The 144,179-nt window shown below is 39.3% G+C and overlaps 3 protein-coding genes and 2 long non-coding RNA genes across 5 annotated transcripts; 2 read left to right on the plus strand and 3 right to left on the minus strand.

The window, feature by feature from the left end:
• Positions 1–12,250: 12,250 nt before the first annotated feature.
• Positions 12,251–119,704, minus strand: LOC131249273 (disease resistance protein SUMM2-like). Its single transcript, XM_058249924.1, has 4 exons — positions 119,410–119,704; positions 119,206–119,250; positions 108,519–109,830; positions 12,251–12,363 (listed from the first exon to the last, which is right to left on the minus strand). The coding sequence occupies exons 2-3, from the start codon at positions 119,207–119,209 to the stop codon at positions 108,995–108,997; spliced, it is 840 nt and encodes a 279-aa protein (XP_058105907.1). The 5' UTR covers positions 119,210–119,250; positions 119,410–119,704; the 3' UTR covers positions 12,251–12,363; positions 108,519–108,994.
• On the minus strand, positions 12,781–13,557 carry LOC131249788 (probable disease resistance protein At1g15890). Its single transcript, XM_058250550.1, has one exon. The coding sequence runs from the start codon at positions 13,555–13,557 to the stop codon at positions 12,781–12,783; it is 777 nt and encodes a 258-aa protein (XP_058106533.1).
• Positions 27,685–29,093, plus strand: LOC131249280 (uncharacterized). The gene is made up of 2 exons (XR_009172785.1): positions 27,685–27,827; positions 29,036–29,093. It is a non-coding gene; the product is annotated as an uncharacterized LOC131249280 (long non-coding RNA).
• Positions 38,531–41,856, plus strand: LOC131249277 (uncharacterized). Its single transcript, XR_009172782.1, has 3 exons — positions 38,531–38,863; positions 39,570–39,654; positions 41,779–41,856. It is a non-coding gene; the product is annotated as an uncharacterized LOC131249277 (long non-coding RNA).
• On the minus strand, positions 43,821–70,974 carry LOC131249271 (probable disease resistance protein At5g63020). Its single transcript, XM_058249922.1, has 3 exons — positions 70,727–70,974; positions 50,453–53,035; positions 43,821–43,909 (listed from the first exon to the last, which is right to left on the minus strand). Exons 2-3 carry the CDS (start codon positions 53,025–53,027, stop codon positions 43,833–43,835), a joined length of 2,652 nt encoding a protein of 883 aa, XP_058105905.1. The 5' UTR covers positions 53,028–53,035; positions 70,727–70,974; the 3' UTR covers positions 43,821–43,832.
• Positions 119,705–144,179: the final 24,475 nt, after the last annotated feature.

Raw genomic sequence — 144,179 nt, forward strand, 5'->3', positions numbered from 1 at the left:
CCAAGATTAGTGTTGTGGACAATCGATGCTTGAGTTAACAAAGCTCTTGTCAATCTCATCAGTCCACTAAAATAACCATTTTTCATGTAATCAGTAATAGGTGCAACTATAGTGCCAAAATTTCATACGAATCTACGATAGAATGTCGCTGACCTGTGAAAACTCCTAACTTCATGAATGTTCGTCAGAATTGGTCATTCCTTGATGGCTCGCACCTTTTCAACATATGCACAGATGCCCATGGACGTCACGACAAATCCTAAGAACAAAAAGTTGTTCATTAAAAAACTACATTTCTTCAAGTTGAGGTACAACTTGTTAACTACCAAGACTTGTGGTACCTGCATGAGATATTCCACATGCTCCGTCTTACCTTGGCTATATATCAGGATATCATCAAAACATACTATCATAAACCGACTAATGAATGGCTTCAACACTCGATTCATCAAGCGCATAAAAGTGCTCAGTGTGTTCGATAGACCAAAGGGCATGACCAACCCTTCCTTGGTTTTGAACATCGTTTTTTACTCATCAGCAGGCTGGATGCGATTCTAATTGTACCTGCTCCTTATATCTAGTTTAGAGAACACGTTAGCACTTTCAAGCATATCAAGCATGCGTCCAACCGCAGTATCAGGAACCGATATTTAATGGTAATCTTATTTAATTGTCTGACTGTCGACATACATGCGTCAGTCCCATCTTTCTTCGGCATTAATAAAGCTGATACAACGCATGAGCTCATGCTCCCTTTTAAAAGACCCTTATGGATCAATTCCTCCACCTGACTTTGAAGTATCTTACACTCTTTTGGACTCATCCGATATGAGAGTGGTTGGGCAAGCCAGCATGTAATGTTAGATATTGTCCCACATTAGGGATATTCATCAGGTAACTCTTCGAGCCATATTTATTTAAATTCATTCAGCGATGTCCTTAAACTTGGAGGAATGTCTAAGGGCTCCAATTCCTCGATCTTTACTACCATAGCGTACACCTCATCGGTTTCCTTGGATTTCTCCACGAAATTCCAAATGGTTAAGAGGGAACTCCCTTCCAATTTAGAAGGATCAAGGTAGTTCTCTGGTACCATGGGGGCAAGGATCGTCTTGCGACCTTCCTTGACGAAGACATATACATTGTCTCGTCCTCAATGGATTGTATCACAATCTGATTGCTATGGTCAAATGAGTAACATATGACATGCATTCATGTCGACCACATCACAAGGTACTTGATCTTTATAATTCATACTAATTGAAAACGAGACAATGCATTGTTCAGTTACCTTCGTCTTGTTCACCTTTTTTATCCATCCAATTGAGTATGGGGAATGATGTTTTGTCGTATGTAGCCATAACTTGTTCACCATCACCTTTAAGACGATATTCTCGTTACTGCTATTGTATATGATTACATCATATACCTTGTCATTGATGGTACACGGTGTGCGGAATATATTGTGTTGTTACGAGTGGACCTCCTTCCTTAGTGTGTACAATAACCAGCTCATGACCTAGGATTCACCATGATCATCGACAACCATTCTTTGTCACCAGCTCCTTCTTCAGTGGATTGTTCATTCTTATCAAATCCAGGGCCTTCTTTCGCTGCCTCACCTTCAACACCCTCTTCGTTAATGGTTAAGTGGGCCGCAGGGCGTTGAGGACAGGTGTTCGATAAGTGGTCTGGTTAGCCACAATAGAAACACTGGTTGGGCCTTGGCTATCCATAAGGATTTGGAATCCTTCTCGGACTCGCTACTGTGGGCGCTGCACGTTGAGGCCTAGATGGACTACTCTCACAATTTGTGGTTGTAGGAGTTGAGGATACCTTCCCACTAGTTCCTTTCATTTGGTCAGGGCCAATCCTGCGTGGGACTCGAGTTGAAGGATAAGGCCGAGAAGGGACTCTTGTAAGGTGCATTTTTGCCCTACCTGCCAATTGAACCGCTTCATCTACGGTCCCGACCGGATGCATTTGAACTTTGTCCTAAATTATCGACCGTAAACCGCCTATGAATGGAGTTAACTTTTATGATTCGGTCTCTGACAAATCATTCAACGTTTCCAACTGCTGGAATTCTTCGGTGTAACTTGTGACGATTCGATTTCCTTGTTGGTAAATTTGGTATTGCTAGAACAACACCTGCTTATAATCATTGGGGAGGAATTGTATCGAAGAAGGCGTCTTATCCACAGCCATGATCAGATGGGTGCCTTGTTCTATCGGGCACATGAGAGTTGTAATTGTTCCTACCATGCAGAAGCACCGAATTTCAATTTTTACGCAACCAACTTCACTTTTTTTTTCTTTTGGCTCGTCCATGTAATCAAAACTACTCTACTTTGACTAACAAATCGAGGAAGTCTTCTATTAGCATAAGCCATTAAAATTGGAAAGTTTAGCCTTACCTCAATAGTCTCTTTCAACACGTATAATCAATCGTCTCCATGGACCGAACATCGCGTAACGACGCCACCGACGTCCTCGTCGCTAGAGCTCGACTCATCTGGGATAGCCCTGTGATTTACCTTCAAAAGTGCTTTACAGAAAACGGAGTTGTGCTGTACAATTATCAGAGGCGGCTGAATGTCACTTTGGGCTCGTGGTGGAATTAACGCATCTACAATATGATCGAGGGTTACCTGCATCCATTGCATAGTTAACTGACTCTTTTAATGTAATGCTTCCATTCTTTCCGATAGATAACGAATCCCTGAATTACTGTTCACAGGATTTTAGTCCATTCGATCGTTAGTTGCTATCGGCCTGAGGGGAGTCATTGCTCTGATAGCACTTGGCGCAAGGAGGGACATGATGAAGTAGATCACTATCTTCCTCAAGGGATAACTATTCTGAATTCAAAGAGCTCTTTGAACTCCTCACGAAGCTTCCTTGAATCCACAAGGGATAAAAGCAAGAATAATTTCTAATAAATTCCAAATAACTTGACTGATGATTAAAAAAAAAAGGTACTCTAACCTATGATAGAGCTTTAGAACTCTTAACTCAAATACCCTAAAAACGTGAGTCACCATAAATAGTAAACTTACTATTTATAGATGACCTCTGTTCCTATTCATGGTTTTCAGACAAAAATAGTAAGTGTCCAATTTGGCCCAACCATGTTAGAAAATTCCATTTTATGTTGGGCACGAGTTCTATAACTCAAAGGATCAAAAGTTACACTCAAATTAAAACTTACTACTTATAGTAAAGGTGAAATTAAACGGGACTTTTGACTGTCATTTTGATAGAATCTTGCAAATACAGTGTGGGCAACCTAGCTTAGTGGGATTGGTTGGCTTAAATAGATTCTCGTACTCCAAAATCACGTATAATATGTTGAAAAACTCATCCTGATTTGTGAGATGCAACTGATTTAAGGTCCCAACAGTCTGGATCGTTTCTGCCTTCAATTGGGCCTTCTTTAGTCCATCTTTACCATGAAAGTGTCTTCGGCCCACTCTACCTTATATTTGGATGGATTTTAGATGAGTTTTCATTATCCTCAGGGTGTGGCACACCTGTTGGTTAGATCCATCTGATTTTTGGGATACCTAATCATCATGGTGTCCTACACCAATTTGTTTTCCATCAAAACATTAGTGATGGATTAGGTAGATCTATATCAAATCATTTCTGCTTTCAAAAAAAAAAAAAAAAAGGGGAGAGAGAGGCATAAAAAGAAGAGGAAAGGAAGATATACCCAGCTGAAGTCTCTCTTTCAATGCTTCCAAAGCAACTCTTTTTCTGTGGAAAGGAATGTACAGAGGTATTATACGAAACTCAAAACTCGGTGTGGGTTTGTTGCACCAAATTTCATGATAAAAAATGATATTTGGTGCAGCCAAACGACCATTAAAATGAAAGAAAATAGAAAGAGAGAAGATAAAATAAAAAAAAAGGTTAGAGCGTACAAAAATGAACCGTGATTATGCAAATTAGCTGGAACGATGGTGATGATGATGGCTTTTATTTGTGAAACGATGGTTCCCTGAAATTTCTTGCTGGGTAAAGGCAATGTGAGTCAACTTTGGTTTATGGGGGAGACTTATTGTTGACTTCTAGTTAGTCGCGACGGACCAAAGGACGGTTTGGTTAGTGACGCTGCCACCAGCCAGTGGCTAGTGGTCGGTGCTATGTGGACCCCACCATGATGTATGTGTTTTATCCACGCCGTCCATCTATTTTGAAAGATAATTTTAGGGCTCTAACCCAAAAATGAGATAGATAAAAATCTCAGGTGGACCACACCATGGGAAAACAGTAGTGATTGAATTTCCAGCATTGAAAACCTCCTAAGGCCTACTGTAATGGTTATTTGAAATCTAACCTGTTGATTAGGTCATGCAGGATGAAGGGAAAAAATATGTCAGCTTGATCCAAAACTTCTGTGGCCCCCACGAAATTTTCAATGGTGAGGGTTCAATCAACACTGTGCGGTCCACTTGAGATTTGGATCAACCTCATTTTTAGGCTCATACATAAAATGACATGAAAGAACTGGTGGATGACATGGATGAGTAGCCGATCCGTTTCCCCAGACGAGATGAGAATCGTAACAAAAATCAGATGTTTTGCGATTTATGTGTGCCCTGTTAAATTCAAGGGTATGCATTCTTCCTAGCTTATTTTTTGTGATGTGGTCATTCAAAGATTTGGATGTGCTTCTATTTTTGGTTCATGCTCTAAAGTGACAATGCAAAACGGATGGACGGCGTAGATATACAAAAAATATATAAGATGGCCCCCGGGGTCACTACCTGACCGAACTTGGTGCTTCCCCGACCTGGCCTAATTCACTTCCGTGGGAAACCCAGAGTATTTTTCAAATCAAAAGCACTGTCCAAAGGACTGGCATCGTCGAAGGGAGCATCAAACGTCTCAAAAGCCGTGCATTTCACTTTTGGCCAACGATTTGATACTCTGGTAGAGTTTGATAGTCCATACACGTGCACCTAGAGATGGCATACTTTGGCGCGCATGGGATCCACTATAGGTAGGTCGTTACCCCAGGATTAAATTGATCGGGTGTTATGACGCTGATTGGATGCTTCGACCTTGTTAAATTCTGGCCGTTGATGGCGTTTGGTTACCAATCAGCTTCTTTTGTTTATTGGTATGAGGTAAATTTCGTTGGATGGTTCATCTACGGTTCATCCCAAAGCTTGGACAGCTGGTGCCCAGTAATTTTAGGTTCACGTGCATGAACCATCACTCTCTGCCAGAGCATCAAAGCTTTCTCAATGTAAATGGAAGCCAATGCTTTTTCTCAGTCCATGCACTATGCACTGGACCTTTTTGACGTGGAAAGGTTTGGATTCCAACCAGCTGGACCATGAGTTATTGTCCACCCAGCTGATAATTTCCAACCGTTCATATAGTAAAAAATCCAACACATCTAATTGGTTGGCCTCATCACAAGGATCACCTTGAGGAAAATAAGCCACATCTGCTCATCAAATGGACCATACTTGTATTTATTATTTATAAAATGAGTATAAATGATCCTGTATCTTATGACCAACCTGATAAGTAGATAAGGCTAATTTTCTCGTAGATGATTCTCATGGTGGGGCCAACCTATTGGAAGGGTTGGATTTCCCACTCACATAATAGATTAGGAGCTATTTGCTGTGTGGACCATACCTTATAGTCCAATGCATTGAACTTGATACGCATCTTTTTTATATCATCGTGGCCACTTGGGCCGGCCTTCCATGAATCCCATGATCCACTAAGGTCAGTGGATCCCTGACTATTAGTACCCACCTTAATGTATGTGTCTTATACCCATGCCGTTTATCTGTTTCGTTAGCCATTTTAATGCATGGACCCAAACATGCAACGGATCTATCGATAAGATCAATGGTGATTGAACACCCACCATTAACTTCCTAAGGGTCACCAGAATTTTTATTTATCATCCATTCTATCGATAAGATTAAAAACACTTGGGTGAAGGGGAAAACACAAATATCATCTTGATCGAAAACTTCCATGGCCCACAAGATTGTTTTAATGGTTAATTAGCATTGTTTTCAGTGGTGTGGATTTCCTCAGAGATGGATCTGGTAGATTTTTTGAATCCTACCTAAAATGAGCGGACAAAACGGATGAACATCCTTGATATGAGACAGATACATCTCGGTGAGCCCCACAGTCAGGAATTCTGCCAGTTAATAATTGCTATTTATACTGGGCTGTGGACGCTTATATTCTACTGACACAGTCAGCACCGAATTTGGCTACTGAAGTGACGTCACTAACTTTTGTAAACACCGTCCGTTCATAAATCACAGTGTACCCCATGGAATAAAGCCCTATGATGTGGTTCACTTGAGCTTTCCATATGCTTCATTTTTGGAATAAAGCCCTAAAATTGTTTGGTAAAATGGATGGACGGAGTTGATAAAATACAAAAATCACAATAGACCCCATGGAGTTTACTCAGTACATTAAGAGTTGCTCGAATCCGTTCCTACAAAGCCTTCAAAGAAGGGCTTGCCATGGATGGTCGGTGGGCCCACCATGATATTTGTGAGAAACCCACTCCGCCCATCTGTTTTTCTAGATCATGTTAGGACATGGGCCAAAAAATGAGATATATCCAAAACTCAAGTGGGTCGCATGATCGGAAATAATGCAAATTAAACCTCCACCATTGAAACATTCGTGGGGCCACAGAAGTTTTAGATTAGGTTTTTTTTTTTTTTTTTCCTTTTTCTTGGCAATGGCCCATTTGATGTTGGTTGTATAACAACAACAATTGTTCGATCCAAGCTATCCGGATGAGGGAAGTGAAAAGCAGCATTGTCTCAAAGCTATCCAGAAATTTTGGCACATATATCATTTTAGCATTCAATCCGAAAATGAGTTAGTCAAGAGGCCAAAGTGGGCCACAACACAAGGAGGGGTGACAATGACTCCTACTGGTGAAACCATTCTTGAGACGACTTTGATGGTTAATTGCCATCCAACCTATTCATAAGGTCATCAGTTTAATCCAAAACATCCATGGCCTCAAATTATTATTATTATTATTATTTTAACAGTAGGTGTTTAATCCCCACGATGTGATTCACTTGAGCATTTGAACTACCTCATTTTTATACTTGTATCCTAAAATGACATACCAAAATGGATGGACAGTGTAGAAAAAAACCATACATCCATTCCTAGGTAGAGAGGACAGGTAGAACCGAATCCGCATACTTGCCTCCCACCCGACTGCAGGGAGTTACTGCTGTTGGAAGCAAGGTGGGGCACACGGTGGTGGATAAGGTGTTACCTTACCCATACCATGTGGGGACCACCTTAATGATTTCTTTATATATCCATGCCATACAATGGTTTCCTATATCATTTTAGGATGTGATCCCAAAACTTAAACGGATGCAAATCTCAGGTGGACCACACAACTGAAAACAGTGGTAAATGACTATTAAAAGCTTTTTGTGGGCCACCTAAGTTTTAGACCAAGCTGATTTTATAATTTCCCTTCATCCAGGTCTAGTTGACTTTAACAGCGGGTTGGATGGATATATTGGAAGCATTATGGTAGGCATTACTATGGCCTCTCGGAAAATTTTAATGGTGGGAGTTAAATCACCACTTTTCGTGTGGTGTGGTCCATCTAAGATTTGCATCTACTTAATTTTTTATATCGCTTTTGTAGAAGTTGGAGGGCAGATTTTTCGAGGGGATAAGAGAACGATTATCTTCTTTTCACTGTTTGTCTTCTTTAAGAGATTATATTAAAGGGGTAAAAGAGTGTTATATTCAAGTAGAGTCGCCATTAAGTAATTATTAAGATTTTACAGTCAGTTAGATCCCATATAAATGCTAAAGATTGAGAACCTGAAGATCCTTAACTCTAAGATAACTTGTGAGTTTACGTTGTAGAGCTTCCAAGTAAGGGATTGTAATTACAGAGAATGAAGTTATTAGGAACCCACTCTACTCATATGAATGTACGATCTTTACTTTACAAGATCTGACTAATTTTTGAATAATAAGGGAAGTTCTCGCGTGCATAAAATGTATAGCGATGCAATAATGGTGATAATTGACCGATCCGAATTTCTAATGGACAGGATCCGACTATGTCGGCAAGTTGTAGAGGATATGTTTAAAACGATAAGTATGGGGTGTAAAGTATGTAGGTATGGGATGCTTGATGCTATATTGATGCTTATGATAAAACGACAGCCTACCGACTAAGGTTTCTAGTGGATCTGATGTGATTATATCGGTAGGTCTCAAAGCACATGCCCATCAATTATATATGAGAAAATGGAGTGTGATGTTTATGCTAAAATGACGGTAATATGCTAAGGTTTCTGGTGGGCCAAATCCGATTATATCGGCAAGCCTCAGAGTATACGCCTGCCAATCAGATGCATGAAAACGATGAAAATGCACTATGATATTGATATATACGAGGAGCAAGGGTTGAGAAGAAAATGAATGTTGTACTATGCTAATGCGCTAATTCAATGAAACTGATTGAAACTTGAATGATTGGATAAACGGTAGTATTTCAAGGTTAGATTAAGTAGCTCGGATTTGAATTTAGGTGGCCCAGAAGACTTGGACTCTGGCTAGGCTAGGCTAGACCAGGTATGAGGTCTCTCTCTCTCTCTCTCTCTCTCTCTCTCTCTCTCTCTCTCTCTCTCTCTCCTTAGTGGAGGAATGGACCTTGATGGGTGTGGCCTCTAAAATGAGAAGGGATGGTTTCCGATGTTTCTAGGATACTTGAAACGATAAGGGAATGTAGTCAGTTATAGCATCTAACCCAGTTTTTTTATAATTCTTAATGATGTTAGAGGTAAAAAGTAGTTGAAGGACTGGAATTAGTGATGTTAGGGTTTCTAAAGGGTGTAGCAAGGGTGAGATTCGAGGTTTCCTAAAGGGTTTCTAAGGGTTCCTAATTGTTCCTACCATGTAAAAGCACCGAATTTTAATTTTAACGCAACCAACTTCACTTTCTTTTCTTTTGGCACGTCCATGTAATCAAAATACTACTCTACTTTGACTAACAAATCGAGAAAGTCTTCTATACGCATAAGTCATTAAAATTAGGAAGTTTAGCCTTACCTTGATAGTCTTTTTCAACACGATATAATCAATCGTCTCCATGGACCGACCATCGGGTAACAACGCCACCGACGTCCTCGTCGCCAGAGCTCGACTCATCTGGGATTGACCTGTGATTTGCCTCTAAAAGTGTTTTACAAAAAATGGAGTTATGTCATACAATGATAAGAGGCGACTGAATGTCACCTTGAGCTCGTTGTGGAATTAGCGCATCTACAATATGGTCGAGGGTTGCCTACATCCATTACATAGTCAACTGACTCTCTTGGTGCAATGCTTTCATTCTTTCTTATAGATAACGAATCCCTAAATTACCATTCATAGGATTTTGTTCCATTCGGTTGTTAGTTGCTATCGGCCCGAGGGGAGTCATCGCTCTGATAGCACTTGGCGCTAGGAGGGATATGATGAAGTAGATCACTGTCTTCCTCAAGGGATAACTACTTTGAATTCACAGAGCTCTCTGAACGCCTCACGGAGCTTTCTTGAATCCACGAGTGATAAAAGAATGAATAATTTCTAATAAATTCGAAATAACTTGATTGATGATTCAGAAAAAAAAAAAAGAAAAAGAAAAAAAAAAGGTACTCTAACCTAGGACAAAGCTTTAGAACTCCAACTCAAATACCTTAAAAATGTGACTCACTATAAATAGTAAACTTACTATTTATAGATGACCTTTGTTCCTATTCATGGTTTTCAGACAAAAATAGTAAGTGTCCAATTTGGCCCAACCATGTTAGAAAATTCCATTTTTTTTTTTTTTTTTGTTGGGCATGATTTCTATAACTCAAAGGATCAAAAGTTACACTCAAATTAAAACTTTCTATTTATAGTAAAGGTGAAATTAAATGGGACTTTTGACTATCGTTTGATAGAATCTTGCAAATCCAGCGTGGGCAACTTAGCATAGCATGGTTGGTTGGCTTTAGTACATTCTCGTACTCCAAAATCATATATAATACGTTGAAAAACTCATCCTAATTTGTGAGATACGACCGATTTAAGGTCCTTTCTGCCCTCAATTGGGCCATTTCTAGTCCATCTTTACCATGAAAGTGTCTGCGACCCACTCTACATCAGATTTGGATGGATTTTAGACGAGTTTTCATTATCCTCAGGGTGTGGCACACCTGATGGTTGGATCCGTCTGATTTTTGGGATACCTACACCTATTTGTTTTCCATCAAAACATTAGAGATGCATTAGGTAGATCTAAATCAAATCATTTCTGCTTAAAAAATTTATAAAAAAAAATAATAATAATAATTTTTTTTTAAAAAAAACAAGAGGATTAAAAAGAAGAGGAAAGGAAGATATACCCAGCTGAAGTCTCTCTTTCAATGCTTCCAAAGCAACTCTGTTTCTGTAGAAAGGAATGCACAGAGGTATTATACGAAACTCAAAACTCGATGGGGGGTTTGTTGCACCAAATTTCACAATAAAATATGATATTTGGTGCAGCCAAACGACCATTAAAATGAAAGAAAATATAAAGAGAGAGAAGATAAAATAGAAAAAAGGTTAGAGCGGACAAAACTGAACCGTGATTATGCAAATTAGCTGGAACGATGGTTCCCTGAAACGATGGTTCCTAGAAATTTTTTGCCGGGTACAAGGCAATGTGAGTCAGCTTTGGATTCTCGGGGAAACTTATTGTTGACTTCTTAGTTAGTCGCGACGGACCAAAGGATGGTTTGGCTAGTGACGCTGCCACCAGCCAGGTGACTTGAGAACCCTTTTTACAACATGCTGCTTTGGCCCACATAAGGAAAAGACTGTCCACAAATTTCTTATCACATCATTCAGCCACGAAAGATTCTTCCCCACAATAATTATTACCTCACACTGGTGCGGGCACACATGCGATGTACACGTGTCACCATGCATGCCGATCCGTACCATCCAAACAATGCACCTAAATGTAGATGCAGCATAGGTGAAATACAGACTGATAGGAAACGGATTGGTTACTCCCCCTGACACCAGCCAAGTGGCTGATGGTCGGTACTCTGTGGGCCCATCATGATGTATGTATTTCATCCATTCCGTTAATTCATTTTAAAAAAATCATTTTAGGACTTGATCCCAAAAATGAGAGGGATATAAATCTCAGGTGGACCACAACACAGGAAAACAATAGTGATTGGATATCCACCATTAAAATCCTCCTAAGGCCCACTATACTGTTTGTTTGACATCCAATCTGTTTATTACGTCATACAGACCCAGATGAAGGGAAAAAACAAAGATCATCTTGATCGAAAACTTTTATAGCCCCCAAGAAATTTTCAATAATCTATGTTCATTCAACACTATTTCCTGTAACGTAGTCCACTTGAGATTGGGATATACCTCAGTTTTGGTCTAATACCAGAGGGAAAAAAAAAATGATCTATAAAAATATATGGACAGCATGGATGAAAAACATACATCTTGGTGGGGCCCACATAGCACCGACCACCAGCCATAGGCTGGTGGGAGGGGGAGTAGCCAATACATTCCCGACTGATAGGACTATCAGGACCATTGGGGCGAGTAACTATTGAATGTGCGGTTGGAAAATGAGCTAGAGAAATGGATGGATAGAGTGGACATAACACATGCATCATATTAGGCTGCAGAGAGCTTAGGGCAGAATCATATGCCGTGTAGCCTGATGAGAAGCTAAGGTTGCGTTTGATAAACTGAATTTTTTTTAAAAGTAAATGTCTGAAATTAATTTAAGTAGTGGATCCATCGTCTACTGATTTTTAAGTACTGGCATGTGCTGGAATGCCTATTTGGTAAACCATCCAAAAAAAGAAAAAAATTATATATATATATATATATGAAAAATGCTCACACACAACTAGTTGGGCCATTCAAATTGGTCCAACTAGTTGCGCATGAAATGTCAAAATTTACTCTTTTCATCCAAATGTATTGCTATACATGTGAGGATATGTTACATTAAGTCTTATATTATAAGTATGATGGAAATTATGTGTTATAGATCCAAAGCGTTCATCATATAGGGTCCACTAATAAATTTTTATGTACTAAAAATTAGTAAATGGTTATCACCAATAGAGTCACACATGTAAGCTATATATATATATATATAACACAATTGTAAATGATCAACATCTCCAAATGGAAGTTTAGCGGAATCATTCATTTCTTGCTGCTGTCATGTCAAACTAACTTGCAAGTTCTTCAAAAAAAAAAAAAAAAAAACTGTTCTAGCTCTTGTTCTACTTTTCTTTTGATTCCCTTTACTGTTGATTACCTCCTTCACACAGACCCCTAAAACTTAGAAGGTCATTTAGAAACAGTGCTTGCATTGAGGTTAAAAGAAGTAAAGGTGCTGTTGACAGCTCGCATCCACCCATAACCAAGACAAGAATATAATCAGGAAGAACAAAGAAGCTCTCTTTCCCAATTAGATTACAATTAACAACATCCATCCTAACGTCATTTATCATCCATGCCTTCCATCTCCCTCATTGAGCATTTTAACTCTTCTAATGCATTTCTCCATTCTCTAATATCATCCTTTTCTCTCGTTTCACTTGCTACCGTGATGATTCTATGTGGCAAACCACCACATTCTTCACTAACAAGCTTCGCAATGGATTCTACTTCCAGAGAAAGCACTAGATCAACCCCAAGTCTTTCCTTGAATAATTCCTATGCTTCTTCTTTCAAAAGAGCCTTCATGTCAATCATTTCCTGCTGCATGGATCGGCACACATTTTTAAATCGAGTAGTCAATACTATTTTGTATGCATTGCCTTCGGGAATCCCTACCTTCTCCAAAGGAAACGATTTCCACACATCATCAAAGATGATAACGAACTTTTCCCTACGCATCATTGACCTTATCATTTCATCTTCTTTATTGGAAAGCTCCAATCCTATTGCTTGTGCAATACCATTCTGTAGTCTCTCAATATTAGAATCATTAGACACTGTCACCCAAATGGCAGTGTCAAATACTCTAGAACTCTCTATTTTATTGTAGATGTGGGTCATGATGGTTGTTTTGCCGACTCCCTCCAAACCATAGACACCAATAGTTCTGACCTCTTGATTTATCAAGGACTCCCAAATCTGTTCCAAAATATTTCTTTCTACTGTTGTTCTACCCATGAGTTTTGTAGCCGGCATGCTTCCATTTTCAAGTAATAGATCAGCAAGTAACCCTTCTGAAAATTGACCTTTCTCCTTAAGCTTCACCACCTCTTCAATTTTCTTTACGACACGCTTTTCCAGTGCTAAATGAGAAGGGATTAAATATCTCTTTGCTTGTTTAGAATCATCTTCTATTTTAGTAACTTCGCTTGTAATCTTTTCCACATTTTCCAACCATAAACACACCTCTGCTTTTCGCTTCTTACTACATACTACCTCCGCCATTTTCAATTCATTCTTTATGTCGGACTCTCGACTACTCAACTCCTGCATTTTGTTTTTCAGTACATTAAGATTCTCTTTGAGGTTTCTAGAGTAGTTGTATTGAGCCTATGCATTCGGGGCAATAGTCTTGGCAGTCTCCCAGATGAATTCCATAGCTGCATCTGCAATGGCAACATATAAATCTAAAGTTAAAAATTAGCCAAGAAATTAAAAAAGTTAGGGCATGTTTGGTTGCACCATATTCAAAAACTCAACTAAAGCAGATGTTCATTTAGGCCAGGTCAATTTGCAGATTAGATCTAGCTCCACTGGGAATTTACTAATTATAAATTTTTATATTTATAATTATAAAGAATATTTAAAATGATTAAATCTTTGTCCATACCTACTCCAATTTAAAATGCTTTTAATTTACTCCCATCCAAACACAACTAAGTAAGCTATTCACTATCCATTCATTTGCCTCTAGTTCTATTTTCCATTTACCTTCATTTACAAGCTCCCAATTGAACCCTAAAGCCTACTGCTTCTCTAATTTTCCTACTCATTATATAGGAAGTTTTTTTTTTTCTTTTTTTGCGAAAAGATAGGAATGCACTTAAAAATACTTTCAATGGGTAATTAGGTAATCACATCTTTACCACTCATAATGCAAAGAGAACTATTGTTTACATGTTTAATTAGGTAATCTCCTCTATTGTTCATAACACAGAGAAAGACCTTTTTGTTGAACAAGTTTCAAATCAGTGCAGACTACACATCCATTAGAGATCTGGGCCTTTCATCAGAGAAGATGCACCTATGCTGGGTTTAAAAAAATCAAAGTAGCACGATGACGCAGGCAGTGTTTAAGTTATCGGTGAAAAGTTGATAATATCGACGATAATATCGGTGTCGCCAGCGTTGCGACACCGAAAACCCCTTTTTTCATTTCTTTGCCAATTGTCGGCGAATTATCGGCGATTTTTTAGAGTTTTTACGATAATCAGAATTGTCGGGCGACAATTCGTTGTAGCTACCTAACTCCATTTTGCCGATAAAAAGGCATAATTAGAAATTTTGGGAAGAGCATCGTAAATGCAAAAAATAAAAATAAAAATGTAAGAAGGTGATTTCGATACCTGTAGAAGAGGTACGCCTGATCGGAAGAAGAATTCGGTGGGCCAATCAATTGATCAGCAACAGTTGTGTTTTGGTCTTCCGCAGGTACAAAAAAATCTCCCCTTTTCCTTTTTTTTTTTCTTCGAATAGATGAAAATTTTCAAAATCAACGAGAATTCCAGCGAATAATCTACAATATCTCTTGGAAAATTTGGTTCGATTTGGAGATTCGGGTTCGAAATGGAAACCCTTGGATTGGGATTTGGGTTTGTTCACTCCCTAAGTATAGGGTTGTGATGTAGTAATAAACTCGGTAAGACCGAGGTCGAATCCACAGGGACTGAAACTTGTACGTTTTCTGAAACTAGGTAGAAATAGAACTAGCCTAAGATGTAATCAAAATCAAATGTAAATTTAAGGAATAATTGTGGAATAATTATCTAAAACTTTAAGGAATTCAGAGGAAGGAAACTAGGGATTCAGAGGATCCACTTGTAGAGATCAGGGAGAAATTATGCCTGCTTCAGAAATCATGGAATTGAACTAGACTTCCTTTGATATAGTTTTCAAGAGGTGAATGGTATATGAGTTAGGATGGATTCCATCATCTAACCATGCCCAGGAGACAAAGCAAACAACAGGATTAAACTAATTACCAACCAATCAACAATGTATGAGGATCAGGAAGGGTACTGTCATCCTACCATGCCCATGGAGCAATGATGAACAACAGGGCTTCCTGACTTCATAAACATAAAAGGGGAAAGAAATATTCAGAGCCATTGCAAACCCATTGTAATTTCAGTCACAACAGACCATTAAAGACTAAGAAAAATATTCTTTATAATAATCACTAAATCAAATTCAGTTTATGAAATTTAAAGGCACAAAGTAGAATCTCCCATCTTCCTACAAGCTTCACCTCCTAGCCCGAGCTAAGAGGTCTAGCCTAGCATGATCCTGCTAGAACCAAATAAAAAATATGAAAGGAAAGAAATAAAAAGAAAAAGAAAAAGGAAAAAAAAACTCCAGAAACCGGCTTCAAAATTCGCCTCCACGGCTGCACTTCCTGTCCCAGATGATGGCTCCCTTTCTCTCTTCTCTGTCCTTTTATAACCCGATGTAGGTCGGCTGGGCTGTTTGCGCAGCAAGCAAGTCGGTTGTTTCGTAGTTGGAGACGTTTTACGCAACAGAGAAAACCAATAATTTTTCAGTTTTGTTTGCACATGCAACCATGATCGAAGTTGGACAGGAAATCCACTCCGTCCACTGAGCTCACCTAGAAAAACCGGTCGTATATGGATGGTTTTGGATCGGATCTTTAGTGGTACGGAATATCTCTCTCACTGCCGTCTATCTTGCGTTTGAACGGATGAAAATATATCTCTGCTGCCTCTTGAAAATTCGTCACCCAGGTTAGGATGATGGGGAGCGTGGGCTTCTTATGGACGGTCCAGATCAGACCGTTGCTGTCCTATGGAGGCCTATAGAGATCAACCGCGAACTCTGTTTTCGAACAGAGCTTCCGCGTCCGCGCTGTGATGGATGGCGGCCCACTGATTGATGTCAGGACGAAAATCCATTCCGTACATTGGAATCTACTCAAAAAAACATTTTGGAAGGGATATTTTTGGAGTGAAATTGGAGTGGCCCATACGATATTTTATTCCGCCGTCCATCCTACGTTTAACGGCTAGGATCTTACAATAGCTTGCATGGTGGTAAAACGACACCTAGGCGAGGGTCTACCCCAACCTCTCGTCACAATGGACGGTCCAGATCTGTCTTTTGAACAATGCCTGGGCCCCACAAACGCCAGCCGCGAGCTCTGTTTTCGCGCTGGCGAAAATTTGAATTGGAGAGGATGACGTCCCTGTGTTGCCATGCAGTGTTAGTGCAAAAAGTGTACTATATACACTGTATGATGATTATGAGAAATCCACACCATCCATCTTGTTCTTCTCATGATTTAAGGCGTTGAGACCGAAGATGAGGAGTATCCAGAGATCAGGTGGGTCCCAGATCAGTAAATTGTGGGCTGATCTGTCCGTTGGGCTCCTTCCACAGCGATCCAATGGATGAAAATTTACGTGTACGGTTAATTTATGACCCTCAGGCCATGTATAAAGTTTTGAGCTGATCGGATGGCGAGAACCCCGTGATCTTACATTTTGGACGTCTTTTGGGCCACTTAAGCTTCAGTTTCTCGATTTTCGCGGACCCCTAGTGTATAATTCCGTTGCTCTTGGTCTTCTAGAGTCCGTTCCTTGCCTTGGTGCTTCTGGAGCGTCAAATCCATGCATTTACCACCTTTTTTCAGTCCAGGCTCTTAAACACACCCTGCATTACAAACATGATTAAATCAGCCATTAAACGGTATTATGTTTGTAGATCCAAGTAATAACTGGGGTCTAATATGCAATATTTGACCCTCAACAGGGTTCGAAATGAAAACAGGAAACCCTATTCCCCTTTCAGCATCAGACTCCGTTTTTTTCTGGCGCGGATTAGCTACTGACAGGTTGAGAAGCTAGACTCGCTACTGAAGTGACATCACCAAGTTCCATGAGCCCCACCATGATGTATGTTTTGTATCCACACCTTCCATCCAATTGTAGAGATCATTTTAGGACAATATCCAAAGAATGAGTTAAATCCAAAGCTCTAGTAGACCCCAACACAAAAAACAGTAGGAACAGTGACGCCCACCATTAAAAACTTCTAAAGGCCACAAAAGTTTTAGATCAACTGATATTTGTGTTTTCCCTTATTTCTTGTTTTTTGGAACTTCTGAACAGGTTGAATTTCAAATAAACATTATGGTGGGCCTTAGGATAGTTTCAACGGTGGGAGTCACTTTCCCTACTGTTTTTTTGTGGTGGGGTCCACTACAACTTTTTATCTGCCTCATTCTTTGGTTCATGCCCTAAAATGATATCTCAAAATGGATGGACGGTGTGGATACAACACATACATCATAGTGAGGCCCACAGAAGCTGGTGACGTCACTTCAGTAGCCCGCTTGCTACTCAACCTGTTAGTATCTAATATGCGTCCCTATTTTTCGGGGATGCGGATGATGCTTATGTTGCTGCGAGTTGTGAGTCGTAACTACATACGGTATTGTGGGCCCCACTATGATGTAACATATTTTATCTGCTCTATCCATCTATTTTGGACACTCATTTTATGGAATAGGCTAAAAAATGAGTTAGATCTACATTTTAGGTGGACCACACCACAAGAAACAATGCGATTGAACGCTTGCCATTAAAATTTTTTTAAGGCCCATTCTACTTTTTATTTGCCACCCAACCACTTCATTAGGTTCACATAGACCTAAATTAAGGGAAAACACAAATATCAGGCTGATGATCAAAACTTTTGGGCCCCATGAAGTTTTTAATGGTGGTCATTCAATGACCACTATTGTCTATGGTGTGGTCCACCTCATAATTGGATTTGACTGATTTTGTGGCCCATGCCCTAAAATAATCTGCCATAATGAATGGACAGTGTAGATATACATCTTATATTATTGATGTAGCCCCATGGCTAGGGTCCCACCCAATAATGGATGGTGAAGAAATCCCATCGGTACTGGGTTACTCGTACAGTTTTAATGTACTATGTAAACTATGTTGGGCCCACCGTGAATGTATGTGCTTTATCCACGTTGTTCATCCATTTTTCAGGCTCATTTTAGGGGTTGAGCCAAAAATTGAAGCATATCCAAAGCTCAATTGGACCATATCACAGGAAATCGTGAGAATGATGATTTTCAACGTTGAAACCTTTTTAGGGCCCACAGTGATGTTTATTTGTTATCCAACCTATTCATAAGATCATAAAGATATAGATGAATGGAAAATACAAATATCAACTTCATTTAAAACTTTTATGGCCATCAAGAATGTTTCATCGGTAGACATTCGATTCACATTGTTTCCTATGGTGTGGTCCACTTGAGCTTTCGATATGCTTCATTTTTGGAATAAGACCCTAAAATTGTTTGGTAAAATGGATGGACGGAGTGGATAAAATACATAAATCATGGTGGACCCCATGGAGTTTACTTAGTACGTTAAGAGTTGCTCAATTTGCAATCCACTCCTACAAAGCCTTCAAAGAAGGGCTTGCCACGGATGGTAGGTGGGCCCACCATGATATTTGTGAGAAACCCACTCCACCCATCTATTTTTCTAGATCATGTTAGGACATGGGCCAAAAAATGAGACATATCCAGAACTCAAGTGGATCGCATGACCAGAAATAATGCAAATTAAACCTCCACCATTGAAACATTCGTGGGGCCACAAAAGTTTTGGATTAGTTTTTTTTTTTTTTTTTTTTCCTTTTTCTTGGCAGTGGCCGATTTGATGTTGGTTGTATAACAACAACAATTGTATGATCCAAGCTATCCGGATGAGGGAAGTGAAAAGCAGCATTGTCTCAAAGCTATTCAGAAACTTTTTTAATTCATTTACCTTTACCTGTTTTAATTATTATATTTTAGCTATACTTATATTATATAAACTCATTTTGGTTACTATTTGAGTGATTTCTTATGATAACACATGCCTTTTGGCCCCCATTAAATGAAAACTTATTATTTGATGCATTCTTTTTGTAATTTTTTTTTTTAATTCCCGAAGATGTAAATGTGTATTTAGGTATGTCCTGAAGTTTCACTGAAAAAGTCCACCATTTTCTCTATGTTTCCTCCTTTTTTCCTACATTTCCAATTATCAACGATATTATTGATGATAACAATATTATATCTTTATCTCCTGCCAGCGAAACTTGTAGCGATACTGACAACTCGAACACTGGACACAGGGAAGGACGTAAAGTCGATCACCATCTTCCTCAAGAGGATAGTTGTTCCGAATTCACAAAACTTCTCTGGACTCCTCACAGAGACTTCTGATGTTTTATTTAAACTAACCTGATTTAAATGATTTTAAACTCGCAAGTATACAAATCAGATGTAGATATGGTACGTATTACGAGATTGTTTCCACGAGGACTGATTGTCACAATTCAAATCTAAAGACTCTTCTTAACTAATCCAACAAATATTTGGGATAGTAATTAAATAAACTAAACAAAAATCAATGGAAAAATAACCGAGAATAATGAGAAAAATTCAATCAAGGAGAAGACTAGGACTTTCGAATTTACCTCTAATTATCATAAACCTTGTTTTACCCGTTGATTCTCCCTAATTCAGATTGATATCAAAAATAAATAAAGCGCACTCTATGTCCTTGGTCGGGCACACAGAATGTATAATTCCTTAAAGCATATGGATTACATCTTTCCATCCATGGTCAGGCATGGAGAGATGTAGATTCCCGTTTCTTCCTCTATAGGAACCTGTTCATGGTCAGACACAAGCGCTTAGAATAATATTCCAAACAATATCCATAACTAGATTTTGGTTAAACTCATAGCATGGAGAAGTACGGAAATTCCAGTCAAGTACACCAGAGAAAGAAACAAATCAATTAAATCAACATGAAATCAACACATAACAAGGGTTATTCAAATTAGGAGCTTCATCTCAGCCCTAGCTAGAAGATTAGCAATCTATGAATTCAAATAAAAAGAAAGAAAAATAAAATTGATACAAGGAAAACATCCCTCTCTCTCTTCTTCTCTTTTCTTCTCTTTCTCTTCTCTGGATCTGTTCCCTGGCTCTCCTCTCTTCTTGTCTACGTTTTGCATCTTTTCTTATAGCTGTTGGAGTGGCTGGAATGGAGAAAATCGGGTTTGAAAAGCTGTCGTATGCGCAACGAAAGCCCTTTTCGCAGCAAACTTCTGTACCTGTATAAGTCCCTCATTCTTTGCATTTTTTCCGTAAAATCAACGTCTCCTGCGACGTTTTTGGCTGGTCTATATGATGGACGGATCAGATCTTCCATCTGATCAAAGATGGTGGGCCACAACCGCCCGGAAGTCGGCATTTTGCGGACGTGCGTAAGCCTTCGTACGTCCAGCGCTGTGATGCTCGGTGAGCCCCACATAAGCATTTTCGGGGAAATCCATCCAGTCCATTGGATGCACGACGAAATTTCGGTCAGATATGGATGGTTTTGAACATCCATTGACGCGACCCATAGAAGAAATTACAATAAAATCAATTTTGAACGTCACAGGACAATCCACTTATGGCCTCTGTATCTCACATGTGTGCACGTATGGGCACAAACTGTAAACATGGTTTTGTAGCTCTTGAACCCTTCTACACGATGAACGGCTTGGATCAGACGTACGTGCTACCGGTGGGGCCCATAGCGTCCGTTACACTGCACCAGAAACGGCAACTGCCGTTTTTGAAAAAGGAAGTCGGGTCAGCAGCGCTGACCGAATTAGGTTAGTTCGGTGCACGGGCAGTGCACATGTGCACTATGTACACATGTTATACATATGGGGTCCACTGTGATTCTTTAGAGAAATCCAATCCATCCATCCTGTTTCTCACCTTATTCAAACCATCTGGGTCAATTTTGAAGTATATCCAGATTGTAGGTGGGCCTAAAATTGAAGATTAATGGGCTGATCTGTCTGTTGGCCCACTTCTCGAGATATCCAATGGTTGAAATTTAATATGTACAGTTTATTTATGGCCTCCAGGCCATATATGGAGTTTCGAGCCAATTGGATGGCGGGAACTATATGATATTGCATTCTGCACCAATTTCGGGCCTCTTTAATGTGAATGACTTGATTTCCTTGGATCCCTGGCATGTAAATTCTTCAGTCTTAGTTCTCTTGAGTGCGTCCCTTGCTCTGGTGACTTCGGAGTGTCAAATTCATGCTTGTAGTACTCTTTTTCCATCAACGCTCTTGATTTCATCCTGCAACAAAAATATAATTAAAATACTCCGTTGAGCATTATCATATACGTAAAATCAGGTAATAATTGGGGTCTGATATGTAATATTCGACCCTCATCAACTTCTCGAATCCATGAGAAGGAAAGCAAGCAAAATAGAAAATAAATTCTATAAATTTTGAAATTAATTGATCAATCAAATAAACGAATTCACAACCCTTTAAATAGGGATACCAAGCAATGAGAGAGAAATCAGAAACAAACTATAACTAAACCTCCCTAAAATTCGCAACATACTATAAATAGTAAATTTACTTTTTATAGTAAGTGTCCTATGCGGCTTAACCACGTTATTCCTCTAATTATTCTAAGCACTTTTCATGTTGGACACAACTCCTAAATCCCAATGGATGAAGAGTTATAATCAAACTAAAACTTACTATTTATATAAAAATGGAACTAAACATGGAATTCTGTCGTCGATTGTTCACTCTCCAAGTATAGGGTTGTGATATAGTAATAAACTCGGTGAGACCGAGGTCAAATCCCAAGGGACTGATACCTGTACATTATCTGAAACTAAGTAGAACGAGAACTAGATTAAGATGAAATCTAAATCGAATGATTTTTGAGGAATAGTAGTGAAATATTAATCTAAAACTTAAGGAATTCAGAGGAAGGAAACTAGGGATTCAGAGGATCCACTTGTAGAGATCAGGAAGATCTTATGCCTGCATCAAGAATCATGGAAATTAAACTGAACTTACTTGTTCTAGTTTTCACGAGATGAAAGGTATATGAATTAGAATGGATTCCATCACCAAACCATGCCCAGGAGACAAAGCAAACAACAGAATTAAACTAATTACCAACTAATCAACAATGCATGAAGGTTAGGAAAGGTACCGTCATCCGACCATGCCCATGAGACGATGGTGAACAATAGGGCTTCCTGACGTCATAAACATCAAAATGAGGAAGAAATACTCAAAGCCATCACAGATCTATTGTAATTTCAGTCACAACAAACCATAAAAAAAACTGAAAGTATTCCTTTTAATTGAACTAAAATCAACATCAGTCAGTCTAAACAAGAGGCACAAGCAAAGTCTCTCCCATCAGACTACAAGCTTCACCTCTTAGCCCTAGCTAAGAGGTTTAGCCACACATAAACATGATTAGGCTAAATCTCAAAAAGAAAAGAAAAGAAGAAGAGAAAAGTAGAACACGTCTCTGCCCTGTCTCTCTTCTTGCTTCACGTCCCAGCCAAGCTCCTTGAATGCCTATTGGAATTGAATACCCTCTCTCTCATTTCTTCTTTTCTTTTATAGACAACCAGCGAGATGTCGGTGCTGCTGAAGTCGGTTTCGTAGCCTTTACGCATCACCGTGCGCATGCGGAAAAACAACGCAAATCAACTTGTGTTTGGCTTGAATTTCTGGACAGTGGACGTCCCATCTTTGGTTCTGACTGCATGGTCATGGTCTTGGCCACCTGTTGCAACGTGTGGACGGTCTGGATCATGGATCCGACCGTGATCTCGTTCACAAAACGATCGTCAAAACCAGACAGCGTCCGGTCGCGCATAGTGCGTAAGAAGTGCGGAATTTTGGATTTTCGGCGTCAGTGGGGCCCATGATTGATGTTATAGGAGAGATCCGATCCGTCCATTGAATTTATCTCAGAATTTAAGTCGGGAAGGTGTATTTTTGGCCTTCTTTTGATGTGGTCCACAGGATCCTTTATTTCGCCGTCCATCCTGCGTTTAACGGCTAGGATCTTACGATACCTTGCATGGGGTCAAACTGACACCTAGGAGAGGATAAGAGGATCGGTGAGATTCCCATGGACGGTTCGGATCGGACCTTTAGTGTACGGTGGTGGCCCATGAAACTCGTCCGCAGGCTCTCTATTTGCGAAACAGAGCCTGCGTAGTTGCGCTGAGGTGATCGGTGGGCCTGTGATTAGTGTATTCTGAAAAATCCACTCCATTCATTGGAATTATCTCGAAAAACTGTTGGGGAAGGGCAAGACCGGTTTGATTTCGTTGTGGCCCATAAGACTTGGCGTTACACCGTTCATCTTGCGTTGAACGGCTGGGATCGTGAAAATGCTTGCATAGTGGCAAAAAGACACCTAGACGCTGGTCTTGGCCATCTCCTAAGACAAGTGGACGGGTCCGATCATCGAACTGGATGATGAGTGAGGCCCACAGCGATCACCAGGTGAAAACAGCGTCGGACGCTGTTTGAGTCCTGGTAAGAGTGGGGTTAACCCGGCTTTGACTGGGCTGACCGTCCGGTGCGGCGCGGCTAGTGTGTGTGCTATGCACATGCATCGCATGTGTGGGTCCCAGGTGATGTATTCGAGAAATCTGCTCCGTCCATCCCCTTCCTCATTTAATTTAAGACGTTGAGTCCAAAACTGAAGCGTATCCAGAGATCAGGTGGGCCCCATATTGATGATTAATGTGCTGATCTGACTGTTGGACCAATTCCACATGGATCCAATGGATGAAATTCTACGTGTACGGTTAATTTATGGCATTCAGGCCATGTATGAAGTTTCGAGCCGAATGGATGGTTGGAACCATGTGATCTTGCATTCTAGACCAATTTCGGAACATTTGAACTTCAGTTTCTCGATTTTCTCAGGTCTCTGACGTGTAAATCCGTTGATCTTGGTCCCCTTGGGTCCATCCCTTGCCTTGGTGATTTTGGAGTGTCAATTCATGCATTTAGCACCCTTTTTCAGTTCAAGCTTGTAAATACACCTTGCAACACAAACACGATTAAAATAGGGCATTAAACAGTATCATGTTCATAAATCCAGGCAATAACTGGGGTCTGATATGCAATATTTAACCCTCAACATCGATATGATGGAATCTCGCAAATTCGGTGTGGGTAACCCGGCAAAGCCGGGTTAGTTGGCTAAAGTAGCTCGTCCTACCCCAAAATCATATGTGGTACGTCGAGTAAATCATTCCGGTTTGCGAGATATGCCTATTTAAAGGTTCTGACGGTCTTGATGACTTTTGCATTTGATCGGGCATTCTTTAGTCCATCTTGGACATGAAAGTGCTTGTGAACCGCTCTACATTAGTCCCCTCCACTTCAAAAAAACTCATCCTCGAGTTCTCGTACTACTTTGATTCATGATACTCCATCTGGTATGCCGTAACAATACCCGGATAAAAAGTTATGTTCAATTTACAGTCCACCTTCTTTTGGTCCAACCATGCTAGGAATGTATCTGTAACACTTTCTACATCAGACCCCTCATCTTAGAAAAAACTTGTCCTTGAGTTATTCAAGGGACTTGGTACATGATTCTGAGATAACTTTTGATGCCGATGTTTATTAGACATTTTCTTGTACTTTTCATTAGGCTCTTGAGTTGACACAACACGTGTACTCATGCTCCCCTTAACTTAGCTAGTATAGATCAGTTTCTTCACTTCTACCTTCAAGATTTCACATTCCTTTTAATAATGTGGGCAATTAGGCAGACTGATCCCTGTGACATGATCAATGTGATTTTGTATATTTCATATAGGAGGCAATTTATTAGGGAGTTCATCGAGTACAATTTCTTTAAACTCTTGCAACACTGAGTTTAAATTCCCTGAGATGTTCATATGCTCCATATATTCTTTCTTTTCAACTAATGGATATATATCTTCTATTTCCTTAGATTGTTTAACGAAAGTCTGTTCAGTTGTCAGAGACTGTTCCTCAACTTTAGAAGTCTTGGGTTGCTTCTCTATTCCCATAGGGAGAAAGCTAATCTTTCTACCATCTTTAGTAAATTTAAATACGTTATCCTGACCTCTATGCGTAGCAATAGCATCAATATTGTTTTGCCATGGTCAACCAAGTAATATATGACAAACTTCCATGTCGATTACGTCACAAAGTATTTGATCCTTATAATTTTTACCAATTAAAAATGAGACAATGCATTGTTCAGTTACTTTTATTTTGTTGACCTCCTTAATCCATTCAATCTTATACGGAGATGGATGCTTTTATGTTTTCAGTTGCAGCTTTTCCACCATTATTTTCAACACGAGATTCTCCTGATATCGATGATCACATTACAGACTTTTTGGTTTACAGTGCACCTCGTTCGAAAGATGTTGTCTCACTGTAATTCTATTTCTACCTTTGGCATGTATAATGGCTTCCTCACAATCAAGGTGGTGGCATGCGATTTACCATCATCTGATGGTGCTTTGCAGAAATCGGGGTTATGTCGTACAGCGACCATGGGCAGTTGAGCATCACTTTAAGCTCGGGGCGGAATTAGTGCATCCGCAATACGGTTGAGGGTTGCTTGCAACCCTTGCATGGTCAACTGCCTCTCCCGGCGGAAAACTTTCATTATTTTTGAAAGATAACGAACCCCTACATCACCGTCCATGGGATTTTTGTTCATACCTTTGTTATTTGCCATTGGCCCGAGGGGAATGCTTGCTTTGATACTAATTGACGCAGGAAGGACGTGAGGTCGAGCACCATCTTCCTAAAGAGGATAGTTGTTCCGAATCTACGGAACTTCTCTGGACTCCTCACAGAGATTTCTCGAATCCATGAGAAGGAAATCAAGCAAAATAGAAAATAAATTCTATAAAATTTGAATTTAATTAATCAATCAAATAAATGAGTTCACAACCCTTTAAATAGGGATACCAAGCAATGGGAGAGAAATCAGAAGCAAACTATAACTAAAACTCCCTAATATTCGTAACTATAAATAGTAATTTTACTTTTTATAGTAAGTGTCCTATGTGCCTTAACCACGTTATTCTCCTAATTATTCTAAGAACTTTTCATGTTGTATACAACTCCTAAATCCCAACGGATGAAGAGTTATAATCAAACTAAAACTTATCATTTATAGTAAAAACGGAACTAAACATGGAATTTCGCCGTCGATATGATGGAATCTCGCAAATTCGGCATCGCCTTACCCCAAAATCATATATGGTATGTCGAGTAAATCATTTCGGTTTGCGAGATATGCCTGTCTTAAGGTTCTGACGGTCTTGATGACTTCTGCCTCTGATCGGGCCTTCTCTGGTCCATCTCGGACATGAAAGTGTCCACGACCCGCTTTACATCACACGACAAATCTACGAAGTCATGGTAAGCACACCCATAAAGTGAGTCACACACATACACGACTAATCTGAACTTTCTGGCAGCCTACTTTTATCATGTAAGTTTTAATCTACTTTTCGGATTTTTGGATGAGTGGGCCTATGTGGTGCATGGCATTACGTGGTATGGAATTGCATTTGGTTCATGTAAATTTCATATGACGCTTGGAAACATTGGGAAGGAAGGATTAATCCTGGTACTTTATCATCAGAGCCAATAGTAAATACTATAGAATGTCTGTATTTTGAAATCCACTATACATCTGTGGGCCAATTGATGCCTATGTTTTATATATCCATGATGTCCAACCATATGCCCATTATACGTAACATTCAAGTTGCATATATGTACAGGTTACTAGCCTCAGTTGTAAAATGTGGCCCATTGATTACAATTCCATGATATACTAAACACAAGCTTCACTTAATACAATTTGATCCCAAACATAGGTTTGGACGGGGAAAATATGATGGTATTTCCAAACATGTAATCATTGTACAATAATGGTGTTAATTCCATCTAATGCAATTCCATATCATTTAATCCTGCAGTCTAAGCAGGATGGCATAATGTGAATTACCAATCAATTATCACCTAAGAATGCATTGATTAGAGTGTATGTGAATAATTCAAATGTAAATTGCACATAAAGAGTAAAAATGTAGCAACTTCTTTGGGGTTATTCCGTCATCCATGCAAAAATATCTCACATTTTGGCCATTATAAATGGATGCGCTTCTGGATTTAGAATGTCTGCCCATTACATGAAGAATTAAGTACTGCTTCAGATGTTAACATATCTTCAGCCATATGTTACATGCCAACCTCTATTAAGTACATAAGCCACTCACATATTTATCTTGCAGTAGACAAGCATGTAGGACTTATATATATAACAGCCCTCGTATGAAGATGTTGTAGCATAATTCTTAGGGGGCAGAGGAAGCCTCTGATGGGAGAGATGGAGAGGTTTGGTGTAGATGAAGAGAGTTGTAGTAGATGGAGATGTTTGAGTATATGGATGAAGAGGTGTGGAGTATGGACGACTGTCGTGAGTTACAAGGACATCAACGAGGGAGAAGAAAGTGTATGGAGAAGATGGAGGAAGGAGAACTAGAGGGGGATAAGTGCGCGCAGTAGGAGATTATCTGTCTTTATATTGTATGTAGGAGTACTTCCTTGAGCTGGTTGAATGACCCCTGAAGCGCTGAGTATTTGGGGATTTCGCCAAATTCGTTTGATATGGTATTAGCAAAATTTGACAGTGGTTTACATTAAAAAAATTTATTTTTCGCAAACGGCTCTATTTCATAATAATGACGCTTTTACATGCATTTATTGGAGTAATTGTTAATCTTAAAAGGCCCTTAAGGATACAAATCTTGATTGAATGATTAGACAGACAAATAATAAAATATAAACCCAAAAAAACCAGTAGAAATCATTACTAGGTCATGAAGCACTGAGACCTACATAGAAATTTTATCAAGCTGGTCAACTTGGTCAACTTTGGAATTGAATCAGCTAGTTTTATTAGTTTTAGGAGTAGAATTTATTGAGAAATGAACCAAATGATCTTAGAGCACTATAAGTAATATAAGAATTTATTGAGAAATGCACCAAATGATCTTAGAGCACTATAGGTAATATAAGTTATAGTGCTCCGAATTGGACAGTCCGATACGTCAACTAAATATGACTGATCAATGATGAAATATTCAGCCTTATTTTTATTTTTTTTTAGCCATTTCCAACATTTGGATGTAAGATGGTTTGGATTGCATAACAGATGTGGTTATTAAAATCACGGGCAACATGATCACATAGGTGGATCCAATGATCTTGGCTGCAGCCTAATGGACAGTCCAGATCAATCGATTGAAATTTTTAACTGTCCCACTGCAGTGGAACATCCGCCGGGGCTGTTGTGGGGCCACATGGTACATGCATGACATCTGACCCATCCAAAATCTGTGCCCTAAAATGATGTTCACACACATACAAACATACATACAGGTGAGTTCAATCATTAGGTGGCCCCACCATAGAGATCTTGTACAGCCGTCCAAAAGCACTGATCAGGGATCAAGTGATGGGGTCCACATGGTATGTGTACAGCATCCAAGCCATCCCAAAGCTGCGGCCCACCATGATGACAGGACACCCTAAAATCATGTCAATCCAAGCACCAGGTGTGGCGAGAACCCTTTAGGATTTGGATGGTTTTTATGTGACTTTTCATTGTTCTCAGTGGTGTGGTCCATCTGATGGTTGGATCTGTCGGAATTTTATGATGCTACCCATCATAGTATCCAACACTTGTTAGCTTTCCATCGAAACATCAAAGATGGATTACTATTCAAAATCAAATCATATCTGCTTAAAAAAATAAAAAAATAAAAAAATAAAGAAGAGGAAGAAAGGAAGAGTACCCATTTGAAGTCTCTCTTTCAAGGCTTTCAGAAGCAACTCAATTTCTGTTGAACAGAGATGCACGGACGTATTAGACAAAACTCAATACTCAAAAGTGCGTTTGTTGCACCAAATATCATGATATTTCATGATTAACCAGTCTGATTCAGTGCAAAATTCATCAAATTTTATGATATTTGGTGCAGCCAAACGAGCATTAAAAAGAAAAAAAAGATACAGAAAGAAGAAATCGAATAAAAGAAAAGGGGTTAGAACTTACAAAAAAGAACTCTGATAGTGAAAATTAGCTGGAACGATGGTGATGATGATGGCTTTTATTTGTGGAACGATCGTGTCCTGAAATTTCCAGCTGGGAACAGAGCAAGTGACTCTGCTTTCAATCTTGGGGTGGGGAGCCGATTAGGTGAGACCACGGCTTAACCAAGACAGTGCGGCCCTTACCTTGGGTCTCACCTTAATGTATATATTATATATCCACGCCGTCCATACTTTTTTAATGATCATTTTAGTGTATTATCGAAAAAATTAAGCAGATCCAAATCTCAGGAGGACCATACCATAGGAAACAGAGTTTTTTTTTTAATCATTAATGGGCCAGAAAGGTTTTGGATCAAGTTGATATTTGTTTTATCCCTTAGTCCAGGTTTACGTGACTTTATCAACTTATTGGATGGAAAATAAACACTAATTAAACTTTCAGGAGAGCTCTAAGAATTTTTAATGGTAGATTGTTTAATTATCACCGTTTCGTGGAGTATGGTCCACCTGATAATAGGATCAGCTTCATTTTTTAGATCATGATCTAAACTAATGTGATAAAAGGGATGGATGGAGTGGATATAGAATAGATAGATAAAGGTGGGACTTATAGTAAGGGCTGCACCGTCTTGGGTGAGGCCGGGATCTCACCTAAACTGCGCCGTCTATTGTAGCGGCCAGATGTGGGGCCCAGTGATGCGTTCATGGAATCTAATGCGTCCATCAGATTCCTCACTTGAAAGGACCTCAGTCTCAAAAGATCAGATCTGCACTAAAACCAGCCTTTTTTGCGATTTATATAGGCCCCTAAATTCAAGTGACGGCGTTCACTCCTAGATATTTTCCTGTGATGTGATCGATCTAAGAATTGTATGTACTTCATTTTTTGGGAATTAGCCTGAAATGATATGAAAAAAGGATGGACGGAGTGGATACACAATATATATATATATATATATATATATATATATATATATATATATATATATATATATCAATTTTGCCCAATTTTCACGACTAATGGAACCTGATAATAACCCAACCTGACCGAATCCGCTCCCCGTGAAAAGACCTGGACGCGGATTGGCGAGTGACACTGCCATTAGCCAATGGCTATGGTCTGTGTTCTGTGGGTCCCACCATGATGTACTTATTTCATCCACACCGTCCATTCATTTTTTTCAGATCACTTTATTATCTGAGCCTAAAAATTAGTAGATCCAAATCTCAAGCTGACAACATCACAGGAAACAGTGTTGATTAAATGCCCACCATTATAAAATTCTTCGAGGCTACAAAAGTTTTGGATCAAACTGATATTTGTCTTTTCGCATCATCCAGGTCTGCATGACCCAATCAACAGGTTGGATTTCAAATAAAAAATATACTGGGTCCTAAAAGGTATCTAATGGTGGACATTCAATCATTATTGTTTTTGGTTCACTTGAAATTTAGATCTCCCTCACTTTTGGTACCAAGCTCTAAATGATCTAGAAAAATCAATGAACGGCTTGAAAAAAACACATGCATCATGGTGGGGCCCACAGAGCACTGACAACTACCCACTCGGGCAGTGGCACCGTCACTAGCAAACCGCGTCCAAGATCCGACACCGTCACCGTCACATGCATCATGGTGGGGCCCGTTTGGCCGGGTGGATTGGAAGGGATTGAATGGTATTAGGGTGGATGGCATGGATTTCAAGGTAATGATGGTGTTGTCAGTGGATTGTCTTAAGATCTATGGGATTGCTATACAGAGTCTGTTTGGCACGCCTGGCCAATCCTTGGATTAAACCTTCCCATCCTTTCCAATCCCTCAAACCAAACACGTCCTAGGCAAATTTGAATGGATTAGGGTGGATTGGATGGGATTTAAAGGTAATGATGGTGTTGTCAATGGATTGTCTTAAAATCCATGGGATTACTATATCCTGGAATTAGGTCACCCAGTCTGTTTGGCACCCCGGTCAATCCGGGATTTAACTTCCAATACCATCCAATCCCTTCCAATCCGCCGGGCCAAACGGGCCCTAAACGTCTCCCAGTCCAGTTCGGAACTTCACATGCATTTCCCTCTGGGGATTTCCTTGATACTCTGGCTGATTTGATAGTATATACACGTGCACCTAGAAACGGTAACTTTGGCATGCATGAAACCCACCATAGGTCGTTACCCCAAAATCAAATCGATTAGATGATCTAGACGATGATTAGATGCTTTGACCACGTTAAATTTTAGTCGTTCATTAGATGCCTACCAATCAGCTTCTTCTGTTTATTAGTCTGAGGTAAATTTTGTTGGATGGCCCATCTACAGTAGGTCCCAAAGCTTGGCCGGTCCGGGCGTAATAATTATAAGTTCATGTGCATGAACCATCACACTCTGCTAGAGTATCAGAACTTTCTCAGAGGAAATTGAATACAATGCTTGACGGTGGCATTCACAGTGGTCAATTTCTCTTTTCTTACATGACGTCTCTCTTTTGTTTTTTCTAGTATTTTTTTTTTTTTTTTAACACATGAAATTGGTTGGCCTCATCATGAGTATCACCGTGGGAAAAAAATCAGCCCCATCTGCTCATCAAGTGGGCCACCTTATAGCTAGCAATCATGTATCATATGGCCCACCTAATGGGTAGATGTGGCTGATTTTTTCACCGATGATTCTTATGGTGGGGCCAGCATATTGGGAAGGGATGGATTTAGCATTCACTTAATAAATTGGAAGCTATCTACTAGGTAGACCGCTGAGTGGTCATTCGAATGAAAAAATAAGAATCTTGATCAAATAAGCTTGTAGATGAAATCATCTCTCAAATGAAAGCTTTGAAAGTAAAGGAGTGAAATGACTTGTGGGCTTCTTGAAAGTCACACGAGTAAACAAAGGTGGCACTAGACATACATCCGCCATATATATGGCATACGGATGATACTCACAATTGAATGATCCAAATGGTCCAAAGGTTGACCATCTAAATGGGTGGTTAATAAACATTGATAAATTGCTTGTTTGTGATCCTTACATTTGTGGCCTATCTAAAGCTCAAAATTTCCTCATTTTTGCTAGATGAGCTTATTACAATGCATACATTACTGTGATTTTGTTTATTAAATGGGCGCATCACAATGCATTGGGCTTCCCTTCCCCACACTAATTTAGGACATTAAAGATCATATGTTCCTTTGAAAAATTTCAATGCATTCCAATTCCTCTATGTTACTCTAGCACATGTGTGGGCTTATGATATAGAGCGGGTTGCGGACAGTTTCATGGCCAAGATGGATCAGAAAAGGCTCGGTCGATGACAGAAGTGATCTGGACCATTGGACCTTAGATCGGGCGTATCTCACAATCCGGAATGAGTTATCTGACGTAAAATATCTGATTTTGGGGTATAACGAGCTACTTTAGCCAACCAACCCTGCTACGCCGGGTTGCGCAAGCTGGATTTGCAAAATATCCCTGAATCGACAGTCGTTTCCTTGTTTTAATTTCGTTTTTACTATAAATAGTAAGTTTTAGTTTGATTATAACTCTTCATCTGTCGGGCTTTAGGAGTTGTGTCCAACGTGAAAAGAGCTTAGAATAATTAAGAGAACGGTTTGGTGAAGCCAAATAGTACATTACTATTTTTTGGCCGAAAACCTTGCGCACTAGTAGACATCACGACCATTTATAAATAGTAAGTTTACTATTTATAGTAAGTCGCAAATTCTAGGAGTTTTAGTTATAGTTTGATTCTGATTTCTTTCCCCTTGCTTGGTACCCCTATTTAAAGGGTTGTGAACTCGTTTTTAGGCATTCATTAATCAATTTCGAATTTATTTCTATTTCTTGCTTTCTTCCCTCGTGGATTCGAGAAGTCTCTGTGAGGAGTCCAGAGAAATTCCGTGGATTTAGAATAGTTATCCTCTTGAGGAAGACAGTGCTCAACCTCATGTCCTCCCCTGCGTAAGTTTAGTATCAAAGCCAGATTTCTCCTCGGATCGATGACTTCTAACGACGGGTCGGGCAACAATCCCATGGGCAATGCTCCAGGGAATTTACCTTTAACGGCGGTAGCTTTCGAAGCAGTGTAGCGAGAGAATCGGCAAGCCATGCAAGGGCTGCAGGCTTCCATTACCGTATAGCAGATCTTTTGGTGAAAAACCTGGGGCAACTCCGTGTTCGTGGTGGTAATCCTCCACCGCCAATTACTGAAACTCGTAATCGCCCTGATCGCAGGATAGTACCAGTAATGCATTCAAGGGTCATTCCTTAAGAAGGGAGATCCAGTTAGGAGAAGATCGACAACATAATCTTCCAACACCCTAGACAAGGCGATCGAGTAGATCGGACAGATTGAGAATTCAAGATGCAAGTTGATATTCCTAACTTCAATGGCCAACTACACATTGAGAATTTTCTCGATTGGCTTTCTGAAGTTGAGCAATTTTTCGACTATATGGACATCCCTGAAGCAAAGAAGGTTAAGCTCGTGGCCTACAAGTTGAAAGGCGGAGCTTCAGCTTGGTGGGAACAACTGCAACTCGCACGAACCAGGCAGATGAAAGCACCAATCCGCACATGACAGCGGATGAAGTAGCTACTACGTGCCCGATTCTTCTCTAGCGATTATGATAAGATATTATTCCAATAATACTAAAATTGTCAGCAGGTAATCGGTCGGTGAGAGAATACGCAGAAGAATTTTACCGCCTGGCAACGCGTAACGATTTGGTCGAGATTGAATCGCAGTAAGTCGCCCGATTTAACGGTGGATTGCGTATGGCTATTCAGGATCGGGTCCAGATGTGGTCCGCTTAGACGATGAATGATGCGATCAAGTTAGCTACTTGGGTAGAAGCATAACTTGAATGTCCTAACACCTGGACCTATCCTACTGTAAGGATCCCTGTGGCAGGTCCGCCCCAGGGAGCTTCACAGCCCAAGAGGAAGTAGCTCATAGGAGCACACACTCAACCTCGTACGTTTGAGAACCGAGATCAGGGAAGCGGGCAAGCCAGACCCCAAAGGGGCGTATCGACTGTTGTTGGTCCAAGTAGAATCCCGAACCCCTATGCTCGGCCAAGGCCTGACAACTGCTATTGTTGTGGCCAACCGAGCCATCTATCAAATACTTGTCCCCAGCGAAAAGTGGCAAACCTCGCCATCAATGATAGCAGTGCTAATAACGCTTATGAAGATCCAAATATTGAAGAACATGAGCATACCACCAAGGACGAGGCAGATGATTCAGGTTGGGTTCAGCAAGATCACGACGAGTCGCTCGTCATGAGGCGACTATTATATGCGCCAAGAAAAGAGGTGCATCTACAGCGGCATAACATCTTCCACAATAGGTGTATGGTGAATCGAAAGGCTTGTGACGTGATCATTGACATTGAAAGCAGCGAGAACATCGTCTCCAAGGTCATGGTGAAAAAATTGCAATTGAAAACGGAGCGTCATCCCTCTCCATATACAATCGATTGGATCAAGAAGGTCAGCGAAACAAAGGTAACTGAACGGTGCACCATATCCTTTTCAATTGGCAAACATTATAAGGATGAAGAGTATGCGATATGGTTGACATGGAAGTATGTCACATACTACTCAGTCGACCCTGACAATCTAATCATGATACCACTCAAAAAGGGCGAGATAACATATATATTTTCGTCAAGGATGGCCGGAAGACTATATTGGCCCCTATAGATCCAAAGGGACCACCTGAAACTTCTAAAGTAGAGGGCCGTTTTCTCTTAACCATACGGGATTTCGTAGAAGAATCTAAAGAAACAAGACATGCTTATGCATTAATTGTAAAAGACAAAGAACTCCAGCCTATCATCATCCTTGAAAGACTAAGGCCCTTGCTACATGAATTCAAAGAAATCTGGCCCGATGACCTCCTCGATTGGTTACCCCCATGCGGGATATCCAACACCATATCGACTTTGTCCTTAGGTCCAGTTTACCTAATCATCTTTATTATCGAATGAGTCCGAATGAGTGCGAGATTCTGCAGGGACAAGTAAAGAAGCTGATCCGTAAGGGTCTTATTCGAGAAAGCATGAGCCCATGTGCCGTACAAGTTTTATTAACTCCAAAGAAAGATGGGAGTTGGCGCATGTGTGTCAACAGCCGGACCATCAACAAAATCACCATAAAATACAGGTTTCCTATACCACAGTTAGATGATATGTTGGACATGTTAGAGGACTTAAAAATATTCTCTAAATTGGACCTAAGGAACAGATACCATCAAATTCGAATACGATCGGGTAATGAGTGGCAAACGATCTTTAAGACCAAGGAATGATTGTACGAATGGATAATCATGCCCTTCGATCTTTCGAATGCGCCTAGCATATTTATGAGATTGATGAACCAAGTTCTGAAACCTTTCATTGGGCGGTTCGTTGTGGTTTATTTCAATGATATTTTGATATACAGTTAAGACGAAACCACCCATATGAAATACCTCAAGAAGGTCCTTCAAGTGCTCACTAAAAATAAACTGTATCTCAATTTAAAAAAGTGCAGCTTCATGACTGATAGCCTATTATTTCTGAGTTTTGTCGTAACATCCACATGTATTCGGGTGGATGAGGAAAAGGTGAAGGCAATCAGAGAATAACTGGTTCCCACAAATATTTACGAAGTGCGAAGTTTTCATATACTGGTGACATTTTATCGTCAGTTTGTGAAAAATTTCAGTACCATTGTGTCATCAATCACAGATTGCATGAATAAAGGGCAGTTTCAGTGGACTGACGAAGTCGACAGGAGCTTTGCCGAAATCAAGCGTAAATTATCCACGACCCCAGTTCTTGTACTTCCTAACTTCGACAAACTGTTTGAAGTCGAATGTGATGCCTCATATGTCGAAATTGGGAGAGTTTTGTCTCAAGAAGGTAGGCCGGTAGCCTCTACAGTGAGAAACTTAGCGATACACGCAAGAAGCGGTCTACATATGAGATCGAGTTATACGCGGTGGTCCAAGCACTGCGACATTGGCGACATTATTTGATTCAAAGGGAATTTATACTTTTCACGGATCATCAAGCTCTCAAATTCATTAATAGTGAAGCTAACATTAACCGTGTGCATGCTAGATGGATCTCATTTTTGCAGGAATTCACGTTATTATTAAAACACAAGTCAGGGCAACAGAACAAAGTAGCTGATGCGCTGAGTTGCCGTGCAACGTTGTTAGTCACTATGAGCAATGAGGTTGTCGAGTTCGAGCGCCTCAAAGACATATATGCTGATGACGACGACTTCAAAAACACATGGGTTAGATGGCAAAAAGGTCACCCTGACGACTTACATATTCAAGACGGGTTCCTTTTCAAGAGAAATTGACTGTGCATCCCGAACAGTTCGCTAAAGAAATAAATAATCCAAGAGCTACATGGAGGTGGCCTCAGTGGACACCTTGGGCGAGACAAGATACGAGCTCTTGTGAAGGAAGGATATTACTGGCCGTAATTGGTACGTGATGTGAGAAAGACAGTCCAACGTTGTTATATTTGTCAGACCTCCAAGGGGTAATCTCATAATACGGGCCTCTACACCCCGTTACCCGTGCCTGATGACCCTTGGGAGGATTTATTTATGGACTTCGTGCTTGGTCTCTCATGAACACAACACGGCATGGATTCAGTGTTCGTGGTAGTAGATCATTTCTCTAAGATGGCGTACTTTATTCCATACAAAAAGACTCTCAATGTAACACACGTGGCGAATCTATTCTTCAGAGAAATTGACGGCTACATGTGGTTCCCAAGACTATTACTTCTAACCGCGACACGAAGTTCATAAGCCACTTTTGGCGGACTTTGTGGACTCGATTCGATAAACGACTTCAGTTCAGCAGCGCCTACCACCCACAGACTGATGGTCAACTGAGGTTGTGAATCGCACATTGGGAAACTTCCTTCAATGTATTTCAGGAGAATAACCGAAGCAGTGGGATTTGGCTTTGTCTCAAGCGGAGTTTGCATTTAACAACATGGTGAACCGCTCGATAGGGAAATCCTCGTTCCAGGTTATTTACAGACGAGTACCTCGCCACACGCTAGACTTGGTCCCTCTACCCAAGTTCCTAGGCATGAGTATTGTAGCAGAACATATGACAGACAAGATCATGAGCATTCATGCGGAGGTACAAACCAAGCTATATGCCTCGAACGAAAAGTATAAGGATCAAGCGGACAAGCATCGGCAACAAAAAGTATTTGAGGTGGGCGACCAAGTAACGGTCCATTTGCGCAAAGAAAGATTTTCGACCGGAATGTACAACAAGTTTAAGAATAAAAATATTGGACCGGTACCAATCATCCGAAAGATCAATGATAATGCTTATGTTGTTGATCTTCTAGATGACATGGCGATCTCATGGACTTTCAACATCGCGGACCTGACCGAGTATCATGAACCAGAGCAGGATGAGAACTCCAGGATGAGTTCTTTTGAAGTGGAGGGGACTGATGTAGAGCGGGTTGCGGACAGTTTGATGGACAAGATGGATCAGAAAAGGCTCGGTCGATGACAAAAGTGATCCAGATCGTCGGACCTTAGATCGGGCGTATCTCACAATCCAGAATGAGTTATCTGACGTAAAATATATGATTTTGGGGTAAAACGAGCTACTTCAGCTAACGAACCCCATTATGCCGGGTTGCGCAAGCTAGATTTGCGAAATACCCTTGAATCGACGATCGTTTCCCTGATTTAATTTCATTTTTACTATAAATAGTAAGTTGTAGTTTGATTATAACTCTTCATCCGTCGGGCTTTAGGAGTTGCGTCCAACGTGAAAAGAACTTAGAATAAGTAGGAGAACGGTTTGGCGAAGCTAAATAGGGCACTTACTATTTTTGGCCGAAAACCTTGTGCACTAGTAGACATCACGACCATCTATAAATAGTAAGTTTACTATTTATAGTAAGTCATGAATTCTAGGAGTTTTAGTTGTAGTTTGATTTTGATTTCTTTCCCATTGCTTGGTACCCCTATTTAAAGGGTTGTGAACTCGTTTTTAGGTATTCATTAATCAATTTCGAATTTATTAGAATTTATTTCTATTTCTTGCTTTCTTCCCTCGTGGATTCGAGAAGTCTCTGTGAGGAGTCCAGAGAAATTCCGTGGATTCGGAATAGTCATCCTCTTGAGGAAGATGGTGCTCGACCTCATGTCCTCCCCTGTGTTAGCTTTGCAAAGCTCTCCCAATCCGTGGTCCATCATATCAACCTCTCATTGCTTTCGGATTCTGTTTAGTTTCTAGTTTGTGATTCTACCAGATTTCTTGACGCTTTGTATGTAATTCATGTTCAATAAAGGAATGAGAAATGGCTAGTATCTTCCTATTGCATTTTGATCATGAATGCATGTTTACCTATCAGTTTTTGATGGCTTGTGATTTGTTTGTTTACTTCCTAAAGCATTGATATTAATTTTGCACGCCATCCCTTTTGTCAACAGATATTGTTCTTCTCGTGACAACATGACCATCGATCAAGTTTTGCCGGTTTCACGAGGCGGTGAATGGAATTGGGAAAATCTGGTATGCTTTATAGTTTCTTGTAGCAGTTTTCTTTTCGCATTCCGTTTTCTCATTGATATACTGAGTACTGGTTGTTTATCATCATTGACATCTGAATCTAATAACCGAATATCACAAGGAATCTTAGTTTCAGTGTCAAGTATGTGGAATCTAATGCATGTAATATGTTAAGCAGATCTAGACTTTAGATTGAAGTTCTCCTTAAATGACAACAATACACTGATAACTGATAAGTGGTTTGATCAGCCCCATGTGGCCAATTGGTAAGAATTAGACCTTGAAAAGAGATGGAGAATGGAAGGTTTACTCTTGTGTTTATTCCAAAAAGGTTCATACAACCAATATTGTCATCATCGTCTAAGCCTTACCCAAAATAATTGGGGTTGGCTACGTGAATCCTTCTATGCCATTCCACTCTATCAATGGCCATAACTTCACCATATTATAGGATCAGCAAAATAAACATGAAACACAGCTATCCCCGCTCTCCCATGTTAAAATAGTTACATAACTATCTATGTCTGTGCACGTGCGCTGTGTGCTGCTCTCCCATATTAAAATAGTTACATAACTATCTATGCTCATGTACTAGTGGAATAAGTAGCTTATCTTACACAACTTACTATCCAAACGCCCTTAAATTATTTTCTTCCGGATTGCTTGTTTAAGGCATCCCTTCGTTCTTAACATTTACATTTTGTTTCAGGTTACGGCTTGTGCAAAATGCAATTCAAGAAAAAGGGTAGAAGACTCTGGAGGAAGCAAAAATGAAGCTGTTTAAGGTCCCAAGGGTCAGCCACCTATCCATCTACACCATTGCTTTTCATATATGAGAATTATTGAATGCCGCCGTGGTGCTCTCCACATCTGATGCACGCGGTGTTGTCCAAATCGTACAATTCATATCATATTCACGATTTGAAATTTATATCATATCGTATGGGCATACCATTCAAATCGTACACCCAAATTGCAAATATTAAATAATTGTACAGGATACGGATTGGCTACTCCCCCTGCCACAGCGAATGACTGGTGGTCGGTGCTCTGTGGGCCCCACAATGATGTATTTGTTTCATCCATGCCGTCCATCTATTTTAATAGATAATTTTATGCCATGAGACCAAAAATTAGTTATATCACAATCTCAGGTGGACCACATTACAGGAAACAGTGTTCAATGAAAGTCGACCATTAAAAGCTTTTTGGGGGCCATAAAAGTTTTGGATCAAGCTGATCTTTGTTTTTCCCCTTAATCTGGGTCTGTATGACCTAATCAACAGGTTGGATGTCAAATAAACAGTACACCGGTCCTTAGGAGGATTTAAATAGTGGATATCCAATCACTATTGTTTTCCTGTGGTGTGGTCCACCTGAGAATTATATCCATCTAAGTTTTGGGAAAAAGCCCTAAAATGATCTTTAAAAATGGATGAACGGAATGTATGAAACAGATACATCATGGTGAGGCCCACAGAGCACCGACCACCAGCCACGGGGCTGGTGGCAGGGGGAGTAGCCAATTGTACGATATCGTACAAATATATCCGTTTCCAATTGTACAATTATCGTACAAATTGTGTAGAATCGTACGATAATTGTAGAATTTTGTAAATGGCCCCAAAAACAATTATCGTACAATTTTTTTCTTCTTTCTTTTTATCCCTCTGCTTTTAAAGCATGAAAAAGGCTCCTTCCTATGCTTATTCATTTTTAGCTTCTTTCGATTTACCCATTTTTTATCTTTTTCTTTTTTTACCCTTTTTACCATTCTACACATGAAATGTATACAGTATGCATGTTCTCAAATGATAACATCATGAATCATGATATGCGATTATTTTTTATGGCATATTGATGGGAAATGGATTGCTGATGAGTTTTTTTTTTTTTCCCTGATTTATTTGTATTTTTTCATATGTTTTCATTTCTTTTTAAGAAATCAGAAAAAATCTTACGATTGACGGTAGGATTTGCGATTCAATACATGATTCGACCCATATTACAATATGTGATACGATAACGACATTGGCTGTACGTGATTTGTATCCATGTGGGATATCCGGGCAGTTCATCAGGTGGGTCCACTGTGTAGACGACCTGGACCTTAAATCAGGTCAGTCGAATCACCAGGTGGGCTGCATGCATACATTGAATGTGGACACATGCAACTAATCTTAAACAGTCCATTGTTTTCTACATGCATAGTGCACTGCCTGATGAGTTGATTGCCCTAGGTTTTTTTTTTTTTGGGCCAGGTCATCAACATAGTGGGGCACGCCTGATGAATCCGTCACACATACCAGGTTGGGATGTGTGGTCACATGTAAAGGTGCGTGCATGTGTGCTTATGGGAGAGATCCTTGTGTAAGATAATCTTCACGTACTGGAAATGAGCTGCTTGCCCCAATAGTTCTAAAACTGGGTGATTCGACTCAAAACTTGGCTTAGCCAACCTGACAGGATTTCTAGTCGAGTCGCTTAGAAACTTGCTGATGATGGAGATTAGCTTCTGACTCGCTAAGACTCACTAAATCATCTTGTCAACTTGGTTGACTCGACGGGACTTGGCACGATCTGAACCAAGTCACTCGTTGAGTTAAATGTCTTTTAAACAAACACCCAAAAAAAAAAAAAAAAAATCAAAGCGGGAGAAAGGTTTCAAACACCTGACCTCACAGCTTAGCTAGACACGCAATTACCACCTTGCCATGCATTGCTTAATCAGATTAATCCTCTATTTTATAATCATACTATCATAAACATCTGTTGTTATTCCAAACACTTCTTAGTCTAATCATTAAACATCAAGATGATTGAAGTAGAGTCTTCAGGTCAATCGGACCCTGCTAGACATCGAATTGAGTCTAGTTTTTAGGTTTTTGAACTATATATGATTACCCTTGATACCACAGGCCCCAAAAGACTTCGACATACTGGCAATACCCCTGACAACAACAGCACTACGGATGCTTAAGATGAGAAGAGGGATGTTGTCAGAAGTCTTAAATCCGACTTTTCTGGGTTACTCGACCGGTTGTGGGTTAGCCTCGACCGGTCGAGGGAGCTGCTCAACTAGTCGAGCACTGCTCGACTCAAAGTCTAACAAGCTCACCTTTTGCTGTCCGGGCCGCTCGACCGGTCATGGGGATAGCTCAACCGGTCGTAGGGGTCCCTTGACTGGTCGAGCAATTTGCATGACCAGTCGAGGTTATGCAGATTCATTTCCGGATTTAATGCGGACTACGGAAATTTGAGTCAATTTTCGCAAGGGTGCGAAATGGAAGTTGCCTAAACTATAAATAGGTGTCCCTAGGCTTTTTTAAGGTATGAGAAATAATTATAAAGCTTTCTAAAGGGGTTCTAGGGTCATTAAATGGTGTAGCAAGGGTGAGATTCGAGGTTGTTCGAATCGGGTAAGTCCTCTCTCTTTGTAATTTCTTTTCATAGTGGATTTCTGTCGCTTTATGCCATGGTTTTTTCCCGCAAGGGTTTTCCGCATTAAAACTTTGTATTCTTCTGTGATTGCTTGTTACTATTGAATTGCTATCCTAGATCTAGATCTGTGTGAATCCGCAGCTCAAATCCCCAACAAAGGATGCCTGATGAGTGGTGCCAGTACCTATCAACTCCACCTTCAGACCGCTGATGCAAACTGTCCGGACCACCCAACAAACATGTATACAGAAGGCCTGCCTGTGTATATCTAGTGTTAGGCTCATTGCGGGTCATGTCACATGGAAAGTCCGTCATGCACCCGTTCATCAATATATGTAAGTCTTGGTGCTCTCCCTCCTGCACACGAGTCCATTTCATCATTTATATATAAAAAAAAGAAAAAAAAAAGAAAAAGAAAAAAAGGAAAATCCTCATCTAATTGAACTTCTTCAAATTCATGTATATCAAGTGTACCTTGTATGATGCTACTTTGATCTCTCACCTTTACTAAATTAAATGCTATTAAGCTTTCTTAACATTTTTTACAACTTAATACTAGTATTTATCTATTCACTCGGTCAATCCCTATAAAACGGTTGATTGTGATAGTTTCAACTGTCTTTGTGATTTAAACAAACTGATAGTGTTTAATCTCATCTGGGTCTATGCGTCCATTAACTCAGGCTTTTTGCATCTTGTTTATATGGTCACCGTAACAGTTGAACACATGAGTTGTAGAACTTGGTAACTCTTACTCGTAACTCAGCTGACTCAACTGTACTCTTTGGGATTTCGAGCTAACATACTTCCTGCCTGAGAGACTCAGTACTGACTCGTCAGGTTGGCTCATCGACTTGGTGAACCCACAGCAAGGACGCACCGTCTTGGGTGAGTCCAGGGTCTCACCTGCGGTCACAGCCGAGTTGCACTCACTGAGTCTTACCTTTTCTGGACATAAATTGATACAAAAAGCAAGTTGGGCTAATTTAATGAGATCTTTCCGATAGAGAAGACCATTTGAGCAACGGATGGTCTAGAATTGATGCGATGGTCACATGGAAAAGCATGTACCTGATGGGTTCAATCCGTCCTGGTGTAACCACTTGAAGATTTTGATATTCTGATAAAAATATTTTATAATAATCATGGAGGTGGACCCGGCCCCACACCATGTGATCCATTGACGTTTATCCATTAATCTTTATTTCATTTTGCACAAATGTGTTCATGTTAATCTGATGGATTATTTATAAGACACCGTATCTCCTTATATATATAAAATTGGACAATTTGATATAAAGTAGTTTGCCCCCACACCAAAATGCTCTCTACCTCTTAGAAGGGTATACTCCAATAATGCATCCAAATGCATAAAATAGGAAAAAGGACATTACCAATGACACAGAGAGGAGAAGAACACAAGCCATTCTTACTAACAATACATTTCTCAACTATACTTATTTGAAATTTAAAATACCAAAATTATATATATATATATATAAAACAAATCCAAAGTCCACTAATGAGGGGATTACTGCTGCCGTGACGTCGAAGCAACCTCTTCTGATTCTTCTTCTGCTCTTCTTTTCATTCTACGTCCTCCTACTTCTTTAAAAAAAGGTAAGAGTGTTTTGGTGTTGGGATCATCCCACTCCAATGCTGAAGTCTCTCTTTCAAAGCTTTCAAAGTAACTCAGTTTATGTAGAAAGAAAATGCACAGCTAGAGGTAACAGACGAAACTCAAAACTCAGTGTGTGTTTGTTGCATCAAATATCGTGATATTTTAAGACTGCAAAATCACAAGAAATTTTAAGATGTTTGGTGCTGCCAAACGAGTATTAAAAGAAGAAAGAAAATTTAGAGAGAAAAGAAAGGGAATGAAAGAAAAAGGGGTTGAAGCGTACAAAAAATGAACTCTGATCATGCAAACACAAATTGGCTGTAACGATGGTGTGCAGAAATTTCTTGCTGGTCACAAAGCACGCGCATCTGCTTTGGACCGTCGGGGCGTTGACTTCATTGGTTAATTGCAAATTGCAACTGACCAAAGTGCAGTCGGAGGTACCAGCCAGATGTGTGTGTTCACAGAATCCAATCCCTCTATCAGATGCTTCACTTAAAAAAAATCCAACCCCAAAAATCAGTTCGAAACAAAACTTAGGTTAACCGTAGCACATGACACATTTTCGGATGGAATACTTACCGTTAAATTAAAGCAGAGGAGTGGGCTATATCCTGTTGTGTATATATAGAATCCAGTCCGTTCATGCAGTTTTTTGATCTATTGTTCCCCTGTTAAATTCAGAGTGGGCTTTCTCTCTCCTAGCTTGTGGGCGTTTTCTCTCCTAGCTTGTTCCCTTTGAGGTTGTCTAGTTAAAACTTGGATCTGCTTCATCTTTAGGATGATTCCCTAAAACGAGCTGAAAAAACGGATGGACGGCTGCGATATACAATACATACATCAAGGTAGGCCAAACTGTAACGTCCTGGCCGACTTTGGTTGGACCCCGTCTTGACGGCCGGATCCGTCCCTGTGAGAAACAGGACACCTTTTCGAGTAATTAAAACATATATTCAAGCGATTAGCCATCGTTGAATGAAGAATCAAGCGTTTCAAAATTCGGTTACTACGCACTTCTCTGTGGAATTATTTAATGATCTGGAAGACTTTGATAGTCTATACACGTGCACCTAAAAATGATATAATTTGGCATGCATGGGACCCACTATAGGTAGGTCATTACCCCAGTATCAAACTCATTGGATGATCCAGATGCTGATTAAATGTTTCAACCATGTTAAATACTGGCCGTTCAATAGATGCATACCAATCAGCATCCTTTTTCTATTGCTCCGAGGTAAACATTGTTGGATGCCCCATCTACCGTGCATCTCAAAGCTTAGACGGTCCGTACATAACAAGTATGGATTCATGTGCATTAACTATCACATTCTGCATGCCAGAGTATCGGAGCTTTCTATATCCTTGCGTTAGTACTTTTTCTTTGCACGAGAAGTCTCAAGTCCAACGGTTGGATTGTAATGTTTGGTCCACACAGCTGATAATTTCCAACCTTTCGTGCAGTGCAACATCCAACACATCTAATTGGTTGGTCTCATCACAAGGATCACCTTAGGTAAAAATCCTCATCATGAACCATGCTACGGGAAACAGTGGTGATTGAATTCCCACCATTAAAAACTACCTGGGGGCTACCTGAATGTTTATTTTCCATCCAACCTGTTGGTAGGGTCACAAAGATCTGGATGAAGGGACCACATAAATATCAGCTTGATTGAAAACTTTTGTTACCTCCCAGAAGTTTCTAAAAGCAATCACCACTATTTCATGTGGTGTGGTCGACCTTAAATTAGGAACTGCTGAATTTTTGGTCTTGTACAATAAGATGATCTAGAAAAGCGGACGGATGGTATGGATGTAAGGCACACGTATCAAGTTGAGCTCCACAGTCAGGGATCCACTGAAGCCACCCCCATTTTCATTAGGTCTTTCTGATTGTGTGATCTGTTCCTGATGATTCTAAGCCAACCTTTTCTCGGACTGATTCAGATTTGCTATATTTTCAATAGATTTTTGCATTAGCATCACCAGTTCAAAAATATTCTAACCTTGTGGGGCCCATTACTCTTTCTAGTGGTGTGTTCCCCCATAGATTTGGATCTACCTAAGTTTTGGGATAACACCCTTAAATGAGCTGAAAACACGGATGAGCAGTGTGGATATGAAATAAATTCATCAGCTTGGCCCCACATGGTTAGGGTAACTCCTACTAAGCTGTTACCCGCTTAACAGCTGATCCGCTACCGCCCATACAAATCTGACAGACTGTCTATATATATTGAAATGGTCTCATGCCGCAGGAGACGGTCGGATCGCCTGCAAAGGGATGGGTGGCTCGGTGGGTCCCACCTCTGTTTCTAGTTTATTATTCAGCAGGCCACACCAAGGAAAAAGGTCAGGGATCCCTTCTACTTTAATTTTAACGTAATAAACAATTCAATTTTAACGTATGATACTTTTCTAGGCCCACCATGATTTATGTGTTACATTCAGACTCTCCATCAACTTCTTTTTCTTTTTCTTTTTTTCTTTTTTTTGTTTTTTAATCATTCTAAAGCATGATCTCAAAAAATATGCACACCCAAAGTTCAAGACCACACCAAGAAAAGTATTGGGAATGGGACTACCATTAAAATCTTCCTAAGGTCCACCATTAGGTTTTTTGCCATCTAACCTCTTTATAAGGTCACATAGACATGGATGAAGGGAAAACACAAAAATCAACTTGATCAGAGCCTTCTGTTGCCCCATGAAAGTTTCAATGGTATGCACCCAATTTCCATTGTTCCTTGTAGTGTGGCCCACTTAAGCCTTATATTTGTGTCATTTTTGTCTTCTTCTTCCTTTTTTTTTTTTTTTTTTTTTTAAAATAATAATAATATGCAAAAAATGGATGAACAATGTGGATAAAACATATATATCATGGTAGACCCCACAAAGCCCATGAATATGGACGCGGATTACGTCCTACCCCCGCTCGGACGGTAATTTGTCCCAACAGGGCTTTGTGGGGCCTACCATAATGTAAGTGTTTTATCCAAGCTGTTAATCACTTTTATCAGATCACTTTAAGATATTAACCAAACACTAAGAAATGTACAGGGCTTAAGTAGACCACAAAGTGGGGATTTAATGTTCATCATTAAAAACTTCTTAGGAGCTGGAGAAGTTTCGGATCAAGCTAATATTTGTTTTTTCACTTCATCCACGTCTACATGACCTTATTAATAGGTTTGATGATAAAAAAAAAAAAAAAAAAACCATCAAGGTGGCACTTAGAAAGGTTTCAACAGTGGGTGTCATTATCACTGCAGCTTCCTCCGGTGTGGTCCACTGGAGCAGTGGACCTGCTTCAATTTTACATACATATCTTAAAATGATCTGATAAAAGCAATTAACGGCTTGGATAAAACTTACATCACGGTGGGCCCCACGGAGCCCTGCCCAGACGGATTATCGTCCGGGCGGAGGTAGGATGCAATCCGCGTCCCTTGAGTATCCAAATCTGGGTAGATCCTGGCAGGGTGGCACCCAGTCCCCGTATTTGGAGACGCATTCTCTGGCCAGCATGTTAGGGGAAGTTCTTGCGCTGCAAACCTAGGTGGGCCCACCGTAATGTTTATGATAAATCTAATCCGTTCATCCATTTTTTGAGCTCATTTTAAGACTTGAGACAAAAATGAGCTGAATAAAAGACTCTAAGTGGCTGCATTAAAGGAAATGGTGGGTAGAGAAATTCATATAGTTGAAACCTCCCTAAGGTCGACAGTGATATTTACATGACATTAATACCATTCATAACTTCATTCATATTAAGATGAACTGAAACCATAAATATTAGTCTCATTCGAAACTTGTGTGGCCTAAAAAATATTTCAACTATGCACGTTCAATCCTCACGTTTTCAGCCCATTTGAGTGTTGGATCCGGCTCATTTTTGGCCCCATATGCTAAAATGATCTATAAAATGGATGGACAGTGTGGATTTCTTACAAACATCATGCTGGCCCCACCTAGGTTTCCAGTGTTGAAACTTCCTGCGAAGTCTTTGGTAAGGAATCCGCGTCCGGATCCAGGGGAGCAGTTTGGTGCTACCCAGGATACACCGAGGTGGGTGGGATCCTTGACTATAGGGTCCACCATGATGTTTGTGCAAAATCCACCCCGTTCATACGTTTTGTGAGCTCATTTTAGACCATGATATGAAAAATTAATGAAGTGGATCCAAAACTCAAGTGAGCCACATGGGAGGAAATAGTAAAGATTCAATGACCATCGTTGAAACTTTAGTATGGCCACAAAAGTTTTGTATCGGCACAAGTATTTTATTTTTTTTACTTCATCTCAATAAATGATTTGGATGCCATGTAAACATCAAGGTGGAACCAAGGAAAGTTTCATCGGTAGACATTTCTTTCTCCAATTTTCCATCTCATGTGGCCCACTTGATTTTTGGATCCACCTCATATTTGGTCATGTGTCTTAAAATGAGCTCGCAAAATGGATGGATGGGTGGATTTCAACTAACATCAGGTGGGCCCCACCTAGCATATCAACAAGTTGGATGGCAAATAAACATTCCCATGGAATGCATAAGGGCGTGTTTGGCCGGGTGGATTGGAAGGGATTGAATGGTATTAGGGTGGATGGCATCACTTTCAAGGTGATGATTGCTGTGCTTCAGTGGATTGGTGCAAGATCCATGGGATTGCTATATCCCGGGATCATATCACCGAGTCTGTTTGGCACGCTGTCCAATCACGAGATTAATCCCTTCCAATCCGTCGAACCAAACTCGTCCCAGGCATAATTGAATGGGATTAGGATGGATTGGATGGATTTTAAGGTAATGATGGTGATGTCAGTGGATTGCTGGCAATCCCATGGGATTGCTATATCCCGGGATCAGAATCCCGAGTCTATTTGGCACGCCCATCCAATCCCGGGATTTACCTTCCAATCTGGCCGGCCAAACAGGCCCTAAAGTTTTAATGATAGGGATTCAATCACGATTGTTTCATATGAGTAATTATGTCAAATTAACATATTTCAAATATTTTAGAAGTTAGTTAATAAATTAGTTATTATAAATTCATTATTAGTTTTCTGACTTGATATACAGATTTCAAATTCATACTTAGGATTTCAGATATAAACAAAGAAATAATTGTGACTGTAGACGCTACCTATCAACCGGGGTGATATAGTGACGTCCTAGAATGATACGTTACCATTTTAGACTTTCGGACATAGGGAAGACCGTTCAAAAATCGGAAACGGAGGGATATTTTGGTTGTTATATTTTCTATCCGTACGGTGATGAGTCTAGTTTGGTGAAATAAGTCTGCCATGGAGAAAAAAAAAGTTGAGTGAAAGGTGGCGTAGTGATAGGTAGCCCTAATACCGTAAGTGTTACCCTTTCTGGACAAATTTTAGATTGATATAAAAAAGCCAGTTGGGTCAATTTAATGAGATCTTTCTGATAGAGAGGCCCATCTAAGCAACGAATGGTCTAGAATTGATGTGATGATCACATGGAAAAGCATGTACCTGCAGTGGGTTCAATCTGTCTTGATGCAACCACTAGAAGAATTTGATATTCTGATAAAAATATTTTATAATAATCAGGGAGGTGGACCCCACACCATGTGATTCATCGACGTTTATCCATTAATCTCTATTCCATTTTGCACAAGTGTGTTCATGTTAATCTGATGAATTATTTATAAGGCACCATGTCCATCTCCTTTAATAAATAAATAAATAAATAATGGTGGGCCCACTGTGATGCATTTCTGGTGATTCAGGTGACCATCAGTTGTGACGACGATGTGAACGTACAACCACTCGGACCATCAATTTCATCATCCATTCTTTAGCCCCCAGGGCCCAAAAGTCAAGCTGACTTCTGATTCAGGTGGACCACACAAAAAAGGAACAATTGGAAGAGGACCGTTTACCTTTGATTTTTTACAAGGGCCGTGGAATCCACTCCAACCATCAGCTTCCTCAGTAAAAGTTACGTCCGGGCTCACCGTGATTAGACCTATCTATGATTTTTCTGGGCATATTAAGGGGAAGCAGTTTGGAGGGTGAGCATTCCATGTACACAATTTCCACTAGTGTGTGATCCACATGAATGACTGATATCGCTGATTTTAGGGCCTTGGGACTAACAGGGGCTGATGCATCTGATGGTCGGAGTTGATTTCACCTCCTCCATATTTGAGCTATGATCCGTTCAAGAGGCATGACACAAAAATGGTATGGATTTGATATAAAGTTTTTCTCACACAAAAACGCATGACCCCTTAGATGGGTAAACTCCAATAATACATCCATATGCTAATCACTAATAATACATAAACACACAGAGAGAAGAAGAAGAACACAACCCATTCTTACTAACAATACATTTCTCAACCATACTTGTTTGAAATTGAAAATACCAAATTTACAAAAAAAAATAAAAATAAAAATCCTAAGTCCATCCGAATGAGGAGATTACCGCTGCCGCGACGTCGAAGCAACCTCTTTTGATTCTTCTTATGCCCTTCTTTTCATTCCACGTCCTCCTACTTTTAAAAAAGGTAGGAGGAGTGTTTTGGTGTTGGGATCATCCCACTCCAATGCATCCCACCATTCTTTGCTTCCTTGTATCTCTCCTTCCACATCAGATGTTGAGTTGCCCAAGGAAAGAGGGATCTTCTTCAGCCGAGGACAACCTTTTATAACAATCGTATTCAGGGAAGGGCAAATGATTACCTGCTTACAAATGCTTTTCAATTTCCCTAAATCAACCAAGTGAAAAGACCTCAAGTTAGGGAGTAGGATGGTATTGTTATTGATGCTGTTGTAACCTTCTTCAACCATAGCTTCTTCTCCTCCTTTTATCACCTCCTCCATCTTACTGCATCCTATAATACCGATGTATTCGAGGCATTGGAGGTGCTGAAACAATTCAAGTGACATGACATTCTCCAATACTTGGCAATATTGGACAGTCAGGTATCTAAGGCATGCAAATGAGCCAGGTAGCAAGACTCCCTCACACAGACCCCTCAAATTCGGAATCCCTCCTAGAGACAGTTTCCGTATTGAGGGTAAAGACGTTATGGTGCTGTCGTCTCTTATTGGCAACAACCACTCCATGCTTCTACTGTATATGATTATACATGTCTGTAAGCGTTGCAAGTGAGAGAGGCAGGGTAAGCTTGACAGATCGCATTCATACATATACAACTTGACAATACCATCAGGAAGCACTAATGAATTACAACTAACAATATTTCTCCTGTCAGTAGACGCAACATAAAGCTCCTTAAGGTTAACCAAACATTCCATACCATCTGGCAGTTCTTTGATGTCAGTATCAGAGAGGTTCAAAATTCTTAGACGCTTGAGCTTTGCTAAGGACGGCACTTCCCTTAACCTTCTACAATTATTTAGTAAGAGTGCATGCAGGTTCTCCAAGTTTGAAACTGATGCTGGCAAATACTGAATCTGAGTGTCAGAGAGGTCGAGAACTCTGAGGCTGTTCATGCGATTGAAGAACTCAGGAGAAATGTTGCGTGAGAGAGGGTTCTTTCTCAACAACAATGTGGAGAGTTTTGGGCAGTTTGGTTTGCCTGAAAGCATTTCAATTTTATTACTCATAAATGATATTCTGTCAGCATCTTCAGGGAATTCTTCTATACCAATTGATCCCCTTATTTGGATCCCAGCGTTGACCACAAACCGAGGGCTCTTCCTTGTAATGCCGATGGCCAAATCTCTTATTAAATCATGCATCACCACTTCATCATCTTTACACCTTACCAACATACATACATCTATCAGTCCATTCAATATTGTGTGGCCTTTGTCGACTTTCTTTTCCCAGTCTCCCGTATCATCTATCAATCCTTCTGCCATCCAATACCTTATCAAGTCTTCATCACCAATTCGATAGTCCTCTGGAAACAAAGCACAATACAAAAAACAAGAACGAACACTCTCAGATTTCAGTCTATCGTAACTAAATTTCAAAATTGGAAAAACTTCATCATTCATGCCTTCGATCTCTGTCATTGAACATTTTAACTCGTCTAATGCATTTCTCCATTCTCTAACGTCATCCTTTTTTCTCATTGAGCTTGCTACTGTGATGATTCCAAGCGGCAAACCATCACATTCTTCAGTCACAAGCTTCGCAATTTGTTCTACTTCTGGAGAAAGCACCATATCAGCCCCAAGCTTGCCCTTAAACAATTCCCATGCTTCTTCTCTCGAAAGTACCTCTACTTGAATTATTTTTTGGCAATTCATGCTTCGGCACACATTTTTTGATCGAGTAGTCAACACTATCTTGCATGCATTGCCTTCGGGAATCCCTACCTTTTCAAGGGAAATTTTTTTCCACATATCATCTAAGATGATAACGAACTTCTCCCTACGCTTTAGAGCCTGAAACAATTTCACTGACCTTCTTATTTCATCATCTTCATGGGAAAATTCCAATCCTATAGCTATTGCAATACCCTTTTGCAGTCTCTCAATATTAGCATCCTGAGATACGGTCACCCAAATGGTAATGCCAAATATTCTAGAGCTCTGTAATATTCTATTGTGGATGTGGGTCATAATGGTCGTCTTGCCCACACCCCCCATGCCATAGACACCAATAATTCTGACCTCATCATCCATCAAGGACTCCCAAAGCTTTTCCAAATTTCTTTCGGCTGTCGTTTTACCCACTAGTTTCGTAGTGGGCATATTTCCCATTTCTGGTAATAGATGAGCAAATAACCCTTCTGAAAATCGACCTTTCTCCCTAAGCTTCGCCACCTCTTCAATCTTCTTTACGACAAGCTTTCCTAATGTTACAGGTGAGCATAAGAAATGTCTCCCTACTTGTGTATAATCCTCTTCTATTGTGGTCATTTGACTTGTAATCTTTTCCACATTTTCTAGCCACAAAGTCACCTCTCCCTTTGGCTTCTTTCCATGCATTACCTCCGCCGTGTTCAGTTCATTCTTTACATCAGATTCTCGAGTTCTCAACTCTCGCATTTGGGTTTTCAGAACTTCAAGATTCTCTTTGAGGTTACGACCGTAGTCGTATTGAGCCCATGTATACTTGGCAGCCTCCCAGATGAATTCCATAGCCACTCCTGCAATAACAACTTAGAAATGTAAAATTAAAAATTATTGAACCCAAAAAATAAATAATTTAGGGCATGTTTGGCTGCACTACTTCATGAAATTTGTACTGATCATAGTTTAAAAACCCAGAAACTCGACTAGACTCAATGATAATAAGGCCGGGTCAAGTTGGAGACTCGATCCAACTCAATTGGAAATTTAATAATTATAAAAAAAAAATTATTTATAATTATGGAGAATATTTAGAATATTTAATTAAGTCGATATCCATACTGTGTTGACTGGGAATTTAATAATAATTATTTTTATATATTTATAATTATAGAGAATATTTAGAGTGGTTAAGTCGACATCCATACTTAGGCCATGTTTGTTAAATATGAAGTCTAAAGACCGAATTTGAAATCTGAAGCCTGAATCTGAAATCTGAAGCCCAAATCTGAAATATGAAGTGAAAAAACTTGTTTCATGATTATGGTTGAAGTATGAAAATTAAGTAGAATTTGAAACAACCTATTTGTTAACAAACATCTTAAATGTCTGAAATATGTTAATTTGACACATTTGTCTCTATCTCCTATTTGAAAATGTTTTATATTATAAAGGAATTATTTTTTATTAAATGAAAATAAAATTATTATATTTAATTCAAATAAACTAAAATACTTAATAGAAAACTAAAATATTATTATTTAAGGTCCTCAATTCCTCTTAGCGGGAAGATTGTCACTATGTGATGTGGAGGATTGAGCACCAATGACAGCAAAACTTTCAAATAAGGCCCACCTTGATGTTTATATGCTATCCAAACCGTTTATAAGGTCATTCCCATTTGGATGAAGTGAAAACACCTAAAACATAGCTTGATACAAAACTTTTATGGCCATAAAAATACTTCAATGGTGCGCATTGAATGCCCATTGTTTCCTCTTGTATAGCACACTTAAGTATTTTATAAACTTCAATTTTAGTTACACCTCCTTAAATGACCTCGCAAAATGGATGGACAGGGTGGATTTCTCAGAAACATCGCGATGGACCCCACCCAACATCATCGCACAGAAAGTTCCTGTGAAAGGCTTTATCAGGAATTCCACATCCAGGTACTAGGACGGAAGTGGTTGGTGTACCACACACCAGCTATATAGCTGCTATAGGTACGTGTTGTGCGAAGACGAGCACTAACGCTCCTCGAGCTCGAGTTGTACGAACGGTTCAAAGGATATCAAAGTTACATGGGACCCACAATGATGTATTTATTATATTTACACCTTTCATCTATTTTTAGAGATAATTTTAGAGAATTATCCAAAAAATGAATCATATCCAAAGATCAGATGGACCACACCACAAATAGTAGCGGCGATAATGATTTTCCCCGTTAAAAAATTCGTAGGGCCCACCATAACATTTATTTTCCATCTAATATGTTCATAAGGTCACAAATATCTGTATGAAGAGGGAAAAATATCATATTGATCTAAAACTTTTGTGACCCAAAAAGATTTCAATGGTAGACATTCAATCCCCCACTGCTTTTTGCAGTGTGGTCCACTTGATAATTCAATATGTCTTATTTTTCATCTCAAGCCTTAATATGAGCTCGCCAAATGGATCGACGGTTTGGATATATCACATACCTCATGATGGGACCCACAAAACTTGCTGATGTTAATACAACAACTATATAGCTGGTGTGAGGTACACCAGCCAATCCGCATCCATACGCGGATTTGCTACTAATAGGTTGAACAGCGAGATTCGCTATCGAAGTGACGTCACCAAGTTCTGTGGGCCCAATATGATGTATGTGGGCCCACTATGATGTATATATGTGTTTTATCTACACCGTCCATCTATTAATTTGTAGATTTAATTTTAGGGCATGAGTTAAAGAATGAGGCAGTTCCAAATATGTAGTTGACCCACTGCAAAAAACAGTGGGGAGATTGATGCCTATCTTCGAAACCTTCATAAGGCTCATCATGATTTTTATTTGAAATCCAACCTGTTCACAAGTTAACACAGACATGAAAAAAGGGAAAAAACAAATATCAGCTTCCTATTTAAATTTTTAACGGTGGGTGTCACTCTCCTCATTGTTTTTTGTGGTGAGGTCCACTGGAGCTTTGGATTTGACTCATTCTTTGGATCTTTACCTAAAATTATATTTCCAAATGGATGGACAACATGGATACAAAACATACATCATGATGGGGCCCACATAACATGGTGATGTCACTTCAGCGGGAGTCTCCCTACTCAACCTGTCAGTATCCAATCTGCGTCTGTCGAAACAAATTGGCTACTCCCCTGCCACCAGCCAATGGCTGGTCGATGCTATGTGGGCCCCACCATGATGTATGTGTTTCATGCATGCTGTCTATCTATGTTTTTAGATCATTTTATGGTATGAGACCAAAAATGAGGTATATCCGAATCTCAAGTGGACCACATTACTGGAAAACAATGTTGAATGAACATTGGCCATTAAAAACTTTTTAGGGGCCACAAAAGTTAAGGATCAAGCTGATCTTTGTTTTTTTTTTTTTCCCATTCATTTGGGTCTATATGACCTAATCAAAAGATTAGATGTCAAATAAACAGTACATTGGGACTTAGAAGAATTTTAATGGTGGATATCCAATCACTATTGTTTTCTTATGGTGTGGTCCACCTGAGATTTATATTCCTCTCATTTTTGGTATCAAGCCCTAAAATGATCTTTAAAAATGGATGAATGGAATGGATGAAACACATACATCATGGTGGGCTCAGAGAAGTGCCCCATGTTAAAAGTTGGGACTTGTATAACGCAAGGGAGAAAATCACCCTGGCAAAGGATAATTTTGGATTAAAAAATTAATAATCACTGAGCGCATTTTTCATTCTCCGTTAGGCTACATTCCTATCACCAAAATTTTTTAACATAAAGGACTCCAATCACGGAAAAATTTCAACATAAAATCGTGGAGCGCTTTCCTTCTTAAGCATTAACGAACAACACTAGACATGGAATATTTTCCAAATTCCGCATTAAATACAAAAATTCAGCGTTAACAAACAGGCCCTTAGTAAAGCCAATTACTTCTCCATTTTCATGCTCTTTTCATAATTAGGGAATCTTATTATTATTATTATTATTAGTATTATTTTATGAAAAGATATAAATACATGTAAAAAAAAAAAAAACTTTCAATGTATTACTTAAGGGTAGTTGGCAAGGAGAACTACAGTTTACAAGGGTTCAGAGTTTGCCCTTACTCGAGAGAACAGTGGAAGGTTGATTTTGCCACCTGCCCAGGAGAAAACAAATTAATGTTCCATGTGATCTTTTTGTGGAACAAGTTTCATATCAGCGTGGATACAGCACATGCATCAGAGATCCGGGCCATTCATTAGAGAGGATGGACTTATACTAGGTACAAAAAATCATAGCACACTTATTAAGTGGGCCACACATGCAAGACTAATCTAAAATTTTTTTAAAAAAAAAAAAACACTAAAAAAGATAATCAAAGTAGCACACCCATTAAGTGAGCCAGACAAGCATGACTAATCTGAACTATTCTTGCAGCCTAACTTTTATTATGCAAGTTTTGATTTACTTTATTAGTGGACCAACATTACCATGGTCCATAGTATACCCTTTCTGATGAATGGTGCAGATATGTCATGGGCCACCAATAAACACCACTAGATTTCTACAATTCGGCATCCTTTCTTTAAATGTCTGTTTGGTTACACCGACGTTAGTAGCTGCTTTTAGCTTATAGAAGCAAATAAGCTACTAATTAGATACAAGTTGGTTTGGTAAGCACCCTTATAAAAGTAAGGTTTTGCTTTTTTTTTTTCCTTCTTGTTTTAACTTTCTCGCTCTCCCTCTCTTTCTCACCTCCACATGATGGGAGATCCATATCTAAGGTTTCTCTGCATGATGGATGGCCTATTTCAAAGGTGGGGTTCACACGATGGACAGATAACATCAAAGTGAGGATCCACATGATGTGCAGTGGACATTAAAGGTGGACCCCACATGATGTATAATTGACAATGATATTCGCCCCACATTATGGATGACCCACATTAAGGTGGACCATTACACACAATGGATGGTCCGAAGCCAATAAATTCGCCGATTACGTAAATCTCGAGTCTAACTTCATAATTTGTTTATCTATGATCCAAATCTAGCTGACCTATTACTAACAAATCAATGCAACCACAACTAAATAAAAACCTGCTTAAAGTCGAGACAACTAGGGGTCGAATTTTAATTAACAAACTAAACTGACTAAGTATCCTTTAAGACTAAGAACTGATGGTTTAGAGTTATTATAATTAAATCATTATTTCTGCTAGTTGCGAATAAGTCACATTATGAACTTAGCTAATCCAAACCATAATAATTGTATACAAGAAATCTTACTACCCAATTCATTCCAGAAATACTTTGATTCTCCAAACAAGCTCTAGATCGTTTGTTAGTGGGCCACTAAACTTAAGACTATAAAAAGACGCTCTTCTTAGTGGGCTTAACGTCCATCGCGAGATATCGAGCCGAGGTCGCATCTCGAATCGTTCAACTTAGAGTCACAAGGTGAGTGCTTAGGTTGTGCGAATACCTTAGCTAAAAATATGAAACTTAAGTGAAACTAGCCACTTTGTTCTTTTATGAAGTTGTAGCTTTCGGACCATCGATTCATGGCCAAAGTTGAGATACCGACTAAAGACATTTTTTCACACATATCCATATAGTTGTGGCCCTGATTGACTATCGGTGACCGTCAACAGACTTCTGATCATACTCATCGATCGGATCATCCAAATGGCGGGCCGATTATATCCATATGTAGATTATCATTAGGGTCAACTATCCTAGAGTGATATCGACATGTACACCCCATAGTGGGCCTTAGAGGTTAGAAACACTCTCCCATAGGGCTAGTATAATTAAAACCTAGCCCTTAGGGCTATTTTCATAACTTATGGAACTATATAAGGCCTTCATTCACCCCATCTCTCCATATGATTTTTTTTCAAGAATGAGAGAAAGAAAGAGAGACAAAGAAGATGGAGATCTTGGAGTGTTTTTGATGCATTCCCTTCAATCAAGCTCTAGCTTCGACGTTCTCCTCCATTAAATCCATCATACTCATGATCGAGAGGTAAAAAACAAATCTTACTTCCCAACCTAGGCTTTTCTAGGTTGAATTGCATGAATCTCACTTAGTTGCCTTGAAATTGGTGTAGAAATTATTTTTCCCCAAATCCCTAACCTGAGGAGCTCAAAATCGGAGCTTCCTTCTTAAAGGTGTGGATCATTATCCTTAGGTTTCCTTTTATCGACCCCTGAGGGACCAGTTAATGATCACTTGTGATAAACGCTTACATCGATTCATTGCATATTTTCATTTTGAGTTTAATTGCAACTTGTATCATTAATTGCCTATTGAGATTCAAATGTTTGATAAAATGGCTGATTGATTGGATGTACCTCTTCATTGATGTTTACATGCTTGATGGAATGCTTTGGTAGAAGTGCGATTCTAATGCTGCTCACATGCTCGATACGATGTCTAAATGGATGTGTAGTTCTATCAATACTAATGGCCAAGTGGTTATGTTGTTGATTCTGTGCTAGGACAATATGATAAACTGCTAAACCATAATGATACTTTGGTTAAATATAATGTTGGGAAAGTCAGCTAACCACTTAGACTAAGGGGTGGCCCGTTTTAAACCGCCCACTCTTGACTTGTTCGGTTGACCTAGGTTGAACATAGATGACCAACAGTAGCTGGACTGCATGACATGCTTGCACCTAATGCTGGTCGAGTCGGAGTGCCCTAAATCGATCGAACCAGCCTAAAAGTTGATTGACTGCTTATATTTACAATGTGTGACAATACCGAACAAAATTTAAGATACCCTGTTCCCATTGAATGAGTCTACTTACAACCATTAGTGATATTATCTACAAGACTCATGGGTAGGGTATGGTAGTATGGGACACCGTGTCCAAGCTGTTGACCTACACTGGCGTGACGAGACTCCCCTTAGTGACTAATGAGTAACCACGAAGGCGATGAGCCTACTACATCAAACTATAATGATGCCATAACCACTCCACGTTTTTGTTTAGGTGACGACTCTTATATAATTTGTGAGCGCCCTCCACCGTCAAAGGGTTGCCTAACCCTGTGCGTGCAGGCTGTATCATCTGGGTCCTTAGTGATCGGTCGGGCCAGTGTTATCCTCACATTGATTGGAGAGTTATCGTCTGGGTGGTAAACCTGAATATGGATCAAGGGACACATATAAGGAGCCGCTTCGGCAATCCCAAGCCTAGTGATTAGTTGAGACCACGATAAAATGAGGGTAACTTAACTTTCCTAATATGCCGGATGAATTGAACCTAATAACTACTCAACTAACATGCGTATTTACTGTATTGCATTAGATAGGACTTATAATTTGGCATTGGGCCGCCTGGGATGAAGTGTTAGCATATACGAAATAGACGTTGAAGTCGCTTGGGAGAGAGTGTTGTTTGGAAAGAGCATGCACCATGTCATATCTTCATATGCACATTTAACAAGAGGGAGTGTTGTTTAGAAATTGTTTGATTTCTTATTTTATTATTACCTATGTTGATTGGGTTAATAACATGTGTAACTTAGAACTAATGGAACCACTGATTTAGTTACTCACTCCTACATGGGACGGTGTTTTAAAACACCAATCAGACGATATTATCGATGTAGGTATTATTAAGATCTCAAACAGGTAGGCTTAGAGTGGCTTGCACCACTGACGTTATTTTTTAGAGGATTGGACCAAACCGAAAACTTTTCACTTTAATCATTTTGGGTCTGTATATTGTGGCTTATATAATTCTCATTTGAGTGGATACCGTAGTTAAATTGTACTTTGATGATTAGCCTTATATTTATTTATTTTTGTTATCTTTATCTTGCTTTGGATCCAGTAATTCAAATTGTAATACTCTGATCGCTAGTGTGTGAAATGAATGTGAATCAAAACAAGGTCACACGTACATTTTTATTTGATTCACACCCAGTAACTCGGGACCAGGGTCTCTGTACTCGGGCGCCGATATTCGAGGCGTGACAACTGCTTACAGCTCAAGCTCATATATCGACCATTTCTTTTGGGTTTCGCTTAGCTTCTCACTGTAGAAGGCCACTGACCTTCCTTCGTTTGATAAGACTCATCCAACTCTGACATATGAGGGGTCACACTCAACCTTAAATAGCTTGTCTATATTAGGAAGAACCAAGATTAGTGTTGTGGACAATTGATGCGTGAATTAGCAAAGCTCTTGTCAGCGTCATCGGTTCACTAAAATAACCATTTTTCATGTAATCTGTAATAGGTACAACTATAATACCAAAATTTCATACGAATTACGATAGAATGTCGCTGACCCGTGGAAACTCCTAACTTCATGAATGTTTGTCAGAATTGGCCATTCCTTGATGGCTTGCACCTTTTCATCATCTACACAAATGCCTGTGGACGTCACAATAAATCCTAAGAATAAAAAGTTATTCATTAAAAAACTACACTTCTTCAAGTTGAGGTATAACTTGTTAACTACCAAGACTTGTGGTACCTGCATGAGATATTCCATGTGCTCCATCTTATCTTGGCTATATATCAGAATATCATCAAAATATACTATCTGTAAGACCCGTATCCTAGTACGTACCATTCCGTAGGCTTTCGCGGTCCTCCTGGTCGAATTTTGATGACCCACTACGCGTAAAGAGTAGTGGCGTGCGATCCTGAGTTGTATCCCGTATTTTAGAGTCGGTTCGACCTGAGACTTGTACCCTACCGACCGCGCCGTCGCCGCGGTTCTGATGTTGCATCTCGCGCGCCGAGGTGATACCCAGGCCAGAAGATGTGGGCCCGCGTTCAGTTTGAGAAAAACACCGCGCTGTTGCAAAATCCAAGGGAACATCACATCAAATCCCATCAATCTCATCAATCAATCACACATCACCTCACATGTCAAAGTACAACCCCATCCCCAAGCAACCCCCCCTAAAGTCAAACTCTCTCTTACACAAAGTACACCCACCACATCACTCACCCATCTCTCTCTTTCAACCTCTCTCTCTCATCTCTCTCTCTCCCTCATTCTCTTCAAGCAATCGTCCATGGCTTCCATGGGAGAAATTAGTGTGGCTCACCTTCCTACCTTCCATCTCCACCATCCAAGTCCGATCTCAACCGTTGAAGTCTACCCATTTGAGCTCTAGCCTGCATTGGCGGAAGAATGAAGAAGAGATCTAACGGTGGGTCTCTCTCTCTCTCTCTCTCTCTCTCTCTCTCTCTCTCTCTCTCTCTTTCGTTATTTTGGAGTGATGATGTGGCCGTGTGGCCCACTCGGATGTACCCCGCCTTAACGTATGTGATGTCCAAATCGTCCATCAAATGAATCCCACGGCGGTCCAAGCCATGCTAGCCCTGCTTAACGATGATGGGAAAATACAAATATCAATTGATCAAGTGGGCCACGTCGACGTGGGACCCACCTTGATAAATACGTCCACGTCCAGTGTCCCTGGACGCTGGACGTTGTGAGCATGGACAGACAATGGGTGTACTAACAAAAACGAATGCCTGGTTTATGCTTTGGATGGGCTGCTCATGTAGGCCCCATCTTGATTGATGGATTTAATCCACACTATCCACCCCTTTTTCCATCTTATTTTAGCCGTTGAGCCGAAATGTGAAGCCGATCTAAACCTCTGGCGGGCCATAATGCAGGGAACAGTAGTTTTAAGTGATTTAAATGGTTAAAGCTCGCTGTGATGTTCCTATACGCCAAAAATATTACATATTGGACTCGTTAGTTCTATTACGAGTCAGGGAGACCAGTAGTCGGTGTGGATTTTTCTAATACGGGCCCCACATTTAAGAATCCCCGGAAAAAATAAAAAAATAAAATAAATAAATAAGCAAACTCATGAATACATGGACGTCCCTGCTGCTGTCAGCGTCCTCTGGACGCTGCAGTAAGCAGCGTCCTTGCTGCTGGTTCAAAGGTGGAAGGTGGGCCCCACCACAGGCCCCACCACGAAGTATGTTTCACATCTACACCGTGCATTTGATGGGTCCTGTTTCTGGAACTAGGTTTCCCTAAAAATCAGCTGTATAAACAACTCAAGTGGCCCACATAGTAGGAAATAGTATTGATTGAACATCTGCCATTGAAACCCTTTTGGGTTATCACTGAAGTTTTGGATCGGTATGCAATTTGTTTTTCCTCCCCATCCGGGTCTGTGTGTCCTTATTAACGGATTGGATGGCGAATAAACATTGTGGTGGACCCATAAGTGGGACCCACCTGATGTAAGAATGGATTGGCATTTGTGCCTCAGCAGCTGCTGTAGGTAACGTCACCAAGCTCTATGAGTCCCATCCACCGTCAGCCCGTTTTCTGGATGTGGGACCCACCTCACACGAGCTACACGTGTGGGGTGGGGGGGGAGGGCACCTTGATGACACGTGTTTTATCTCACGCCATTCATCTGTACATCCGAACCGTTCATCTGATTTGGCCAGCAGCCGCAGCTGCTATGCAGCGTCAGTAGGCTCAGTGGGCTGCCGTGATGTATGTGTTTCATCACATGCCGTCCATCTGCTATACACGTGGGACCTACTCCACACGTGTGACGGTGGGACCCACCTTGGCATATGTTCTGTACATCCACACCGTCCGTTCATCCGTGTGGATCCCGCACGTGATGCATATGTATATTCACCGTCCGTTTTGGACAGGTGGAAATCCACAGTGATGTAAGTGATTTATGCATGACCCCCTTGCTGCATGCGTTTCATCCAGCTGTCCAGCTGTGGGCCCCACTGATGTATGTGCTATATCCAAACCGTCCCTCCATTTCAAATCCAGGCCGCCCATCAACTTTGCTGGTGGGGCCCTGCCCTGATGTATGTGTTTATCCCTGCCATTCATCCAGCGGCAAATGGCTGCTGGGTTAATGTCAGCAATCCTGTGGGGCCACACATGCTATTTAAGCACCGTCCGTACTTGGACAGTGTATATTCTCACCGACCACTCGTTTCCCCCTTGCAGTGGGCGAGGCCCACCTTGGAAGTATGTATTTCACATCCACACGCTGATGTATTTGGGGTACTGGACAATGTTTGGGTGGTGCTGTTGCCACACCTTGATGTATTTGTCTCATCCACACCCTGATGTATTTGGGGTACTGGGCAATGTTTGGGTGGTGCTGTTGCCACACCTTGATGTATTTGTCTCATCCACACCCTGATGTATTTGGGTGGTGCTGTCCAATGTTTTGACGGTGCAGATTTACATAGAAAATGTTTGGATGGTGCTCATTTACATGGACAATGTTTCAACAGTGCTGACCATTGTTAGTGGGCCATGTGCCCCATGTAATGATAGTGTACGGTGATGCACATGTTGCACCTGCTACTATTGAAATGATTTTTTATGTATTCCAAGCTCCCACCGTCCATCAGGACGTGGGACCCATCGTGATATATGTGTTTAATTCACAACGTCCATCTGTTTTATACCTAAGCTGCCCACCTGTTTTGCTTTCGCACCATTCATCTAGGACGGTGGACCACCCTGATGCAAGTGTTGTCCAATATGTGGACCACCTTGATTGCATGTATTTTATATTCTCACCGTCCATCACAGCAAGTGGACGCACCCCGATGCATGAGGCCTGCCTTGATGAATGTGTTGTATTCACACCGTTTGTCCATTTTTATGGACGTATAGCCCACCGTGTTGATTCATATATTCTATATCCACACCGTCAATCGCTGGAGGGTGTGTTGCATAGGGTCCTGATGTATGTGTTATATACATATTGTTCATCCGTTTTAGGCCCATGGGCGAGGCCTAATGCGATGTATTTGAGGCCCATGGGCAAGGCCCAAGGTAATGTATTCGAGGCCCGTGGGTAAGGCCCAAGGTGATGTATTCGAGGCCCGTGGGTGAGGCCCAAGGTGATGTATTTGAGGCCCATAAGTGAGGCCCATTGTGATGTATTCGAGGCCCATGCGATGCGGCCCACTTGATGTGTATATGGCCCTTAGGTGAGGCCACGAGCTCATTATATGTTTTGGCTCTATAAGTAGGCCACTCCTTGGGAGCAATGATGGTTAAATATCCACATTGTTGGGCAATGATGGTTTAATGTCCACATTATGACCTTCGATTTGGCCGTGTATCTTGACTGATTACTGATTAGCGATCGAGGCCGTTTATCTTGACCGATTGCTGATTAGCGATCGAGGCCATTTATCTTGACCGATTGCCGATTAGCGATCGAGGCCGTTTATCTTGACCGATTGCTGATTAGCGATCGAGGCCGTTTATCTTGACCGATTACTGATTAGTGATCGAGGACGTTTATCTTGACCGATTGCTGATTAGCGATCGAGGCCGTTTATCTTGACCGATTGCCGATTAGCGATCGAGGCCGTTTATCTTGACCGACTGCCAATTAGCGATTGAGGCTGTTTATCTTTACCGATTGCCGATTTCGATTATTGACCGATTTTAATTGTCGAGGCCGATTATCGAGACCTATATGGTGTATATGCGACTCGTAGTTGACCGATTGTCGATTAGCGATCGAGGCCGTTTATCTTGACTGATTGTCGATTCCTATTGACGCGACCGATTTGTCGATTCGGATTATCGATCGATTCTGATTGTCGTGACCGATTGCTGATTTTGATTGACGTGACCGATTTGCTGATTCTGATTATCGATCGATCCTGATTGTCGTGGCCGTTTGTCAAGACCGATTTGTCGAGGCCGATTGTATAGGTCGATTCCGATTGTTGAGGCCGATTTCGACAACCGAGGCTGATTGTCAAGACCTATATGAGGCCCATCGTGATGTGTATTTGGCCCTTATGTGAGGTCATGGGTCCATTATATGTTAGGATCTATGAGGGTCATTCCTCGGGAGCAATGTTGGTTAAATGTCCACATTGTCGAGGTCGATTGTCGATGCATGTCATTGATACCGATTATGAGTATGTGACTATACAACATCATGATACATGCCCATACACATCATCTGCATGTTTGTTATGAGATGTGGTTGACCATTGCATATTTCATTAGGCAGATTGTTATAAGACTCTCTGATAGGCGGAGGTTATCACACATGAGCGCACGGTATGCGCAGGGTTGATACATGACTGGATTGTATGACTCATGCATCTTGCATTGTGTGCCCTAGCGACATCAGGGCTGTAGCCTCCACATGCATATCGTGGATGGCCGGACGCGACACCGGAAATCTGTTCTACATGGGGTGCTATAGATATCCCTGGGTGAAAGTCCCTAAACCCTCTTGGTTCCAGAGGTTGCTCCAACGTCTAGACCGAGTGGATGCATGAGTGCATGAGGGCCGTATACCGTTAGGCTGCATCTCCCACTGTGTCGCAGTCGGTTGGAATGGAGTACGGCCTTACCTGCCGAGAGGAGGGGGCAATGCTAGGCTGAGTCTGACCAGCTCGAGGAATGGGTCCGCTATCGACGAGCCGGGCCCGATATTGGCAGGCGGATAGTGAGGTCTCTTCCACTCACCTTGTTGCGCGCGATGGGGCGGCAATTTGGTTTGGAGTGTAATAGACCCCGGTGATTTCCCAGAGAGGAACTGTATTGATGTGTGGACTTATTGAGCAGGCGTTGCATACTCATTCATTCATTCATTCACTATCCACTCGGGCTGGTGGTGCGCAACTATTTGTTACGTGTTCATTCGCATGACTAGGATTTCGGTTGGGCGCGCGACTAACCTGAGATCAGGAGTTTACCACATTGAGTCTGACTATCCAAATTTAGGTATGGGACTGGTTTGGATAGAAGTCCCTTGTGATGGACCCCGTGACCTGCGATACTACGTACTACCATCCCGACTTCACACTCCAGCATGGTCATTCCATTCGCACCGCATATTGCATTACATCCGCCGCGTATGACATTTCGGATTTCTATGTTTATGCATTTATATGACTTAGATACAACTGACGGTATTCATGGACTCATTAGGATTTGTATATTGCATTGCATCAGCGGCATCTGATATTTGGCTTGTTGTCTCCGCATTGCCTAGTTGATCTACATTGCTTCATCAGTTTATGATATTGTTTTTATTATATTTCTGCGTCGCATAGCCTGGATAAGACTGATGGTATTCATGAGCCTATCAGTATGTTTTCGTATTACTCTGATTTCGTATGATTTATGATCTTTCTAGTGTTTCTGATATTGTATAATTATGGGTTTATCAGTATTTTCGCTTACTCTGATTACTCTGATATTGCTTACTTGGCACTTACCTTATGCACACACTTTCACCACCCACTAAGCTTTGTATAAGCTTATGCATGATAGATGCGTGCAGGTGATGTTAGGTTGCAGCAGCATTGAGCGTGGAGCTTGCAGCGGTCATCTGGAGCTTTGATTTATTTTATATATGTATTTCCCTTTCAGTATTGTACTCAAACGATTTTAGTGGATATGTGATGATGATGTTGCCTTTGTGATTTGGGTAATCTTGTGGTTATGCTCATTACGAGATAAATGTACGCTGGAAAAATCCTCCTTGTAGGATCTCAGGATCGGAATCTGGCGAATGGGCGCTGGGAGCCGAGAATGGGGTTCTACGGAGGCTGTCAGCGCCAGATTCGGTGATCGGGAATTTTGTGAGCCCGATTTCCGAGTTTGGGGCATGACACTATCACAAACCGGCTAATGAATGACCTCAACACTCGATTCATCAAGCGTATAAAAGTGCTTAGTGTGTTCGATAGACCGAAGGGCATGACCAACCTTTCATTGGTCTTGAACGTCATTTTTTACTCATCAGCAGGCTAGATACGATTCTAATTGTACCTGCTTCTTATACCTAGTTTAGAGAATACATTAGCACTTTCAAGCATATCAAGCATGTCGTCCAACCGTAGTATCAGGAACCGATATTTAATGGTAATCTTATTTAATTGCCTCACTGTCGACACACATGCGCCAGTTCCATCTTTCATCGGCATTAATAAAGTTGGTACAACGCATGGGCTCATGCTCTCTTTTAAAAGACCCTTATGGATCAATTCCTCCACTTGACTTTGAAGTATCTCACACTCTTTTGGACTCATCCGATAGTGAGGGCAGTTGGGCAAGCCAGCATGTAATGTTAGATATTGTCCCACATTAGGGATATCCATCATGTAACTCTTCGAGCCATATCTATTTAAATTCATTCAGCGATGTCTTTAAACTTGGAGGAATGTCTAAGGGCTCCAATTCCTCAATCTTTATCACCATAGTGTACACCTCGTCGGTTTCCTTGGATTTCTCCATAAAATCTCGAATGGTTAAGAGGGAACTCCCCTCCAATTTAGAAGCATCAAGGTGGTTCTCTGGTACCATGGGGGCAAGGATCGTCTTGCGACCTTCCTTGAGGAAGACATATACATTGTCTCGTCCTCAATGGATTGCATCACAATCTGATTGTCATGGTCAAATGAGTAACATATGACATGCATTCATGTCGACCAAGTCACAAAGTACATGATATTTATAATTCATACTAATTGAAAACGAGACAATGCATTGTTCAGTTACCTTGGTCTTATTCAACTTTTTTATCCAGCCAATTAAGTATGGGGAATTATGTTTTATCGTATGTAACCATAACTTGTTCACTATAACCTTTAAGACGATATTCTCGCTATTGCCACCGTCTATGATTACATCACAAACCTTACCATTGATGGTACACAGTGTACGAAATATATTGTGTTGTTACGAGTGCACCTCCTTCCTTGGTGTGTACAATAACCACCTCATGACCTAGGATTCACCATGATCCTCGACAACCATTCTTTGTCACCAATTCCTTCTTCAGCGGATTGTTCATTCTTATCAAATTCATTCTTTCGCTGCCTCACCTTCAACACCCCCTTCGTTAATGGTTAAGTGAGCTGCGGGGCGTTGAGGGCAAGTGTTCAATAAGTGGTCTGGTTGACCACAATGGAAACAATGGTTGACCACAATGGAAACAATGGTTGGGCTTTGGCTAACCATAAGGATTTGGAATCCTTCTCGGACTTGCTACTATGAGTGCTGCACTTTGAGGCCTAGATGGACTACTCGTGTCACAGTTTGCGGTCGTAGGAGGTTGAGGATGCCTTCCAACTAGTTCCTTTCATTTGGTCAGCGCCAATCTTGCGTGGGACTTGTCGTGGAGGCTCAAGTTGAAGGATAAGGCCGAGTAGGGACTCTCGTAAGGTGCATTTTTGCCCTACCTGCCAATTGAACCGCTTCATCTATGGTCCTGACTGGATGCATTTGAACTTGGTCCTAAATTATCGACCGTAAACCACCTATGAATGGAGTTAACTTTTATGATTTAGTCTTTGACAAATCATTCAACGTTTCCAACTGCTGGAATTCTTCAGTGTAACTTGTGACAGTCCGATGTTCCTGTCGGTAAATTTGGTATTGCTAGAACAACACCTGCTTATAATCATTGGGAAGGAATCATATCGAAGAAGGCGTCTTATCCACAGCCATGATCAGATGGGCGCCTTGTTCTGTCGGGCACGTGAGAGTTGTAATTGTTCTACCATGCAGAAGCACCGAATTTCAATTTTAACACAACCAACTTCACTTTCTTTTCTTTTGGCACGTCCATGTAATCAAAATTATTCTACTTTGACTAACAAATCGAGGAAGTCTTCTATACCCATAAGCCATTAAAATTGTGAAGTTTAGCCTTACCTCGATAATCTCTTTCAACACGATATAATCAATCGTCTCCATGGACCGGCCATCGGGTAACGACACCACCAACATCCTCGTCGCTGGAGCTCGACTCATTTGGGATAGCCCTGCGATTTGCCTCCGAAAGTGCTTCACGGAAAACGGAGTTGTGCTGTACAATGATCAGAGGCGGTTGAATGTCCACAATATGATCGAGGGTTGCCTTCATCCATTGCATAGTCAACTGACTCTCTTAGTGTAATGCTTCCATTCTTTCCGATAGATAACGAATCCCTAAATTACCGTTCACAGGATTTTGGTCTATTTGGTCATTAGTTGCTATCGGCCTGAGGGGAGTCATCGCTCTGATAGCACTTGGGGTAAGGAGGGACATCATGAAGTAGATCACTGTCTTCCTCAAGGGATAACTACTTTGAATTCATAGAGCTCTCTGAACTCCTCACGAAGCTTCCTCGAATCCACGAGGGATAAAAGCAAGAATAATTTCTAATAAATTCTAAATAACTTGACTGATGATTTTTTTTATTTTTATTTTTTAAGGTACTCTAACCTAGGACAGAGCTTTAGAACTCTAACTCAAATACCCTAAAAACGTGAGTCACTATAAATAGTAAACTTACTATTTATAAATGACCTCTGTTCCTATTCATGGTTTTCAGACAAAAATAGTAAGTGTCCAATTTGGCCCAACCATGTTAGAAAATTCCATTTTATGTTGAGCACGAGTTCTATAACTCAAAGGATCAAAAGTTACACTCAAATTAAAACTTACTATTTATAGTAAAGGTGAAATTAAATGGGACTTTTGACTATCATTTTGATAGAATCTTGCAAATCCAGCATGGGCAACCTAGCATAGCGGGGTTGGTTGGCTTAAGTAGATTCTAATCATGTATAATATGCTGAAAAATTCATCCTGATTTGTGAGATACGACTGATTTAAGGTCCAGATAGTCTGGATCGTTTCTACCTTCAATTGGGCTGTCTTTAGTCCATCTTTACCATGAAAGTGTTTACGACCCACTCTATATTAGATTTGGATGGATTTTAGATGAGTTTTCATTATCCTCAGGGTGTGGCACACCTAATGGTTGGATCCGTCTGATTTTTGGGATACCTAAACATCATGGTGACCTAAACCTATTTGTTTTCCATCAAAACATTAGAGATGGATTAAGTTAGGGTTTTACATGAGTCAAGCTAGCTCGAAAAGATCGCTCAACTCGGCTCGACTAAGCTCGAATTGACTCGGCTTGAAAGGCTGACTCAAGGTGAGTCAAGCTTGTTTATGAAAGCTCGAGTTGAGTTCAAGCCAAGTTCTACCACGGAGTATTTCAACTTAACTCGACTCAAACTGGACTCGACTCGAAGCTCGAGCTCGAGCTCGACTCGGCTCGAGTAATATATATTATATTAATGTTAAATATAATATATATATATATATATATATATATATATATATAAGTTTTTTTTTAAAAAAAAGAAGTTAAAACTTAAAAGTTTGTACTAAAAAACTCTACCCAACCTTACCCGTCCCCATTCCCTCTTTTTCTTTCCCTTACCCTACTTAGGTAAACTCGAGTCGACTCGAACCACTAGCTCGACTCGAACTCGACTTGAAAGCTTTGGCAAACAAGCCAAGCTTCAATGTTGAGCTCGAGCTCGAGCTCGAATTCCAGTATAGCATGGCCGAGTCAAGCTGAGCTTGGCTCACCTCGACTTGACTCGGCTCGATGTACAGCCCTAGATTAGGTGGATCTAAATCAAATCATTTCTTCTTCTTTTTTCTTTTCTTTTTTTTTTTTTTTTTTTTTTTAAAGAAAAAGAGGAATAAAAAGAAGAGGAAAGGAAGTTATACCCAGCTGAAGACTCCCTTTCAATGCTTCCAAAGCAACTCTTTTTCTGTAGAAAGGAATGCATGGAGTTATTATACGAAACTCAAAACTCGGTGTGGGTTTGTTGCACCAAATTTCATAATAAAATATGATATTTGGTGCAGCCAAAAGACCATTAAAATGAAAGAAAATATAAAGAGAGAGAAGATAAAATAGAAAAAAGGTTGGAGCGTACAAAAATGAACAGTGATTATGCAAATTAGCTGGAACGATGGTGATGATGATGGCTTTTATTTGTCAAACGATGGTTCCCTGAAATTTCTTGCGGGGTACAAAGCAATGCGAGTCAGCTTTGGATTCTCGGGGAGACTTATTGTTGACTTCTTAGTTAGTCGTGACAGACCAAAGCGTGGTTTGTGAGACCGGCCAGATGTGAAGTCCGGTGAGTTTGTGGAATCCAACCCGTCCATCAGACGCTTCACTTATAAAAAAACCACTCCAATAAATCAGCTAGATCCAAAAAAGCTCAGGGTAGACAAGGGGTGGAGAGAGTGGGGGTAGGGTGGATGCGGTACTCTGTTATATTTATTGAATCCACTCCGTTCAGACTCTTGGTCCAGGCGAGGGACGAGGGACATGGGTTTGTATAGTGACGCTGCCACTAGCCAGGTGGCTAGTGGTCGGTGCTATGTGGACCCCACCATGTTGTATGTGTTTTATCCACGCCGTCCATCCATTTTGAAAGATAATTTTAGGGCTTGATCCCAAAAACGAGGTAGATCTAAATCTCAGGTGGACCACACTATGGGAAAACAGTAGTGATTGAATTTCTAGGATTAAAAACCTCCTAGGGCCCACTGTAATGGTTATTTGAAATTTAACCTGTTGATTAGGTCATGCAGGATGAAGGGAAAAATATGTCAGCTTGATTCAAAACTTCCGTGGCCCCCACGAAATTTTTGATGGTGGGGGTTCAATCAATACTGTGCAGTCCACTTGAGATTTGGATCAACCTCATTTTTAGGCTCATATAGTAAAATGATATGGATGAACTGGTGTAGAAGAACTGGTGGATGGCATGGATGAGTAGCCGATCCGTTTCCCGATACGAAATGAGAATCGTAATAAAAACCAGCTGTTTTGCGATTTATATGTGCCCCTGTTAAATTCAAGGGTGTGCATTCTTCCTAGATTATTTCCTATGATGTGGTCGTCCAAAGATTTGGATCTGCTTCTATTTTTGGGTCATGCTCTAAAGTGAAGATGCAAAACGGATGGACGGCGTAGTTATACAAAAAAATATATTAAGATGCCCAGGGCCACTGCCTGACTGAACTTGGTGTTTTACCGACCTGGCCCAATTCGCTTCCGTGGGAAACCCAGAGCATTTTTCAAATCAAAGAGCACGGGGACGGATTGGCTACTCCCCCTCCCACCAGCACCGTCGCTGGTGGTCGGTGCTCTGTGGGCCTCACCATGATGTATGTGTTTTCTCCATTCCCTTCATCCATTTTTAAAGATCATTTTAGGGCTTAGATCACAAAAATGAGAGGAATATAAACCTCAGGTGGACCACACTACGGGAAAACAATATTGATTGGATATTGACCATTAAAATCCTCCTGAGGCCCACTGTACTGTTTACTTGACATCCAATCTGTTTATTCAGACCCAAATGAAGGGTAAAAACAAATATCAGCTTGATCCAAAACTTTTATGGCCCTAAAAAAATTTTAATTGTCAAAATTCATTCAACACTATTTCCTGTAATGTGGTCCACTTGAGATTGGGAGATAACTTATTTTTGGTCTACTACCATAAAATAATCTAGAAAAATAGATGGACGGCATTGATGCAACACATACATCATGGTGAGGCTGACAGAACTCCAACCACCAGCCATTGGCTGGTGGCAGGGGGAGTAGCCAATCCGCGAATCTCAAGTGGACTATATTATAGGAAACAGTGTTGAATGAACGTAGACCATTAAAAACTTTTTAGGGCCCATAAAAGTATTGGATCAATCTGATCTTTGTTTTTTCCCTTTATCTGGGTCTTTATGACCTAATCAACAAATTGGATGTCAAATAAACAGCACAGTGGGCCTTAGTAGGATTTAAATGATGGATATCCAATTACTATTGTTTTCCTGTGGTGTGGTCCACCTGAGATTTATATCCCTCTAATTTTTGGGATAAAGCCCCAAAATCATCTTTAAAAATGGATGAACAGAATGGATGAAATACATGCATCATGGTGGGGCCCTTCACAACTAAAGTCGTTCACTTGAACACATATATAACCAGAATGTCGCTTGTAAATGATGTATATGAATGTATGGCATGGATAAATAGATGCATCAATGTGAGGCCCACATGTGTAATGGATTTCAAAAACCATGGAAATACTGCATGGGACCAAATGCAATTCCCGGTAATAAATGCAATTCAATCCCACCTAATCCTAACCTTTCCCATCCTCTCCAAATGTTGAATGGAACTGCACGGGACCAAATGCAATTCTATCCCACCTAATCCCTTCTAATACCCTGCGCCAAACGCCCCGCGAGTGCACCACAAAATATCGAAAAAATAAAAAAGGACAGCTAAGCCACGGGCTGGTGTCAGGGGAGTAGCCAATCCGTTCCCCCAAAAGACTGGCACTGCTGAAGGAAGGAGAAATTTACCACTATAGACGAGAATACCTTTTATCCAGCGGTTTTTTATGAAGGAATACAAACTTATGTTACCAACTTAGACCAGCATGTGCGGACAACGAATTTAAGGATGAAAATGCCCCTGCATTTTACGTAACTCAGTCTATGGCTGTGGATTTGCAGCCCTTTATGGCTACAGATTATAACCGTAGCCATAGGTACCATAGCCGATCTGGCAGCCGACCCCGATGGTGGACAGGACATTGAATCAGGGTCGACCGGGTCAGTGGTGCAGTGACTCAGGACCTGGTCGACCCCGATTCAATGTCTTGTCCCACTTCGGGGTCGGCTGTCAGATCGGCTACGATATATAGCTACGGTTATAATCCGTAGCTATAAAGTGCCGTAGGGTCTGCACTTACTTGGTTGGTAGGAAAGAATTGGGCCCCTAATTTGGTGTATCAAAGGCTACCGGTTAAATCCATAGCCATAGAGCAAATCTTTCTCATAAAAAATTATAAAGAAAGAAAATGTGACATGGTCCCCTGGCCTGCACTCATCTATCACATTTTCAATAGTCATGCTCTTAGGGTTCCCTTGATCTTGGAATTCTTTAAAATTAGATTCCATTAGCAATATGAGTTTCTCCCATTTTCATACCCATCTCCCTCTTCTCATAATACCTTGCACTTCTCTATCGATTTCCCTTCTCCTCAGGTTATCTTTTGTGGGCAAAAACTTGCAGTTCGATATTGCACACAAGATGGGGTCAGATAGAATGTTCTGAATTTGTGGATCCTACATTGCCTTTGCCTGCAAAGAACGGAACATAAGTATGAATCCATACCTTATAAAGCACTCCTAAGGCAAAGACAAAAATGACTAATATTGGTAAAACCAAACTGACCTGTCTCTCTTGCAATTCCTCTGGACTGCAAATTTATCATACATTAGGATCAAGCGTATCCACCAACTCATATTGAACACCCATTTGGAAGAAAAAAAAAAAAAAAAAGTGTTAACTTATCAAATGAGGAAAGAATAACTTAAACTTTCATAATCTTATGCAAATGATCTAGCCATACTCTCGGAATCATTATGAAAAAAGACACTTTTAATTTTATGATTTTGCCATAGAAAGCATGCTCCTTTCCTACAGCAACTAATTGAGCACTTATGCATGCTTGTAATCCTTTAAGATGATTGCCTAATAATAAGAATCCTTTCTTTGATGGTTCTAATTAATTTATATGGGCTGGTAAAATCACAGGGTGTGTAAATCAAGTTACCCAGGAATAATCCTTTCAACAGCAATGTATGTGAGAGAAATTGATGCACCACCTGCAACATTACATGGACCACATGTTCAGATGGTAAGTTGACTGCACATACATACAAATATAGATGTTGGAATGAAATGCTTGAACAATGACACATACAAATAACTTGATTCTGAAATTGCTGTAAGATATCCATTCCGGGATGACTCTAATAGAGGTTTACATTTAGAAAATAAGAAATAATAAAAATTAGGATTCACAGTAGTTTTCAGAAAACAAAATCCAGTGTCAGCTACCATTCAAAACAGGGCATCACCAAGTTTTAGGAAGTCAAAATCTATGCTAGATTCATCTATCCTGTCAAGGAACAAAGAAATAGATATTTTATTGAACTGGCACTCCGGAATAAAACATTTTGTCTACATTTACATCCGATGATGACAAAATGTTCTCACATCTTATGAGATAAGAGCTACAAAATGAACAAGAACATCATAACACCAATAAAAAAAAATTATTTTAATCAACCATTAAAAGTAGCCACACATCTCTAGTTGATACAAGATATTTACTTTAATTCAAAGTGTATCTGGAGCAGGAAAAACAAAGAAATTGTATTTGCATTGATACAAGATATTCACTTGTATTCAGTTGATCAAATGCACAAACAGATGATCAAATGCACAAACAAAGGTAGGAAAGTGACATGACCGAGAGAAACTTTTTGCATGCACACTCAGATGCAATAGGACTAACCGCCACAACTGTAAGGAGTCCCTCCATCCTCGTCCTCTTTATTCATTATAAGGGCACATTCTCGTACATTTCTCACATGAGACCACAAGATCTGAAAGACAAATTATCCTAGCGTTGTGTATGCGATTGGATGCATATATCAAACCCAAATGGCTAAATGATAAACAAATCATAACTCAGCCAAACAACATCCGTCCAACTCCTACTTTAGATGCACATTTTAGTACAAATGCTAAAAGTGGATGGATTGCCATGAAAAATAAAAAACCAATAAAGAAAATAAATGGGGAACAAAACAAAAATTAATAACAAACGAACAAAACATGTAAATACTTACCAATCCAGTTGGTGAACCATGACAACCCAAGAGAGGACTCCTATTCCTTTCAAAACTAGTAGCAAAGTATCCTTTACTGACCTAACCCTATATTTTCCCAAACATGTAATATGAAAAGTTCCAAATTTATGCCATAGAGATTTTCAATTTGGAGTTTGAAGCTCTAGTTGCCTATGCAAATAAAGGAACACCAAAAAATTACCTTTACAACAACTTTTTTGCCATCATGCATGTGCGCAACATGAACCTTTGCGAGGAAAGCATTTGCTAGTGGAACAAGATCAAACTCAACAAAAATCTATTTCATAAAAAGATTGCTTCATTCAGTTGGCAAGTTTTGCCCCAATTGAGCATTTAATTAATCTATAAAACTACTCTTCACAACAAAAAAACAAGGAAAAAAATCAAAGACAAGAATATGGAAGTTTTGGCTGGGTATTTTGGTGAGAAAAAAATATTAACGATGAAAATGGATAATAGAGTTTGGGAAAAGATTCGGCAAAGAACTGGATCATATCTTATCCGAGATAAAGTATAGTTTGTCAGACTACCTTTAGTCAATTCTCTTTACTCTGTACCAAGCAAAGGGACAAACTAGAAAGTGATTGAGTGTTGATTATATGGTTGAAATGACTATTTTAGACTTGAAGATAGTTACTTCTCCTATGCCATCTATCACTTGCAACTGCAACTGCAGCTATGGCATCATTTCGGGACTTGATTAGGTTAAAATCAAACAAATCTTAGGTCTAGGAAGGGTAGATAAAAGGTAGGATTGATCCAAGGTTAGAAGGACCCAATCGGTTGCATCTTAAATTCCAAACATGAAATTTAGCGTGACAAACATGAAATTGAGCGGGGCAAACTGGAAATTGAGTGGGGCAAACATGAAATTTAGTGGGGCAAACATGAAATTAAGCGACGCAAACTTGAATTTCAGCGGGGCAAACATGAAATTGAGTGGGGCAAGCTTGAATTTCATCAGGGCAAACATGAAATTGAGCGAGGCAAACATGAAATTGAGTGGGGTAACCTACAAATTGAGCGAGGTAACCAAGGAATTGAGAGGGGGAACCTAAGAATTGAGCGAGGTAACCTACAAATTGAGCGAGGCAACGTAGAAATTCAGCGAGGCAACCTAGGAATTTAGTAAGGCAACCCAAAAATTGAGTGAGGTAACCTACCAATTGAGTGAGGGAACCTAGGAATTGAGTGAGATAACTAAGGAATTGAGCGAGGGAACCCACCAATTGAGCGAGGTAACTAAGGAATTGAGCGAGGGAACCCACCAATTGAGCGAGGTAACCAAGGAATTGAGCGAGGGGAACCTACCTATTGAGCGAGGCAACCTAGGAATTGAGCGAGGCAACCTAGGAATTGAGCGAGGCAACTTAAGAATTGAGCGAGGCAAACTAGAAGTTGAGCGAGGCAAGGAGATAATTGAGGCAAGTTGATAATTGAGCGAGGCAACCTAAAAAATTGAGTGAGCCAAGGTGAATTTGAGCGAGGCGACCTAGAAATTGAGCGAGGCGAGCTGAAAATTCAGCAAGGCGACTTAGAAATTGAGCGAGGCAACATATAAACTTAGCGAGGCGACCTAAAAATCCAGCGAGGCAACCTAGCAATTGAGCAAGGCAAACAAGAAATTGAGCGAGACAACCTATAAATTCAGCAAGGCGACCTAGAAATTCAGCGAGGCAACCTAGCAATTGAGTGAGGCAAAACTAGAAATTAAGCGAGGCAAGGTGAAAATTGAGTGAGGCAAGCTGAAAATTGAGTGAGGCAACCTAGAAATTGAGCAAGGGAAACATGAATTTGATGGAGGTAAGCTTGAAATTGAGTGAGGCTAACATGAAACTCAACAAGGCTTACATGAAATTTAGCGAGGCTAACATTAGTTTGAATGAACTTTAAATGAAATTGAACTGGCCTAACACATAATTGAACGAGCTTTACATGAAATTCAATTTCTCTTCGGTGAATTTGACCGAGCGGTTCATAATATTTTTCATTACATTACATGAATATGTGGAAGTTCCTGGTCATATTTTTCTCATTTCTTTGTCATATTCATGAATTGCACGGGGAATTTCACCAATCATGAATCCTAGTCCGCCAAATTAATGACTACGTGCTAGCAAGTAATCAAAATTCTCCTCACTAATCCAACTCTTCACCCAAGAATGAAGGCCAAGTTAGAAAACTAAACAAAACCCGACCTGCAATTAAGCTAATTCTCATCATTAATCACCAGACTTCCACATAAGAATCAACAGCAAATCAATAAATCAGCGAAATATAAACAAATGCCAATCCAAATTATATCACTACTTCTGTACCACACTCAAGACATCGATTTTGCAAATGCACCAAATATCCACCTTTAAAGCATAAGGAACCTAAATGGTGGGGACCACTTATAAACACCATTAAACTACTAGCTTCTATATATAGTCCTTTTTTTTTCATGTACATCATAAATTATGCTAGCTGCGTTTTAGGGGTCATTGGACAACATAGAGTATAGAAATAACTAAAGAATTTATTTCCAGGAAACAAATAATCTAGGAAATTAAATTTGTTGGCTGGGTCTGGAAACTGGGAATAAAATTCAGCAAATTCTAGAAATGTGCTTAGGAACTTGGAATTCATTACCTTGGAATGTCTACCTATATGAAAAATTCAAGTAATATTCAAGTCTCCATAGGGATTTGCAAGCTTCCCTCAGACTAAGAATTTAAAAACTGATATTTTGCAAGCATCCCTCAGACCGGTCATATTAATGTATATGAGGTAATGCTTAAATTCCTATTACTCTAATTCTATATGGATTAACCATGTGTAGAGAAGTTAGCCTTGTATCCCCTTATGGTACATTTGTGATTGCTTAAATATAGGTATATTTCTAATAGATATGACATGAACCTTCAAATTATACTTTATTTTGTCTTATAAACCATACAACGTGGAATATATGTTGAATGTTGAATGAACTTTTAGATATTCCAAATTGATTAACCATACTTGAGATTGATATGCCATGTTTGTGGGCCATCATTTGAGCTTAGAGGAATTATCAGAATCCATGTTAAATTCATGTGTTGATGTTTAATATCATAATTTGATAATATCTACAATTTAAAGAGCATTCTTGCCAAAATTTAAGGGATGTACGTGGGTATCATAATGCATAACATCCACCCATGACATATGAGCTTTACCGGGTGCTCAATGTAAGCCACATTCTGCTCCAGTTACTAAAATAGCTATGTGAACATATCTAGAATTCCTTCGGAACAAGGGAAAATTGCAAACCTTGAGACGTAAAACTTTAGGACCCTTAGGAAATTTTAGATTTAGTTGTTTGAACTTAGAAATGAAACTTAGGTTCCCTTGAAATCATTAGAATAGTTATTCAAACTTGGTTGGAATCACTTTGGAATTATGACATTTGAGAAGATAGAGACTCAATATTTGAAGTTCTCTAGGAGATTGCCTGCATAACCATGAAACATATGAACAAAACCTAGGTCCCCATTAAAAACTATTAGAATGATCGTTTGAACTTAGAACTGAACTTAGGAATTACAAGAGAATGAGTGACGGAACCTAGAAATTAAGCGAGGGAACCAAGAAATTCAGCGAGGGAACCAAGACAATGAGTGAGAGAACCTAGAAATTCAGTGAAGGATTTGAGCGAGGCAACCTAAGAATTGAGCGAGGGAACCTAGTAATTGAGTGAGAGAAGCTAGGAATTGAGTGAGGCAACGTAGGAATTCAGCAAGGCAAGCTAGAAATTGAGCGAGGCAACCTAGGATTTGAGCGAGGGAAGCTAGAAATTGAGCGAGGGAACCTAAAAATTGAGCGAGGCAACATAGAAATTCAGCGAGCCATCATAGGAATTGAGCAAGGGAAGCTACAAATTGAGCGAGGGAACCTAGAAATTGAGCGAGCCAACCTAGGATTTGATCAAGGGAAGCTACAAATTGAGCGAGGGAACCTAGAAATTGAGTGAGGCAACCTACGATTTGAGCGATGCAACCAACGATTTGAGTGAGGCAGGCAACGTAGGAATTAAGCGAGGGAACCTAGGAATTGAGTGAAGCAATGTAGAAATTCAACGAGGAATCCTAGGAATTGAGCGAGGGAAGCTAGAAATTGAGTGAGGGAACCTAAAAATTCAGTGAGGTAACCTAGGATTTGAGCGAGGGAAGCAACAAATTGAGCAAGGGAACCTAGAAATTGAGTGAGGCAACCTAGGAATTGAGCGAGGCAACCTAGGAATTGAGCGAGGGAAGCTATAAATTGAGCAAGGTAACTTATAAATTGAGCGAGGCAACCTATTAATTGAGCGAGGCAACCTAGGAATTGAGCGAGGCAACGTCTAAATTCAACAAGGCAACCAAGGAATTGAGCGAGGGAAGCTAAAAATTGAGCGAGGGAACCTAGAAATTCAACGAGGAAACCTAGGATTTGAGCGACGCAACCTAGGAATTGAGCGATGAAAGTTAGAAATTGAGCAAGGGAAGCTAGAATTTGAGCGAGGGAACCTAGAAATTCAGCGAGGCAACTTATAAATTAAACGAGGTAAACTAGGAAATGAGAAAGGGAAGCTAGAAATTGAGCAAGGCAACCTAGAAATTGAGTGAGGCAACTTAGGAATTGAGTGAGGCAATGTAGAAATTTAGCGAGGCAACCTACGAATTGAGTGAGGAAAGCTAGAAATTAAGCGAGGGAACCTAAAAATTCAACGAGGCAACGTAAAAATTCAGCGAGGCAACCAACAGATTGAGCGCTAGCAACAAGCAATGGCTTTGAAGTTGCATCGACTTTGAAGCTGCAGCCATTTTCTTACTGCCTTCACTTGCTCATCCGTTTATTGGGCTTTTCGCCGTTGCTTGTGAAATAGGGAATCTTTCTTCTTTTTTAAAAAAGAAAATATACCCCTAGTTAAATCATCAACAAAGATGAGAACGACTTTTGTTGAGAGACTATCTACCCTTTCATAGATAGAGGAATAGATAGAAGAGAGAAGACTTCTATGTCTTTTCTCATAGATATAATATAAAAGAGAGATCCCTCTCATTTTTTTTATCAGGAGAGAGATCTCTCTTCTTCAAGGGCTTTGGATTCAACAATTTTTAAGAGTAAGATAAAGAAAAGAAGCGTTGAGATAATACCTTTCATCCTAATCTCATCTACTGAAAAAGGGGGCCCTCTTGATCACCTGCAGAGATTTTTAGGCAGAATTAGTTATGACCGCAAGGATTGAGCCGCCAAATGAGATTATCCTCATTCCTCGGCTGGGGTTCTGGAAGATAAGATTTATGTAGTAAAAAAAAGTCTTCTGAATTGAGCGAGGGAAGCTAGAAATTGAGCGAGGCAACCTAGAAATTGAGCAAGGGAACCTAGGAATTAAGCAAGACAATGTAGAAATGCAGCGAGACAACCTAGAAATTGAGCAAGGGAACCTAGAAATTCAGTGAGGCAACCAGGATTTGAGTAAGGCAACCTAGGAATTGAGCGAGGGAACCTAGGAGTTGAGCGAGGGAACCTAGAAATTGAGCGAGGCAAGGTAGGAATTAAGTGAGGCAACCTAGGAATTGAGCGAGACAACCGAGGGAACCCAGGAATTGACGAGGAAAGCTACAAATTGAGCGAGGGAACCTAGAAATTAAGCGAGGGAACTTAGAAATTGAGTGAGGCAACCTAGGAATTAAGCGAGGGAACCTAGAAATTGAGTGAGGCAACCTAGGAATTAAGCGAGGGAAGCTAGAAATTGAGCGAGGGAACCTATTAAGGGCCTATTTGATTTTCCATGATACATGTAAATCATGGTAAATAAGTAATTATTACCTTTTCACCTTGTTTGAAAACATGAAAGTAATTCCACCTCGAAAATCAAAACAAAAGTGTTAACTTAAATATGTGGACCCCATCGTAATGTATATGATATACCTGCACCGTCCATCTATTTTATTAGAACATTTTGGAGCATGAACTGAAAAATGATGCAAATCCAACACTTAAATGGCCCACACAAAAGGAAAGAACGACCTTAAATCATCCATCGTTGAAAGTTATTTTCTTCACTGGGCCCACATTGAGGTTTTTTCATCATATAACCCGTTCATAGGGTCTCACAAACATGGATAAGGGGAAAACACAAATATCAGCTTGATCCAAAACTTTTAAGGACCCTAAGAAGTTTTTAATAGTAGGCGTTCGATTTCCATTGTTTCATGTGGTGTGGTCCACTTGAGCTTCGGATCTACCCCGTTTTTTTACTCATGCCATAAATTCGGCTGGCATAACAAATGAGCGGTGTGGATAAGTAACATACATCTCAATGGGCCCCACATTGATGTTGCAAATTTCTCGATTTAAGTGTTAAAAAGGTAAGTTGTCACATCTGCATTAGGAAAGATGTGGTAATTACCTAGGAAAATAATTATTACGCATTTACATGGTAATTACACTTGAGCTGAAAATTCAAACGGGCCCTAATTGAGCGAGGCAACCTAGGAATTGAGCGAGGAAACCTAGAAATTGAGCGAGGCAACCTAGGATTTGAGCGAGGGAAGTTAAAAATTGAGCGAAGGAAGCTAGAATTTGAGCAAGGGAACCTAGAAATTGAGCGAGGCAACCTATAAATTGAGCGAGGCAACCTAGGAAGTGAGTGAGGCAGCGTCAAAGTTTAGCGAGGAAACCTAGGAATTGAGCTAAGGAAGCTAGAAGAAGCTAGAATTAAGCGAGGGAAGCTAAAAATTGAGAGAGAGAACCTAGAAATTCGGCAAGGCAACCTATAAATTGAACGAGGCAACCTAGGAATTGAGCGAGGGAAGCTATAAATTGAGCGAGGCAACCTAGAAATTGAGCGAGGAAACCTAGGCATTGAGCGAGGCAACGTAGAAATTCAGCGAGGCAACCTAAGAATTGAGCGAGAGAAGCTAGAAATTAAGTGAGGGAACCAGAAATTCAGCGAGGCAACGTAAAAAATCAACGAGGCAACCAATGGATTGAGCGCTAGTTAAATCATCAACAAAGATGAGGATGACTTTTTTTGAGAGACTATTTATCCTCTCATATATAGAGGAATAGATAGAACAGAGAAGATCTCTATATCTTTTCTCATAGATATAATATAGAAGAGAGATCCTCTCATTTTTTATTAGGAGAGCGATCTCTCTTCTCCGATGTCACGACCCAAATCCAGAAATCGGATTCACTGGAATCCCGATCGCCAAATCCGGTGCCGACAGCCTCCGTAGTACCCCACTAATATAATCATTTTAGTACAATACTCAAAGGGAAATACATAAATCGAAAATCAAGTTCTAGAAGACCGCTGCACGCTCCAAGCTCAACGTTGCTGTGACCTAACATCACCTGCACGCATCTATCGTGCATAAGCTTATAGAAAGCTTAGAGGGTGGTGTAAGTATGTGCGCAAGGTAAGTGTCAAGTATTCAACGCAATGTCATATTCATACAATACCGGATTAAGCAGAGATGCTGACAAGATCATGAATTATCAGGGTAAACAGAAATACTGATAAAATCATAAATCATATGATAACAGAGGAAGCGGAAAATACAGATAAGTCCATGAGTCAAGCAATATCAGAATACGCGATACAGAACAGCTGTGCAAATGAGGAGTCGTAAAGAGCTAAATATTAGATGCCGAGGATGCGATGTAATATGTAGTGCAAATGGAATGACCATGCTAGAGTGTGAAGTCGGGATGATAGTACGTAGTATCACAGGCTATAGGGTTCATCACAAGGGACTTCTATCCAAACCAGTCCCATACCTAAATTTGGATAGTCAGACTCAATGTGGTAAACTCCTGATCTCAGGTTAGTCGCGCGCCCCAACCGAAATCCTAGCCATTGCGAAAGTTCATATAACAAATAATTGTGCACCACCAGCCCGAGTGGATAGTGAATGAATGAATGAGTAAGTATGCAAATCCTGCTCAATAAGTCCACATATCAGTACGGTTCATCTTTGCGATCATCACCGGGGTCTATTACACTCCAAACCAAATTGCCGCCCCATCGCGCGCAACAATGTAAGTGGAAGAGACCTCACTATCCGTTTGCCAATATCGGGCCCGGCTCGCCGATAGCGGACCCATTCCTCGAGCTGGTCAGACTCAGCCTAGCAATGCCCCCTCCTCTCGGGCAGGTAAGGCCGTACCCCCTTCCAACCGACCACGACACAGTGGGAGACGCGACCTAACGGTGTACGGCCCTCATGCGCTCATGCATCCACTCGGTCTAGACGTTGGAGCAACCTCTAGAACCAAGAGGGTTTAGGGACTTTCACCCAGGGATATCTATAGCACCCCATGTAGAACAGATTTCCAGTGTCCCATCTGGCCATCCACGAAATACCTGTGGAGGCTACGACCCTGATGTTACTAAGGCATATAGTGATCACAATGTAAGATGCATGAGTCATACGATCCAATCATGCATCACTCCTACGCATACCATGCGCTCAGGTGAGACAATCTCTGCCTATCAAGGAGTCTCATAACAACCTGCCCAATGACATATGCAATGGTTAACCATATCTCATAACAAACATACAGATGATGCGTATGGGCATGTATCATGATGCTATGTTATCACATACTCATAATCGATATCAATAACCGGCATCGACAATCGACCTCTACAATGTGGACATTTAACCAACATTACCCCCAAGGAATGGCTCACATAGAGCCTAACATATAGTGGACCCATAGCCTCTCAAAAGGGCTAAATATATAACACCATAGGCCTCACTCAAGAGCCACATATACACAACAGGTGGGCTCTGCTCATGGGCTTCAAATACACGACATGTGGGCCCTACACATGGGTCACGAATACATCAAATGCGTCATACATCCTGGGCCTAATACATATCACAATGGCCTAGCCCATAGGCCACGAATACACCACAATGGGCCTTGCCCATGGGCCATGAATACATCACAGTAGGCCTCAACTACGGTTCGCATATACATCATATAGGTCTCGACAATCGGAATTGACACTCGGAATCGGCCTCAATAATAGGGGTCGGCCTATACAATCGACCTCGACAATCGGAATCGGCTTCGATACTCGGCCTTAACAATCGCGATCGATCGATAATTAGAATCGGCAAATCGGTCACGATAATCAGCCTCGATCGCTAATCAGAATCGGCACATCGGTCACAACAATCGGATAGATCGATAATCAGAATCGGTAAATCGGTCACGATAACCGAGATTGATCAATAATCAAAGTCGGCAAATCGGTCACGATAATCGGATCAATCGATAATCAGAATCGGTAAATCGGTCACGTCAATCAAAATCAGCAATCAGTCATGACAATTGCACCGATAATCAACAGATAAACAAAGCGGGGTCCATAAATGATCAGCCGATCAACCATAGCATAAAGATCGGCACTCGGCCGTGGTTATATCAAATCCGATGGCACGGAGCCATCCGTCTACAGCGAATGGGGCCCACTTATTTGGGTTAACCCACTAAGAGAATGATGAGAATGGGCCTAACAAGGCCTAAAGGAAGGTCACAATGTGGACATCCAACCATCATTGCCTATCAATATGGACATCGAACCAACATTGCTCCCAAGGAGTGGCCTACATAGAAACATATAGTGGGCCTGTGACTCCACATTACAATCATGATGGGCCTCATTTACGTCACATAGGCCTCGTCATATGGGCCAACATACATCTCATCGGCCTCGAATACACAATAGGTGGACCTCGCACCTGTGCCTCAAATATATCATAACGGCCTCGTAAGTTAAGTGGGCCACATCACATGGGCCGCATTATATGGGTCGCACCATCGGGCTTCATGTATATCAAATAGGTCACGCCGGTGGGCCTCATATATATCAAGTCGGGCCCGCCCTTATGTATTTTAAGACCCGGCCTATTCATAAGGTAACATAGGGATCATGAAGTGAAAACAATATCGGCTTAATTGGAAACTACCATGGCCCTTAGAAGTTTGAACGGTGGATGTCACGGTCCGCTATTTAAATAGTGGGGTCCACTTGAACTTTAGATTTAACCCGTTCTTTTGCTCACACCATAAAATGATATCACAAGTAGTTGGATGGTATGGATACAACACATGTATCATGGTGGACCCCACCACCCAAACAATGGGCCGTGAAGATAAAACACATACTTCCTAGTGGGGCCTACACGTAGAATAGCAGTGGGTCCCACAGAACTGAACCGGTGTGAATTGTATCCACAATTACAACAGGTCCCACGAACCTAACTGACGCCAAGGGAGCAAGAGCAGCTACATAGCTGCTGGACGTGCAGCCTCAGCTGCTTAAAGATACAGAGGTGGGTCCCATGTAGGGCCACCCTCATATGATATAAAGTGTGTGTATATATATATATATATATATATATATATATATATATATATATATATATATATATATATTATAAAGTCAGCTGCTGATCATGCAGCTTTCCCATTAAAAGGGAGAGGTGGTTCCATGTAGGGCCCACCATCATGTATGTATAATATATAATATCTAATATACAATATATATAATGTATAATATATATATTATATACCAAAGCAACGTCCAGGCCCTTGGACGGCTTGGACAGCCACATACATCAAAGAGGGCCCCACATGGGCGTGGTCCCACCGTCCAAGGACGGTGGATACGTGGCATGCATAATGGTGGGGCCCATCTAAATGGATGGACGGAATAGATGAGTCCATGGACCCCACCGACATTCACACATCACTGATAGCCACCTGTACAAGGGAATAAATGCCAAACCTCAGTGTTGAAAAGATGTATCATTCACTCAGCCTACCATTTGAGCTAGGGACATGGGTCCCACCATCTGGACGGTCTTGATCTCACGGGGGACCCTCGGGATTGCTGACATCAGATGACAGTGGTCCCACCATCAAAATAGGTGGACGGCATGTGTAAAACACATATAGCATGGCTGGGATCCACCATCCATAGGCTGGACGGTGGATGCAGCGCATCCTCAAGGTGGCCCCACCGTAAAGATGGATGGACGGCTTGGATGGGTCCCATGGGCCCTGATGACGTTGCCAGACCAGCTGCTGCATGATGCAGCTTGTAGAAAACAATAGAGGTGGGTCCCACGTGATGGGCTATCCCCCTATATAATAATAATATATTTATTTAATTGATGCAGCAGGTGATTACATCCCACTGCCAGCTAACACTTCACTGACAGCCACACCCACCATCAGTTACGTCTAGCGGCCCTGGACGGATGGTGCAGATATACACCTCATCAAGGAGGGTCCCACATGGCACACCTGCTTTGGACCCAAAACTTCTGTAAAATCCCAAAAGGATTTCAATGGTAGGCATTTAATCCCACTGTTTCATGTGACGTGGGCCACCTGAGCTCTATATACGACTGATTTTTTTGAGGGGGTCCACTGTCCCAAAGGGGACCTACCAAATGCACGGTGTTGATGTAAAACACACATCACAGTGGGGCCCACGGTTGGAACCCACGTCCCTGCCGGTTTTACAAGCAGCAGAGCTGCAGCGTCCTGGACGGACGTCAGCAGCCAGGGGTGTCAGCCCCTCAATATGTAAATTTTAGTTTATTTTATTTTATTTTTATTTTTATTTTATTTTTATAGTTTTTCATAGGTGGGGTCCGCATCAGTAAAATCCAACCCATTCATTGTGTGTGTGTCACACTAATTTAAGGGTCCAAATCGAGTTTCAGGTGGACCCAAGCTGCATGTGGACCCCAGCATTTGATTCCATGTGGTTTGGCATACCACCGCATGAATGGTGATGATGTGGGCCATCCGAGAACTGTTTATGGCTGATTTTTGGAACCAACGCATCATTAAAGGAGACCTATTAAATAAACGGCATGGATGTAGAACATACATCATGGTAGGGTCCACAACTGGGGCCAAGGGGGGCCTCCCTATTTAACGTTGTACGTCCAAACTCCTCTGGACGTCAACGTAGCAAATGCATGCTATAAATATATATTTATTTTTTTTATCCTAGGTGGGACCCACATTAACTAGATCTACTCCGTCCATTGTATGTGTCCCACAACATTAGAGGTCCAAACCAAGTTTTCAGGGGGTCCAAGCTTCTTGCGGACCCCAGCAATCATTTTCCCAAGTTTTAACGGAAAATACTAGCATTCTTAATGCCACGGCCCGCCAGATGATTGGATCGGTCTCATTTTTCGGCTCAACGCCTAAGATGATCTGGGAAATAGGATTGACGGCGTGGATTGAATTCATACATCAAGGTGGGGCCTACACGAGCGGCCACTCAAAAGTTTGGAATTAAGCTAACATTTTTGCTTGTTAGGTGGTCCACACACCACGCCGTCAGTTCACATTTCTCTTCGTAGCCTCATCCAGCGTCTGGTTTGAATGCAACACATGTCTAAGGTGGGTCCAAGGAGGGGTGGGCCCTACCCAGGTGGGCCACCAAATGGCAGGATGATGTGGATGAGACATACATCAAGGTGGGGTCCATCCGAGTGGGCCACACGGCCACACCATCACAAACAAATAAGGAAAGAGAGAGGGGGAGAAAGAAGCACCCACCTTAGAGCTTGGACTTCTTCTTCCACCAATGTGATCTAGAGCTCCAAGGGAAGATGATTCAATGGTTGGGATTGATTTTGGAGGGTGAAGAGCTTGCAAAGGGTTGGAAATTGAGAGCTCTCATGGACGTTGGGAGCTCTCTCTTGCTAGGAAAATAAAAAAATAAAGAGGGAGGGAGAGAGATAAGAGAGAGAGAAAGGAGAAATGATTGCTTCTTTTCTAGCTAGGCAATCATGAGTTGTAAGGGAGGCATGGGCTAAGGTCATTATGAGTTGTAAGAGCATGCTTAGGGCTATGGGCTAGGACTATAGCTAGGGTGATGTCACCCCTAGGGTGACATCATCCTCATGATGATGGTTGCTAGGGAAATGTACAATCTGGATAGGTGGGTCCCGCAACGCTCGGTCCACGACCATTATCATGCGCGGTCCACAACTTATGATCTAAGCGTCGGATTGGCGCATGAGATGCGGCGTTGGAACTGTGGCGACAATGCAGTCATGACGGTACAAGTTTCGACTCGAGCCGACTCAAATATACTGGCCACGACTCAAGATTGCACGCAAATGCCGGTAAAAGATCGCGGGTTGCCGGAATTCGAGACCGCAGAAGCCTACGGAACCATACAGTCTAGGACACGGGTCTTACATCCGAGGGCCTAGGATTCAACGATTTTTAAGATCAAGACAGAGAAAAGAAGCGTTGAGATAATACCTTTCATCCTAATCTCATCTACTGGAAAAGGGGGCCCTCTTGATCACCTAAAAATATTTATACGCAGAATTAGCATAATTATGACCACGAGGATTGAGCTGCCAAATGAGATTATCCTCATTCCTCAGCCGGGGTTCTGGAAGATAAGATTTATGCAGTAAAAAAAAAGGTCTTCTGAATTGAGCGAGGGAAGCTAGAAATTGAGTGAGGCAACCTAAAAATTAAGCGAGGGAACCTAGGAATTGAGCAAGGTAACGTAAAAATTCAGCGAGACAACCGAGAAATTGAGCAAGGGAAACATGAATTTAAGCGAGGCAAGCTTGAAATTGGGTGAGGCTAACATGAATTGGAATGAACTTTAAATGTAATTGACCTAGCCTAACAATTTGCTCTTTGGTGAATTTGACCAGTAGTTAATGAAATTGACCGAGCTTTACATGAAATTCTCTTCGGTGAATTTGACTGAGCAATTAATGAAATTAACCGAGCGGTTCATAAAATTTTCCGTTACATTACATGAATCCATGGAAGTTCCCCATCATATTTTTATGATATCTCCTCAAATTTATGAATTGCTTGGGGAATTTCACCAATCATGAACTGAGAAGTAAGTCAAATGGACCAAAACCTCTCACAAATTGGATTTATAGTTTGCTCAGTATGCACTTATAGTGATGAGTTAACTGAGTTGGGCACACCCAGTTCCATAGCTCAATTGGCAGACTGAGTGGAGATACCTCGTGTCAACACTTGAGGTCTTGGTATTGATCCCTAGCAGGGGTGGCTAACATGGAGTGTGTGTACTGACATGGGTGTGTACTAATAATAAATAAAAACTGAGTTGGGCCGCCTTGAATGTATGTGGACTATCCACGACGTTCATCTGTTTTTCCATCTAAAATTAGGGTTTCAGCCCAAAATGGTGGCATATCGAAATATCAAGTGGATCACACCACAGGAAACAGTGGTTCCACTGTAGAAACCTTGTTATGCACCCATAATAATGTTTTATTTGTAATCCATCATGTTCATAGGATGATTTTTGCATGGATGAACCGAAAACGTACCAAGATGCGAGCTTCATCCAGCAGTTCAATGGCCCACAAAAATTACACCGTTTAGGTAAATGTACTACATTATACCTATAGTGCGGCTTTCTTACGTGGAGGGACCATTTTCAGAAAAACGAGATAACGCAGATGAATAGAGAGGGTGGGATCCAGCTAGAGGGTGGTGCGATCCAAGCAACGGAAGTAGAGCAGGATTTTTCGTCTCTCTTGTTTTTTTAAATGGACCGAGGGAAGGGAGGGAGAGGAAACGCAACAGCAGTGAAAAGGAGGGGTAGGTTCGTCCTCAAATTCGCTGTCCGCACGTGCTAGTCTAAGTCGGTAACTAAAGTTTGTATTCGTTCGTAAAAACCACGGGATAAAAGGTTTTGGCTACAGTGGTCATTTTCTCCCAGGGAAGCATCAAACGTCTCAAAAGCCGTGCATTTCACTTTTGGGCAATGATTTGATACTCTGGTAGAGTGTCATAGTCCATACACGTGCACCTAAAGATGTTATACTTTCGTGTACATGGGATCCACTCTAGGTAGGTCGTTAGCCCAAGATCAAATTGATTGGATGATCTAGACGCTGATGGGATGCTTCGACCTTGTTAAATTCTGGCCGTTGGTGGCGTTTGGCTACCAATCAGCTTCTTTTGTTTATTGGTCTGAGGTAAATTTTGTTGGATGGCTCATCTATGGTTCGTCACAAAGCTTGGACAGCACGTGCCTAATAATTTTAGGTTCACGTGTATAAACCATCACTCTGTGCCAGAGCATCAAAGCCTTCTCAATGTAAATTGAAGCCAATGCTTTTTCTCAGTCGATGCACCATGCAATGGACCTTTTTGACGTGGAAAGGAATGGATTCCAACCAGCTGGACCATGAGTTGTTGTCCACACGGCTGATAATTTCCAACCGTTCATGTAGTGAAAAATCCAACACATCTAATTGGTTGGCCTCATCACAAGGATCACCTTAAGGAAAATTAGCCACATCTGTTCATCAAATGGACCATACTTATATTTATTATTTATAAAATGAGTATAAATGATCATGTATCTTATGACCATCCTGATAAGTAGATAAGGCTAATTTTTCCATAGATGATCTCACGGTGGGGCCAACCTATTGGAAGGGTTCGATTTCACACTCACATAATAGATTAGGAGCTATTAGCTACGTGGACCGTACCTTATGGTCCGATGGATTGAACTTGATACTTGTCATTTTTATATCATCATGGCCACCTGGGCGGGCCTTCCATGGATCCCAGGATCGACTAAGGTCAGTGGATCCTTGACTGTTAAGTCCCACCTTGATGTATGTATCTTATATCCATGCCATTTATCTGTTTCATTAGCCCATTTTAATACATGGACCCAAACATACAACATATCCAAATGGCAATTGGACCACACTATGAGAACCAATGGTGATTGAACACCCACCATTAACTTCTTGAAGGTCACCAGAATTTTTATTTATCATCCATTCTATTGATAAGATCAAAAACACTTGGCCGAAAGGGGAAACACAAATATCAGCTTGATCGAAAACTTCTATGGGCCACAAGATTTTTTTAATGGTTAATCAGTATTGTTTTCAGTGTTGTGGATTCCCTCACAGATGGATCTGGTGGATTTTTTGAATCCTACCCTAAAATGAGTTGATAAAAGGGATGAACGACTTTGATATAAGACAGATACATCACAGTGAGCCCCACTGTCAGGGATCACCCCAAGCCGACCTGCAAAATACTCTCCACCAATTTCTCACCACACATTTAAGGAATTCATACCCGCAATATCTACTGACACAGTCAGTACCGAATTTGGCGGAGACGGATTGGCTACTCTCCCTGACACCATCCGTGGCTGATGTTCGGTGCTTTGTGTGCCCACCATGATTTATTTGTTTCATCCATTCCATTCATCTATTTCTATGGATCATTTTAGGGATTGGTCCAAAATATTATAGGGATATAAATCTCAGTTGGACCACACCACAGGAAAACAATAATGATTAGATATCCACCATTAAAATCCTCCTAAGGCCTACTGTAATGTTTACTTGACATCCAATCTATTGATTGGGTCATAAAGACCCAGATGAAGGGAAAAAATAAATATCAGCTTGATCCAAAGCTTTTATGGCCCCCATAACGTTTTTAATGGTCAAATTTCATTCAACACTGTTTCCTATAATGTGGTCCACTCTAGATTTCGATATAACTCATTTTTTCTCTGATAACATAAACTGATCTATAAAAATAGATGGACGGCATGGATGAAACACATACTTCATTCATGGTAGAGCCCACAGAGCACCGACCACCAGCCCTTGGCTGGTGGCAGGGGGAGTAGCTAATCCGTTTCCGAATTTGGCACTGAAGTGACGACACCAACTTTTGTAAACCGATCATGATGTATGTGTTGTATCCACACAGTCCATTCATTTTGGCGAATTTGGCACTGAAGTGACGACACTAACTTTTGTAAGCCGATCATGATGTATGTGTTGTATCCGCACCGTCCATTCATTTTGGCACATATATCATTTTAGCATTCAATCCAAAAATGAGTTAGTCCCAAGGCCAAAGCGGGCCACACCACAAGAAGGAGAGGTGACAATGACTCCTGCCGGTGAAACTATTCTTGAGACAGCTCAGATGGTTAATTGCCACCCAACCTGTTCATAAGGTCATCAGTTTGATCCAAAACATCTATAGGCCTCAAAAAAAATTCAACAGCATGTGTTTAATCTCCACCGTGTGATTCACTTGAGCATCTAAACTGCCTTATTGAATTGAATGTCAACCACTGGAAATTTTCTTGGGGTCCATAAGTTTTGGGTCAATTTGATATTTGTGTTTTCCTTTCATTCATATCTGTGTGATCTTATGACCAGGCCGGATGACAAATAAACATCACTGTAGACCCTAGAAAGGTTTCAACGGTGGAAATTAGTATTCCTAATATTTTCTGTTCTATAGTACACTTAAGCATTGGAAATGATTCAATTTTGGTCTCAACTATTAAAATGGGCTTGAAAAATGGATGGACAGCGTGGATAGACCACATCCATTCATGATATGCCTAACAGAGTTTACTCAGTACACTATCGGATTTCCTCTTTGCGACGCAAATTGGACCTTAGCAAGTAGCATGCGGAATGGTTCGCAGGAGACCATTAATATAATATATATATATATATATATATATATATATATATATATATATATATATATATATATATATATATATAAAAGGTACTATGCGCCTGGACCTCACGAGTTCGTCCCATGAGGTCGAGCTGTGTGGGCCCCACCGTAATGCGTTTCGAACATCTACCCCATTAGTCAGATGCACCATTCCATCGTGGGCCTAGGCCTTAAAAATCAAGTCAATCCGTGACTTGTGTGGGCCACACCACGTACAGTAGTGGGGAGGGGCCGTGCACCATTAAAACATTCATAATCATTTTTTGGGCCCATCAAGATGTGGTTTGCAAATCCAGCCCATCCATTATGTGTGTCCCACTTGAATGAGGGTTCAGACCAAGTTTCAGCAACATTCAAAACTTAGGTGGGCCCCACCAAGTGCTTTTATATGTTTTAACGGTGTCTTCACATGATTTTAGATGGTATGGCCCACCTAAGTTCCGTATATGGCTGATTTTTGGGATATCCCAGAGGGGACCCATCAAATGCATGGTGTTGATGGTCGACATGCATCACGGTAGGGTCCACACAGCTCAACCTCACAGGAGCTTATCGTGAGGTGGAGCCGCATAGGACTTTTCCCATATATGTATATATACACACGTACACACAGCCTAATCAATATTTTCCTTTTTGCTTCATTAATGAAATTGTTTTTTTCTCTTTATTAATGAAATTGTTTTTAAAAAAAATAATAATAATATTTGCCTAGTATCTGACTGATCTCGGTCAACTTTTATCAATAATCTGAGTCGATATTATTTTGGGCTAAATCAGTCATTATCTCGTACAGACTAAGATCATCTTTTAAATATCGATCATTGATATGATTTTTCATAACTTTTTCTGGCTGTCCATATTAGAGGCCATTGATCAGCTGGTTAAGATCAATAAATCGGTGTGGTATTTACATGTTATATTCCATATGGAAAGTTCATCAGACCAAACGGACAGTTCAGATCAATCGATTGGAATGTTAAAGTGTCCCAATGCAATTAGGACCAATGTAACTTATGGTGTTCCCAGAGCACCGGAGAATCTCCCAAAATTAATAAATGAAAAGCTGTCGTTTCAGGGAAGGCTGACAAGGTAACTTATTGGCACCGGACTGTCGTGGGGCTCACAATGTGTACGTACCCTAACATGTATTGATTAGGTCGGCCCCACCGTAAGAAAACTTGTAAAACCGGCTAAAATCCCCAGGATCAAGCCGTGGGGCCACATGGTATGTGTATTGCATCTAAACCACCCAAAAACTGAGCCCCACCATGATGACCGGACAACCTAAACATCGTGTTAATCGGAGCATCAGGTGAGGCGAGGCCACTTAGGATTTGGATGGATTTTAGGTGATCTTTCATATTTCTCAGTGGTGTGGCCCACCCGATGGTCGGATCTTTTTAAAGAAAAGAAGTGATAGTTGGATCAGTCTGATTTTTGGGATGTTTAACTATTATCCCAAAAACCTCACGTATGGATTCGGAAGATCTGACCATTATCCGAAATCAAATCATTAAAAAAATTGGAAGAAGAAGAATGGAAGATGTACCTAGCTGAAGTCTGTCTTTAAGGGCTTTCAGAAGCAACTCGGTTTCTGTATAACAGAAATGTACTGAGAAATTAGATAAAACTCAAAACTCTGTGTGCGTTTGCTGTACCAAATATCATGATATTCCATGATTATGCAAAATGTGATGAAATTTGACAATATTTGGTGCAGCCAAAAGGCATTAAAAAAGAAAAAAAACAGCCACAAAAAGAAGAAGAAGAAGAAACTGGGATACGGCTTACAAAGATTAAATCTGATGATGCAAACTGGTAGTAACCCCTCTTAGTGCTGCTGATGGTTTTTATGCGTGGGACGATGGTGCCGTGAAATTTCTTTGTTGGGCATACACAAGCCATGTGAGTGTCCTTTGTATAGTGACTCTGCGGTTGGGATTCTTGGGGTGACTTTTCATTGACTTCCTATTTGGTCATTTGCAGTTGGTACTGTTGTACTGTAGAGCGAGACATTTTTATTAGTAGTCTATTTTTGGCAAAAAAACCATGGAGTCTAGTAGGAATGAGGATAGTCTATAGATAATAAATTTACTATTTAGAAATAAAATCACATGGGTATGCTTGGAGTGTACATCTGCATCCCACAAGCAACTCTACTCAAGCCCGATGAGGAGTCTTGAATATGAAATCTCCCACTTTGATACCAATTTGATGCAGGACAATTAACCACTTGACTGAAAGTTCAAACTGTTTGAGCATGACGAATCAATCTCTTTATCTCATAGCCCAAGCCCTACATCTCATGGGTTATGATCTCGGCCGAACCCCCCTCGTGAGCCCCAAATCACATAGGTACCTCCTCACACGAGCCACCCGCCTCACACGGGCTACCCACCTTGAGTGTGCACCTGCATCCTATAGGGAAGCCCACTCAAACTCAGTGTGAAAATGCCCTTACATTACCTTGTCTAAGTAGGAACCCACTTACCCCCACAAGTTTGCTAAATAGCCCTTGACCTAATCCAAATTGACCTAAGGGCTTTTTAAGACCATCCAAACAATAAAAAGGTGGCCGACATAACCTCGATATGCTAGCAAAAATACAAAATCTGCTTAAACCTTAAGCCGGTAAGAAGATACCATGTGGCACTTAGGATTTGGGTAGAACAAGCATGTATATTAAAAAGTTTGAGCTTTTAAGAAGGCTACACATGGATATTGATTGGATGTCTTAATTTTGTAATAACGTGGGGGTCCTCGATTGATCGATCAGACTGATCAATTCACCGAAATTATCTGATTTTCCTATTTTGCTTGCTAAATACTTTTTTTAAAAAATAAATACTTTTGAGTATGTTGAAGCGATCGAACATGGGTGATCGATCGATCGAGGATTACTCGATCGTGTCAATTGATTAATGCTTAGATCGACAATTTGCGTGGTTCTATGTAATTGTGTGATTTACTTCTTATTCTGGTTGTAACACTATATATATATATATATATATATATATATATTGGGTGTAATTGGGATTAGGGCAGGTGAAGACTTTCCAAAGGTGTTCTGGAGAGAAAGTTAGGGTTTTAGAGTTTTTTTTTTTTTCAAGAGTTCTCATCTGTGTAAGTGCATCCAGCTCTTCTAATTCGTTTATTATATTAGATTTGCTTGTCACTTTGTGCCATAGTTTTTTTTCGCGAGAATTTTTCATATAAAATTCATGTTTTCTATGTGTTTTGTTTGCGTTTATCTTTCTTTTGTTTGATTAAAATTCTGGATTTATTTTCGCAAATCCCCAACAAATGTTATCAAAGATAACATTGGGGTTCGAGTTTGAATCTGAAACATGTCGATGAAAGGATCGAACGTGAAGTATGAAATTGAAAAGTTCACCAGTAAAAACAACTTTGAACTATGAAAGGTAAAGATAAGAAGCCTTTTAATTTAACAAGGATTGCAACATGCTCTCCTTTATGTAGCGAAACATCCTAAAACTATGCTAGAAGCAGAGTGAAATGAACTAGATGAGAGGGCGAAAACATCAATTCAGTTATGCCTATCTGACGATCTTTTGTATAATGTCATTGATCGAAAGACCACTGCAGCTCTTTGGGCTAAATTAGATAGCTTGTACATGACGAAATCGTCATCGAATCGTCTGTATTTGAAGTAGTAATTCTATAATCTAAAGATGACAGATGGGTCTAATTTTAATGATCACATTAGTGCATTCAATCAGACGCTTTTTAAATTGATGAGTGTGAAAGTGAAGATTGACAAGGAAGACCAAGTCCTAATTTTATTGAATTCTCTTTTAGAGTCTTATGATAGTTTCATAGACATTATGTGTCATGATATGGAGACTATACATTGAAAGTGACATCTCAGTCCTTCATTTAAAGCAGTTGAGAAGGAAGGATAGTGGCAATGGTTCCTCTACGGATGTTTTGGTAGCTAGGGGGAGAAATTCTAAGCTAGAGAAGGAAAACTTACCATCTTGGTACAAGTCTAAGGGCAAGGAGAAGATGAAGTACTGAAATTGTGGGAGATAGGCATATGAAGAAGGATTGTCGGAATCTTAAAGACAAGAAGAAGAAAAAAATCAGATGAAGCATTGAAGGAGACTAACACAGTAGAATCTATTGAGGAAGTAGATGGTAGTGATGTTTTGACCGCATCTAAACCTAACTATCTCAGCAATAAGTAGATTTTGGATACGAGGGCCTCATATCATAACTTGTAAGTGAGATTGGTTCACTAGCTACAATGAGCGCGATGATGGACAGGTGTTTATGGGCAACAACATTGCATGTAATTAAGGTTGTTGGAATAGGAACGGTGTACATTATAATGTTTGATAAAACAGAGCGCATCCTAACAGAATTAAATACCTTTAGGAAAACCAAGTCCTAATTCTATTGAATTCTCTTTCTTAAGGTGTTCCTAAGCTGAGAAAAAATCTAATATCTTTAAGAGCTCTCGATGCACTTGAGTGCAAGTTCATTAGATTTGATCATGTCAAAAAAGTTTCAAAATAAGCACTCATAATGATGAAAGCATAGTGGAGTGATAATCTTTAAAAGTTTATCGGGAATACTGTATCGGATGCAACTATAGTATCTATAGCAGAGTCCACATCGACACGTTTGTGACATGCCCGTCTAGGCCACATGAATGAACGTGATATGAAGGTACTTTCTGATCATTGCTTGATTACTATATTTAAAAGCAGTGATTTAAATATATGTTAGTATTATATATTTGGTAAACAATCAATGTTATTTTTTAAGTCAGAAAAATATATTAATAAAGTTGTTCTAGATTATGTGCATTCTAATGTATAAGGGCCATCGTCGTAGTTTCCGGAGGAGATCATCATTCTTTGTATCATTCATAGATGACTGTTCTAGAAAGGTGTGGGTATACTTTATGAAGTATATAACTTGACGTTTTCGCCACCTTCAAAGTGTGAAAGGTGATGGTACAAAAATAGTAGGGGTGAAAGTTGAAAATACTAAAGACATATAATGGTAGAAAATTCATTTCAAATGAATTTAACTAGTTTTATAAAGACGAGGGGATCGTATGGCATAACATAATCAAGCACACACTATAACAGAATGGTGTGGCGAAACGAATGAATCGAACTCTCTTACAAAGAGACCAAAGCATGCAGAGCAGAATGTATATCGACTAAGGCCGTTAACACGACTTGTTACTTAATGAATCGATCTCCGTTTACGCCGATCAGTTGTAAAATTTTAGAAGAAGTGTGGAGTGCTCATGATGTTGATTACTCAGGGTTGCGTGTATTTAGTTACGATACTTACTCTCATGTTTCATTCATTGAGAGAGATAAGTTAGACCAAAGGACTAATAAGTGCATCTGTTTTGGATATACGGATGGCGTGAAGGGATACAGGCTATATGACTAGGTCACATGAAAGACCACGATTAGAGTGACGTCAATTTTGATGAGGATTCCTTATTTCACAAGGATGAACACAAGGAAACGAGAAGTCGGCAGTTATTAACATTAAAACATTGAAGTTGAAAAAGATGAGACACGGGTCAAAGCCGAATAGCAAGCAAAGTTATGGAGCAGGTGGAGTATCCATCTCTCATGATAAATTCACTTAAAGATCGCAGATTATTAATGAGATACAGAGATGACTCGAACATAGCATTTTCTCTCATTATGACCGAGGGAATCCGTCTACCTTCCAAGAAACATTGAATAATCCAGATGCTTAGAAGTGGATGGTGGCAATGCAAGACGAGATTAACTCCTTATACAAGAACGGGATGTAAGAGCTGGTAAAGCTTCCCATTATGGATAAAGTGATCAGACGCATGTAAATTTATTGGAAGAAACATGATAAGTACAAGGTGAGATTGATAGCGAAGGAGTATGCTAGAAAAGAAGGCGTCAATTTCGGTGAAATCTTTGTGCCTAATGTGAACCAAGTATCTATCAAGTTCGTATTAGCGGTGGTTGCCAAATATAACCTTGAAATGGAATAAATGGATGTTAAGACTGGTTTCTTACATAGAGAATTAGAGTAGAAGATTTATTGAAGCAATTAGAGAGGTTCAATATATAGGAAGCATAAAATAAAATTTGTAAGTTGAAGAGGTCATTATACAGAATGAAACAGTCGCCTAGGTAGTGGTACAACAAGTTTAATACTTTTATGATGAGTCAGCAATTTACCAGAAGTGAATATGATTACTATGCCTACTTTAAGACAATAAGTGATGGAAAATTTATCTTATTGATATTATATATTGATAACATATTTATCACTAGTCAAAGCATGTCTAAAATCAATATATTGAAGACCTAGTTATCAGGGACATTTAAAATGAAATATTTGGGGGCTAAAAAGAAGTTCTCAGCATTAACATACATAGAGATAGGGATAGGAAAAAATTATAGTTGGCCCAGGTAGAATACCTTGAGAAGGTATTGGAAGAGTTTGAGATAGACAAGGCTAAGCCAGTTAACACATCCTATACCCCTTACTTTAGTCTTTCTTTAGAGTAATATCACATTACAAATGAAGAAATGTGGAATATGTCCTGTGTGCCTTATTTGAGCGCAATTGACACTTTGATGTATGTCATTGCCTCTACAAGACGGGATATTTCACATGCAGCTGGTGTTGTGAGCAGCAGATACATATCAAACCCTAGCAAGCAATATTGTGAGGCAGTAAAATAGTTACTTCATTATCTAAGAAATATAGCGGAATACGTCTCAAATTTTTAGAAATCAAACGGAAAGCTTGTAGGTTATGTGGATTATGATTACACAGGAAATGTGGACAACAGAATGTCAACTTTTAGTTACTTATTTGTACTAGCGGATGGAGAGGTTAGTTGGATATAGAAGCTTCAGTTTATGGTTACTCTTTACGCACGATCGAAGATAAGTATATTGCAGTGAAAGACACATTCAAGGAAGGTGTTTGGTTGATAGGAATGATGAATCAACTTAGGCTTCAACAGAAGGTCATGCCGATTAATTGCGACAATGAAAACATGATTAATTTGGCAAAGAAGTTAGTTTACCATACTCATATTAAACATATTAATATTCGTCATTATTTTATCTTACAGATGCATGAGGAATGTGGTGTTGTTTTAGAGAAGATCCACACGAGCGTAAATCCAATGAACATGCTTACGAAAGTGGTTTCTGCAGAGAATTTTCGATTCTATTCAACTTCTCTGAGTCTGGTGAAAGGTTGATGAAGATGGAGTGTACACGAGAAGCGATGATGATTATGAAGTTATGGTAGAGGCAATTAAAGATGGAGCTTGGAGAAATAGTTCATGTTGATTAAAGCCATGGTGGAGATTGTTAATCAAATGTCTTCAATCTATATGAAAACAGGAGTCCTCGATTGATTGACTAGACTAATCGATTGAATGAAATTCTCCAATTTCCCTAGTTCGATTGCTGGATACTTTTGAGCATCTTCGAGCGATCGAACATGGGTGCTTGATTGATTGAGGACTGCTTGATCAATGCTTAGATTGACAGTTTGCATGGTTCTGCATAAGTGCGCAATTTATTTTCTATTCCAGTTTTGTAACTATATATATATATATATCGACTGTAATTTAGGGTAGATGAAAACGTTCCTAAGGTGTTCTAGAGAGAAAGCTAGGATTTTGGAGATGCTTTTTCAAGGGTTCTCATATGTGTAAGTGCATCAATCTCTTGTAATTCACTTATCATAGTGGATTTGCTTGTTGCTTTGTGTCGTGGGTTTTTCACATAAAATTCTTATAATCTCTGTGTGCTTTGTTTGCCTTTATCTTTCTTTTATTTGATTTGAATTCGAAGTTTTCTTATGTAGATCCCCAACAACGGATCTATAATCTATGGTGCATTAAGATTAGGACAACACTGAGCACTAGCTGAAATACAATTTTTATTAGATGTCTAAATGATCATTTGCTTTTAATTTTTAGTAAAATTATAAAATTTACCACCCTTTCTGCCAATCCATATGTCGAGCAACCAATCAAATCGTAACACATGGTGTTTTTGCCCCTTAACTTTCTATTAATTATTTACAAAAATATCATTGGCACCACTATAAATGCCTCTTCACCCCAATATTTCCAACAAGCTAACAAAAGTGAGAGGATAAGAACTTTTCTCTACCAAGAGAGGAAGGAGGGAAGAGAAAGTAAGAAAAAAACAGTGAGGGAGCATTCATCCTAATCATCAAACACACCCAAGACATTAATACAAGCCATTGCAATGGTTTAGTTTATCCAGAAAAAGGATAGGATCCAAGATCTACGATCATCCTCTCCAGCAAGAAGAATTGGAGCTCTTTCTTTCCCTCTCAAATCTTAGACGTACACTTTATGTTTTCTTATACATTCAATATTTTTAATTTTCACTAGTACATTATTCACTTGCATGTGAAAGTTATTCAACTTGCCTAATCACCTATTTAATTACTTTTACCAGTATGGGACCCATAATGTAATACACTTGACAATTTTGAGAGGTACAATTATTTTTTTTTCAAACTTATCGATCAAAATTGACCATCAGGTGGGCCATCTGACCATTTAAACTTAGATCTAAGTCTATCTATCCAACTCGACCTAACTGGATCCATTGAGTCAAGTTTTCAAGGTTTTGCACTTCAGCTTCTCTTCTTAACCACACCTACTAAAGAGATAGAGTCTTCTACCTTCAGAAATTGTAGGACATGCCCACTCCCATATGGGGCCCCAAAAAAAATAAATTTTGAACTGATTTGGCTAAGAAAATCCCATGACAGCTTGGGCTATTTTCTAACTAGGTGAGCCCACCACACCCAGCTTACCCTAAGCACTGTTTTAAGACTCATCCAAGTTGGGTGTGACTCAGATGAGTTGACTCAGACTCAGGACCGAACGAGTCGATACGAGTCCCCGGGTCTCTTTCCATTGGCCTAGTGATAAACCCCGTGCCTTTTTCAAAGTCAAAAATATCGTGCAAACGACTAGCTATTGTCGAAGCATCGAACGTCTCAAAATCCAGTTCATGTTCATCTCTCGGAGGAATTATTTCATACTCTGGCAGACTTGGATAATCTATACACGTGCACCTAGAAATGCTATACTTCAGCATCCATGGGACCCCACTATAGGTAGGTCGTTACCCCAAAATCAAATTGGTTTGATGATCTGATTAGATGCTATCACCATATTAAATTTTGGCCGTTCGGTTAGATGGATGCCAATCAGCCGCTTTGTCTATTGGTTTGAAGTAAACTTTGGTCAATGGCCCATCTACAGTACGTCCCAAAGTTTGGACGGTCCGTACCTAGCAACTATAGATTCATATGTATGAACCATCACACTCTCCCAGAGTATCTAAACTTTCAGAAAGAGAATAGAATCCAACGCTTTTTCTCCGCCCACCCATTTGGACCATTTGTACAGAGGTCGCAAGGTCCAACCAGTTGGGCTGTAAGTTATGGTCCAGCCAAAAGATAATTTCCAATCTTTTGTGTATGAAACATCCAACAAATCTAATAGGTTGGCCTCATCATGAGGATCACATTCAGAAAAAGCAAATTATATCCGTTCATCAGGTGGACCACGCTTGTATTTTAATATTTATTAATTGCTAGAATTACCATCTATCTTATGGCCCACTTGATAAATATATGAGGCTGATTTTTTTCACAGATGATTATCATGATGGGGCCAACCTATTGAAAGGGTTGGATTTTGTGTTCACTTAATCAGTTGAAAGTTATCCTCTGGTTGGACCATACCTGTGGTCCAGCTGGTTGGACTTGAGAACCCTTTCTACACCATGCTGCTTTGGCCCACCTAAGGGAAAGACTGTCCGCAAATTTCTTATCACATCATTAAGCCATGAAACATTCTTCCCCACAATAATTATTACCTCGCACTAGTGCAGGCACACATTCAATGTACACGTGTCATCCATGCATAGTGAAATACAGACAGATAGGAAACGGATTGGCTACTCCCCCTGACACCAGCCCGGTGGCTGATGGTCGGTACTCTGTGGGCCCCATCATGATGTATGTGTTTCATCCAATCCGTTAATTCATTTTTAAAAATCATTTTAGGACTTGATCTCAAAAATGAGAGGGATATAAATCTCAGGTGAACCACAGCACAGGAAAACAATAGTGATTGGATATCCACCATTAAAATCCTCCTAAGGCCCACTGTACTGTTTATTTGACATTTGGGGTGAGTGACTATTGAATGTGCGGTTGGAAAATGACTTCGCTGTCCAAATTTTAAGGGATGAAATTGGATGGTTTATGTGTATCCAGCCAGTTTGATTCCTGTGATCGATTTCCATGAGGCCTAAAGTTTGGACGGTCCAACACTAGTTTGCAAGTATACAACCCTATCTGGGTCGAGTAGCTGCATCTTTGGTGATATGAAATGTACCGTTGTGCATTTTTTTTTATCGGGAATGTCTGTTTCCAGGCCACAGATTCCAACGTAAGAACGTCCTGTCCGAAAGATTTTCTTGCAGCGGTGCACTAATTGTAGGGCCCAACAGGCCAGCGTGATGAACCACCGTGTGACAGTAGTTGACGATGTTTTAAATATATCCTTAATAGGGTCTGCTGATGTCATTGACAGACTACCCACCCAATGCCATCGAGCTTGATGTTGTCGACTGGTTTTCATTCCGTCAAGAAAATTTAAAATTTTAATGCTGGTTGTTAAAATGTTTTAATATTATTAGGGCCCGTTTGGCCGGGTGGATTGGAAGGGATTGAATGGTTTAAGGTTGGATGGCATGGATTTCTAGGTAATGATGGTGTTGTCGGTGGATTGTCTGGAGATCCATGGGATTGATATGTTCCTGGATTGCTATATCCAGTCTGTTTGGCGCGCCCGGCCAATCCCGGTATTAAACCTTCTCATCCATTCCAATCCCTCAAACCAAACACGTCCCAGGCAAATTTGAAGGATTAGGGTGGATTGGATAGGATTTAAATGTAATGATGGTGTTGACAGCGGATTGTCTTGAGATACATGGGATTGGGATCAGATCACCGACTCTGTTTGGCACGCTAGGCCAATCCCGGGATTTGACTTCCAATCCCTTCCAATACCATCCAATCCCTTCCAGTCCGACCGGCCAAACGGGCCCTTACTTGATGACATCCAAGAACTTCAATGCCATTAACAAATTCTCGACGAGTTCTTGATACTAATGAAGGTGCCATCGAATGAACGCACAGAGTTGCGTAATTATATGAGTTGTTGTTTCTTGTTCTGTATGAGTTGTTTCTTATTTTGATTGTAATAATGTGTGTGTGTGTGTGTGTGTGTATATATATATATATATATATATATATATATATATATATAGAGAGAGAGAGAGAGAGAGAGAGAGAGAGAGAGAGAGAGCTCACACACTAGTTGGACCATCCAACTAGTTGCGTAATTAATGCTATTTTGGAGAAAGTTGTTTCCCATAGTAAAAGGACTTGATGGCTTGGGTGAGACCCACGGTGGAGTTAAGATGCAATCCACACCAACCATTAGATGAGTCGCCCCATAATGGTCATATGGGCAAAAAATCAGATGCATCCATATATAAAGTGGACTACACGCTAGAAAATAGCACTCTGGAAAAGCTTATCCTCCAAATTGTTTCCCTTCCTATGGTTCACTTGAATTACAGATCAGTGTGATTTCTTGGTTCTAAGTCTAACATGGAATTATACATATAATGAAAGGAGTGGATCTCATGTAAACATCATGGTGGGCCACATCAAAAGATCAAAGGTGTGCGTTGGTTTCGAGAAAGACCCGGATGGCAAGGCGGGGAACACAGCCGAATGTGTTGATGTGGCAAAGCTACATGATTCTCACCACAATGTATATGTTATATCCACACCATACATCTATTTTATCATAACATTTTAGGGCATGAGGCCAAAAATGAGGGAGATCCAAAGCTAAAGTAGACCACGCCATATAAAACAGTGAGGATTAAACCCCACCATTGAAAACTTGTCGGGGTGACGGAAGCTCTGGATCATGTTGATATATATATTTTTTCCTAATCAAGATCTGCGTGACCTTATGAATAAGTTGGATGTTGGATGGAAAATAAACATTACGGTGGGCCATAGGAAGGTTTTAATGATGGGCGTTCAATGTTCACTATTTCTTGTGGTGGGGCTCACTTGATAGGTGGATCCGTCTAATTTTTGGGACCATCGATTAAAATGATTCGTGAAAACTGATGGACAGCGTGGATATACAACAAATATATCAAAATGGGTCCCACAGTTGAGGAAGCACTTATTGGTATGTTATCCGGGTAACACATCATCTACCCCCTACATTCTGGGTAACGTACTAATTTTCTCGAAACCAGCAAGTGCCTCACCGACTTCAACCTTTCATCTTTTAATGGGTCCACTGTGTTGTGTGTGGGATCCACTCCGATCATTATATGTTTCATCCTATGTTGGGCCCACAGAAAAAAATCTAGACTAATTTGTGCATGAAGTGGGCCATACCAAATGGAAACAATTGGGAAAGGCGTCGACCCTTGATTTTTACAGGGCCCACCCGGTTGGGTCTTGGAAATCTACTCCAACCATTATATGCCATACAAAAAGTTACGCTTGATGTCCAAGAAATCATGCCTATACATGATTCAACTAGGCCATGCCCAGGAAGACGATTTGGAGGATAGGCTCTTCCTGTATTCTGTTTTTAGTCGTATGGTCCACCTTAACCACGGATGGAGCTGATTTTCAGACCATGGGTCCAGAGTGAGGTGAATCATGTGATGATTGAGGTGGCTTTTTTAAAATAATTTTCCGGATACAACATTTATTAACATTAAATGCCTAGCTAGTTGGACCAAAACTCACGGTCCAACTAGTTGTGTGTGAGCATCTCTCTCTCTCTCTCTCTCTCTCTCTCTCTCAATATATATATATATATATCAGGTGCAGTCGAGATTAGGATAAGGGAGAGGTGTTTTGGGGGTTTTTCATTCATTCCTAAGGTTTCAAGGACATATCTAGAGTTTAAGGAAGTAGATTCGATGTTGTTTGAATTGGTAAACTCTCTCTTGCAATTTATGCTTTCATAGTGCATTATTATGTGCAGTGATTTTTCCATGTGAAATTTGGATTGTCTTATTTGAACTTGGTTTACTGGTTATGTTCGTCTTCGTGGTTCCACAGGTTCAAACAGCAAACAGCAATTGTATGTACATGCTACTCGCTGGAGTACCTCTGCATGTCCTCATGGAAATGAGGGAACCAAAGCATTATATCATCCAAATGTTGGGCAGATCATTGATGGACCATGCACCAATATATCCCTGATTAGAGAAGGTCATGGCCACAAATCTTATGCCTTTTCTGAGTTGAACGTGGATGATTCCTTTATATCTTCTTAAAGGTTCTTTTATAGGCCACTAAATAAAACGTTGGGATCTTTATACATCTACATCTAAAACTTACCTGCATGTAAAAGTCATGCACCTACCTGTATTATTGCCTGTGCGGCCCACCATGCTTTTGTATGCCATCCAACCTGTTAATTAAGTGAGATCAACCATGATGATGGAAGATCCAACAATCACATCTATCCAATCAGTCATCAGGTGGGTCACACCTTAGAAAACAATGGATAACCATCAGAACCCTCTAAATTCAGATAGTAATGTTTGTGCAATTCGATCAAACATGAGACTCTTGTGCATGATTGGGATGGTAGAGGTGTGTCACCGCCTTACTCAACTCAATTTTGATTGAAGGCTGGTGTCCTGAGCTAAACTGACTAAGACCAAATTCAAGGAATTGGCCTTGGCGGCCTTGTCAGCCACCCACGTGATGCTAGCTAGGTGGGTTTACAAATTTTATGGTGAGACCCTCAGAGGACACAGCTGAACAGTTTGATTCTATACAAACACCACGGTGGGCCCCACGAGCAAGCCTTTCTGAATTTCTACAAGAACATGTAAACAAGAGCAAAAAGGGAAAAGCAAGGTAGCTTAAACAGGAGTAATCCAAATTGTAGCCGGCAGAATCGCCAACTAACAACATGGAATGGCCCTATTGAAACGAACCATTCATTTGGTAAACTCCACCTCAAAGTACCCCATGTGGTAATTAAAATAAAAAATTTTAAAAAAAAAATGCACTGAAACGACAGAACTTCATGTCCATATCCACTCGGTGCATCCGTTTTGCTAGCCCATTTTAGGACATGAGGCAAATCCAAAGCTCAAGTGGACCGCACCACTGAAAACAGTAGGAACCGTTGAAACCTTCCTAGCACCCACCGGCTGTTTATATATATGCCATCTAACCCGTTCATAAGTTGACTCCAACCTGGATGGATGGAGGGAAAACAGAAACATCAGCTTGATCCAAAACGTCCCTGGTCCCATGAAGTTTTCAATCCTAATGAGAAGCTAAGGTTGCGTTTGATAAACTGAATTAAAAAAAAAAAAAAAAAGAAAGTCTGAAATTAATTTAAGTAGTGGATCCATCGTCTGTTGAATTTTAAGTACTGGCATGTGCTGAAATGCCTATTTGGTAAACCGTCGAAAAAAATCACACACACACATACACACACACACACGAGAAATGCTCACACACACACACACACGAGAAATGCTCACACACACACACACACAAGAAATGCTCACACACAACTAGTTGGGCCATTCAAATTGGTCCAACTCATTGCGCATTACATGTCAAAATTTACTCTTTTCATCCAAGTGACATTGAGTCTTATATTATAAGTATGAAGGAAATTATGTGTCATAGATCCAAACTATTCATCAAATAGGGCACACTAATAAATTTTATATAATTATGTGTCATAGATCCAAACTGTTCATCAAATAGGGCCCACTAATAAATTATATATATATATATATATATATATATATATATATATATATATATATATATATATATATATATTACACAATTGTAAATGATCAACGTCTCCAAATGGAAGTTTAGCGGAATCATTCATTTCTTGCTGCTGTCATGTCAAACTAACTTGCAAGTTCAAAAAAAAAGAAAAGAAAAGAAAAAACTGTTCTAGCTCTTGTTCTGCTTTTCTTTTGATTCCCTTTACTGTTGATTACCTCCTTCACACAGACCCCTAGTACTTGGAAGCTCGTTTAGAAACAGTGCTTGCATTGAGGTTAAAAGAAGTAATGGTGCTGTTGACAGCTCGCATCCACCCATAACCAAGACAAGAATATAATCGGGAAGAACAAAGAAGCTCTCTTTCCCAATTAAATTACAATTAACAACATCCATCCTAACATCAGTTATCATCCATGCCTTCCATCTCCCTCATTGAGCATTTTAACTCTTCTAATGCATTTCTCCATTCTCTAATATCATCCTTTTCTCTCATTTCACTTGCCACTGTGATGATTCTACGAGGCAAACCACCACATTCTTCACTGACAAGCTTCGCAATGGGTTCTACTTCCGGAGAGAGCACTAGATCAGCCCCAAGCCTTTCCTTGAATAATTCCCATGCTTCTTCTTTCGAAAGAGCCTTCACTTCAATCTTTTCCTGGCACTGCATGGCTCGACACACATTTTTCAATCAAGTAGTCAATACTATTTTGTATGCATTGCCTTCGGGAATCCCTACCTTCTCCAAAGGAAACGATTTCCACACATCATCAAAGATGATAACGAACTTTTCCCTACGCATCAAAGCCTGAAACAATTCCATTGAGCTTCTCATTTCATCCTCTTTATTGGAAAGCTTCAATCCTATTGCTTGTGCAATACCATTCTGCAGTCTCTCAATATTAGAATCATTAGACACTGTCACCCAAATAGCAGTGCCAAATATTCTACAACTCTCTATTTTATTGTAGATGTGGGTCATGATGGTTGTTTTGCCGACTCCCTCCAAACCATGGACACCAATAGTTCTGACCTCTTGATTTATCAAGGACTCCCAAATCTGTTCTAAAATATTTCTTTCTGCTGTTGTTCTACCCATGAGTTTTGTAGCCGGCATGCTTCCATTTTCAGGTAATAGATCAACAAGTAACCCTTCTGAAAATTGACCTTTCTCCTTAAGCTTCACCACCTCTTCAATCTTCTTTACGACACGCTTTCCCAGTGCTAAATGAGAAGGGATGAAATATCTCTTTGCTTGTTTAGAATCATCTTCTATCTTAGTAACTTCGCTTGTAATCTTTTCCACATTTTCCAACCATAAACACACCTCTGCTTTTCGCTTCTTACCACATACTACCTCCGCCGTTTTCAGTTCATTCTTTATGTCGGACTCTCGGCTACTCAACTCCTGCATTTCGTTTTTCAGTACATTAAGATTCTCTTGGAGGTTTCTAGAGTAGTTGTATTGAACCCATGCATTCGGGGCAATAGTCTTGGCAGTCTCCCAGAGGAATTCCATAGCTACATCTGCAATAGCAACATATAAATCTAAAGTTAAAAATTATTGAGCCAAAAAATTAAAAAAGTTAGGGCATGTTTGGTTGCACCATATTCAAAAACTCAACTAAACTAGATGTTCATTTGGGCCAGGTCAATTTGTAGATTAGATCCAGCTCCACTGGGAATTTACTAATTATAAATTTTTATATTTATAATTATAAATAATATTTAAAATGATTAAATCTTTGTCCATACCTACTCCAATTTAAAATGCTTTTCATTTACTCCCATCCAAACACAACTAAGCTATTCACTATCCATTCATTTACCTCCAGTTCCATTTTCCATTTACCTTCATTTACAAGCTCCCAATCGAACCCTAAAGCCTACTGCTTCTCTAATTTTCCTGCTCCTAATATAGGAAGTTTTTTTTTTTTTTTTTTTTTTTTTCACGAAAAGACAAGAATGCACATAAAAAATACTTTCAATGGGTAATTAAGTAATCACCTCTTTACCACTCATAACGCAAAGAGAACTACTGTTTACATGGGTAATTAGGTAATCTCCTCTATTGTTCATAACATAGAGAAAATAGTGGAAACAAAGAAACGTGCCCTATGACCTTTTTGTTGAACAAGTTTCAGATCAGTGCAGATACAGCACATCCGTTAGAGATCTGGGCCTTTCATCAGAGAAGATGCACCTCTACTGGGTTTAAAAAATCAAAGTAGCACAATGATGTAGGCAGTGTTTAAGTTATCGGCGAAAAGTCGATAATATCGGTGTCGCCAGCGTTGCGACACCAAAAACCCCTTTTTTCGTTTCTCTGCCAGTTGTCGGCGAATTATCAACGATTTTTTAGAGTTTTCGCGATAATTAGAGTTGTCGAGCGACAAATTCATTATAGCTACCTAACTCCATTTCGCTAATAAAAAGGCATAATCAGAAATTTTGGGGAGAGCATCGTAAATGCGAAAAAAAAAGTTTGTAAAAAGGTGATTTCGGTACCCGTAGAAGAGGTATGCCTGATCGGAAGAAGAATTTAGTGGGCCAATCGATTGATCAGCAACAGTTGTGTTTCGGTCTTCCGCAGGTACGAAAAAATCTCCTATTTTCCTTTTTTTTTTTCCAATAGATGAAATTTTTTAAAATCAACGAGAATTCCAGCGAATAATCTGTGACATCTCTTGAAAATTTTGGTTCGATTTGGAGATTTGGGTTCGAAATGGAAACCCTTAGATTGGGATTTGGGTTCGAAATGAAAACGGGAAACCCTATTCCCCTTTCGGCATTAGACCCCCCATTTTTTCAGGCGCGGATTAGCTACTGACAGGTTGAGAAACTAAACTTGCTACTAAAGTGACGTCACCAAGTTCCGTGGGCCCCACCATGATGTATGTTTTGTATCCACACCTTCCATCCATTTGTAGAGATCATTTCAGGACAATATCCAAAGAATGAGTTAAATCCAAAGCTCCAGTGGACCCCAGCACAGAAAACAATGGGGACAGTGATGCCCACCATTAAAAACTTCTAAAGGCCACAAAAGTTTTAGATCAATTGATATTTATGTTTTCCCTTATTTCATGTTTTTTGGAACTTTTGAACAGGTTGGATTTCAAATAAACATTATGGTGGGCCTTAGGATAGTTTCAACGATGGGAATCACTTTCCCTACTGTTTTCTGTGGTGGGGTCCACTACAGCTTTTTATCTGCCTCATTCTTTGGTTCATGCCCTAAAATGATATCTCAAAATGGATGGACAGTGTGGATACAACACATACATCATAGTGGGCCCCACAGAACTTAGTGACGTCACTTCAGTAGCCCACTCGCTACTCAACCTGTCAGTATCTAATCTACGTCCCTATTTTTCGGGGAAGTGGATGATGCTTATGTTGCTGCAAGTCGTGAGTCGTGGCTACCTACGGTATTGTGGGCCCCACTATGATGTAACGTATTTTATCTGCTCCGCCCATTTATTTTGGACACTCATTTTATGGAATGAGCTAAAAAATAAGTTAGATCCACATTTCAGGTGGACCACACCACAGGAAACAATGTGATTGAACGCTTGCCATTAAAATTTTTTTAAGGTCCATTGTACTTTTTATTTGCCACCCAACCACTTCATTAGGTTCACATAGACCTAAATGAAGGGAAAACAAAAATATCAGGTTGCTGATCAAAACTTTTGGGCCCCAAGAAGTTTTTAATGGTGGTCATTCAATGATCACTATTTTCTATGGTGTGGTCCACCTCATAATTGGATCTGACTGATTTTGTGGCCCATGCCCTAAAATAATCTGCCAGAATGAATGGACAGTGTAGATATACATCTTATATTATTGATGTAGCCCCATGGCCAGGGTCCCACCCAATAATGGACTATGAAGAAATCCCACGGTACTGGGTTACTTGTACGGTTTTAATGTACTGGGTAAACTATGTTGGGCCCACCATGAATGTATGTGCTTTATCCATGTCGTCCATCCATTTTTCGGGCTCATTTTAGGGGTTGAGCCGAAAATTGAAGCATATCCAAAGCTCAATTGGACCACATCACAGGAAATCATGAGAATGATGATTTCCAATGTTGAAACCTTTTTAGGCCCACAGTGATGTTTATTTGTTATCCAACCTATTCATAAGATCACTAAGACATAGATGAATGGAAAATACAAATATCAGCTTCATTTAAAACTTTTATGGCCATCAAGAATGTTTCAACGGTAGACATTCGATTCACACTGTTTCCTATGGTTTGGTCCACTTGAGCTTTCGATATGCTTCATTTTTGGAATAAAGCCCTAAAATTGTTTGGTAAAATGGATGGACGGACTGGATAAAATACATAAATCACAATGGACCCCATGGAGTTTACTCAGTACGTTAAGAGTTGCTCGAATCCACTCCTACAAAGCCTTCAAAGAAGGGCTTGCCATGGATGGTAGGTGGGCCCACCGTGATATTTGTGAGAAACCCACTCCACCCATCTATTTTTCTAGATCATGTTAGGACATGGGCCAAAAAATGAGACATATCCAAAACTCAAGTGGGTCGCATGACCGGAAATAATGCAAATTAAACCTCCACCATTGAAACATTCGTGGGGCCACAGAAGTTTTGGATTAGTTTTTTTTTTTTTTTTTTTTTTTCCCTTTTTCTTGGCAGTGGCCCATTTGATGTTGGTTGTATAACAACAACAATTGTTCGATCCAAGTCATCCGGATGAGGGAAGTGAAAAGCAGCATTGTCTCAAAGCTATCCAGAAACTTTTTTAATTCATTACTTTTACCTGTTTTAATTATTATATTTTAGCTATACTTATATTATATAAACTCATTTTGGTTACTATTTGAGTGATTTCTTACGATAACGCATGCATTTTGGCCCCCATTAAATGAAAACTTATTATTTTATGCATGTCTTGAAGTTTCACTGAAAATTTCCACCATTTTATCTATGTTTCCTCCTTTTTCCCTGCATTTTTGGTTATCAACGATAACGATATTATATTTTTATCTCCGGCCAGTGCAACTTGTAGCGATCCCGACAACTCGAACACTGGACACAGTGAAGGACGTGAGGTCGCGCACCGTCTTCCTCAAGAGGATAGTTGTTCCGAATCCACGAAACTTCTCTAGACTCCCCACAGAGACTTCTCGAATCCACGAGACGGAAAGCAAGCAAAATAAAAAATAAATTCTATAAAATTTGAAATTAATTAATCAATTAAATAAACGAATTCACAACCCTTCAAATAGGGATACCAAGCAATGGGAGAGAAATCAGAAGCAAACTATAACTAAAACTTCCTAAAATTCGTAACTTACTATAAATAGTAAATTTACTTTTTATAGTAAGTGTCCTATGTGGCTTAACCAAGTTATTCTCCTAATTATTCTAAGCACTTTTCATGTTGGGCACAACTCCTAAATCCCAATGGATGAAGAGTTATAATCAAACAAAAACTTACTATTTATAGTAAAAATGGAACTAAATATGGAATTTGGCCGTCGATATGATGGAATCTCGCAAATTTGGCATGGGCTTTCGCGGGTTGGTTGGATAAAGTAGCTCGTGCTACACCAAAATCATATATGGTACATCGAGTAAATCATTTTGGTTTGCGAGATATGCCTGTTTAAAGGTTCTGCCGGTCTTGATGACTTTTGCCTCTGATATGGCCTTCTCTGGTCCATCTTGAACATGAAAGTGTTTGCGACCCACTTTACATTAGTCCCCTCCATTTCAAAAAACTCGTCCTCGAGTTCTCGTGCTGCTTTGATTCATGATACTCCGTCTGGTATGCTGTAACGATACCTGGATTAAAAGTTATGATCAATTTACAATCCACCTTCTTTTGGTCCAACCATGCTAGGAATGTATCTGTAACATTTTCTACATCAGACCCCTCCTCTTGGAAAAAACTCATCCACGAGTTATTCAAGGGACTTGGTTTATGATTCTGAGATAACTTTTGATGCCAATGTTTATTAGTCATTTTCTTACACTTGGCATTAGGCTCTTGAGTTGACACAACACATGTACTCATGCTACCCTTGACTTGGCAAGTATGGATCAGTTTCTTCGCTTCTACCTTCAAGATCTCACATTCCTTTTGATAATGTGGGCAATTAGGCAGACTTATCCTTGTGACAAGATCAATGTGATTTTGCATATCTCATATGGGAGGCAATTTATTAGGGAGTTCATCGAGTACAATTGCCTTGAACTCCTGCAACACTGATTTCAAATCCCCTGAGATGTTCACAGGCTCCATATATTCTTTCTTTTCAACTAATGAATATATATCTTTTGTTTCCTTATATTGTTTAACAAAAGTCCGTTCAGTTGTGAGAGACTGTTCCTCAACTTTAGAAGTCTTGGGTTGGTTCTCCATTCCCATAGAGAGAAGGCCAATCTTTCTATTATCTTTAGTAAATTATTTAAATACGTTATCTTGACCTATGTGCGTAGCAATAGCATTAATATTATTTTACCATGGTCAATCAAGTATATATGACAAACTTCCATGTCGACTACGTCACAAAGTACTTGATCCTTATAATTTTTACCAATTAAAAACGAGACAGTGCATTGTTCGGTTACCTCTATTTTATTGACCTACTTGATCCATTCAATCGTGTACGGAGATGGATGCTTTTCTGTTTTCAGTTGCAGCTTTTCCATCATTATTTTCGACACGAGATTCTCACTGCTCCTGATATCGATGATAATATTACAGACTTTTTGGTTTACAGTGCACCTCATTCGAAAGATGTTGTCTCGCTGTAATTCTATTTCTACTTTTGGCATGTATAATGGCTTCCTCACGATCAAGGTGGTGGCATGCGATTTACCATCATCTGATGGTGCATGCAGAAATCGGAGTTATTTCATACAACGAACATGGGCGGTTGAGCATCACTTTAAGCTCAGGGCGGAATTAGTGCATCCGTAATACAGTTGAGGGTTGCCTGCAACCCTTGCACGGTCAACTGCCTCTCCCGGTGGAAAACTTTCATTATTTCCAAAAGATAATGAACCCCTAGATCACCGTCCACAGGATTTTGTTCATACCTTTGTTATTTGCCATCGGCCCGAGGGGAATCCTCGTTTTGATACCAATTGACGCAGGGAAGGACGTGAGGTCTAACACCATCTTCCTAAAGAGGATAGTTGTTCCGAATCCATGGAACTTCTCTGGACTCCTCACAGAGATTTCTCGAATCCACGAGAAGGAAAGCAAGCAAAATGAAAAATAAATACTATAAAATTCAAAATTAATTGATCAATCAAATAAACGATTTCACAACCCTTTAAATAGGGATACCAACCAATGGGAGAGAAATCAGAAGAAAATTATAACTAAAACTCCCTAAAATTCATTCCTTACTATAAATAGTAAATTTACTTTTTATAACAAGTGTCCTATGTGGCTTAACCACGTTATTCTCCTAATTATTCTAAGCACTTTCATATTGGACACTACTCCTAAATCCTAATGGATGAAGAGTTATAATCAAACTAAAACTTACTATTTATAGTAAAAATAGAACTAAACATGGAATTCGACCGTTGATATGATGGAATCTCGCAAATTCTGCGTCGTCCTACACCAAAATCATATATGGTACGTTGAGTAAATCATTCCGGTTTGCGAGATATGCTTGTTTTAAGGTTCTGGCAGTCTTGATGACTTCTGCCTCTGATCGGGCCTTCTCTGGTCCATCTTAGACATGAAAGTGTCCGCGACCTGCTCTACATCACATGACAAATCTACGAAGTCATGGTAAGCACACCCATAAAATGAGTCACACACATACACGACTAATCTGAACTTTCTGGCAGCCTACCTTTATCATGTAAGTTTTAATCTGCTTTAGGGTTTTTGGATGAGTGGGCCTGTGTGGTGCATGGCATTACATGGTATGGAATTGCATTTGGTCTGTCTAAATTTCATTTGATGTTTGGAAACAATGGGAAGGAGGGATTAATCTTGGTACTGTATCATCCAGAGCCAATAGTAAACACTACAAATCGTCAATATTTTGAAATCCACTATACATATGTGGGCCTCACATTGATGCCTCTGTTTTATCCACGCTGTCCATCCATATGTGCCCTTTATACGTAACATTCAAGTTGCATATATGTACAGGTTACTAGTCTGATCAGTTGTGAAATGCGGCCCATTGATTACAATTCCATGATCTACCAAACACAAGCTTCACTTAATACAATTTGATCCCAAACATGGGATTGGACGGGGAAAATACGAAGGTATTCCCAAACATGTAATCATTGTGCAATAATGGTGTTAATTCCATCTAATGCAATTCCATACCATTCAATCCTGCAGTCTAAGCAGGATGGCATAATATGAATTACTAGTCAATTATCACCAACGAATGCATTGATTAGAGTGTATGTGAATAATTCAAATGTAAATTGCACATAAAGAGTAAAAATGTAGCAATTTCTTTGAGTTTATTCCGTCATCCATGCAAAAATATCTCACATTTTGGCCATTATAAATGGATGCGCTTCTGGATTTAGAATGTCTGTCCATTACATGGAGAATTAAGTACTGCTTCAAATGTTAACATATCTTTAGCCATATGTTACATGCCAACCTTTGCTAAGTACATAAACCACTCACATATTTATCTTGCAGTAGACAAGCATGTAGGATTTATATATATAACAGCCCTCATATGAAGATGTTGTAGCATAATTAATTCTCTGGGGCAGAGGAAGCCTCTGATGGGAGAGATGGAGAGGTTTGGTGTAGATGAAGATATTTGAGTATATGGATGAAGAGGTGTGGAGTATAGACGAGGGAGAAGAAAGTGTATGGAGAAGATGGATGATGTAGAGAGGGTCGCGGACAGTTACATGGCTAAGATGGATCAGAAAAGGCCGGATTGATGACAAAAGTGATCCGGACCGTTGGACCTTAAAGCAGGCGTATCTCGCAATCCAGAATGAGTTATCGGACGTAAAATATATGATTTTGGGGTAGAGCGAGCTACTTTAGCCAACCAACCCTACTATGCCGGGTTGCCCAAGCTAGATTTGCGAAATACTGCCAGATCTATGGTCATTTCCCTATTTTAATTCCGTGTTTTCTATAAATAGTAAGTTTTAGTTTGATTATAACTCTTCATCCGTTGGGCTTTAGGAGTTGCGTCCAACGTGAAAAGAGCTTAGAAAAATTAGGAGAATAGCTTGGTGAAGCCAAATAGGAAACTTACTATTTTTGGCCTAAAACCTTGCCCACTAGTAGACATCACGACCGTCTATAAATAGTAAGTTTACTATTTATAGTAAGTCACAAATTCTAGGAGTTTTAGTTGTAGTTTGATTTTGATTTCTTTCTCATTGCTTGATACCCCTATTTAAATGGTTGTGAACTCGTTTTTATTCATTCATCAATCAATTTCGAATTTTATAGAATTTATTTTCTATTTTGCTTGCTTTCTTTCTCATGAATTCGAGAAGTCTCTGTGAGGAGTCCAGAGAAGTTTCGTGGATTCAGAATAGTTATTCCTTGGAGGAAGACGGTGCTCGACCTCACGTCCTCCCCTGCGTCAATGGAGGAGGGAGTACTAGAGGGGATAAGTGCGTGCATTCGGAGATTATGTGTCTTTATATTGTATGCAGGAGTACTTCCTCGAGCTGGTCAAATGACCCCTGAAGCGCTGAGGACGATCTGGGGATTTCACCAAATTCGTTTGATATGGTATTAGCAAAATTTGAAAGTGGTTTACGTAAAAAACTTTATTTTTAGCAAATGGCTCTATTTCATAATAATGACGCTTTTACATGCATTTATTGGAGTAATTGTTAATCTAAAAAGGCCCTTAAAGATACAAATCTTGATTGGATGATTAGACAGCCAAATAATAAAATATAAACCCAAAAAAACCAGTAGAAATCATTACTAGGTCATGAAGCACTGAGACCTAAATAGAAATTTTATCAAGCTGATCAACTTGGTCAACTTTTGAATTGAATCAGCTAGTTTTATTAGTTTTAGGAGTAGAATTTATTGAGAAATGCACCAAATGATCTTAGAGCACTACAATTAATATAATTTATAGTGCTCCGAATTGGGACAGTCCAATAGGTCAACTAAATATGACTGATCAATGATGAAATATTCAGCCTTATTTTATTTTATTTTAGCCATTTCCAATATGTGGATATAAGATGGTTTGGATTGCATAACAGATGTGGTTATTAAAATCATGGGCAACATGATCACATAGGTGGATCCAATGATCTTGGCTGCAGCCTAATGGACAGTCCGGATCAATCGATTGAAATTTTTAACTGTCCCACTGCAGTGGAACATCCGCCGGGTAACGGTACCACCGGGTCTGTTGTGGGGCCACATGGTACATGCATGACATCTGACCCATCCAAAATCTGTGCCCTAAAATGATGTTCACACACATACATACATACATACAGGTGAGTTCAATCATTAGGTGAGCCCCACCATAGAGATCTTGTACAGCCGTCAAAAGCACTGATTAGGGATCCAGTGATGAGGTCCACATGGTATGTGTACAGCATCCAAGCCATCCCAAAGCTGCGGCCCACCATGATGACAGGACACCCTAAAATCATGTCAATCCAAGCATCAGGTGTGGCGAGAACCCTTTAGGATTTGGATGGTTTTTATGTGATTTTTCATTGTTCTCAGTCGTGTGGCCCATCTGATGGTTGGATCTGTCGGAATTTTAGGATGCTACCCATCATAGTATCCAACACTTGTTAGCTTTCCATCGAAACATCAAAGATGGATTACTATTCAAAATCAAATCATATCTGCTTAAAAAAATAAAAAAATAAAAAAATAAAGAAGAGGAAGAAAGGAAGAGTACCCATTTGAAGTCTCTCTTTCAAGGCTTTCAGAAGCAACTCAATTTCTGTTGAACAGAGATGCACGGACGTCTCAGACAAAACTCAATACTTATAAGTGCGTTTGTTGCACCAAATATCATGATATTTCATGATTAACGAGCATTAAAAAGAAATAAAGATACAGAAAGAAGAAATCAAATAAAAGAAAAGGGGTTAGAACTTACAAAAACAGATCTCTGATAGTGAAAATTAGCTGGAACGATGGTGATGATGATGGCTTTTATTTGTGGAACGATCGTGTCCTGAAATTTCCAGCTGGGAACAGAGCAAGTGACTCTGCTTTCAATCTTGGGGTGGGGAGCCGATTAGGTGAGACCCCGGCTTCACCCAAGACGGTGCGGCCCTTACCTTGGGGCTCACCTTGATATATATATTCTATATCCACGCCGTCCATAATTTTTTAATTATCATTTTAGTATATGATCGTAAAAATTAAGAAGATCCAATTCTCAGGAGGACCATACCATAGGAAACAGAGTTTTTGATCATTAATGGGCCACAAAGGTTTTGGATCAAGCTGATATTTGTTTTATCCCTTAATCCAGGTTTATGTGACCTTATCAACTCATTGGATGGAAAATAAACACTAATTAAACTTTCAGGAGAGCTCTAAGAAATTTTAATGGTAGAATGTTTAATTATCACCGTTTCGTGGAGTATGTCCACCTGATAATAGGATCTGCTTCATTTATGGGATCATGATCTAAAATAATGTGATAAAAGGGATGGATGGATTGGATATAGAATAGATATATAAAGGTGAGCCCTATATTAAGGGTTGCACCGTCTTGGGTGAGGCCGGGATCTCACCTAAACTGCTCCCCTTGGAATGACTTATCGTTTACTTCTTTTGTTAGTCGCAGTGGACCAATGTGCGGTCTATTGTAGCGGCCAGATGTGGGCCCAGTGATGTGTTCATGGAATCTAATGCGTCCATCAGATTCTTCACTTAAAAGACCTCAGCACCAAAAGATCAGCTCTGCCCTAAAACCAGGCTGTTTTGCCATTTATATATGCCCCTGAATTCAAGTGAAGATGTTCACTCCTAAATATTTTCATGTGATGTGATCCATCTAAGAGTTTTATATACTTCGATTTTTTTGAAATATGCTAAAAATGATATGAAAAACGGATGGACGGAGTGGATATACAACATATATATCAATTTTGGTCCAATTTTCACCGACTAACGGAACCAGTAATAACCTAACCTGACGGAATCCGCTCCCCGTTAGAGGCCTGGACGCAGATTGACTAGGGACTCTGCCACTAGCCAATGGGAAGCGCGAAGCGGATAGGCTGGTGTACCACACACCAGCTATATAGCTCTGCGAAGACGAGCACTGAAGCTCCTCGAGCTCTGTGTTGTATGAACGGTTCAAAGGAGATCAAAGTTACGTGGGCCACACGGTGATGTATTTATTATATCTGCACTGTTCATATATTTTTAAAGATCATTTTAGGCATCATCTAAAAAATTAAATCATATCCAAAGATTATCTGGACCACACCACAAATAGCAGTGGAGATAATGATTTTCACCGTTAAACAACTCATAGGGCTCACCATAACGTTTATTTTCCATCCAATCTGTTCACAAGGTCACAGAGACTTGAATAAAGAAGAAAACCAATTTTCATATTGATCCAAAACTTTTGTGACCTTAAAAAGGGTTTCAATGGTAGATGTTTAATTTCCCATTGCTTTTTGCAGTGTGGTCCACTCGTTAATTAGATCTGTATTATTTTTAGTGTCAATCCTTAAGATGAGCTCGCCAAATAGATGGACAGTTACGATATAACACATACCTCATGATCAAACCCATTGTACTTTTTAACTTCGATATAACACATAACTCGTGATGAGACCCACGGCACTTTTGACGTTAATACAGCTGGTGTAAGGTACACCAGCCAATCCGTTTCCTAGCCAATGGATATGGTCGGTGTTCTGTGTGTCCCACCATGATGTGCTTGTTTCATCCATACATTTAAATTATTATTATCTTCTTTTTTTTTTTGGGGTCACTTTGTTATGTGAGCCCAAAAATTAGGTAGATCCTATGTCTCAAGCTGACAACATCACAGGAAACAAAGTCGATTGAATGCTACAAGTGTAAGGAGATTTATAGCAATTCAGTTCAAGAAATAAAAAAACCCATCTGCTTTTATTTTCATTTATGATTTTTTTTCTTCATTTTTTTTATAATTTTTTTTTTTTTTTTTTTTGTGTGGGTTTGAAGGTTATTGCAGAACAACAATATAAATGGGCAAATTCCAGCAGAGCTTGGAAAGCTTCCTAAGTTACAAACCTTGGATCTCTCTAATAACCGGCTTTCAGGAATCGTTCTGGACTCGCTGGGTCAACTCGCGAGTCTTCAATACCTGTGAGTTTTTTCTTCTTCTTTTATAGCAACAATCTCTTTTATTCGTATGTTCGGGTTTCACTCCTTTAATGCGTCTTTTAATGTCTCTGTCTCTGTCTTTTTTTCTTCTTTGTATCTATCCATCTGAACAGGAGACTGAACAATAACAGCTTGTTTGGAGCTTTTCCTGTGTCTATAACGAAAATCCCTAAACTTGCTTTCCTGTGAGTAGCGAGACTAGCTATTGAATTGACGTAGATGAGGGATCGTTTCTCACGGTAGATTTGAGGGGATTTCAACTCAAATCCTTTCAATAGTTGTATGTATAATGTGTGTATAGCCATATTAAAATTCACTTTTAGAGCTTCAATAGCACTTAATCACATGTGTAATGTGTATCACCGAACTATTATTTTATTGGGCACATGGCCACTAATGATATCCAAAAAACAATTAGATTATCAATTGCATTACTCTAATTACTTTAACATGATTAACAACATAGTCCAAATATTGTCTATGTAAATCAATGGTTAAAAATCATTAATTAGTCACTTGGACATGATCTTATGCTTGTAGTTTATCCAAGACTTGGAATTTCATTATTTTTGGGCAAAGCATATATTTCAATGGGCTTATTACAACCATTGTATCAAACATTATATATGTCACTAATTTGAAATATTAAAGTTAATTTAATAATTAAATTCAAACTGTTATAAATATATCATAGATAGCTACTTTTGGATTAAAGTTGATTCACAATCTAGGGTGCCAAACACAATAGGAGGGATTTCGAATCCAAGTGGTTCCAAATTAATCCACGCTCCCAAACAGGCCCTAATTTAGGTGGACTCCGCCATCATGTATGTGATTTGGATAGATTAATTTATGGCATGAGCTAAAGAACGAGGGAGATTCAAAGCTTGAGTGTACCTACCATAGAAAATATAGTGGAGAGAGTAACAACCACCGTTGGAACCTTTCTGGTCGACCATAATGTTTATTTGAGATCCAACCATTAAAAAGTTCTTTGAGGTTACAAAAGTTTTGGATCAAACTGATATTTATCTTTTCACATCATCCAGGTCTGCATGACCCAATCAACAGGTTGGATGTCAAATAAAAATGACCCTGGGCCCTAAAAGGTATCTAATGGTGGACATTCAATCACTATTGTTTTTGGTTCACCTGAAATTTTGATCTCCCTCATTTTTGGTATCAAGCTCTAAAATGATGTAGAAAAATCAATGAACGGCTTGAATAAAACACATGCATCATGGTGGGGCCACAGATCACTGACAACTAGCCACTCGGGCAGTGGCACCGTCACTGGCAAACCGCGTCCAAGATCCGACACCCTTTTCGAGTCTAAAGTATCCTAAACGTCTCCCAATCCAGTTCAGAACTTCACATGCATTTCCCTATGGGGAATTCCTTGATACTCTGGCCGACGTTGATAGTCCATACACGTGCACCTAGAAACGGTAACTTTGGCATGCATGAGACCCACCATAGGTAGGTCGTTACCCCAAAATTAAATCGATTAAATGATATAGACGATGATTAGATGCTTTGACCACGTTAAATTTTAGCCGTTCATTAGATGCCTACCAATCAGCTTCTTCTGTTTATTAGTCTGAGGTAAATTTTGTTGGATGACCCATCTATAGTGGGTCCCAAAGCTTGGCCGGTCCAGGCGTAATAATTATAAGTTCATGTGTATGAACCATCACACTCTGCTAGAGTATCAGAACTTTCTCAGAGGAAATGGAATCCAATGTTTGACGGTGGCATTTACAGTGGTCAATTTCTCTTTTGTTACATGACGTCTCTCTCTCTCTCTGTTTCTTTTTTTTTTTTTTTTTTTTTTTGAACACATGAAATTGGTTGGCCTCATCATGAGTATCACCGTGGGAAAAAAAAATAAATCAGTCCCATCTGCTCATCAAGTGGGCCACCTTATAGCTAGCAATTAATCATGTATCATATGGCCCACCTGATGGGTAGATGTGGCTGATTTTTGCACAGATGATTCTTATGGTGGGGCCAACATATTGGGAAGGGTTGGATTTAGCATTCACTTAATAAGTTGGAAGCTATCTACTAGGTAGACCGCTAAGTGGTCATTAGAATGAAAAAAAAAAAATGAATCTTGATCAAATAATCCTGTAGATGAAATCATCTCTCAAATGAAAGCTTTGAAAGTAAAGGAGTGAAATGACTTGTGGGCTTCTTGAAAGTCACATGAGTAAACAAAGGTGGCACTGGACATACATCCGCTATACATATGGCACACTAATGATACTCACAATTGAATGATCCAAATGGTCCAAAGGTTGACCATGTAAATGGGTGGTTAATAAACATTGATAAATTGCTTGTTTGTGATCCTTACATTTGTGGCCCACCTAAAGCTCAAAACTTTCTCATTTTTGCTAAATGAGCTTATTACAATGCATACGTTCGTGTGATTTTGTATATTAAATGGGCTCATCACAATGCGTTGGGCTTCTTCCCCACACTAATTTAGGACATTAAAGATGATATGTTCCTGTTGAAAAATTTCAATGCATTCCAATTCCTCTATGTTACTCCCCTATAAACGGAAAATTTAGATTTCAAATGCATTTCATTTACTTTTATTTAAGCACAACTGATTAAGTCATTTACTTAAGTTCATTTTGACGTAAAGGAAGAGTATGAAGAAATAAGGAGAAAGATTATTGTTTTTCTTAATTGATTAAAACCTTAAATTCTCACAGTAGTTTCTTGAATCTAAAAAAAAATAAAGAAAAGAAGATAAAACTCAAAATTCTAACCATTTTCTTACCTCGAATGCATGCGGGAAATGGATGATGGTTTACAATTGTGGGTACATCCAAATGCACCATAAATTAGAGATGTTGATCATTTACAGTCGTGTTTGATATCATAATTTAAGTTCTTTCTTTTGTGCCACACACAAATGATGTGTGGATCTGTGGCCCATGGCTATGATGATGAATATGTTGGCTGTAGGGCTTGTGGACCCATTGCTGGGTTTCACTGGTCTTTTTCTCTACCTCTCCAATCTATTTGGGTTTGAATCCATTCTATTATTCGGTTATGTATGGAAAGACAAAAATAAAATGAGGACAAGCTTTAAAAATGGAGGTTAGACCGGAGCCCCTGCAACACCTGTTTTAAAATGCATAAAACACTCAAGGTTGTGTGGCAAACAGTCAGATTCTATCCTCCTGAGGCCAAAATTCAGCTAGACTTGCAACCACCTGAAAAAATGAGGATAGGATGCCAACTATTGATTTAATTTGTGTGTGGCCACCCACTACGCCTAAACTGTGAAAAAAGGACGGTCCAAAACTGTCTCAAATGGCCAAAAAGGACGGTCATGGACCGTCGCAAGGGCAGTCAAATTTTGACGTGTCCTATTACTTAAAGGACGGTCGAAAACCGTCATTTTTGTTGACGAAAAAAGGACGGTCATGGACCGTCCTAAAAAAGGACGGTCCTGAACCGTCCTTAAAAAGAACGGTCTTGGACAGTCTCTTATGAGCATTTAAAGGACGGCCATCGACCGTCCTTTAAAAGAACGATCATAGACCGTCCTTAAAAAAGACTGTCATAGACCATCTCTGATGAGCCTTTAAAGGACGGCCATAGACCGTCCTTTTTAAGGACGGTCCATGACCGTCCTTAAAAAGGACTGTCATAGTCCGTCTCTTATGGGCCTTCGAACAGCCACAAACCTCCTTTAAAAGGACGGCCACGGACCGTCCTTAAAAAGGACTGTCATGGACCGTCCCTTATAAGAGGATCAATATACACCTGTTACATCATATTCTTCCTGATAAACACCTGTTATATAATATATTTCATCATATTCACATTCACATTCATCTAAACTTAAACTACGTAAATCTAACATAAACCACATTCATCCAAACATAAACTACATCCATCTAAACCCAAACTACGTAAATCCAACATAAACTACATTCATCCAAACATATATTACATCCATCCAAACACAAGCAATCTTATCCACATTATATTCATCCACACATAAATACATAAAAGTTTAACATCATAAATAAATTAAAAAAAAAATCAGCAACAATTTTCTTTGTCTTTCACCTGAAAAAAATATTAAACCAACAAAACATTATAATTCAGAATCATGAAGAATTGCATAAACTTCTTCAAAAAAAGTGAGCACTTTTTAAAAATAAAACTGATCATTAAAATAGGTTTAGGTTTAGGTTTTAGGTTTTAGGTTTAGGTTTAGGATTTGGTTTTAGGTTATAGGTTATAAGTTTAGGTTATAGGTTATAAGTTAAGGTTTAGGTTATAGGTTTTGGTTTAGGTTTATGTTAAGGTTTAGGTTTTAGTTATAGGTTATAGTATATAGGTTATAGCTTTAGGGAATTGAGAATAGGTTAAGGTTTAGGTTTAGGAAATCGGGTCCGAGTTCGGGATCGGGTTTAGATTTGGGTTATCAAGTTTAGGTTTAAGTTTAGGTTAGGGAGTTGAGATTAGGATTAGGTGTAGGGTTAGGTTCATGGATTTGAAAATACATTTCGATTTTAGGTTTAGGTTTAGGTTTTAGGCTTATGTTTAGGTTATAGGTTTAGGTTATAAGTGCAGGTAATAGGTTTAGGTTTATGTTAGGTTATAGGTTAACGTTTAGGTTTAGGAAATCGGGTTCGGGATCGGGTTTAGGTTTGGATTAAGGAGTTGAGATTAAGATTAGGTATAGGTTTAGGTTTAGCTTATAAGCAATAGGTTTTAGGTTTAGGTTTAAGTTATAGGTTACAGGTTTAGGTATAGCTTTAGGCTTAGGTTTAGGTTACAAGATAAAGGTTTAGGGAATTGAGAATAGGTTAAGGTTTAGGTTTAGGAAATCGGGTTCGGGTTCGAGATCGGGTTTAGGTTTGGGTTTTCAAGTTTAGGTTTAGTTTAGGTTAGGGAGTTGAGATTAGGATTAGGTGTAGGTTTAGGTTTAGGGATTCGAGAATACATTTAGGTTTTAGGTTTAGGTTAAGGTTTAGATTTAGGTTTAGGTTTAGGTTTAGGTTATAAGCTATAGGTTTAGGAAATTGAGAATAGGTTAAGGTTTAGGTTTAGGAAATCGGGTTCGGGTTCGGGATCGGGTTTAGGTTTTGGTTTTCAAGTTTAGGTTTAGGTTTAGGTTAGGGAGTTGAGATTAGGATTAGGTGTAGGTTTAGGTTTAGGGATTTGAGAATACATTAAGGTTTAGGTTTAGGAAATCGGGTTCAGGTTCGGGATCGGGTTTAGGTTTGAGTTTTCAAGTTTAGGTTTAGGTTTAGGTTAGAGAGTTGAGATTAGGATTAGGTGTAGGTTTAGGTTTAGGGATTTGAGAATACATTTAGGTTATAGGTTTATGTTTAGGTTATAGGTTATAGGTTTAGGTTAAGGTATAGGTTTAGGTTTCGGTTTAGGTTATAAGCAATGGGTTTAGGGAATTGAGAATAGGTTAAGGTTTAGGTTGAGGAAATCGGGTTCGGGTTCGGGATCGGGTTTAGGTTTGAGTTTTCAAGTTTAGGTTTAGCTTTAGGTTAGGGAGTTGAGATTAGGATTAGGTGTAGGTTTAGGTTTAGGGATTTGAGAATACATTTAGGTTTTAGATTTCTATTTAGGTTATAGGTTATAGGTTTAGGTTAAGGCTATAGGTTATAGGTTTAGGTTAAGGTTTAGATTTAAGTTTAAGGCTTTGAGAATACATTTAGGTTTTGGGTTTAAGTTTAAGTTTATGCTATAGGTTATAGGTTTAGGTTAAGATTTAGGTTTAAGTTTAGGTTATAAGCTATAAGTTTAGGGAATTGAGAATAGGTTAAGGTTTAGGTTTAAGAAATCGGGTTCGGGTTGGGGTTCGGGTTTAGGTTTGAGTTTTCAAGTTTAGGTTTAGGTTCAGGTTAGGGAGTTGAGATTAGGATTAGGTGTAGGTTTAGGTTTAGGAATTTGAGAATACATTTAGGTTTTAAGTTTATGTTTAGGTTATAGGTTTTAGGTTTAGGTTAAGGTATAAGTTTAGGTTTCGGTTTATGTCATAAGCAATTGGTTTAAGGAATTGAGAATAGGTTAAGGTTTAGGTTTAGGAAATCGGGTTCGGGTTCGGGTTCGGGATCGGGTTTAGGTTTTGGTTTTCAAGTTTAGGTTTAGGTTTAGGTTAGGGAGTTGAGATTAGGATTAGGTGTAGGTTTAGGTGTAGAGATTTGAGAATACATTTAGGTTTTAGGTTATATGTTATAGGTTTAGGTTAAGGCTATAGGTTATAGGTTTAGGTTAAGTTTTAGGTTTAAGTTTAAGGATTTGAGAATACATTTAGGTTTTAGGTTTAGGTTTAGGTTATAGGTTACAGGTTTAGGTTTAGGTTTAGGTTTATGCTATAGGTTATAGGTTTAGGTTAAGGTTTAGGTTAAGGTTTAGGTTTAAGTTTAGGTTATAAGCTATAGGTTTAGGGAATTGAGAATAGGTTAAGGTTTAGGTTTAGGAAATCGGGTTCGGGTTCGGGATCGGGTTTAGGTTTGAGTTTTCAAGTTTAGGTTTAGGTTTAGGTTAGAGAGTTGAGATTAGGATTATGTGTAGGTTTAGGTTTAGGGATTTGAGAATACATTTAGGTTTTAGGTTTATGTTTAGGTTATAGGTTATAGGTTTAGGTTAAGGCTATAGGCTATAGGTTTAGGTTAAGGTTTAGGTTTAGGTTTAGATTTAGGTTTAAGGATTTGAGAATACATTTAGGTTTTAGGTTTAAGTCTAGGTTATAGGTTACAGGTTTAGGTTTAGGTTTAGGTTTAAGTTTAGGTTATAAGCTATAGGTTTAGGGAATTGAGAATAGGTTAAGGTTTAGGTTTAGAAAATCGAGTTTGGGTTCGGGATCGAGTTTAGGTTTTGGTTTTCAAGTTTAGGTTTAGGTTTAGGTGAGGGAGTTGAGATTAGGATTAGCTTTAGGTTTAGGTTTAGGGATTTGAGAATATATTTAGGTTTTAGGTTTATGTTTAGGTTATTGGTTACAAGTTTAGGTTAAGGCTATAGGTTATAGGTTTAGGTTAAGGTTCAGATTTAGGTTTAAGGATTTGAGAATACATTTAGGTTTTAGGTTTATGTTTAGGCTATAGGTTATAGGTTTAGGTTTAGGTTAAGGTATAGGTTTTGGTTTCGGTTTAGGTTATAAGCAATAGGTTTAGGGAATTGAGAATAGGTTAAGGTTTAGGTTTAGGAAATCGGGTTTGGGTTCAGGATCGGGTTTAGGTTTGAGTTATCAAGTTTAGGTTTAGGTTTAGGTTAGGGAGTTTAGATTAGGATTAGGTGTAGGTTTAGGTTTGGGGATTTGAGAATACATTAGGTTTTAGGTTTAGGTTTAGGTTATAGGTTATAGGTTTAGGTTTAGGTTTAGGTTTAGGTTTGGTTTTGGTTTTGATTTAGGTTATAGGTTATAGGTTTAGGTTAAGGTTTAGGGAGAGGTGGTTTTGATTTACGTTATAGGTTATAGGTTTAGGTTTTAGGTTTAGGTTTAGGTTTTGATTTATGTTATAGGTTATAGGTTTAGGTTATAGGTTTTGGGATTTAAGAATGGGTTCGGGTTTAGGTTATAGGTTTTGGTTATAGGTTATAGGTTTAGGTTAAGGTTTATGTTTAGGTTATAGGTTTTGGGATTTGAGAATGGGTTCGGGTTTAAGTTATAGATTTTGGTTTTGGTTTAGGTTATAGGTTTTAGGATTTGAGAATGAGTTCGGGTTTAGGTTATAAGTTTTGGTTTTGGTTTAGGTTTAGGTTATAGGTTTTTAGATTTGAGAATGGGTTATGGTTTAGGTTTAGGAAATCGGGTTCAGGTTCGGGATTGGGTTTAAGTTTGAGTTTTCAAGTTTATGTTTAGGTTTAGGTTAGGGAGTTGAGATTAGGATTAGGTGTAGGTTTAGCTTTAAGGAATTGAGTTTAGCTTATAGGTTTAGGGAAAGCTTAGGTTTAGGTTATAGGTTTTGGGATTTGGGAATAGTTTTAGGTTATAAGTATAGGTTTAGGTTAGGTTATAGGTTAAGGTTTAGGGATTTGAGTTTAGGCTATAGGTTTAGGTTTAGGTTAAGGTTGAGGTTTAGGTTATAGGTTAAAGTTTTAGGTCATAGGTTTTGGTTTAGGTTAAGGGTATGGTCCCTGCAAATACAGATATAAACACGGCCATCCGACGTAAATTGCCAGGCCCTTCCAATGTTCACCATAAAAATGGGACACTTCATCATGGTCATAATAGCGGTTCCCTCTTTCCGGGAACCCGCTCTTCCGGATAGCTCGACGCACATCCGGTCTGCTCCATCAATTTCGAGTTAATACATAAACATGGCATGTCCAAATGGCCAGCCACTCCAATCTTGTCCATAGGAAATGGACGACTTCATCATGGTCATAACGGTTCCCACCTTCCGGGGACCCCGCTCAAAATCCAGATAGCTCCGACGCACATCCGGTCGCTCATTTAAATAAAATGGATTATCAAGATCATTTAAATAAAATCGGGTCCAATCAACAATCTGACTTGGAGGATTCTGTGGCCACTGATGCCGGCACCTCGAACCTTGTTTAAATCCAAATTGCAATCTGTAGCCACTGATGCTATTTGTCTTTTTGTGAAGTTGACAACGATTTCTGCATCAAACCTGGTGAAAGCAGCCTTAATGATAAAGAACATTTCTTTCCAGGAATTCATTATCTCTCTCTCTCTTTTAATTTTTTAACTTTCCATTACAATAATAACTACCTGAAATCATGGCGTTTTCTCAAGATAGAAGTCTAATCCATCCCAACTTGTGCACCTGTTAGGACAAGTAATTCAAACAACATCCTGCAACACATTTAAATGCCTAATCAATCTCACTCCAGTCTTATATATTGAATGCCTAATGTACAGTCTCTTGAATTGGTGCAAACCATACCTGAATTGTTGTACACATCATTTGATTTCCAACCTCCCTAGGGAGTAGATTGATCAGATTGAACGGGCTGCTTCATTCCTTACTTCTTTTTCATCAGCATTTGCACCTACACTGTAAGCCCCATCTTGATGATGCATTGAATATTATATTGTTCATCCGTTTTTCCAGCTCATTTCTCAAATGAATTCAGCAAATCCACACATTCATTATCCAAAATAAGCAAAATTCAAGACCACATTAATGATCCAAAATAATAAAATCCACAACCATGACCACCATAAAAACTCCTGCTACCTGCAACATTTTACAAGTCTCATACCATACTGCTTAAGGTAAATACCAGGTTACTCTTACCACACTCAATAGCTTCAATTGCTACCTGCAACTTCCTTTCCATACTTTGTATTATGTTTGAACATATCAAATCAGCCTCCATAAAAGAATTCCTTTTGTAGTCCTACACCAGAGACTAATCCAAATCAATAGTACCACAATGAATGCAAAACATTACTGGTCTCATGCATAATGCAAATGAAGTCATAAGAAAGCATCACAATGTTAAAAAAGAAAAAGCAAAGAAAATCCTATTAGAAAGAGAGTTGTTTTTGTTGGTGACTTTCTGTGACTCAATCTGTTCATGTTGGTGAACCAGTCACAGATGACAGAAGTTGCATAATTTGTAAATAAGAAAAGAAAGAGCTGGAAACTCCAAAGACGGATTATGTGAACAAAATAAGAATTTCAAGGTACTCGTGTTGTACTTCTATTATTATATACCTCATTTTGGACAATTGAAGCTCTTCAAGCATGGAACAACTCCACTCCAAGATCAATATGTGGTCAAAGCATTATAAGATTATATTCGACGAGGTTTAATAAACATTTAAGATGAATAGAAGCGGCTGCAACAAGACGGACGACCATCACCAACAACTCATTGTGCAATTTAACAATAAGAACGTTAGAAGCTTATGAATTGTTCGGCATTGAAGAGGTCCCAAACAAGTTGCTGATGAAATACACAGAAATTTTCAGCAGCATAATATAAGAAACCATGTGAAATGAACAGTGTAAAGAAGCCATAATTACGCATGTAATCTTACAGTGTTCCTTGTGAACAATAAGTTGGAGCAGACCTATCCACTGTAAAACTATTGTAAGAAAGATCACTGCAGCACAAAATTTGATTGCAATATGAGAAACTGTATGCTATGATAAGATGAAAACAACAATCTGGTACTACACCAAAATCATGCATTTTCTTTTTCCAAGAAACATTCATTATACGAAACAACTCATTGGAAACAAATTATAATTGCAAATTGCACAGAGGGCAACATATCCACCTTTCTTGTATTGATCAAGATTGGGTTTCACGTCTCCTTTGGCATGATTCAAAGATTTTATCTTTTGTACATCTCCATGTAGTCCAAACCATAATTATTATTTTTTTTAGTAGGATTTGCCGCTACTATTTATCTCCATAATAAAACTCTGTTCGTTGAGGAATTGTGAATATTCAGTTTAATCAAGAGGAAATGCAGAAATTTACAGATGCTTCCTAGTATTCATAATAAGGAAGCAGCCCTCAAATTGCAGTTATGTTCTTTCCATTGTAAAGAAATTTACAGATGTTTCCTAGTATGCAGATAGATGCATGTGTTTGAATGTGAAGAGAAGAAACTCATTTATTCTTGCCATGGCTTATTTCTTGAATGTGAAAATCTAAGAATCTTTTAGTTTTTAGGTTGTGTTTGGTTGCACCACATTTCATGATATATTGCCTAAAATTTTGCAACAAATTATACTGAAATAGCATGATATTTGGTGCAACCAAACATGTGTCTTTGTGCATTATCTGAATGCGAAATAATGCTGTTGCAAGCGTCTTATGGAACCTCCACTCAGAACCACATGACTGTCAGTGCCATCCAGACGGCCGATCCATTAGGCCTAGAAGAAGCATCCATCTCCACCATTCATTGGCATTGATTAACTGTAGTGTGATACTGAAAATCCTGTAGATTGAAAATGGGTTATGGTGTATCATATGGTTCACTACCTACATGCATGGGGTTTTCATTGGGTGGTGTCGTCTTTGTATTTGGGCTGTTTCAGGCCAATATGGAACTGTACCATTCATGGACAAAATTGGTACGCTTTGAGTGAGACATACTGGTTTTTGGATGATACTTTTTAACCCCAGTTGTCGCCTAACCATGGTGGAGATGAGATACTCCCAAGGAAGATAGAAAACATTTAAAAAAATTAAAAAATTAAAAGAAAGATAAAATCCTATTTTCCCTCAACACATGGATTGTGACATAATGCAGGTGCTGATGGATTTGTGATTTGTTTCTATGTGGTATGTATTGAGACACTATGCATGGTTTGGTTAGCCAGATTATTGATCTGATGGGCCCACTTCTGATTCTGGATGCCCCAAAATTGCTCCAGATTAAAAGTTGGTAGCCATCTAATATTTGTTTCTATCTGCATACTAGGAAGCATCAGTACAATCCTTCTTAACAATTATTCAGCATGTCTGAAACATCTATCAAAGATGATTCATAGAAGTTAGTTTTCAAGCATATTAAAGACAAAAAAAAAACATTGGAATTAGGCAGGAGGATACAGGCTATGTAAAGAAAGATATCCGTTGTCAAGTAACATCTGTCGCATCCAATCCGGCACTTCTCCCATTAGCAAGTTGCCAGTCAAATACCTAATCAAAAGCCACATTGAAAACCCTTTGGTAACAACCCAATACAAGTTGATTCTCTCCCCCACAAAAAAAGATTCAAAGAATCGAAAATACACTAAAATAAAATGCTAACAAAGCAAGAGAAAATTAAAAAATCCTATTCAAAAATAAAAATCCAACAAATCATAGAATCCAACACCAGATTCAAAAAGAAGAAAAAGAAATCGAATAAATTACCTCTTAGATTGGAAAACCAAATCCAAATCCTGCATCTTAATTCTCTTGCAGGAGGTCTCTAATCTGCCTTTGGAATCCGAAATGCTCCTTTTTTCTCTGCTCAAGTGCACTCCAGAAACGTAAATGACAAAAAGGAAAAGGCAATAAAAATCAAAATACCCCTGCATTGAAGAATACAAGAAACAAACCTTGGATGGAGGACATCTAGGGCTTTATCTTATCCAGGCTGTCCATCCATTTTGAGAGATAATTTCAGGGTTTGATGTTGTGGGGAAGATGGGGTCTGCTGGTCGGGGCTGCTACTAATGAGGAAGATTGCAAGGGCTGATGATGATCGGGAGCTGAAGATTTAGGGGGAGAGTGGGAGAGAGCGCGCACAAGAACAAAAATAAAATAAAATTGCCCCTCTGTTTTTTCACAGATTGGGGAAAATGGATCGGCTACTCACGCTGCCACTAGCAAAGGGCTAGTGATCGGTGCTCTGTGGGCCCACCATGATGTGTGTTTCATCCATGCCGTCCACCCATTCTTCCAGGTAATTTTATGGTATGAGCCCAAAAATGAGGTTGATCCAAATCTCAAGTGGACCGCACAGTGTTGATTAAACTTCTACCATTAAAAACTTTTTGGGGCCACAAAAGTTTTGAATCAAGCTGATATATATTTTTTCCCTTCATCGAAGTCTGTATGACCTAATAAATGGGTTAGATGTCAAATAACCATTATAGTGGGCCCTAGAAGGTTTTTAATGGTGGAAATTCAATCACAACTGTTTTCACATGGTGTGGTCCACCTGAGATTTAGATCTATGTCATTTATGGGATTAAATCCTGAAATTATCTTTCAAAATGGATGGACAGCCAGGATAAGATAAATGCATCATGGTGGGGTCTACATAGCACCAACCACTAGCCACCTTGTAAGTGGCAGCGTCACTGGCCAAAATGAATTCGACTTGGGTATTGAGTTACCTAGTAAGCTCCTATTTTGAAAAGTATAAAGAATACAAGATGATTTAATCTCCGTGATCCTAAACATAAAGTAGATTAAAGTTTCACCATCTGAAGCATATATGATTTAATTCCTACCGTGTGGTCCACTTGGAACTTCAATCTTGATGATTTTTTGTTTCATATCCTATAATAATATTTCAAAATATATAGATGGCTTAGATAGAAAACATATTTTTTTTACACCCTATAAGGCCCCTTATACCGGTGTTAATTATTAACGGTGTCGCACCTTTTCAACTATGGATTAAAACCATAGTAAATATATCTTTTGCCCCTTTTTTTGGTAATGCTATCTATTCTCATTTTAATACTTCACATTATATTATTTTATCTCCTAAGATCATCTTACCACACAAAGTAGAGACCGTACTCCCATACGAGTAGATTAGGTGTCGAACACCTCCATTTTCTGTAATAGAGGTCCCTTACTCAGAATCCCAGGTCGCAAATCAAGAGAAAGAGAGAAAGTCTCTGAATTCTATGGCTTTTACAGATTTTATAGGTTCTATTTAACTACGGGTTTTTAGAGATAATTGGCTAGTGGTGACTCCAAATCTACTACATCATCAATTCAAATCAGCCCATACACCACAAAACAAAGATAAAAAGCGTGACGCTCTAAGATCCGACTCGATAGAGTGTGGTAATACAATGGGATATTCTACATACAAAATTTGCATTCATACTTCCAAAACATTATTCGAGTTCTATTTTTTAGACCAGATTGAGTTTAGCTCATTTAATTGGTTTTATTTTGTAGTAAAGGAGAGAATGAGAGAGAACAAAGGAAATGGGAGTCATGCGTGGTGGGCAATCTAGGCAGCGGACGAGTTAGTTGGTCGGGTGTAGATAGGGAGAGCAAGATGAGATTTCTTGTTGAATTGCAGAAGAGATTTCTAAATCCCTGATCCTCATCAGTTATAGCTTCTTTACATCCAAACGCCTCATTTCCTTTCGATTTCATTCTGTTGTTGCTGCTCTGTTTGAAAATTACTAGGAATTTCATAAAATTAGAGTATTAAGTTTTCTACATTTATGATCTGGAGTGGCTAGAGGTAATTTACAGTTAAATTTTCAGATCAGGTTGTGGTTTTCACTCGATTCCATCTGTAGCATATTTGTTTGTGAAATTCTATTGTTATTTTGAAAACTACAACGTAAAAATATAGATCTGGAATTCTATAATGTATTTGAAATTCGAGAATTCAATCTTTACTTGTAATTTCTTTTATATAGTGTTGTTGTCCTTATGTCAGTGTGATTTTGCAAACATTCGTTAGAAATCTCTAAATAATACTAACAAATTGTAACCTTCAAATACTGCATTTAGAACAGCCTGGAGCTGGGAAGACATATAGCATGGAGGGGAAGTGATTAAATTGTATTCATGAAAATTTTCGTCACTAAAAATCTCGCAACGAAATAAATTTTCGTCGCTAAAAGTTTCGTCGCTAAAAACCCTCGTTCTTGTAGTGTTGGATGGATGTCAGTCGTCTTTTTTTTTTCTTTTTTTGAGATTCCTTTTGGCTTAATTAACTATATTCCAGTTCCTTTTTAATTAACAAGCAGCTTAAACTATATTTAAGCTGTGCAAGTTTACATCTCATTGCTTTGGAGACGAGTTAATAGCCGAAAAATGATAACATGAGAATGACCTATACTAATGTATGCATTTGATACCAATTCTTAATGTTGGCAACACCTGGCATACCTATACCCTCTCCAAAGGTCACACTGATTGGATGATCTTAACTGTCTGAAATTGCCGTTGGATTAATTTGGACCATTTTCTTTTTGACTATCCTGAGGAACATTGACTTGTACTATTCTTTTTAAACATCCATATGCTTCAATCTTCTTTGGTCTGCACTTGGGTTGAAGGGCACATCTATTCCGTTGGGTAGAACACTTATTTTAATATCACAATGATTGGATAATCTCAACCATTTGATATTACCGTTCAATTTGGACCATTTTCTTTTTTACCAAGGTATTGAGGAACTTTGATTTGCACTCCTCTTTCTTAAACGTGTATATTTTTTTTTAACCTCGAGTTAACACTCTTCTTTTTCTTTTTTCTTTTCACGTTTACATGTTTTTAATCCCACCTTGTGTATTGTATGCCACATCCATTCAATTTGGTATAGATCCCTTTTTTTTTTTTTTTTCAATTTTTCTTTTCAAAATACAAAATCTAGTTTTCTTTTTTTTAAAATATATTTTTTTATATTTTTTCAATTTTTTCACAATTTTGTTTAATTTCTTTTTTTTTTTTTCAAAATATCATTTTTTAATCTTACTTTTGTTATATAACTTTTTAATTTTTGTTGTCAAAATACAAAATCTAGTTTTCTTTTTTAAAAAATATTTTTTTTTTTTACAATTTGTCAATTTTTTCACAATTTCATTTAATTTTTTAAATTTTCTTTTTCAAAATATCATTTTTTTATCGAAATCTTGTTATATAACTTTTTAATTTTTCTTTTCAAAATACAAAATCTAGTTTTCTTATATATATATATATATATATATATATATATATATATATATATATATATATATATATACAATTTGTCAATTTTTTCACAATTTTGTTTAATTTTTTAAATTTTCTTTTTCAAAATATCATTTTTTAAATATCACTTTTGTTATATAACTTTTTAATTTTTCTTGTCAAAATACAAAATCTAGTTTTCTTTTTTAAAATATATATATTTTTTTACAATTTGTAAATTTTTTCACAATTTTGTTTAATTTTTAAAATTTTCTTTTTCAAAATATCATTTTTTAATATATATATATATATATATATATATATATATATATATATATAATTTACAATATGTCAATTTTTTCACAATTTTGTTTAATTTTTTAAATTTTCTTTTTCAAAATATCATTTTTTTAAATATCATTTTTGTTATATAACTTTTTAATTTTTCTTGTCAAAATACAAAATCTAGTTTTCTTTTTTAAAATATATATTTTTTTTTACAATTTGTAAATTTTTTCACAATTTTGTTTAATTTTAAAATTATTTTTTTTCAAAATATCATTTTTAAAATATCATTTTTGTTATATAAATTTTTAATTTTTCTTTTCAAAATACAAAATCCAGTTTTCTTTTTTAAAATATATATTTTTTTACAATTTGTCAATTTTTTCACAATTTTGTTTAATTTTTTAAATTTTCTTTTTCAAAATATCATTTTTTAAATATCACTTTTGTTATACAACTTTTTAAATTTTCTTTTCAATATACAAAATCTTGTTTTATTTTTTAAAATATATATTTTTTTGCAATTTGACAATTTTTTTACAATTTTGTTTAATTTTTAAAATTTTCTTTTTCAAAATATCATTTTTTAAATATCACTTTTGCTATACAACTTTTTAATTTTTCTTTCCAAAATACAAAATCTAGTTTTCTTTTTTAAAATATATATTTTTTTGCAATTTGACAATTTTTTTACAATTTTGTTTAGTTTTTAAAATTTTCTTTTTCAAAATATCATTTTTTTATCGAATTTTTTTTTTCAAAATTATCAACATTATTAAAAGTTCTTAATTTTTTTTTCAAAATCTAGATTTTTATAAAATTACATTTTTTTTTCAAAATCTAAATTTTTTTTTAAAACATTGTTAGTTATTTTTCTAAGTTTTTTAACCTTTTTTTTTTTTCGAAATTCATAATTTCTTTTATTCTTAATGTTTGACTTGAGTATTAGAGACGGTTTAGGACCGTCTCTAATGCAGACGGTCATTGACAGTCTCAAATAACCATAATAAGACGGCTAAGGACCGTCTCTATTAGAGACGGTCATTGACAGTCTCAAATAGAGACTGCTACGGGTCGTCCCTAATACAGGCTATTTTTCACCGCCTTCCACACCTAGTGAAAGACGGCCGATGACCGTCTATAATTGAGACGGTCAATGACAGTCTCAGATTACCAATATGAGATGGTCAATGACCGTCTTTAATAGAGACGGTCCTTGACAGTCTCAAACAGAGACAGCTAAGAACCGTCCCTAATACAGACTCTCTTTGACAGTCCCAAATTACAGAAAAAGACAGCCAATGACCGTTTCTAATTGAGACGGTCCTTGACAGTCTCAAATTACCAGTCTAATAGGGACGGTTTTTGACCGTCTCAAATTTTACCATATAAGACGGTCAGGGACCGTCTTTTATCTGCTGTTTACGACGGTTTTTGACCGTTTTAAATGATTTGTAATGTTCAAATTTTTAAGACAATAATAAGGACGGTCAAGGGCCGTCTAAAAATGTAGAGACGGTTTACGGCGGTCTCTAAAGCTTCTTTAAACCAAGTAATTTTAGAGACGGTCCAGAACCGTCTCTAAATCCGTCATTTTTTCCCATTTTTCACGTAGTGACCATAGCATGCATCTTTCATCAAAGCCATTAATTAATCAATGGTTGGAGAAAAGATAAAAAAACAGCCTCATACAAAACGCAAACATAGGTAGATTCTAAGCCATTGATTTTGTTGGTGGGCTATCACTCCATCAAATTAGAGGGATTTATTTTTCAGAGTATCTGATCTCTCTATGGTGTGAGATCAACCTATGGACAACGTGTGATCATTTGGTGGGGCCCACATCTGCCCCATGACCAATTTATGAGCAGCCTAGGTGCAACTAGACGTGGATTGCCTGCAACTTCTTGCGATAGGAAGTTAGGTGGGGCCCACTGTGATGTTTGTGAGAAATCCACTCTGTCCATCTATTTTGTTAGATCATGTTAGCACATGACCCAAAAATGAAATAGTTCCAAACTGATCAAGTTGGCTGCATGACAGGAAAAAGTCGGTAGGGAAACACCTACCGTTGAAACCTCCCTGGGGTCCACTGTGATGTTTACACGCAATTCATACCATTCACAAGATCATTCCTACTGGAATGAACTGAAAACGCAAAAGTATTAGCGTCATCCATAACTTTTAAATGCTATGATTCGTTCAAGAAGCGGCCTATAAATTGGATGGTATGGATTTGATATAAAGTTTGGCCATTCTCTTGAACTCCAATAATAACATCCATATACTAATCACCAAATGAACGGAAGAGGAAAAAGAACATTAGAAATGAGCGAGAGAGGAACATAAACCATTCGCACTAACATAACATAACACAAGCCCTCCTTGGAGCAAATAGATGAAAAGAAAAGAAAACAAGAGAAGAAGGAAAACTTGAAAAAAAAAAAAAAACATACAAAGCCAAAGTCTATACTAACAAGGAGATCATCGTTGCTGTGACGTTGAAGCAATCTGTTGTAGATCTTCTACTGCTTTTCTTTTGATTCCACGTTCTTCTTGAAAAAGATGTTGGAGGCATGTCTTGGTGTTGGGATCATCCCACTCCAATACATCGCACCACTCTTTGCTTCATTTGATCTCTCCTCTCACAATGGATGTTGAGTTGCCCAAGGAAAGAGGGATCTTCTTCAACTGATGACAACCTACTATAAAAATTTCAATCAGGGATGGGCAAATGATTACCCACTTACAAACCCTTTTCAATTTCCCTAAATGTCTCAAATACAATCCCTCCAGGTTAGGGAGCAGGATGGTATTGTTATCACCTTCTTCAACCATAGCTTCTTCTTCATGTATCACCTCCATCATCTCACTGCATCCTTCAATAATGATTTGTTCGAGGTATTGGAGGTGCTAAAACAATTCAAGTGACATGAGATTCTCCAACAGCCGACATCTATAGACCGTCAGGTTTCTGAGGCATGCGAATGAGCCAGAGGGCAAGACTCCCTCACACAGACCCCTAAAACTTGGAAGCTGTTCTAGAAACAAAGACTTTAATGAGGGTAAAGACGTTAGGGTGTTGTTGTCTCCTATCGGCAACAACCACTCCATTCTACAACACGAAATGTTACATTCTTGTAAGTGATTCAAGCGAGAGAGGCAGGGTAAGCTTGACAGTTCACATCTGTCCATAAACAATGTGAGAATACTATCAGGAGGCACAAAGTAGCTCTCTTTCCCAATGAGATTACACTGAAGAACACGCATCTGAAATTTATCAAACTTAAAATTACCAGATTTTGAATTGAGATGGAAGCGTTTGAAGAATTTCCAATGCCCAAATTTAAACATAAAGATCGAAATTAACCCACTCTCTAGAATGAACATAAAGCTCTTCGAGGTTAACCAAGCATTCAATCCCATGTGGCAGTTCTTTGATGCAGTCGGGAAGACGTATGTGCAAAACCCTTAGATGCTTTAGCTTTGCTAAGGATGGTAGCTCCCTTAATCTCTCACAATCATTTAATATTAATAGACAGGTTCTCCAAGTCTGAAACTGATGCTGGCATATACTTAATCTCAGCGTAAGAGATGTTCAAAAACTTTAGACGCTTGAGCTTTGCGAAGGAGGGTGTCTCCCTTAACCTCCTACAATTCTTTAATAAGCGTGCATGCAGGTTTTCCAAGTTGGAAACTGATACTGGCACATACTCGATACCAGTTTGAGAGAGGTCAAGAACTCTTAGGCTGTTCATGTGATTGAAGAACTCATCAGAAATGATGCCTGAAAGAGGGTTATCTTGCAAAAACAATGTGGAGAGTTTTGGGCAATTGGGTTGGCCTGAAAGCATTTCAATTTCATTTCTCATTAATGAGATTTTTTCAGCATCTTCAGTAAATTCTTCTGCACCAATTAATCCCCTTATCCCGATCCCAGCCTTAACCACAAACCGAGGGCTCTTCCTAGTAATGCCAATGACCAAATCTCTTATTAAATCATGCATTCCGATACGATGGTTAAATTTCCTTACTAACATACATGCATCTATCAGTCCATTCAATATTGTCTTGCCTTTGTCTTCTTCCTTTCCCCTGTCTCCCATATCATCTATCAATCCTTCTGTTATCCAATACGCTATCAGCTATTCAGCAGAAAATACATAGTCCTCTGAAAACAAAGCACAGTATAAGAAACAACATCGAATCCTCTCGGATTTCAGTTGATCATAACTAAATTTCAAAATTGGAAAAACTTGATCATCCATGCCTTCAATCTCATTCGTCATCGAGCATTTCAACTCCTCTAATGCATTTCTCCATTCACTAACGTCGCCTTTTTCTCTCATTGCACCTGCTACTGTGATGATTACAAGTGGCAAACCACCACACTCTTCAGTGACAAGCTTCGCAATCGGTTCTGCTTCTGGACAAAGCACCACAGCACCCCCAATCCTTTCTTTGAACAATTCCCATGATTCTTCTCTCGAAAGAACCTCTACTTCAAAAAAAAATTGGCACTTCATTCCTTGGCACACATTTTTTGATCGAGTAGTCAGTACTATTTTGCATGCATTTCCCTCAGGAATCCCACCTTTTCCAATGAAAATGGTTTCCACATATCATCTAAGATAATAACAAATTTCTTACCCTCCAAAGCTTTCTTCATACCCTTGAAAGGCTGAAATCATGTCATCGACCTTTTCATTTCATCCTCTTCATATGAAAGTTCCAATCTCTATTGCTCATGCAATACCATTTTGCAGTCTCTCAATATAAGAATCACGAGACACCGTCACCTAAATGGCAATGCCAAATATTCCAGAGCTCCGTATTTTATTGTAGACGTGGGTCATGATTGTAGTCTTTCCCACTCCCCCCATGCCATAGACACCAATAATGTTGACCTCGTTATCTGTCAATGAATCCCAAATGTGTTCCAAAATTCTTTCGGCTGTCATTCTACCCACTAGTTTCGTCGTCGACATACTTCCACTTTCAAATAATATATCAGCAACTAACCCTTCTGAAAATCGACCTTTCTCCTTAAGCTTCACCACCTCTTCAATCTTCGCTACAACAAGCTTTCCCAAGGCTAACTGCGAGACGAAGAAATATCTTCTTACTTGTCTAGAGTCCTCTTCTATCTTAGCAACTTCACTTGTAATCTTTTTCACATTTTCCAGCCATAAATTCACCTCTTCTTTTGGCTTCTTTTCATACAGTACCTTCACCTTGTCCAGTTCATTCTTTATGTCGGTCTCCCGGCTGCTCAGCTCTCACATTTCGGTTTTCAAAACATCAAAATTCTCTTGGAGATTCCATGCATTCTTGGCAGTCTCCCAGAAGAATTCCATAGCCATTTCTGCAATATCAACTTACAAATCTAAAATAAAAATTATTGGGCCAAAAAATTAAATAAGCTAGGGCATATTTGGTTGTGCCACATTTCATGAAAACTTGTAGTGATCCAAGTTTAAAACCCCAAAAACTCCACTGGACTTAATGTTCAACTTTGGAGACTAGACCCAACTCAACTCGGAATTTAATAAATATAAATTTTTATATTTATAATTATAGATTATTTAAAATTGTTAAATCTATATCCATACCTACTCCTAAAAGCATATTGCTTCTCTAATTTTCTTGCTCTTTTTAGAACTAGGGAAGTTTTTTATTTCCTGAAATGACTAAAATGGCCTTAAAAATACTTTGAGTGTGGTACTTAAGGGTGGTTACAGGTAATGTCTTCTAGACAGTGACAGTGGTCGGTGCTCTGTGGGCCCACCATGATCTATGTGTTTTATCCACACCGTCCATCCATTTTTATACATCATTTTAATATTTTATCCCATAAATGAGGCATATCAAAATCTTAGGTGGACCACACCATGAGAAAACAGTAGTAATTGAATGTCCATCATTAAAAACCTCCTAGGGCACACTGTAATGTTTATTTGAAATCCAACCTGCAGATTAGGTCAGCTTGATCCAAAACTTTTGTAGCCCCAAGAAGTTTTTAATGGTGAGAGTTCAATCAACAGTGTGGCCCACTAGAGAGTTTTGTCTACCTCAGTTTTGGTTTCATTCCATAAAATTATCTGGAAAAATGTATGGACAGCATGGATGAGACACATACATCATGTTGGGGCCCACAGAGCACCAACCACTAGTGGCTAGTGGCAGAGTGAATAGCCAATCCATTACCATCTCTTCTTTACCATACATAACACAAGGAGAACTACTGTTTACAAGGGTTCATATTTTGACTGTAACTAAGAACAGTAGAAGGATGAGATTCGCCCGCTGCCCGGGAGAAGATAATGAAATGTGCCCTGTGTTCTTTATGTGGAGCAAATTTCAGATCAGTGCAGATACAGCACGTCCCTCAGAGATCCAAGCCATTCATCAGAGAGGATGCACCTTAAGTATACGAGGTATACAAAATCAAAGCAACACACCCATCAAGTGAGCCACACATGCACGTCTAATCTGAACTGTTATTGCAGCCCACTTTTATTATGTACTTTTTGATCTACAATATCAGTGGACCAACGTTATTTTTGGTTGATGGTATGTTCATGGTATGCCCTGCCTGATGAATAATCCAGATCTTCGATAGGGACCCAACAAGCCTCATGCCTTGTACACATTACCGCCCTCGATTAAACACGGCAAGATTTTTATAAAATTCGGCCTTCTAGTATATAACTTAAGAGAGGGTATCACAAAGAAGACGGATCGGTTACAAAAGTTCCAGAAGATGTCGTGTGATCAGAGACATGATGTATGCCCATCATGTGCGTTCCCTCCTCTCCTTAGATCGTATGAACTTACTTGTACGTAGCGGGCCACAAACCCATTCTTGGTACAGATGGACCAAAAGAA

The sequence above is a fragment of the Magnolia sinica genome, chromosome 6 (genome assembly GCF_029962835.1).
Source record: "Magnolia sinica isolate HGM2019 chromosome 6, MsV1, whole genome shotgun sequence".
NCBI lineage: Eukaryota > Viridiplantae > Streptophyta > Magnoliopsida > Magnoliales > Magnoliaceae > Magnolia > Magnolia sinica.

What these genes read in the sequence shown, in the direction of transcription:
- LOC131249788 (XM_058250550.1), bottom strand. Translation starts at nt 13,557, where the DNA reads ATGCAGGAGTTGAGTAGTCGAGAGTCCGACATAAAGAATGAATTGAAA.
- LOC131249271 (XM_058249922.1), bottom strand. Translation starts at nt 53,027, where the DNA reads ATGGAATTCATCTGGGAGGCTGCCAAGTATACATGGGCTCAATACGAC. An exon ending in TTTTTTAAAAGTAGGAGGAC is followed by an intron (nt 43,910 to 50,452) that starts GTGGAATGAAAA and finishes CTTTTTTTAAAG; the next exon opens with AAGTAGGAGGACGTAGAATG.